Below are 123,924 nucleotides of genomic sequence, written 5' to 3'. Positions count from 1 at the left end.
AAGGTCATGACTCCTTGAAACAATATATCAGAATTCTTCCATTACAAAGAGAAGGAAGCCAACCTGGTTTTCTGACTGCCAATCAAGGGTTCTTCCCACCAGAGCATGCCATGTGTAGTTCTGGCCTCAGCTTTGATGGGGAGATTTCTAGAAGCAGTGAAGGGGCTCTGGGTCAGAAGGACGTTCAAGTAGACCATTGAGAAAAATGCTGAGGAGAGGAGCCAAGAGGAAAAGAAGAGGGAAGGCATTTTCCATGAGCACCTACCACATGTACCACATGCCAGGCACTGCACATGTGCTTTGCTGCATCAGGGAAAGCAAAGGCGTTGCTTAAGGAATCAGGGGTTGTTAGAGTCTTCCAATGTAGAGAGGAGGAAGCTGAAACTCAGAGAGGGGAAGTGACTTGTCCAAGGTCACACAGCCTAAAGAATATGGCATATGGAGGCAGGTCTCTCTGATTCTAAAGCCTCAAGCAATTTAGGTACCATGTGACATATGCCTAGTAATCATAATACTTAAGCTATTCTGTGCCAGAAATAGAGACACAGATGTAGAGAACAAACATATGGACACCAAGGGGGAAGAGTGGCGGGGAGGGTGGTGGTGGGATGAATTGGGAGATTGGGATTGACATGTATACACTAATATGTATAAAATGGATAACTAATAAGAACCTGCTGTATAAAAAGTAAGTAAAATTAAAAATTAAAAAAAAATACTCTGTGCCTCTGACTGTACTAAGCACTTTACCTACATTATTTTATCCTCATAACTACTCTATGAGGTAGTTGCCACCATTATTTCCATTTTAAATATGAGAAAACAGGCATAGGATAGTAAACAAATCTAAGTAAGGGTGGAGCTGGGATTGAAAATCAGGCAATCTGGCTCTAACCTCTGCACTTTTTTTTTTTTTCAGCACCGAGCAGCTTTTGGGATCTCAGTTCCCCAGTCAGGGGATCCAACCTGGGGCCCAGGAGTGAAAGTGCTGAGTCCTATCTACTGGACCACCAGGGAATTCCCATAACCTACACACTTTTTGATTGCTGTACTATTTCTGTACTATTTCTCGTGTAGTTATAATAATAATACTACCTGGTTCATATATATATATATATATATATATATATATATATGTGTTTTTTTGTGGGTTTTTTTTTTTGGTTTTGGGGGTTTTTGGCCTCACCACATAGCTTGCAAGATCTTAGATCCCCGACCAGGGATTGAACCCATGCCCCCTGCAGTGGAAGCGTGGAGTCCTAACCACTGGAGCGCCACGGGATTCCCTACCTGGTTCTTAGTTTATCCTTTAACTCTCTTTTCCTGAGCCAGGTAGTTTGGTTACTATTTTTTCCCGTTTTACAGATGAAGAAACTGAAGCCCAGAGAGAAAATTACTTGCTCAAAAGCACACAGCAAGTTTCCTGGTTCTAATGGAAAGAGCTGGGATTCTAGGCCAGATCTCCTGCAGCAAATAATAATCATACTAGCAAATGTTTACTGAGCACTTACCAAGTACCAGGTGCTTCATATGCATTTTTAAACTGTACTCACAACAACCAGAGATCCTAGGTACTCTCAATAGTCCCAGGTTACAGATGAGGAAACGGAGGCTCAGGAGCAGTGAAATGACTAGGACATTTCGCATGACAAGGTCATGCGCTTGATGGTCAGTAGAGCTGGGATTGAAACCCTCGTTTCCTGACTCCCGGCCCAGTCCAGTGCTCCTTCCACTGTGCTAGGTGCCCCAGGAGGGCAGCAGAGCTCAGAGCAGGCAGTCCTCAGGTGGGTGCCCTGGGGCATATCTCTACCTTCTCTTTCTGTGTCACTGCCATCTATGGGTTTAGCTAAACCTGATCTTAAAAGACCTATTTATAGCTTAACACTGTACCACCACTCGGGATAATGAGTGCCTTAAGTTGACTTCCCATGGTGTAAATTAAGTCTGTTTTATTCGTCCTAAATCTTTCTCTGTCAGGATTGGAGGGAGAAAGGGGAAGTGGGTAAAGGCCCTAGGACAAGACCACTTAGATTCAGAAAACAGGCTCTAGTCCAAATAGTGTTTGCCTAATGCTGGCAATTCCTGAGACCCAGGCAGCAGGTGACATTTATGCAAACATCTCATCTGATCATTACAGAGACATGAGGGGTAGGCAACACCTGGATTTTCATGTCTTTTTTTTTTTTTTTTTTTTTTTTGGCCGTATGCAGGCCTCTCACTGCTGTGGCCTCTCCCGTTGCGGAGCACAGGCTCCAGACGCACAGGCTTAGCGGCCATGGCTCACGGGCCCAGCTGCTCTGCGGCTTGTGGGATCTTCCCGTACCGGGGCACGAACCCGTGTCCCCTGCATCGGCAGGCGGACTCTCAACCACTGCGCCACCAGGGAAGCCCTTTCATGTCATTAATCTGTTTTATTTCCTGTGATATTCCCAACACTTAGCACAGTTTTGCAGTCACAAATACCTATTTGTTGAATGACTGGATGAATCTCCTTTAAAAAAAAAATTTATTTATTTAGTTTTTTGGCTGTGCCAGGTCTTAGTTGCAGCATGTGGGCTCTTAGTTGCGGCGTGTGGGATCTAGTTCCCAGACCAGGGATCAAACCCAGGCCCCCTGCATTGGGAGCATGGAATCTTAGCCCCTGGACCACCAGGGAAGTCCTGAACCTCCATTTTATAGACAAGGAAACAGAGACACAATATCAGCGGTCTGGCCAGGAAAACAAGAGGAAGGCCAGATGATTCTAAAGAGGAAATCTAATTTAGAGAATCAGAAACAAAGTTGTTGGAAGAGCTGAAAGAGTGACTAAGGGAAGTTGAGGCAAGCAAACCTGAGATTAGCAACTCAGGAAAGGCATGTCCTCCCGGAGGGCTAGCACTACAAAGAGGGGAGATGGTACTACCTAGACCAGGAACTGGGCCACCCAGAGAGCGGTGGGGACCACAGTGGGTCTTTCTAGCAGGATCGGCAACCACGGAGGGGACACTGTAGCTACTGAAACCACAGCTCCCTCCCCCTGCCCTCCCCAAGACTGAGAGAGGTGGGGAGAAATACCTCAGCTTTTCCCTTCTTCTTACTCTCTGATCTCTCACCAAAGCTTCCCACTGGCTGGATGGAGCCAGAAGTTAGTTGGCAAGGGAGCCCAGGAAACATGGTTTGCCATAGGAAGTGGAGGAGAAGGGCAGAGAATGGATTTGGGATTAAACAGAAAAATTGGCCTCAATAGCCCATACCTAGGAAGAGGCCATGTCATGTATGTGTTGTCAGGCAACCCCCCTCTCCACAACTCCATATGATTCTTCACCTTTTCATGTCTACCTTAAGCATCACCTCCTCCAAGAAGCCTTCCAGGACTCCTTCCCAGTAGTTACTATCTCCCTAGTGTGAGTTCCCCTACTATACTATATGTGTCACTGTCATAACATATACCACAGTGCGAGGCTGCCAGTTACCCACTGGCTTCCTCAGTAGATTGAGCCTCTCAAGGCCAGACCTGGGTCTGATTTGTTTCTCTGCTGGGAAGAAAATGGTTGTAGAATGAGTCAGCTCTTGGTAGGGGTGACGTGGGGTCTGGAGTCAGGCCAAACCTTGGCTCCAAATATCCCAGCACCTACATTTATATGTTGTGTGACCTTGGACAGCCTTCATTCCCTCTGAGTCTCAGTTCCCTCATCTGTAAAATGGGAACAACAGAAACTTTGGGGGTAAGAGGGAGACTCTATGGCAGTGCAGTGAAGCTCAGGCTCTGGGATCAGACTGTCTGCAGTCAGCCCCCAGCCCCTCTTTGTGTTACTTAACTCTCCACGTCTGTTTCCTCACCTATAAATTAGATATGATATTAATACTTCAGATGGAATCTGTGAGGAATAAATGAAACCATGAATGGGAAACAGTGTGAGTACTCAGGAAGTGGGCCTCGTAGCATCATGGATGGTACTTAGTCCCAGGGCTGAACATTGAATAGGTAAGTTCTCAATGATACACATCAAACAGGGATCTTGTCTTGTTTACCACTGTTGCCCCATTACCAAGAACAGTTCCTGGCACATAGTAGGTGCTCAATCAGTCTCTGATGGGCCACTGAACAATGGCTGAGTTACATATGGTAATGTTATTCTGCCTGTGAGCCAGTGCCTGTATGCCGGTCCCCTCCGCCCCAGGAAACACAAAGGATGTGGCTTCTACACCAGCCCAAGCCTGGCTCAGAGACATCTTATACAGGTTGAGGGACCATCTTGAAAGGGAAGGTTGGGACTTCTGGGCCTGTGAGGAAGGGACATAAATAGCAGGGGACATAGATCTGGAGCAAAGGAATCTAACATTTATTGAGCACCTACTGTGTACCAGATGCTGTACACACTTTATTGCATTTCATCCTCACAGGAGCCTGCAAAGCACTGATCATTACCCCCATCTCAGAGGTGATGAAATAGGAGTGCAGGGAGGTGATGAAACTCACCCAAGGTCATGCAGAAATGAAGGGGCACGACTGTATTAGAAGCCTGGACTACCTGGCACCAAACTCCTGTTCCTTCCATGGTACCAGCTGCCTCCCAGAGGGCAGGGGGATGGAATCTGAGACCGCAGCCCTACAGGAAGCCCCAGGAGCCAATGCTGAGGCCAGGCTCAGGCTGACAGCTTAAGAGCACAACTTTGACAGCTGTGCTGAGGCTGGCCTGGAAGCAAGTAGTGCTAAACTTGGGTGCCTGGGAAGAGGAGCTGTGATTATAAAGACAAGAGATGTCCAGGGACTGCAGCAGGGCGCCGCAGAGGCGCTGGGCCCCTGAATAGAATGTCCTTGGTCCCACCCCCAATAGAAAAAGCTCCCTACTAACTGACTCTGTGACCTTGAGCAAGCCGTCTTAGTTCAGCATCATCGTTTGTCACACAGGGTCACCATGCCTGCTGGGTTGTCATGGAACTACACAAGACAATGCAGAGAGATATAACTGGGGCAAGTCCAGGCCAGGGCTCCAGTACTAATTAGTTGTGTGATCTGAGGCAAGTCACTTCACCCCTCTAAGCCTCAGTGTCCCCAGCTGTATAATGGGCATAGTACATGCCTCCCCAGATTGCCATGAGGATGTAGCAATAAGATATGGGCTCTGGAGTACAATTGCCTGGGTTCAAATAATACTCCACCACCAACAAGCTGTGAGCCTTTGGGCAAGTTGCTTGATCTCTCTGTGCCTCAGTTTCCTCCTCTGTAAGGTGGGGGTGAATATAAGTGCACTCACCGCATGAAGTTGTGACGGTTAAATGATATAATCAACAGAAAGAACAGAGCAGCAGCTGGCACAAGTAATCTCTCTGTCTCGGTGAGAAATCATTAGCCCTGGGTCTGGCATCTAATAGTAATGAGTCCTTGCTGCATGCCAGGCACCACTTTAATCCTCAAAGCAGTCCTATGAGGTAGGTGACATTACTGTCCTGATTTATTCTTGAGGAACCTCAGAGTTATTCAGAGGTCCAGTGACTTGCCAGAGGTCACACAGCGATCAGAAGATTGATCAGGACTTGAGCCCCATAGATTCTCAAAGGCACTCCTTTATCCCTAATAAAGGCTCCATGAAAGGGAGCTATTAGAATGTCTATTTTATGTGTGAACGTTTTTGAAAGCAGAAGAGATGGCAGTTGCATCCCAGCGGAGTTGGCCTTAAATGAGCGCTAGAGGTTGGAGGGAAAGGTAAGCGATGGGGGCGCGGCCGGGGGTGGGGTGGGGCGTAGTGGGGTGGAGGGATGGCGGAACCCATCCGTTCAGCTTGCGTTTGTCTCCAGCAGGGGGCGCCCGCTGCCTCCATCACGTCTCCCAGACCGGAACCAGGCAGCTGGGCTGGTGGCCTGTGCAGCGGCCAGTCCAGGCTGACCTTGGGGACCGCAAGGAGGGGCAGCAGCAAGTGACAGTGTTAGCCTGTGCAAAGCCATGGACATAACAGGAGGGGCTTACCTCCCCGTGGTTCCCAAACCGGGCCGCCTAGCTGCAACACGCAGAGCTTCCAAAAGGGGCAGATGCTTTAGCCCATGGAGCCCCTCCCCTCCATCAGAATCTTCTGCGTCAGGCTAGGGATCCGAAACTTTTAAAACTTTAAAGAAATATTGTAAAAAACAAACAAAAAAAGAAAAGTAATATTGTGTGGGAGTGAAAATCAATAAAGGAGCTATAGCTATTAATATAGATAATGCTCAAAAAATGTAATGTTTCTGTGCATCCAAAAGCACAGAATTTAATGTGGGGAGGGTCCAAGGCAAGAATACCAACCAAGGCCAAGCCCCCATCTGCATCCCACCCCAGCTTTCGTGTGAGGGGACACTAGCCCAGGTTCAGCCCCATTTACTCCCCCGCTCCACCCCTCCCCAGCAGTCGGTTCTTGGCCAGCCCTCTGGCCTAGGGGCGCACACTTAGGTAGACGGCCCACCACAGGAGGCTGGACCCTGGAAAGAGTCCTGCACAGAAGCTGGAGGCAGGCTCGGTGCCATTTGGGCTTGAAGTCCTGGGGTCCTGGGTACCCTGAATGTGGTCTCGAAGAGGCTCACAGGCCCCAGGTGTGCACATTCCCTTGGACGCCTTGCCTCATGGAGTGGGGCACAGACAGAGAAGGTCCAGAAGGAGACCCCTCTAAAACTTGAGGACCAAGGCCAGATTTGCCTGGGTCTAAGAGCCATACTACATAAATTAACACTATTTGTATAAAGGAAAAGCATGCAAAACAATATATTGTTTATTGATAAATATGGAAGTTATAAAAGATTTTTTATATACATGGGAATAAAAACATGTATGTCTGATATCACCAAATTTAGAACGATGTTACCTCTAGGGAGGAGGGGTGTGGGATCATAGAAAAGTGCACAGGAGTCTTCAAATTGTATCTGTCATGTTAAATTACTTAATCTGGGTGCTGGGAACCTGAGTTTGTTTCATTACTATCTATACTTTGCCTATGCCTCAACTATTTCATAATTTTAAAATTAACCTTAAAAAGTAATATATCCAGGGACTTCCCTGGTGATGCAGTGGTTAGGAATCCACCTGCCAGTGCAGGGGACACAGGTTCGATCCCTGGTCTGGGAAGATCCCACATGCCGTGGAGCAACTAAGCCCGTGCGCCACAACTACTGAGCCTGTGTGCCTAGAGCCTGTGAGCCACAACTCCTGACCCCTTGCGCCACAACTACTGAGCCCGCGTGCCTAGAGCCCGCGAGCCATAACTACTGAGCACGTGTGCCACAACTACTGAGCCCGCGTGCCACAACAACTGAAGCCCGCGTGCCCTAGGGCCAGCACGCTGCAACTACTGAGCCCACGTGCCGCAACTACTGAAGCCTGCACGCCTAGAGCCCGTGTTCCACAACAAGAGAAGCCACCGCAATGAGAAGCCCGCGCACCACAACGAAGAGTAGCCCCCGCTTGCTGTAACTAGAGAAGGCCTGCACACAGCAACAAACACCCAATGCAACCAAAAATAAATAAAATTAATTTAAAAAAACCTGCTTGAAAAAAAGTAATATATCCAAAAACTAGTCTATGTTCATGGTAAAAAAAATTTTGAGAAGTACAAAAGGTATGAAGTTCAGGCAAAAACCTCTCTCCCTGTCCGCCAATCTCACTGTGACTTCCTAGAGGTAACCACTGTTGTCGGATCCTTGTGTACCATCCAGAAATGTTTTAAGAATCTGCACACACTGGATATATAATACTCACTGTTGCAGACATTACCCCCCAACCCCACCCCAAAACACACAGCAGTTCTTGTCTTGGATAGTTTTCCATAAGCACGTAGAGATATTTCTCATCCTTTTTTTTTTTTTTTTTTTTTTTTTTTGCGGTACGCGGGCCTCTCACTGTTGTGGCCTCTCCCGTTGCAGAGCACAGGCTCCGGACGCGCAGGCTCAGCGGCCATGGCTCACGGGCCCAGCCGCTCCGCGGCATGTGGGATCTTCCCGGACCGGGGCACGAACCCGTGTCCCCTGCATCGGCAGGCGGATTCTCAACTACTGCGCCACCAGGGAAGCCCTCACTATTTTTTTAAAAAATTTATTTATTTTATTTATTTTTGGCTACATTGGGTCTTCATTGCTGTGCTCAGGCTTCCTCTAGTTGTGGTGAGTGGGGGCTACTCTTCGTTGTGGTGCGTGGTCTTCTCGTTGTGGTGGCTTCTCTTGTTGCGGAGCACGGACTCTAGGCGTGTGGGCTTCAGTAGTTGTGGCTCGCGGGCTCAGTAGTTGTGGCTCGCGGGCTTAGTTGCTCTGTGGCATGTGGGATCTTCCGGGACCAGGGCTCAAACCCATGTCCCCTGCATTGGCAGGTGGATTCTTAACCACTGCGCCACCAGGGAAGCCCTATTTCTCATTCTTTTGAATGACTGGGTAGGATTCCACTTTATCGATGTACCATATATAATCATATATATGATATATGATCATATATACCATATATGATCATATATAATCCCTACTAGTGGGCACTTAGGTTCATTGTTTGCTATCATAAACAGTGTGGCAATAAACATCTTTGAACCTATATTTGCTTGAGTTGCAAGAATAGTACAATTAATGTGTATGTAAGTATACTTGTAAGAAAAAAAATCTTAGCAGTGAAATTTCTGGGTCAAAAGGTATGTCCATTTAAATATTTCCAAATTACATTCTCAAAAGTTCGCACCTATTTACATTCTTAGCAATGATATATGAGGTTGTCTGTTGCTCCATGCCCTTATTGATTTGTAAGCACTCTTTGTATATGAATTCTGTCTCCCCTTTGTGTTGCAATTTTTTTTTCCCATTGGAGCATTTGGGTGTGTTTTTTTTAGTTAACTTTAAAAAAATTGTATTCTTATTTATTTATCTTTTTTGAAGTAAAATTCACATAACAAAATGAATCATTTTAAAGTTTACAATTCAATAGTGTTTCATACATTCATAATATTGTGCAACCACCACCTCTATCAAGTTTCAAAACAGTTTTTTATCACCTCAAAAGAAAACCGCATATTCATTAAGCAATCTAGCTCCATCCTCCCCTCCCCTTAGGGCCATTTTGGGTTTGGCCATTTATTTTTCTGTATTAAAATTTATTAATCTTTTTTTCTTTTTTCTTTTCTTGGCCGCACCGCACTGCTTGTGGGATCTTAGTTCCCCAACCAGGGGTTGAACCCGTGGAAGCATGGAGTCCTAACCACTGGACCTCCAGGGAATTCCCAAAATTTATTAATCTTTCTCATAATAGCTTTGCAATTTTGTATCTTGCATAGAAATGCTTTCCCCACTCAAAGATTATTAAAAAGCAAATAATTTTAAAATTATTATGAATGGTTAGTGAAATCTTAGAACCTGGGAACCACTGTTCTAGACAACCCTCATTAGTGTGAGTTCCCAGAGAACAAGGGTCTCCACTGGTCCCCATCTCTAGCACCAAGCACAAAGTTAGAGAATTAATATTCAGTGAATGTTTGTTGAAGGCAATTCCTACCTGAAGCTTATGAAAAAAAAAATGTCTCACATTCTCTTGTAGTCCTTTTAGGGTGTTTTTTTTTTCTTAATTAAATTTTTCATCCATCTGGAATTTATTTTGGTGATTGGATGTAGAGATACAGCTTTATTTTCTTCCGAGTGGCTAGCCAGTTGGACCAACACCATATTGAATAATCTGTCTTCCTCCACTAACGTGAAATGCCACCTTTAGCAGATAGTACATTCCCACATGTCTTCAGCTCTATTTCTGGACTCTCTATCTGTCCTGGTGACCTCTCTGTCTGGGATTCTGTATCTTTTAAAGCTCCCCAGGTGATTCTGGTACAGCCCATCTGCAGCTGGTGCTTACCTACCATGAGCTATGTTTTCGGATGCTTAGTAAAATGAAGGAAAAAAGTGTCATAAAGTGAAATGTCGTTTGATGGGCCCATCTTTTATTTTGAGATTATGTCTTTATGAAACTTCCTCTTTAAAAATTTTAAAATAAATGAATGCCGGTAGTAGAGAGTCATTCTGATTTCTTTATTTTTAAGTACATGTCTCTATGTAGAGAAACACGCACAGATCTTAAATGTACAGCTTGATGAATTTTCTTTAAGTGAACACACCGGTGTTCGTGCCCTAGGTCTGCTGTAACAAATAACCACAAACCTAGTGGCTTAAAACAACAGAAATTTATTCTCTTAGTTTTGGAGTTTCTCAGTCTGAAATCAAGGTGTTGGCAGGCATGCACTTAGCTCTGAAGGCTCTAAGGGAGAATCCTTCCTTGCCTCTTCCAGCCTATGGTGGTTCCAGGAGTTCCTTGGCTTGTGGCAGCATCAGTCCAATCTCTCTGCCTCCATCTTCACGTGGGCTTCTTCCCTGTGTCTCTGGGTCCCAAATTTCCCTCTGCCTTTTTCTTTTCTTTTTTTTTTTTTAAATTAATTAATTTATTTATTTTTGGCTGTGTTGGGTCTTCATTTCTATACGAGGGCTTTCTCTAGTTGTGGCAAGCGGGGGCCACTCTTCATCGCGTTGCGCTGGCCTCTCCCTATCGCGGCCTCTCTTGCTGCGGAGCACAGGCTCCAGACGCGCAGGCTCAGTAGCTGTGGCTCACGGGCTCAGTTGCTCCGCGGCATGTGGGATCCTCCCAGAGCAGGGCTCGAACCCGCGTCCCCCGCATTAGCAGGCAGACTCCCAACCACTGCGCCACCAGGGAACCCCCCCCTCTGCCTTTTTCTTACAAGAACAGTAGTCATTGGATTTAGGGCCTGCTCTAATCCAGAATGATCTCATCTCAAAATCCCTCACTTAATTAATCTGCAAAGACCCTTTTTCCAAATAAGGTTACATTTACAGATTCCAGGTAGATATATCTTTTGTGGGGGGCGGAGGGGGTGAGGAACAATTCAACCCACTATACCATCATGTAACCAACATCCCGTATCAAGAACTAGAGCATCAGCACAGCCCTCCAACACCCATCATACTCTGCCTGGCAGTGGGGTAACCATTATCTTGACTTCTTTTTCTCTCAACTTTTATTTTGAAAAATTCTCAAACTTTCAGAAAAGTTACAGGAATAGTACAGTGAACAATCCTCTAAGCTTCAGCTAGATTTAGACATTCAGTTGTTATCACATCGATGCACTTGCTTTCCCTTTGCCTCTCTCTCTCTCTCTCTCTCTATATATATATATATACACACACACAGACATATACATAATACCTCTTTTTCTGAACCACAAGAAAGTTAGTTGCAGACATCCTCATATTTCACCCCTAAAACTCCACCCCTAATCTCCAAAGAACAAGGGTAGTCTCCTATATAACCACATACAATTACCCAATATGCAATCTATATTCAAAATTTTCCAGTTGTGCACAAATATCCCTTAATGTGGGTTTTTAAAACTGAGAACCCGATCAAGAATTTCATGTCACTCTTAGTGTCCATGTTCTTTTTTAAAAAATGATTGTTACTGCTTTTAAAATTTTCTGGCAGAATGAAGAGCTGACAACCTTACATCAGTTTCCAAGTACCTTGGAAAATGTACTCGTCCTAGAGTCCCTGCTCTAGACCAGCAACACAGCCCAAAGAACTTTTGTGATAACGCTGATGCTCTGTAACATGTGCTGTTCAGCATGGTTGCCACCAGCCACGTGTGGCTTTTGTGCACTAGAAATGTGGCTAATGAAACCAGGGAATGGATTTTCAAATTTTATTTCATTTTAATTAAGACAGCGACTTGGGCCCCATGGCTATCAGTTCAGACAGCCCAGGGTGTAGACCAACCAGAGCACAAAGCTCAAGCAGAGCCTGGGTCTGAGTTCTCTTGTCTATCCCCACGACGGTGCTGAGTGATGGGAGAAGGGAGAGGGAGGGGCTCTGAGGTCTAAGGTGCCCCTTCCACCTTGCCAGCACATCATCCCCATGTCACTCCTTCCTAAGTGCTCCACATGTATTTATTGAGCACCTACTATGTGCTAGGCCCTGAGAATAAGGGATGAACGATCTCTGATGTGGCTTTGTCAGAAGGGATTGTAAATATCTGTGAATGTGTCTTACACATCTGTTTGCTACCCCCTGAGGTCAGGGGCCCAGATGGGTGCCTAGTAATGGTTTGCTGAATGAATGAATGGGATGAATAAAGGTGGGGGGTAGAATCTTCCAGATTGCATTCAAGAGGCCAGGACAGGAAGGACAGGAGAGATGGTGCTGTTTATTGAGAAGAGGCTGGTTCAGCTCAGGAGATGGGACTTCCTATCCAGGTGCTGGCCCTGACTTGCTCTGTATTCTTGGCAAATCTCTTCCCTCCTCCAGGCCTCAGTTTTTTCAGCAGTAAAAAGGGGTGGCTGGGCTAAGATCAGGGCTCAGGGCTCAGGGCTCCTCTCAGGGTCGGGGTCAGTAGAGATGGGGAGCCACACAGCACTTCCTCTTAAACTATCTTATATGCTGTGATTCCCTTGAGATCCAGTTCCTTAAAAGGGTTCAGGGGCTTTAAAAGTTGTGGGACTCCTGGGACAGAGGAGGCTCCCAGAGTTTGTAAGGTCAGACCCAGGACAGCCTGAATGGGGTTTTGGGGAAACACCCTGGCTCTCCAGGTCTGCTCTGGGTCTGCACCTGCCCGAAGGTGTGCTTGCCGGGAACTTCCCTCTGAGCTGATGCTCCAATCCCTGCAAGGAATGGGGATGTGGTTTGGGAAATGAGCCTCAAATCTGGGGGCAAGAGGGTTGGGGAGTGTACTTCTCACCCACCCAGGGACTGAAGGACTGGAGCCCCAGTGTTTGTATAACTTGCCTCGCCCACCCGTGGGTGACTCAGGCTGAAACTGGATGCTGCCTAAGGCACTCACTCTGTCTAAGCCTCCTTGGACAGTATCCAGAGAGTTAACTGCCTTCCACTTGACCTTCAGGAAAATGCTGCTGCACTGACAGGTGGAGCCCAGATTGGAGGTTGTTGAAGCTGCAAAGCCCTGCTCCTTTTCCACATGGCAAACTCCTATTCACTCCTCAAAACCCAGCTGGGGCGTTGTTCCTGCTGAAGCCTTCCCTGACCTCTGACCTCTCTCCCATAGAGTTAATCACCCTCTTTTCCAATATGCACACTCTGGAGCCAGACTGCCGGGCTTTGAATCCCTACTCTTCCACTTAATAGCTGTGATACCTTAGGCAAGTTACTTAACTTCTCTGTGTCTCTATTTCTTCATCTATAAAAGGGGAAAAATAACAGCACCCACTGAACTGTGTAGTCATAGATTAAATAAATTAATCCATAGAAGTATTTAGGACAGTCCCTGAGCTCAAAAAAAAGCTGACCACTATTACTATTATTTTTTCTATGTTTAAAAAATATCTGCGAATACAGTGAACACAACAGGTAAGGGTCCTGCCCTCATAATGATCTCAACCTGTGGGAAGAGATAGATGAATAAACAGGAAATTCATTCTGAATTACGAAAAATGCCACAATAAGGGAAGTGGTGGGTTGAGGGGAATCATGGGAGTATGGAAGAGCCCCCCTTCCCAGCCTGGGGGCGGTGGTCAGCAGTATTTTTCTGGAAGAAATGACATCTCAGCTGAAATCTAAAGGATGAATAAGATTTAGCCAGCACGGGGGTGGGTGGGGGGGGAGGGCAGAGAGGGGAGATGTGGGAAGGGTTTGAGACGGAGCAGGGGCGGGTGGGAAGAATGGAGAGTGCAAAGGCCCAGAGGCCAGAGCATGAGGTTGGAGGAATAGGGGAATAGAGTGTGTAGGTGGACGCCCTTGGCATGTACACTGGTTATTGAATGCAGGTCTTTGTGGTCTGTCTCCCTCCTGGTTTGTGAGCCCCTACAGAACAAAGCTCAAGTCCCCCTTCATTCCATCTGCCCAACCAACGCCCAGCCTGGCACTCAGCAGGGCCTCAATAAATGTTTGCCAAATGGAAATGAGGGATGAGAAACTTGCCTTTCCCATCAGGGAGCAATCTCCGGCAACCTTTTCCTTTGTTTATACTTGTGAGTTAGGCACTGTTAATAGCCTTGCAGAGTCAAGTTCATTTGTGTGTTCAGAATTGTCATCTGCTGTGCATCCCAGACTCCTGTGAGTTGGAGGGTTTTGTTGGGACAAAGTCAAGTTTCTGACCCAACAAGGTGACCACAGGTCCCACTCCTATGAGTCCCTGTCTGGATGCCTTTGGTGTCTGTAAGCTATCAAGCTCCGTGTGAATACAGATGGCCTGGGGTCTGTGCAGGTGATATAGATTCTGATTCAGTAGGTTTGGGGCCTGGCCTGAGATTCTGCATTTCTGACAAGCTCCCAGGTGATGCTGATGCTGTAGGTCCATGAATTATACTTTGAATAACAAAGCGCTAGACAACATTGCCATTTGTCCTGGCCTTAATTGCAATGATGATTGTAAGAGCAGGTTGGAGCCTGGTTCCGAAGGGCTTTGGATGCCAGGCTAAGGAGTTCAGTCTTTATTCTGGAGACGTTAGGAAGCTATGGAAGATTTCTGAGCATGGTCAGGGACAGCTGATCAATGAGATGAATCTGGAGTGTCAGTGCTTGGGTACAAGAGGGGCTGAGCTATTGTACTACCAGGTGAGAAGTGGCAGGGCTGCAACTGGAGCAGTGGCAGTGAGGGTACAGAAGATGGAGACTGTCGTGGGCTGAACTGTGCCCTCCCCATTCATATGCTGAAGTTCTAACCCACCGCACCTCAGAGTGTGACTGTGTTTGGAGAGAGGGTCTTTAAAGAGGTGATTAGGGGCTTCCCTGGTGGCGCAGTGGTTGAGAATCCGCCTGCCGATGCAGGGGACACGGGTTCGTGCTCCAGCCTGGGAAGATCCCACATGCTGCGGAGCAGCTAGGCCCATGAGCCATGGCCGCTGAGCCTGCGCGTCCGGAGCCTGTGCTCCGCAACGGGAGAGGCCACAACAGTGAGAGGCCCGTGTACCGCAAAAAAAAAAAAAAAGAGGTGATTACATTAAAACAAGGTCATTAGGGAGGATACCAATCCAGTATAACTGGTATCCTTATAAGAAGAAGAAATGAGGACTTACAGAGGCACAGAGGGAAAACCATGTGAAGACACAGGGAGAAGATGGCCATCTACAAGCCAAGGAGAAAGGCCTCAGAAGAAACCAACCCTGTCGACTCCTGATCTTGAACTGCCAGCCTCCAGGACTATGAGAAAATAAATTTCTGTTGTTGAAGCCCCCCTAGTCTGTGGTACTTTGTTATGGCAGCCCTAGCAGACTGATACAGAGGGGATGGATCTAAGACGATTATCTAGATTGTCAACTCTCTGGATGACATGAGAGTGGGAGGGCAGCGCTATAGGATTACATGCAGATGGTTTGGAAATTGGGAGGCTTGGAGAGGAGAGAGTGCTGTGAATAGAAGCAGGAGGGGGGAGCCAGAAGGGAGGAGCAAGGCTGGAGAGAAGTGGATTGGGGCCACGTTGCACTGGAAGAGGCTTTTGGAAATGAGGCTAGTGGGGCTTACAGTCAAAGACACTCAGGAGATTGAAGAGAAGGAAGAGAATGGTCCTTGTGTCAATGGGGACCCTTGGCTGCAAGCAACCAAAACTGGTTCAGGCTAACTTAAGCAAAAAGGAAGGTATAGAAAAGGTTTCTGGAGCCTCCCAGCAGTAATGTGAGATCAGACTAGGAAAGTGAGCTGGAGGTAGGGGGAGCTGGTCAGCTGTGGGCAGGGACAGCCTTCGAGAATTCTCAGGGCTGCTGGGCTGGCAATGCCACTTGCACACACTAACAGATTCCTTACCAGCCTCAGAAGGGGCCTAGGAAAGATAGTCCATCACCGGGTAACCAAATAAGGACATGACTCCCATCACCATGGAATGAGCTTATTACTCCCATTCTAAAGATGAGGAAACTGAGGGTCAGGGAGGGAAAGTCATTTACCCCAGTTCAAATCCAGGACTATCAGATTCCAGCCCCTTCCACGGCACCAGCTGTCACATGGCAGGCTCTTCATGGCCTGTGGTTGGATATAGAAGGGCCTTTGCGGTGGTCCCCAAGCCAGGCCCCTTCTAGGCTGGGAAGGAATCTCACCCACCCCTCTGAAAGGGGGAGCTCCTTCACCCTGTCTACTGGTGCTCCCTGTCTTTTCCCCCTGGAGAAATTCCACATTGCCTGTCATCAGGTGCTAGGCTGTGATTCCAGACCTCAGGAGGCTTCTAACTTGCGTCCTCTCCGCTGGCCATCCTGCTGCATCCACACCAAGCCTGTGCCACCTTCCCTTTATCCCATCGCCCTGGCTTCAAGTGTATCAAAGTCCCAGCGCTGTGTGAGGTTTGAACACATCTCAGTGGGCTTTTTGAATACATTAATTTTATTTTCCTCTAACATGCCACGGGGGTGTGGGGTGGGAGAAGGAGGGGGGCGCTGGAGCTCAATATGCAAATGTATGCAGATTACATCTAAATGAGGGTGTCCCAGGATTAATGGGAAGGGAAGGCAATCCGCAGGCCTGGGGCTCTGCAGTGGAGCATCCAGAAAACGGCTCTCCTGGGAGGGTGTCTTGGGCTGTGTTTCAGAGTGTGTTCTTTGAAGCAATGTCTCCGCAGCACAGGGGAAGGAAGAACTGCGGAAATTGGTTCTGGATACTTCCTGGCAAAATGTTCTCAATTGCTTCAGCTATGATGGGGGTGGGTTGGGGAAGAGGGGGGTGGAATCTCTGAGCCTCTCTCAGTTACCATAGCCTGCGGGGGTCACCGATTTAGAAACCAGGGGAGCTTGCTAACATCCAGTTCCGGGCCCCACTGATGACTGAATCAGAGTCTCTTGAGAACCTGTATATATATATATTTTTTTTTTTTTTTTAAGTCCCCAGCCTTGGGAAATACTGGTGCAAACTAGGAGCTCTTGATCTGGAGTCTCTCACAGGTTTCAGGGGCTCTGTAGAGCATTGCTCTCATCCCCAACTGCATATAAGAATCATGGGGGCTTTAAAAAAAAAACCCAATGCTCAGGCCATAGCCCAGACCAATTAAGTTAGAATCTCTGGGGGTGAAACCCAAGCATCGCTAGTCAAAAGAAAATCCCAAGAGACTCCAGTGTGCAGCCAAATTTGAGAAGCGCTGCTGAACGGTATTCTTATAAGACATTTGTTTTACCTGTGTTCTTTTGGGGCTAAATTTAGCTCCAGGACCTCCACTGGTGGTACAAGAAGGAGCCCCTCCTAGGAAGGGGACTGGAGTCAGGGCTGAGGTTCAGCTGGTAGGCATCAGTAGTCAAAATATTGAAATAGTTCCCTACCCATTGGTAACAGATGCTGCTTCGAAACTTTTAAGTGCCCCCAGAGCCCTAGTCCCTTCCTCCAGACCCCTAGGACTGCAGATCCAGGAATGAAAGGGTTAATAATGGTCTCATACACCACCACCCCCACTCCCCAAGGGGCTTCCTGGAGTTCTTTGGATAGAATCACTTCTGACTGGCGGAGAGGGGGGGCCTAGTTGTTAAATATTTGAACATCAATCCTTATTATAATACTGGGGTTAGGATTATATTATCAGCTTTACAGTCAAAAGGCCTAGATTCCCACCTAATTTTGGTACTAGCTGTGTGACCTTGGGCAAGTGGCTTCACCTCTCTGAGCTTCAGTTTCCTCATCTGTAAATGGGGTCAAAAATTCTCTCTCTAAAGCAGAGGTCTCAAACTCGAAGCCGTGGAATCACTTGGCAGACTTGTTAAAACAGAGGTTGCTGGACCCCACCCAGAGGTGCTGATTCGATAGTTGTGGGCCGGGGGGCGTGTGGGTGGGCAGGTGAGGGTCTGCATTTCTAACCAGTTCCCAGGTGCTTGCTGCTGCTGGTCCTGGGACCACACTGGGAGAACTGCAGAACTAGAAGATTCATGAGAAAGTGTGCCCGGCCAAGAGCAGGGGTGCAGCTCGGGTGTGTAAAAGGGGCAAAGAAGCTGCCAGTTGCCCTGTGTGCTGTGTGGATTCTTCTCTCCTGCTCTGTTCCCCAGGGTTCTTTCTCCATGTATCTGGAGTGACCACTCCAAGTGACCACTGAATGTTTAACCTGGGATTTCCTGAGGGCTAGGGCCTCCCCCCGTCCCCGCCTCATTGTGAACAGCACCAGATTTAGACCTTTAGAGGCTGCAAGCGCTGAGAATATGGCTCCCCTCCCCCTACATCACCCAAAGTAAAACAACGCTAAACCCAAAAATGACTATATAAGGAAGTTCACCAAAGATCTGACTTTTCCCATGCTGGCTACTTTAAGGATATACTTTTTTCAAATATCAAAAACAATCTTTGTGGCAGGAAGGGATGAATAAGTGGAGCACAGAGGATTTTTAGGGGAGTGAAACTACTCTGTACGATAGCATAATGATGGATGCATGGCATTACACACTTGACCAAACCCATGGAGTAGGTACCACCACGAGTGAGTCGGAAACTATGGACTTTGCGTGATGGTGATGGGTCAGTGAGGTTTCATCGACTGTAACAAAGGTACCACTCGGGTGGGGATGTTGATAATGGAGGAGGCTATGCACAGGTCGGGGTAGGGGTAGATGGGAAATCTCTGTGCTTCCCTTTCAGTTTTCCTGTGAACTTCATACTGCTCTAAAAAAAATAAAGCCTTAATTAAAAAAATACAAACATACAAACTTTTAAATGTGTATTTGGGGGCTACACCTGCTTTGCTGGCACCCCAAGCATAGCCTTACCTGTCAGTGGGCAATCCGATGCCAGAGGAACTGGTCTCAGGTACATCCTCCTACCCTCTCAATTCGCACACCTCTCGCTCCACAGCATCATCGCCTTTTTCCTTAAAGGAAACTCCGCCTGACTGTTCCTCTGTCGCTTCTAGCTACCTTGATCGTTCCTTTTCCCTCTTTTATTCACCCCCCTCCATTTTTGTTTTTCCTATGGAGCCCCGTCAAATACCCCACACCTGTTCTCTCTGTTGGTTCCTAGGCTTTAACCCCCTCTAGCCTGACTCCTGGGCATCCTCCACCCCCAAGGCTGCTTCCCCCATCGACTTCCTTCTTGCCAGATCCAGTGACCTGATCTTAGCACGAGATGTGGTGTCAGAAGGCCTAGGCAGGAGCTCTGTCACTCATCAGCTGTGTGACAGTGAGCACTTCGCAGCACTTCTCTGGGCCTCAGGTCCATCACCTTGAACGTGGCTTCCAATCTCTGCCTCCCATGAACACCAAGGGATTCTGAAAGCTCAGATTCAAATAGGATGTTAAGAACATCCGCCATTAGGTACACATCAGAGGTGATGAGGCACATGACGGCACTGGACAAGCTGTCAAGTGCCCCCCACCACCCCCCGACCCCGGCATTGACTATTAGAATGATCACTGACTGAGGTGGCTGGGGGCACATGCGCAATCCCAGGCCTCCTCCTTGCTAACTGTGGGCAACTCCCTGAGCCTCACAGATTCCTCACCTGTAAAATGGGCTCATGAATCCTAATTTGTAAAGTTAAACGAGATCACGAGTTCTACTTTGTACGGGTGAAAGCACTAGAGTAAGAGAGTCACAATGGCTAACATTCTGCGCCATCCCCACCCCTGTACCTACTATGTGTTAAAACCTTGCAGTGTCTCATCTCATTGAATCCCTCCACAGCACTATGAAGTAAGGACTGTTCTCATTCCCATTTTACAGATGAGGAAATGGAGGCAGAGAGAGGCAAAGTAACTTGCTTAAGGTCACGCAGCCAGAAGCAGTAGGAGCTGGAACTTGAACCCAGGAGGTCTGATTCCAAAGTCTATAATTCTATGACTTCCTATAGAAGGAGCTCAACACGGATAGTGGCAGGCATGATGGTATTATTATTTTAGGGCCTCTGCAAGTCAGCATGGGAATTGCCAACACCCTGGGGCTAGGATGGTAGGTGTGCTTGTGGGTGGGGGGGAGGGAGCTTGATGATACTCTCCCCTCGGGCAGTGTCTTGCAACGCACACGCTGCCATCCTGCTTTGTCCCAGACACCAGTGTCTTCCTCACATCCTGCCAGGGCCTCTCAGGCCTGGCTGCACCTCCCCTCTTGAGCAAGTTTGGGAGAAACAGGCTGGAGTTCCCCCAGTCTAGAGAGGGGGAGAGAATCCTCATCCCGTGAGGCTGACCTCTGTCTGGGGGCCTGGAGTTACTAATAACAGCCTGCAGAGCTGTGTCATCCAGCTGGTGACTCAGGGCTCCAGGATCAGCCCCCTCCCCATCCTGATGGGGCCTCCGCCTGGATGAGGGGCTTAGAGTCCAAGTTCTGACTCTGGACAGGGTGAGGGGGTGCGCACCTGGGGGTATACCCTGCTCTCCCAGTGCCTTGGCTAAACTCTACTGTGGTGTTGGAAGGAGGGGCTGGGGGAAGTGGGGAAGGGATGTGGTGACAGAACCACTTCCTGCCATCGCCGTGTTGAAAGCCGAGCTCCCCCAAGTTCCCCTTCATGGGGGGTTGGGGAGGCCAGAGGTAAAGGAGGAAGTTGGGACGTGGTGAGGAAAGGAGAGTTGGATTGACTCCAGGAATCAAGCTCTGGGGTTCCTGGCAGGGTGCCCTCTCCCTGCTCCCCAGTTGGTAAAAACAGCCAGCTGGCCCAGAGGCAATCACAATTAGGGTTTGGACTCCAACTCCAGCAAGCACTTATTACCATGCGCCAGGCATTCTATATCTGTGAACTCATTTGATTCTCACAGCCCCATGAGGTAAGCACTATTATCGCCCCATTTTACAGATGGGAAAACTGGGGCATGGACAGGTTATGTCAATGACTCAGATCACACAGTAAGTCGGTGCCAGGGTGGAGACTTGAACTCCTCAGCTGATTTCCAGAGCACAGGCTCTTAGCTACCACTCCTTTCTGCCCCGCTCACTCTGTCTCTGGCTTGCTCTGTGACCTAAGAGAGGTAAATTCTCCAATCTGGGCCTCAGTTTCCTCATCTGCATGGTGGCGGTAATTGGAGTAGATAAGTTCACCTCCTTCTTGTGATGTTTGTCTCTCCATTACTAATTACTCATTCAATTTCTCCTCTGCTGGACTTTCAGCTCCATGAGCTTGGGGACAAAGCCTATTTTGGCCACTACTATATTCCCAATTCTTAGCACAATGCCTGGCCCATAAAAACTCAACAAATATTTCTTGAGTAAATGGTCTTTAAGGGTTTGAGGATCATTATCAATGGCTTGAGTATATGATAAAAGTTTTGGACCCTTTACATAGAAAAATCAACATATATCAGTGGTTCTCAGCTGGGGGTGATAGTGACCCTTCCACCCACCCAGGGGACATTTGGTAATGTTTGGCAACATTTCTGGTTGTCATAACTGGCAGGGGGAGGTGCCACAGGCGTGGGGTAAAGGCTGGGGATTCTACCCAACATCCCACAATAATAAGATAGCAAAAAAAGAGAACTATCTGGCCCCAAACATCAATACCGTTAAATTTGAGAAATGTGACATATGTGCATAGATATGGCATTTTGTACAATTGATGGCAATTTGGGGGTGGTTCATGGATTCTCCTAGAGCCCATGTCTGCTACCAGATGAAGATCCCCTCGATTGGAGGGTCTCTTTGCTTCCATCTCTAAAATCATATTGCTCTATGATCCCACACTCTCAAGTCTGGAATATAGTTCCCAAGTCCCCTGTCCTAACCTCTGATTCCCCAAAGACCTGAGCCTCCTCTCTGATCTGAAGTTGGTGGAGAAGGGTCCCAGTTTTAAGTCTCCCCCCACTCCACCTCCTGGTCATCTCATTTCCTGTAAACGGTACTAAAGGTGAAAAGCTTCAGAACCAGATAGCCCTAGGCTTGAGTCCTGATTCTGTTGTATTAACTCACTGTGTGATCATAACCAAGCTCCTTAACCACTCTGAATCTCCGTTTCCTCTTCTAAAAATGGGAGGGGCACTTAAACCTACCTCACAGAGTGGTGGGGATGAAGTGAGATGCTTATAGGGAACTTAACACAGTACTCAACACAGTAAATCTCAAAGAATGCATTATTATTATGGTTCAGAGGTGAACTGACTTGCCCAGGGTCACACAGCCAGGAGATGGCAGAGCTGGGACTGAAAACCAGAACTATGTGACTCCAAAACAGATGTTCGTTTATTCCTGAACCCTAGGGCTTCAATTTTCCCATAAAGGAAGTTAACTGTCTCCATCTCATAGACTGATTTATTAGATAAGCATATAAAATGCCTGGCACATAGTAAGCCGTTTAAATACAGCTTGTCAAATTGTTGCTGTAGTCCTGCCCAAATAATGCTTTGAAGAAGGCAAATATAGATCCTGCCTCACACTGGCTGGTTGGGAAGAAGGGAGGGAAGGAAGATGCTTATGGGCATAAGGGGTGATAATTGGGGCTGGAGCTTGCGCTGGGTTGAGCAGTTCTGGAGAAGTGAAAGGGCTCCTGGAGATCATCCCCACCCCCCTCCTGCTATTTTGCAGCTGAAGAGTCCAAAGCCCAGAGAGGGGAAGGCATTTACTCTAGTTCACACAGCAGATTAGAGTCCAAGACCCCATCTCCTGATTCCAGGTCAGAATCATGGTCTTGGCTCAGATAATTAAAAGCTATCACAGCCATCTCTTGAATACTTGCAACATACACTGTCCTAAGTATTTTATGTGTTTGATCTCATTTTATCCTCACATCACTTTAGGGACAAAGGGCCCTTTTAAATTTATTTTTATTGTTTATTTATTTTTTGGAGTTCATGTACATTTATTCAATTGACACCAGTGGGGAGTGGGGGGAGACAGGTTTTTCTTTTCTTCCACACAAACCGGAAGACGATTTCACACAGTTTCCCCAAGTGGGGAAATCTAAATCAACGCACACCCAGTGGACAGAGAGCGTAGATAGCAGCCGGCTGTCCAGATATTTGCACATAATTATAGGACCCCTGCCACAGGATGCGCCCTGGTCCACCACACCCCCACCTCTCCAGACCCTCCTCTCCCACCCCAACCTCATTGCCTTTAGCTACAGTAAATATCCCAGGGCCTGGGACATAGCACACAACTTAGGGGGCTGCTGGCCCTGGATGGCTGGACCCAGCCGGCCATGGGAAAGGGGTAAAGCTCAGGAGGGCTTTTTTTACAGCTGAGGAAACAAACTCACTGTGGTGAAGACATTTGCCCAAGGCACTGAAGGAATGAAGCCATGTCTGCTGGCTTCCAGATGCCACAAACTCCCCCTTTTACTATCCTGAACTATCCAGCCTGTTGAAGACAGGGGGTTGTCCCCGTGGAATTCCCCGACTCCTGCCAAGCAGAGCCCATGACTTCTGCTCTCAGGTGGAGCAGAGGCGGAAGCTGAATCAAGGAAGGCTTCCAGGAAGAAGAGGACAGAGCCTGGGAGTGTAGGGAGGGGCCCAGGAGGGGGTCTGACCAGGAAGGGAGATCATTAGGTTCAGAAAGAAGCCTCAGGGAATGTTCCATCCTTTTCTCTTAGGCTGACCACTTGGGGCCTTCAGCTGGAGGGCTCAGGGAGTGCTCCAGCTGTGCTTCCCTCCCTCGCTCTCACACGGTTCTCACAGGCTCTGCAGTTTGCAAAACCCAATCCTTCCCCCATGGGCCTGTGGTTTCCTGTGGGTCTGGGGTCCTGCCTGACTCGGCAATGGGGACTGTGGGCAGGAGGGAGAGGGGGAGGTGGTGTAAGCCCTTTCTTTGCCTTCTCATGCTGGGACTGCCCAAACCCCCTCCACCCTCCACACACACACCCCATTCCCTGAGTCAGCTCTCGCCCTGGCCTGTCGGGAGAGGGGCGGGGTCACTGATTCATTTGACAGCTTCTCTTTAAAGCCCCCACAAGGGCAGCTGCAGCCAGACACTGCTACCCTCACCATGAACCCCTGGCAGTCCTTGGTCCTGGCGCTCCTGGTGCTGGACTGCTGCTCTGCTGCCCCCAGACCACGCCAGCCCACATTTGTGGTCTTCCCGGGAGAACTACGACGCAGTCTCACCGACAGGCAGCTGGCAGAGGTAGGCACACACTCCAGCCTAGAGTTGGGAAGGGTTGGCTAGGAGTCCCAGGAAGGACATGGGCTCTCAGAGGAGATATTTAGGGGCATGTTGGGGGGTGATGGGCACCTCTGGAGAACAGAGGTGTCCAGGCTCGGGCACTGGGATGCTCTGGACAGTGATTGCCAGGAATGGGCTAATGAGGGTTTCTTAGATGGGCAATGGGAAGTGGTGAAGGGGCATTGGAGGGTTCTGGAGCGGGGATGGGCTGGGGATGAACAGGGGTAAGCCCTAGGAGGCCCTGAGGTAGGCATGGGCCAGGGGCATCCGGGGGTGGAAAGGAGCTGAGGATGGCTACAGGGAGGGGAGATTCTTGGGTGGGCACAGGCACTGGGGTGCAGGGTACCCAGTCCTGGATACAACGCCTTGTTGCTAGTCCCTGAGAGCCTGGAGGGATGGAGTCCTCACCCAGCAGGTCAGAGAAAGGAAGTCAGGGCTCTGGGATGTCTCTGCCCCTCCTTCCACAGGAATATCTGTACCGCTATGGCTACACTCACGTGGCAGAGATGAGCGAGGATGATCAGTCCCTGCGTCAGCCTCTGCTGCGTCTCCAGCGGCGCCTGGCCCTGCCGGAGACGGGAGAGCTGGACAGCACCACCCTGAATGCCATGCGTGCCCCGCGCTGTGGCGTCCCAGACCTGGGCAGATTCCAGACCTTTGAGGGCGACCTCAAGTGGCACCATCACAACATCACCTACTGGTGCGAGGCTGGGCCCCCGGGGGCGAGGGGGGCGTAGTGGGGAGAGGCCGCCCGGTGGTGAACACGTCCCGTCTTAGGCCCATCCCTGGGTTTCACTAAACCAGGGATTTAGTGATCCCAGGGCAAGCGGCTCCACCTCTGAGCCTTCGCTCCCCCATGGGAAACGACCTCGCAGTCTGAGTCCTCCTGTCAGGGCCGTTGTGAGTGTCCAGAGAGAAAAATGCGTCTGAAAGCGCTTTATAGCTGAAAGCGTGGAGCGCACACAGCGCTGTGTATCTGAAGTTGCTGAGACGCGGGGTGTCGCTGCTGCTCCGGATCCCGCCTCTCACTTCCGACCTCTAGCCTCCTGCCTTTCCCCTGCAGGATCCAAAACTACTCGGAAGACTTGCCGCGCGACGTGATCGACGACGCCTTTGCCCGCGCCTTCGCGCTCTGGAGCGCGGTGACGCCGCTCACCTTCACTCGCGTGTACGGCCGTGAAGCCGACATAGTCATCCAGTTTGGTGTTAGGGGTGAGAACGCGAGAAGGGGAAAGTCAGGAGAATCGGAGAGGGGATAGAGGAGGGAGGACCTCGGAGAGAGTAAGAGGGGGCCCTGGACCCGGATTTCTCTTGCCTGTCCCCGCAGCCCTGGCTGCCGCTCGCCCTTATGGCGCCCCCTGCTGACCGACACCTCATAGCGCGGGGACGCAAATCTTGGACAGCAGCTCCTAGGCTGGATTTCAGCCCGCACTCAGTCCAGCGCCCTTGGGCAGTGCACAACCTGCGCAACCGTACGCGGCTAACTCTCTTCTCCACCTGCTTCTTCAGAGCACGGAGATGGGTATCCCTTCGATGGAAAGAACGGGCTCCTGGCACACGCCTTTCCTCCTGGCCCAGGCATTCAGGGAGACGCCCACTTCGACGATGAAGAGTTGTGGTCTCTGGGCAAAGGCGTCGGTGAGATTCCCGAACCGCCCCGGTCCCCATTCCCTTCTCCTCTCACGCGCATCACCAGCCGCCCTGACCCCGTCCTCCCTTTCCTGCAGTGGTTCCGACCTACTTCGGAAACGCAAACGGCGCCACCTGCCACTTCCCTTTCACCTTCGAGGGCCGCTCGTACTCCGCCTGCACCACGGACGGCCGCTCCGACGACATGCTCTGGTGCAGCACCACGGCCGACTATGACACCGACCGCCAGTTCGGCTTCTGCCCCAGCGAGAGTGAGTACCCACCCTCCTCGAGGGTCCAGAACGCTGGGTTTTTATCCCAGCCTTGCCGCTAGTGCTGTGTGGCCTGCAAATCACTGTCCTGTTCTCTGGGTCCGTTCCCCCGTTGTGAAACGAGGCGAGGAGGGGTGGAGGACACAGGTGGCTTGTGGGTCAATAAACTCGTGGCGCCTTCGGGTAATCGCGTGGGCCTCCCAGGACTCTACACCCAGGACGGCAATGCGGACGGCAAGCCCTGCGTTTTCCCGTTCACCTTCGAGGGCCGCTCCTACTCCGCCTGTACCACCGACGGTCGCTCGGACAGCTACCGCTGGTGCGCCACCACCGCCAGCTATGACCAGGACAAGCTCTATGGCTTCTGCCCGACCCGAGGTACCTCTGCCCCACCTACCTGATTCAGCCTCGCCCCCTGATTCCGCGTTGGTCCCCGAGCGTGGCTCTTCCACCCATCAGTTTGTCCTACTCCTCGTCGGTCCTCAGGACAGCAGTGACTCTGGCCGCCATCACCACGGCTCCTCCCCCTGCCTTCCTATTGCTGCCGCCGCATTCGCGGAGGCCTCGCCTTTTAGCCCTGCTTGCAGCCTCTCCCTGGGCCTCTGATCCTCGGCCCCGCCCACCAGTCTAGCCTGGTCTCGGCTGTGTGCGGCACCACGCCCCCTACGCTTTTTTTTTTAATTTATTTTATTTTTGGCTACGTTGGGTCTTTCTTGCTGTGCGCGGGCTTTTCTCTATTTGCAGCGAGCGGGGGCTACTCTTCCTTGTGGTGCGCGGGCTTCTCATTGCGGTGGCCTCTCTTGTTGCGGAGCATGGGCTCTAGGTGCGGGGGGCTTCAGTAGTTGCAGTACGCGGCTCAGTAGTTGTGGCTCGCGGCTCTAGAGCGCAGGCTCCGTAGTTGTGGCGCACGGGCTTAGTTGCTCCGCGGTATGTGGGATCTTCCCAGACCAGGGCTCGAACCCGGTTCCCTGAATTGGCAGGCGGATTCTTAACCACTGTGCCACCAGGGAAGCCCCTTCCCCCGCCCCCCCCCCCCGACCAAGCCTTTAAAATAGGCCTCCAAGTGTCTCTCGCCTCATGATTGGCCCGCCCCTGGGTCTTTATTGGACCCACCCACTTGGCTCACCGGAGGCCCTGGGTCTCTCCAGCTGACGCGACGGTGACCGAGGGCAACTCGGCGGGGGAGCTGTGCGTCTTCCCCTTCATCTTCCTGGGCAAGGAGTACTCGGCCTGCACCAGAGAGGGCCGCCGTGATGGGCAGCTCTGGTGCGCCACCACCTCCAACTTCGACAGAGACAAGAAGTGGGGCTTCTGCCCGGATCAAGGTGGGCATGGTTCTGAGATTCCCAGGCTGGGACCTCAGCCAGGGCAGCGGTGTCCGGGAGGGATGGCCGGGGCTGGGAGCTCGGCTCAGGGCTCACGTCTCAGGCTCCCTCTTTCGTCCAGGATACAGCCTGTTCCTTGTGGCGGCGCACGAGTTTGGCCACGCGCTGGGCTTAGATCACTCGTCTGTGCCAGAGGCGCTCATGTACCCCATGTACAGCTTTACTGAGGAGCACCCCCTGCATAAGGATGACGTGCAGGGCATCCAGCATCTGTATGGTGAGGGTGTGGGGCAGGGATGGAGGGAGGAGAGGGAAAGGCTGGGCTCTGCCAGCTGCGAGTACCCCGAGAATGCGGAGGAGGGGAAAGTTAGGACCCTAACATCTATCTTCTGGAGACCCTGGCCAATGGGTACAATTGTTGCCAGGTCAGTGCTTGGAGATGGTGATAAAGAGCCCAGACTCTAGAGTGAGACAGACATAGGTTCAAAAGCCAGTCCAGCCACTTCCTGGCTAGATGACTTTGGATATGTTACTTCATCCCTCAACTTCCTCATCTGTAAAGTGGGGCTAACACCTGCCTCATGGGGTTGTTAGGAGGCTTAAGTGAGCTAGAATAATACTTGGCATATAGTAAGCACCATATAAGTGTTTGACATTTTTATTATTATCACCAGTATATTTCATCATTAAAAAATGGGGATATTAAAGAATCTATTTCATAGATTTTCTTTTTTTCCCTGAAGATCAAACAAGCTAACGTGAATTTTTTAAAATATAAATTTATTTATTTTTGACTGCGTTGGGTCTTCGTTGCCGAGCACGGGCTTCTCACTGCGGTGGCTTCTCTTGTGATAGAGCACCGGCTCTAGGTGCACGGGCTTCAGTAGTTGTAGCACGCGGGCTCAGTAGTTGTGTCACACGGGCTTAGTTGCTCCGCAGCATGTGGGATCTTCGCCGGCCAGGGCTCGAACCCGTGTCCCCTGCACTGGCAGGCGAATTCTTACCACTGCGCCACCAGGGAAGTCCCTAATGTGAGTTTATAAAGCTCCTAGCATTAAGTTTGGCACTCAGGTTGAGAGCTCAAAAAACACTTCTCTCCCAGCACCCTGGGGATGGGGGTGAGTATGTGAAAGGAAGCGGCCTGCCCAGGGCTGGGGAAAGGCAGGCTCCACCATCTAGAGTGGGGGGAGTGAGCGCCAGGGGCCTCGCTGGTAGGCTTTGGGGGAGCAGACAGTCCATGGGCACAGCGCTCCGTAGGAACAGGGGCTGTCTTATACGGTGTCTCTTTTTAGGTCCTCGCCCCGCACCTGAACCACGGCCTCCAACCACTGCCACAGCTGAACCGCAGCCCACCGCCCCTCCCACGGTCTGCGCCACGGGGCCTCCCACTGCCCCCCCCTCAGAACGCCCCACTGCTGGCTCCACAGGCCCCCCTTCAGCTGGCCCCACAGGTCCTCCCACTGCTGGCCCTTCTGCGATCCCTACAAGGTCCCTGGATCCAGCGGACGATGTCTGCAACGTGAACATCTTCGACGCCATCGCGGAGATCGGGAATCGCCTGCATCTCTTCAAGGATGGGTGAGGGGCAGGGGCTGTGAGGTTTCGGGAAGGGGATTGGAGGCGGGACCTGCCTTTGTCTCCCCGCCCACTGACCTTGAGTTCAAGGTTCGGTGCCAGCCGTTCCCTTTTCTCATCCAGGAGGTACTGGCGACTCTCTAAGAGCAGGGGACGCCCGTTGCAGGGTCCCTTTCTTATCAAGAACACGTGGCCTGCGCTGCCCCGCAAGCTGGACTCCGCTTTTGAGGATCCGCTCACGAAGAAGATTTTCTTCTTCTCTGGTTAGTTTCCTCCTTTCTTTCTTCCCTATCCGCCCCCCCCCACAAAAAAAAAAAACCACACACACATACCAACCTAGAAGGACCAAGAGACCGAGGACAATACATAAAACGTCTTGTGTGCATTAGAAAAAGACGCCCCCTTCTGGCGGATGCAATTTAGCAAATCTAGCAGGGGCTGAATTTCAGCCCTCCTCACCGCACCCTGGCACAATTGTACCGAGAGACTCTGCTTCTTGGGCACACAGACTGCGGGCACGCCGGGCGCGGAAAGGCCTCGCTGCGTTCTCCCTCTTGATATTTAAGGAGAATATGTGCCCCGCCCCCAGACCGATGTGACCCTTCTCTCCTGCAGGGCGCCAAGTGTGGGTGTACACAGGCTCGTCGGTGCTAGGCCCAAGGCGTCTGGACAAGCTGGGCCTGGGCCCGGAAGTGACCCAAGTCACCGGGGCCCTCCCGCGCGCCGGGGGTAAGGTGCTGCTCTTCAGCCGGCAGAGCTTCTGGAGGTGAGAGTCCCGGGACCGCCGGCAGGGGGAGCCCAGGCGCCATCCGACTGCCCGCCGGCTCAGCAACTGTCTCCTCGCTGCCGTCCTGCAGGTTCGACGTGAAGACACAGAAGGTGGATCCCCGGAGCGCCACCCCAGTGGACCAGATGTTCCCCGGGGTGCCCTTGAGTACGCACGACATCTTTCAGTACCAAGGTGAGGGATGAGGACGAGGGTCGGGGGAGGGTCCCTTCCTGAGACACCTCCCACGGTAGGGTCCCCTGCCTTAGTGATTGGTCAAATTCTGAGAGAGAAAGAAAAAGCCCGTAGAGATTGAGGCAAATGCCCCAGCACAGGTGAATTCCCTATAGAGGCAGGGATCTTACCAGATCATTCAGGGACACAGGAGCACAACCAGAACTAGGACCCAGATTTCCTGTCTCCCCAGCTGAAAGCCCTTTCCCCTACAAGTAGGGATACTGCCACTGGGGATACAGTGATATATAAGACAGTTCCTAGCTGTGTGTCTTTGGGCAAGTCACTGCTACTCACAGAGCCTCAGTTTCCCCATCTGTAAAATGGGAGTGGTAGCTGGAGTTACACTGGCTTTCTCTTTCTCACTGCTCACCTCCAATCAGCTGACAAGTTCTGTTGACTCAGCCGCCAAAATATTCACAAGCTCCTCTGCAAACACCCTAGTCCAAGCCATACTGGTTGTCCAATACCTTTAATATATTCTGTGAGAGTAGGGAGGGGCTAGGAGTGGAGGGTAATGGTTTTGTGGGTGACTCTAGACCCATTCCAAGGTGAAAGAAACTAACATGACCTGAGCTGACCCCCTCCCCCCTCCTCATCCCCTCCCACTCCTCCTGTCATTCCCTTTGCTCCACTCACACCAGCCTCTGGCTGTTCTCTGAACACATCAAGGTCATTCCCAGCTTACGGCTTTTGTGCCAGTTGTCCCCTCTGTCTGGAAGGTTTTCTCCCCAGATTGTCACTGGGCTGCCTCCCTCTCATCCTTTAGGTCTCAGCACTAAGGCCACCTCTTTGGAGAGGCCTTCTCTGACCCTCATTATCTGTTCACTTGCTCGCTCGCTTTTAATATTTCCTCCATCGCTTTCTCCATTGTCAAAACCAATCTCATTTATTTATGCATTTGCTTGTTAATCGTCCGTCTTACCCCACTAGGGTGTAAGCACCAAAAGAACTGAGGTCATGCCTGCATTTTTCCTCTGCTGTATCCCCAGTGCCTCTAACAGTGCTTGGCACGATAAATATTGTTGGATGAATGAATGGGATTTGTTGAATGAATTGTTCTGAGTATCGACTGTGTGCCAGGCTCTGTGTCAGTGCTTTGGACAAGGAGGTCTGTGCCCTCCAGCATCTCTGTGGGGGGCAGGGGGGGACACAGGTGTCCTATGAAAACCTTGGAAAGATCACGAAAGCAGGAGGGATGTCTGTAAAGATCTCACTCCTGTTTCTGTATGTGTATGTGGGAAGGTTGGAATCACCCCTCTTGGTCCTGCCTTTCCCTTGCAGAGAAAGCTTACTTCTGCCAAGATCGCTTCTACTGGCGCGTGAGTTCCCGGAATGAGGTGAATCAGGTGGACTATGTGGGCTACGTGACCTTTGACCTCCTGCAGTGCCCCGAGGACTAGGGCTCCCCAGCCTGCTTCAGCACTGCAGTGGGAGTCCCCACAGGGACCATCGCGATAGGGAATGAGCCAGTCTGCCGGATCCAAACTGGTGGGTCTGTTCTGAAGGACAAGGAGAAGGGGAGGTGGGCTGGGCCCTCTCTTCCCACCTTTTCTCGTTGGAATTTTTTTTGTTGTTGTTGTTGTTGTTTTTTGCGGTACATGGGCCTCTCACTGCTGTGGCCTCTCCCGTTGCGGAGCACAGGCTCCGGACGTGCAGGCTCAGTGGCCATGGCTCACGGGCCCAGCCGCTCCGCGGCATGTGGGATCTTCCCAGACCGGGGCAGGAACCTGTGTCCCCTGCATCAGCAGGCGGACTCTCAACCACTGCGCCACCAGGGAAGCCCTGGAATGTTTTTAATAAACTTGGATTCTTTAATCTTTAGGAGCAGATTAATGTATGTATTGTATGCATGCACGCATGTATGTGTGTAACCAACAGAGGGCTTACTATGCGCCAGGCAATGTTCTAAGCACTTCATAAATATTAACATTCAATCCTTCCTATTAGGAAGGCATAATGTAATTACTCCTATTTTATAGCTGAGGAAATGGCCAACCTATTATTCATTCATCAAACATTTATTGAGCCCTTACATGGAGCCAGGCCCTGTGCCGGGCACTGGGGATAGAGAAATGAGTTAGACTATGTTTCTATCCTCAACGACCTCTCAGTGGTCCTCAAATTTTCGGGTCCGTGAGAGAGCCCTCACAACTTGCTTAAAATGCAGGCTCTGGGCTCCAACCCCAGAGAGTCCAGCTTAGTTACAAGGGTGATGATTCTGTGGCTGGTAGGGGTGGGGTCACACTTGGAGAGTGTGCAGCGTGTGACCCTTTTTCTAGAATAATGGCACACGCGCGCACATGTGTGTGTTTGTGTGTGTGATTCTTCGTGTTGTGGTTGAAGTCAGGAAACATTTCCCAGCCAAGATGACATGTGAACTTGAACTGAATCTGGAAGGGTGAGCAAGAGTTTCTTCTTGTGCAAGGAAGACTATCTTCTTCGAGGATAATTTACCAAGAACCATTAAACCTAACAATGTTCCTACTCTCTAACCTTCACCCATGTGTGCACAAAACAACACCTAGAAGGATGTGAATTGCAGCATTGTTCATAGAATGAGAAACTGGCAACAACCTAAGTGCGCAGAAGCAAGGCAGTGGATAAATAAAATATGGATTATATACATGATGATAGGAACTAGCCCTAGCACAGCACTATGTGCCGGGCACTGTTGCACATGCTTGATGTGCGTTAACACAGCCAATCCTTAAAACAACCCTATGAAACAGGTACTACTCTTACCTTAGAGGTACTATTACTATTGCTAACACTCCCTCCCCCTGCTTTATAAATGAAGTAACTGTAGCGCAGAATTACACAGCTGACCTGCAGTCTCCTAGCTGGTGAGTGGTGACCTTGGGATTGGAATGTGAGCTCTTGGGGTAAATGCTGGGAGGAGAGAAAAAGCAAGGGGGCATTTGGGGGAACTAGAAATGGCTCAGAACTCTAGTATGTGGTTTGAGCAGAGAGGATTCTGGAATGGTTGAGATAGGAATGGTGGTGTGGGCTAGATGAGAGAAGGTCGAAGTGGCAGGCTGAGGAGGATGGATTTGACCCTCCAGGATGGCAGAGGGACTTGACTGAAGGGTCAGGGCAGGTGAGTGGGCGTGATGGGCTTGGTCAGCTTTGATCATCTTCCACACCCAGGGCCCCGGTGGGAGTGTAAGGAGAGGTTCAGGGAACTTCCTCCTAAGCTTCCTGTGGGTGGGGCCCCTCTCTCTTAACTCACCCCTTTCTCACTCAGGAATGACCCACTCCCACTGGCATACAAATGTTCCTTAATATGGCTTGTTTAAAATCCCTCTAGACCCCTGTCTCTCAGTTCTGTTCCATTTCTCTATTGCCCACCCCCATCCACAGGAAAACTTCCCCAAAGTACGGTTTCTACTCACTGTCTCCCATTCTCTTCTCAGTCATTTGCAACCTGGCACCCACTCCACTCCTCCACTGAAATGACTCTCTTCAAAGCCACCTGTGATCTTCCCGTAGCCCGATACAGTGGGTACTTCTCTGGGCTCATTCCATACCATCTCTCGGCTTTTTTGACCCAGTGGATAATGCCCCTCTTCCTGAAATGTTTCTTCACTTGGTCTCTGGGTCACCCCTTCCTCCTGGTTCTCCTCCCCTCTCGCTAGCTGGATCTCTCTCTTTCCAACCTTTAAATGATGGTGTGAAGACAGGAATAAAGACACAGACCTACTGGAGAACAGACTTGAGGATATGGGGAGGGGGAAGGGTAAGCTGGGACAAAGCGCGAGAGAGGCATGGACATATATACACTACCAAACGTAAGGTAGATAGCTAGTGGGAAGCAGCCGCATAGCACAGGGAGATCAGCTCGGTGCTTTGTGGACGCCTGGAGGGGTGGGATAGGGAGGGTGGGAGGGAGGGAGACGCAAGAGGGAAGAGATATGGGGATGTATGTATATGTATAACTGATTCACTTTGTTATAAAGCAGAAACTAACACACCATTGTCAAGCAATTACACTCCAATAAAGATGTAAAAATAAATAAATAAATAAATAAATAAATAAATGATGGTGTGCCCTTGTGCTCTATCCTTGGACGTCTTCGCTGTGTACACGCATTCCCTGTGATCTCGTCTAGCCCCGCAGCTTTACACAGCATCTCTCTGCTAAAGACTCCGAAATTTATATCCCCTCCTTATCCTCTCCCCTGAGCTCCAGAATCAGATGTTCGACTGCCACCTCCGCATGATCCTTAGGTGCCGAAGAGATATCTCAGTATACCAGGTCCATCTGAGCTCTCGGGGTCCACCTGAGCTCTCAGGCTCCACCTTCCAAGCGTACTCCTCCATCGGTTGTCACCACCTTAATAAAAGACGTCATCTGCCCTCAATCGAGCTTAAAACCTGATCAGTCTTAAAATCTAAAAAATCTGTTAAACCCCTTATTCTGGCACAGGGTATCTCAACCTCGGCACTACTGACAATTTGGATCAAACTGTTCTCTGTTGTGGGGGACTGTCCGTACATTGTAGGATGTTTGATGTCTTCCTCCAGGAGGTAGTGGGATCCATGGACAGAGGCTAGACCCATTCAGGGTCAGTCTCCCTCCCTCTATCACGGGCCCTAACATGGGGACAGGGTGCAGGGAGGCGATGGCGAATCTGTGGCTCATGGCTGGCAGTCTTGGTGTAGGAGTAGATGGCACGGGTGGCCTCTACCAACTAGATGCAGTGCCACCCTCCTCCAGTTGTGACAAAAACGTCTCTGAATATTGCCAAACGTTCCCTGGTGGGCAAAACTGCCCCGAGTTGAGAACCATTGCTCTAATGTAACAAACATTCAGACAGCTTGACCCGTCATAAGTGTACATTTCAACAAACTGAACACGACTGTCTAACCAGCAACCAGATCAAGAAACAAAACATTCTTAGCACCCTAAAAGCCCCCTCATGTGCCTTTTTAATCACTACCCCTTCACCCCGAGAGTTACCACCATTACTTCTAACAGCTTAAAGATAGATTTTGACTATTTTTTACTTTATTTAAAGAGTATTTTACAGTATCTACTCTTTTGTGTCTGGCTTTTTTTAAAAAATATATTTTTTTTAAATTTATTTTTGGCTGTGTTGGGTCTGTTGCTGCGCGCGGGCTTTCTCTAGCTGCGGTGGGCGGGGCTAGCTTGTTGTGGTGCGCGGGCTTCTCATTGCTGTGGCTTCTCTTGTTGTGGAGCACGGGCTCTAGGCCCGCGGGCTGCAGTAGTGGCACATGGGCTCAGTAGTTGTGGTTCGTGGACTCTAGAGCACAGGTTCAGTAATTGTGGCACACGGGTTTAGCTGCTCCGCGTCATTTGGGATCTTCCCGCTCACAGGGCTCACACCCGTGTCCCCTGCATTGGCAGGTGGATTCTTAACCACTGCGCCACCAGGGAAGTCCCTGTGTCTGGCTTTTATTCCGTGTTATATTTCTGAGATATATCCATATTGTTTGTGAATTATAGACTGTTCATTCCCACTACTGTTTTCACTGTATTCACATACCATTACTTATTTGCCCATTTTACTGTTTATGGTTACTTGGGTAGTTTCTGATTAGAGCCTATTACAAATAATGCTGCTATGAACATTCTTGTAAATGTCTTCTGGTGAACGTGGGCAGCCATTTCTTTGGAGCATATATCTTGGAGTGGAATTGCTGAGTAGACAGGTATGTATAAGTTCAGCTTTAGCTGACGGAACAATTTTCCCAAGTGGTGTTGCCCATCTATACTCCCGCCAGCAGTGTATGAGAGTCTAGGAGTCCTCCTTGACTCCTCTTTCCTTTACATGCAATGTCCAATCCAGCAGCAGGTCCTGTAGGCTCTACTTCCAAAATGTATCTGGAATTGGACAACTGCCACCACCCTAGCCCGGCTATCATCACCACTTACCTGGGGGTTGCAGGAGCCTCCTAATTGACTCCCAGCTTCCACTCCTGCCCTTAGTTGAGTCTTCACCCAGCAGCCATCGTTCCCCTGCTCAAAAACTTCCCATGACTTCCCTTGTAGATCAGAAAAGAATCCAGACTCCTCCCTGAAGCCTTCAAGAGACCACACGATCTGCCCTCCTCTCCTCCCTCATCTCCATCACTCTACTCCCCGTTCACTCTGCTCCAGACACACTGGCCTTCTTGCTGCTCCCTGAACAGTCCAGGCTTCTTTTCACCCCAGGGCCTTTGCACTTGCTATTTTCTCTGCTAGACAGCTCTTCCCCCAGATCTTTGCTTAGCTGGCTCCTTCTCATCAGTGAGGGCTCAGGTCAAATATCACATCTTCGGAGAGGTCTTCTTAGACCTTCCCCCTAGTCATTACCCCTTGGCCCCACTTTTTCTTCTTAACATATACCACAGTCTCAAATTATCTTGTCTATGCGTTTGCTCACTTGTAATCTTTCTCCTCCTCTCACTCATTAGAATTTGAGCCACACGAGGGCAGGAAGCCAGTCGATCTCATCCAATGCTGTATCAGTGCCTAGCACCAAAGCCTCAAACACAGGCGCGCTATCAAGATGTGCTGAATGAGTGAATTAAACCAAGGGGTTTAGGAGACCCCAGCCGAGGAGGGCCCGGGCTCCTGGTGCAGGGGTGGCTCTCAGCAGCAGGTTGGATCCTCAAGCGCTTCCAGTGGAATTGACAGCCCAGGGCCTCAAGGCGCAGTGGCCAGATACAGCGGCTCAGCACAGAGGGCACTAGGACCCTGCGCGGCGCCGCGTTCGCCGGGGGGCGGCCGGCGGGGATGGGGGAATACGCTCTTTCTGCCTCCTGGAGCCCGGCTGCGGCCACTTGTGCGATCCGGGCCCGTACCGCGGCCGCCCGGCTCCTTTCCGCACCATGAGCCGCAGGTTCACTGTCACTTCACTGCCCCCCGCGGGGCCTGCCGGGACCTCTGACTCGGAGTCCCACCGGCATTCAGCAGCCGATCTCCGTCGCCTCTCAGGGGAAGACGCCAAAGGTAGAGGCCGCAGGGGGCGGGGCCTGCCGGAGTGGGGCGGGGCTAGAGAAGGGGAGGGGACACGGTGGGCGGGTCTTCTGTTGGGAGTGGTGGGACCAGGACTGGGAGGCAGAGGGTCCCAGCCGAAGGCCAGAGAAGGGAGAGGAGGTGGAACCTAGGGAACTGGGGGAAGGCTGGAGGGGAAATGATGAAGGGAGGGACCACATTTGAGGTGGGAGGGGACACAGGGAGGAGGGTGGGGCTAGAGGCGAAGGGGCAGATCTTATAAAGAAGCTAGGGTCCAGGGTGCTGGGCAGGAGGGCAATAAAGGGGCGGGGTCATCTCGGGTAGGGGGCGGGACCAGAGGGGGAGAAGGTGGAACCAGGGAAAGGGAGGGCCGTGTGCGTCCACAGCCAATGGGTGGAGGCAGGACTATCTCGTTTGGGGGGCAGAAAAGGGCGGGACCAGAGACGAAGGGGTTGGGCTACTAGTATAGGGGTGGAGTTGAGGGAGGGAAGAGACTTGAGTCCTGGTCGCTAGGTCTCCAATCCTCAGGCACCCAGGAGGCGTCGCGGACAGCGCCTGGGGATCCCGGGAAGAAGACAGGAGAATGAGAAATTTGGACCCCGGGCAGCTAGATCCTGGCAGGATTCCGTGGGCACTCTAGTCCCGTCCCTGGGGGATTCACTTAGCTCCTTCTACTCCAGCTCCACAAGCGGTGGGTGGAGCCAGCTCAGGCTGTATTGGGGGCGTCTTCCTGGAGGGCCCACTGCAGTGGTCTTGTAATGGAAGCTACATGCAGGGTACAGATGAGAGAAGAGGGAAGGGATCCTTCTAGGCTTCGGTGAAGATTAGCATCCTGGATGCACACACAGTCTTCTCCGCAGGGGCCACTTGTCAGGGGTTCCCTGCCTGACTCTGGGCCCCCTCAGGCCTGAAAGGAACGTGGAGAATTCGCTTGAAGTGGCCCCAGCGCGGGGAGGAGGAAGAGCCTCCCTGGGCCGCCAGGGGTCGCTGCTGAGCCGCAGGTGAGCTCACCCTGACCCCAGCAAAACTAAGCACCAAAAAACCCTTTAGGGGTTTATTTGGTGAACCTCTGCATTGGATAGATGACCAAACTGAGGCCTATATTTCAGCAGGGCTCCAGTCCCGTGAACCAACCGCCTCCTGGACGTTATCATTCAGATTTTGGGGGGCTCTTTCCTTCCTTCATCTTTCCCATAATCTGCCCCTTTTCTCATCTTCAGGAATGCCTTACCATTCTTACAGATTTAAAAATCAGAGCTCTAGAAGCCATTCTCAACGCCCCCTTTTCTCTTCCCACCAGATCTGATTGGTCCTCATGTCTTGGCCACTTCACCTTCAAAACTTATCCTGAATCTGGCCACATCTCTCCTCCTGTCAGCATCACCCCGGTCCAAACCTCTATCATCTCTCACGTGGCCATGACCACAGCCTCCTCACTGGTCTGCCTTTCTCCAATCCTGTTCACACCACACAACGCCCCCCCCCGCCCCCCCATCGCTTGTAGGATAAATGGCAAACCCTTTAGTCTGTCATTCTAACCCTTCCCTCATCTGCTCCTGGTATACCTGTCCGTGTTCTTCTCCCACCTCCATTAGCCAGGGAAACTCCTCCTCACTCTGTAAGTTATAGCTCATTTAACCTTTTCTGAAAATCTTTTTCACGTTCCCTCACTTCCAGGCAGAGGCAGACATTCCTCTTCTGCCCGACCACTGCCCTATTATAGCCCATGTCCCAATGGATGGAAATTATTTACTTGCGTGTCTCCTACATCTCAAGGGCAGGGACCACATCCTTTTAACTTTGTGTTCCGAGTACCAAGCCCACAGCCTGGCACTTAGTAGGTGCTTACTGCTCATCAGATGAGAGGGGGAGTGGCTGTAGACTCCTGCTTCCCCTACCTTGCCTTCTCTCCTGTCATTCCCCACCCCCTGGCCTGAGAATAAGATGGCTCGCTCTCTTATCCCAAGGTGACTGTTCCGTCTTTCCATTCCCATTTCCAAGCTCTTGCAAAATGAAGTAAAATACAGCTCCCAGTGTTGGGTGTGCAGGTGTGTGTGCAAATTGGATGTGAATCTGGACTGCTGTGGGCTTGTGGCAGAGGCGGTGTGTGTGTCTTTGCATGTCTTGAGGGAGAAGCATCCCACGCTAGCTCTGTTGACCTGTGGGGCAGTCAGTGAGTCAGTGCTTACGTGTGTCATTGTATGCCAGTGTGTTGATTGGCATGTTGATGTGTGTATTTCTGTGTCTATCTGTGGGATGGGTACCTGTGTGCATGAGTTTACTGAAGTTCCATCTTGAGAGTAATTTGGGGATTTTTAATCTCTTAGGCCCTGAGACAGCCTCCAGCACCTCTCCTTGGTAGGTCGCTATGTGGGGAAGTGGACAAGGGCTCCCTAGGGGAACATAAAATCTGCTGGTATCTTTCCCACAGCTGTTTTTGTGCCAGTGCTCTGGCCCCAGGGGGATGCTCTCCCCACCTGTTGTCATCACCCAGGCCCCTTAGGGAGAGATGGCAGCATGTGGAAGGTGGGGGAACGGTTGGGGGAGGGTTTGTAGGTCATTTACATACAAGTGTTATCTTTCATTCTGGACCCAGGGAGTGGAGCTTGCCCCTGGAGGTGCTTCCTGCTGCCAGGAGATCAGCTATAGGTGGGAATGCGACTTACAGGGCAGGAAAGGAGCAAGTCAGAAGGTGATCCTTGAATCTACCACTAACACTGGGCGGCAGCCCACATGCCTCAGTTGCCTCATTTGTACCATGGGAAGATCGATGGTGACTTGGCTGGACAGAATTGAACCTGGGACCAACTGTTACAATTCTGAGCAACTCCCCATCCCTTTGCACCACTCCCTGCTGTGCCTCAGTTTCTCATAGAGGAAGACAGGGCACTGGGAAGAGCGCTGGGCCTGGTTGAGACTAACAGGAGTTGGGATGTGTCCCCATGGAGTAAGGGGCAGCCAACTTATGCTCGGGGGATGGAGCAAGACCACAGTGTAGCCTATCCACTCTCTAGCACGGCCTCTGTGGTGTGGCCTTGGGCACATTGCTTCCCCTCTCTGGGCCTCAGTTTCCCCATCTGTAGTATAAAGAAGTTGAACAGAAAGCTACCTGCAGGTTCTTCTAGCCATAAAAATGCTCAGATTCTTTGATGATCTAGAAGAGTGATGTTCTCTACCTCCCCCATACCCAAACCTCATGTTTCAGTCTCTTTATCTGTAAATTGGGAAGAATGACACTGAATTATTGGTAAAAATACCTGATCTGGAGATCTCCAGCCTATCCAAGGAGTTCTCCAGTCACCCACTCCTCAAGCCAGGACTCAGAACCTCACGGCCCAGTACCTCAGCCCAAGGTGAGGCCTGGAAATCTCCATGGCAACAAACTGGTTATGAACGGGGCTGTAGTTGCCATGGTGATGGGCTGCTCTCTCTCTCTCTCTCTCTCTCTCTCTCTCTCTCTCTCTCTCATCCCCCTCATCTCCCCTCCCCTCTTCTCAATGAACCAGAGCGATCTGTGGGCACCAGCTCTCCAGGTGGGGTGGGGATGGGGGAGTACAGTGAGAAAGGGGTCCTGATTGAGAAAGAGGGAAGATGGGCTGAATCTGTAGAGGAATGAGGGGCTGTTGGGGTGCCATTTCCATGGTGACAGGGCTGCAGCCTGTTAATTAAGCCCCCTGGTTACCACGGAGACGATGGTGGTTGACGTGTCTGCCGCGAGCCCTGTGTGTATGGGGTGTGCTCTGTGCCGGTCAATTCACTGTAAGGGTCTGGGGTCTGGAGGACGGGGCCTGCAGGTGGGGGAGAGAAGAGTGAAGAAAGGAGTTCAGGGCCTTGGCTCCATGAGGCCAGAGCTGGGGGTGGGTGGGTTAGGCCGTAGGGCTAATGATATAGAGACAAAGATGGATAGGGATTAAGCCATAAGGAGGAATACCGTGCCTGCCTTTCATGGAAAGAGGACCCAGTCAGGTGGCTCCAGTTTCTTCCAGTCAGCTCCTGGTCCTGATTCAGTGGCTGGGGCCCTGGGCTGCAGGTCAGGAAGCCAGACTCTAGTCCCCAATCTGCCACAAGTTCACCTCATGGAGAAAATTTGTACCTTTCCATTTCTAGACTCCAATTTCCCCATAAATGAGGACTGATTAAAAAAATAACTTACGAAGTTCCTTCCAGTTCCCAAATCCTGATATTTAGGAGGCAGCTTCCCTGATCTTTTTTCTCTCTGAGAAGCATAAGGCGGGAGGGGAGAGGAATTTTAGAGACTCAGAGTTTAGAAATAAGACCCTGCCCAGCTCTGCATCTCATGATGCTTTAATGAGAAGATTCCCCTGGCCCTAGATCTTCCAAGGGCTCTGGGTGGGGGAGCGGTGCTGAGCTGGCAGCCATGTTCCTGGGGCTCAGAGCTGAGGGTCATCTTACTGGCCAAGGCCAGGCTGGCAGTGCAGGAGGTGCCTGCAATGTGTTTTCTGAAAGCCTCACTGCAGAGGGTTGGCCTGAAGCCAGAATAGAGATCAGTCTTCTTGAGAGGTGTGGGGGGGGTTGTGAATCAAAGGACTGGGGTCTCCCCTTGCGGCTGTCTCTTCACTTGGTCTTGTCTCCTCATGAAGAGCTCCCTGGCTTTAGTCTGAGATAAACTGAGAGAGCCCTGAGAGTTTTGAGGGTGGGAAGAAGGCCCATGGATTATGCAGCCTAACCCTTTCATTTTATAGATGGAGATACTCAGGCCCTAAGAGGACCTCAGTTTTGCCCAAGGAAACACAGAGTTTGAGGGCAGAGGACAGACAGCACCAGTATCTCCTGAATCCCAGATGCCTTGTGAGATAGGAGGTCTGGTGAGGGTGGACAGATGGGATACCCAGGGGAAGAGGATCACCCCTGCCTTCACCTATACTCCCTTGGGATCTAGCTTTTCTCCATGGGTGGGCTCAGTCCCTGAGCAGCCAGGGCTCTGGACCACAAATGACGAGAAATACCCTCAGGGGAACATCGCAGACCCGGGATTGCTGAAAAATCTCAGTATTTATTTCACAGCACTTCTCAAACAAACATACTACATATTTTACTATATTACCTGTCTCTACAGAGTAGTAGAAAACCATAATGGTGGTGATGGTGGTGGTGGTGGTGGTGTGTGGAGTGCTTAGAAATTCTTGCACACTGGTCTACCCACCTGCAACCCTTTAAACCTCTGTCACCAATCCAAACTCACTGCACTTTTTTTTGTGTGTGGTTTTTTCTCTGGGAAAGCCAAGAGGACCAATTCTCACACCTGGTCTGAATACCTAGCTCTCCACCCTAAAGAGCCCTTCTGGCGTCCATAAAACACAGTGGCAGGGATAGCTTACTGGTGGATCCCTCAGAGGGCCCCTTCAGTGAGCTGCTGAAGACTCTGTGGTTGACCCAATCTGAAGCCACTGACAAATATGCGACAACGGAATCCGAGCAGTGGGCCCTGTCCATGGTCCTGAAAACTCCCATCCTAGAACTGGGCCTCTGGTCGTGTGGACAGTTTTGTTTTGTTTTGTTTTGTTTTTTAAGGATCCTTGAAGGTCTCTGGGCCCACCTCCAACTGCAAGCTGAGAGGCCACTCCAGCTGCACGTCTGAAGTCTGAGCACAAGAAAACGGAGAGAGCTCATCTCCCACCCAGTCCCTGTTCCTTTTTTAGTAGCCAAGGATCAGAGGCCACTGAGCAGTTTGGATATGACTGCATTCTTGTCCCTTCTATTGGAGGCAGGACCCATTTAAAAAGAGGTTATGTTGAGGAAAAGAGTCCGAAACTGGAATAAAGGAAACTGGATTCTAGACCAAGTTCTGCCATTCACTGGCATAGTGTCCACAGGCAGTCATCTTTCCCCCACCCTTTGGGCCTTAGCTTTTTCAGCTGTAAAATGAAAGCTGTGCATTAGCTAAGATGATTGACACGATCCTTTCCAGCCCTGGAACTCTCCTGGAATTTAGAGGGCTAGTGTTGGAGGCTTGGGTGAGTCTGAAAATCATTTCCCCTTGATCTGCTCCCCTCTTTGGATGTTTAGGTTTTTCCAGGGACTCAAAGGGTCCAAACCTCTGATGCCGCTTCCTGAGATCTCTCCACCCCTGGCTCAAGCCTGGATTCTAGGGGTGCTGAGGGGTCCCAGGACAATCAAGCTTCTAGGGGACTGGTGTGAGGGGAGGGGGAGGAACACAGAAAGCATGTCAGTTCTGGAATCCTCAGAAAGCAATCCTGGATTAGGGGATTAGACATTCTCGCCCCGGGAGAAAATCTGGTCCCAAACGGACAGGCGGCCTCATTCTCCCCTCCCCCACTCTGTTCCTGGCCAGCCTCCGACCCGCCCGCCCTCCCTAAAGGCTGCACCATCCCCAGTGGGGAGTCAGCACTCCCTGAAACCTCACTGCTGCCTTCTCTCTTCCTCACCTCTCCTTCCCAGGGTCATTCCACAGTCAGAGGGTCCTTGTCTTTGCGCTCCAGTGATTTGCCTCGTAGGTGAGATGCTAAGACTTCCATCAGTCTAAGCACAGTAAAGTGTTCACTGCAACTCCTCAGATTCATGCCTCCCATTTCAAGACAGGATGAGCCAGACAGTTCAGTCAGTGACCCTGAACCCCACGGGGGCAGCACAGTGCTTCGGGTAAAGGCTCTGGCCTCCACACATCCCTAGCTCCAACCTCTTGAACGGTGATTATGGGAGAGGGTCTGGTTCTCCACCGTTCTTCGGGGCTGTCCTTCCCAGCTTTGCAGACAGGCTCTCCAGGGACCCATATTCCATGGCGCCCTACCCCTGCCGCCTCAGCCCCCCTCGTCTTCCCTCTAGGGGGCGGATGACCCTCGGCCAGGCAGCCGCTGCGGGGCCGCCTCCCCGCGGCCGCGACCTAGTTCCCTGCCGTTATTTTTAGGGCGCGGGATGGCACCTGCCCACGTGCCGGCCCCGCCTGCGCCGGAGAGTGGGGGGCGGGCGGAGCTACGTCTGCTCAAGGGAGGCAAGGTCCCCATCCCCCGCAGCACCCTCTCCATCCCACCCGCGCAAGCCCCCAGTTTTCGTGCGAGGGGGCCTCCAAGAGCGCACTGCCCGCCCCTCGTCCCCTCTTCTTTCTCCCTCCCGCGCTCCCCCCGCAAAACCCCGCCGGTGGCTCATGCCTCCTGCATACGGGATGAGGCGAGCAGCGCCGCCGCTGAGAGGGGGCGCGCGCGGGTGTGAGCGTGTGTCCGTGTGCGAGTGTGTGTGCGCCGGGCGGGCGGGCACTGCAGCTTCTTCCTCCGTGGAGCGGAGAGCGAGAGAGAGCTAGAGCGAGCGAGAGAGCGGCGGAGGCAGGCAGAGGGGCGCGGGTGAGGCGCCGCAGCCATCCCCGGGCCCGGCGCCGCGCCGCCACCATGCTAAACAACCTGACGGACTGCGAGGACGGCGATGGGGGAGCCAACCCTGGTAAGCAGCGGTCCGGGGGCGGCGAGGAGAGGAAGCGGCTCTGGGGTTAGAGGCAGAGCGGGGGCCGCCTCCTTCAGAGGAGAGGCGGGGATTGACCGGGGCGGTGGGCGCCCGAGGCGGCCTGGAGCCCAGCTCCATTGGAATGCGCCAGGCACTGTACGAGGTGCTGGAATGCGCCGCGCCCGGGGACAGGGCTGGGGGCCAAGGGGCTGCCATTGCCCGCGGCCCGGGGGCAGACGTGGGGTAGCTAAGCGGGGGAGGCGGTGGGAAGGGGTTGGAAGAGCTAGAACGGGCTGACGTGTAGCTCGACGGGAGGGAGGAGGGCTCCTTTTCCCGAGGAGGGACCCTGGCGTCCTGGCGCAGAGCGCGGGGGTTGCGGGGGGCGCAGTCTGCGGCAGTCCCTCGCTCTGAGACTTCCAGCTGAAAGATGGGGGGAAGGTGCCTATGGGGGGATTGGAGCCATATGACAGCCCCCGTCCGGCTGCGGTGTCTCCTTAAGGGGTCACTTGATGCGGTCCGGCCCTCCTCCCCCAAAGCTGCCCGGGGTCCGACCTCAGACCGAAGCGTACCCCTTCCGGGGATTTTCAGCTCTACTTTGCGGAATCTCCTTCTCCCTCTCGCGTTCCCGTGGGTTCGGGACGGGAAGCAAGATCGCCCTCCTTTCTTCCCCCTTTCCCCTTCCTCTGGGTACCCTGGCATAGCAGTGTGGTTTCAAGGGCGGGGCAGGGGGGAGTCTTTCCAGTCAGCTCCGCTAGCTTCCCCAGTGAGGCCTCGGGAATGGGGTCCCAGCGGCCGAATTCCTGGCGCCGTGGCGCGGACACTGCGGACGCGCTGCGGTGGGTGCGGAGACTCGCTAGGATCCGAGGGGCTTGGAGCGAGTCCGTTCGCGGCTCCCGCTCTCCTCCGCGCTTTCCCTGCTCCGAGGTCTGCGAGGCCAGCCACCCCCTCGGGCTCTCGGGCCCCCCGCCTCCCCCCCGCGGTCTCAGCCACCCAGCACGGCTGTCAGCCGCCCCCAGCCCCCACCCTCCAGCGGCGCTGCGTCCCTTGCGCACTAGCGCGCCTCCCGCTCTGGCTGTCTGCGCTCAGCGCCTCAAATGCTCCCCTGGGCATTGCTTGACCCTCTGGGCCGAGACTCCCGCAGACCTCCCCCAGGGATGGCCCAAGGCTGAAAGAGCAGGGTCTTCCAGGGACTGGCAGCCTGGCCTTGAAGTCCTCCGGATCCTGGGTCCAAGTCAGAGCCAAGGGGCCGCTTGGGAAGTCTGTGGACACCAGGGTCCCCGATCCTTTGTCTGACACCCCTTCTTCCTCCCTGAGGCTGAGTACGGGTAGGAACTACTGGCTGCCTAACTCATCCATCTCCACAGTGACCCTGAGGTTACCTCAATCCGCAGCCGCCCTCCTCCACAGCGGGCTTAGGCTGCGGGAAGGAGGGGGTTTGGCAAAGTCGAGTCCGCAGCAGGGCCCGGCATCCCGTCGCCGTTCCTAGGGAACGAAGCGGGGCCATGTCCACCTGGGATCCCCTTCAGATGTCACCACTCTGAGGAGGGGTCTCTGCTCCCGCAGACACGGGGTATGGGTCCAATCCCCCAGTCCCTGCTTTCTCTACCCTGAGGATGGCGTCTTACTGGGCGCCATGGGATTTCCATGGGATCTCACGTGGCCTAGAAAAGTGGCCTGTGTGTGTGAAGCAGGAGTCAAACTAGGAACTCCCTCAGTTCTACCCCCTCCCCATAAGTTTCCCAGACTCTGAGTGTAGCAGGCTCGTGGGGAGACTTTCTCCCTAGATATCAGTGTCCAGGATCTGGAACTAGAGTGGCCAGGACCTGGGTCTGGCATTTTGGGTCCCAGAGAGAGAAAGAAGGCCTCCCAGTGGTGCCTGGAGACGATGATAGGCGGCTCTAAGGACCTACTGGGCTTGAGGGAAGACCACCAGACCGAGAACCACTGGCATCTCTGAACTTAGGTTCTTGGAAATGTAGGAGGGGACCTGGGTCCTGACCTCGGGGAGGTGGGAATGACCAGAGTAAGAAGGCTCCTCTGGACTAAAGGACACAAGGATATTGTCTCTGGCCCCCAGGTCTCCTTTCCTCTTGGGGTCTGACGCCTTCCCCTACTCCCCAAGTCTGGCTTGGGGATTCCCCCAGGCCTGGCCCCAGGCCCCCAGGGGAGGCTCCTTAGCCCGCGCCGCTAGCCTGTTTCCTCCCCGGGAGCTCTGGCCGCCGCCGCTTAATTGAAAGCCGATTCTGGCGGAGAGCTCCCAGGGGGCGGGGGCGGGGGCCGAGAGGGCTCAGCCTCAGTCTGGCCCTGCCTCTCGCGCGCGCGCCGCACGGCGCTCTCCCATCATCCTGACTCCCGGCTCTGGGGAATCAGGACGAGTTCCCCCTTCGTAGTCCTGCTCCTCTGAGAACTCATGAAGCTCACCCCTCCCCTTCAACCGGTGTTCCAGGGAGGGGACGAAATCAGCCCTGGCAGACGAGACCGGGCGCTTGGCGTCCCACCCAGGCGGCGGGTGGAAAGGCGGGACCCAGGACAAGCCTACGAACCGCCCCCTCCCCTGCCCTCATCTCGGGGCTGGGATCCGGCCGGGAGTCTGGCTCCGCGCTGCGCGTCGCGTTACATAAGCCGCTGCGGGCGCGTGGCCGGCTCTGCCCCGCGCGGCGCTCTCTGCTCGCGCCGTCGCCATGGAGACCGGCGCGGGGCTGCTTAGATGCCGGGTCTCGGGCCGGGACGCCCCCCATTCCCGCCCTGCACGCGCCCCGAGCCCCCACGAAGGAGGAGGGGAGGGGCTGTGAAAGGAATGGGGGGCTCTCGTGTCTGGCTGTCCTGCCCCTAAGAGCGGACGCTGTGGAGCGAGGGACCCAGTCCCACAGGAGACAGGGCCCCTAAAGCTTGCTGCTGGGGAAGGCGTGTGGGATAGGGAGCCCAGGCTGGACGCGGTACCACGTCTATTAGTAATCGTATTGTAACAGTAACGGCACTAGCTACACTTAGGTGCCAGGCACGCCCAACAGGCATTATTTGGCTGAATCCCCACAACAGCCCTATGAGTTAAACACCATTATTATCCCTTTGCAAAGTAGGAAACTGAGGCTTAGTTTAAGTGACTTGCCCAACGTGTCGACACGGCCACCAAAGTTGGGACTGGAACCTAAATCTCCTTGGCTCCAGCCTGTTTTCTTAACCATTAAGAAATTTCTTCTCACCTCATCCCCCTTCAACCTCTCTAGTTACCACCATAGTGTGGCAGGAGAACACGAGGCATCTTGCCAGCATCTTAGAAGGAGGAGGGGCCCACCTCACTTTTATATCTCCTTTTCTCTGGCCCCAAACAGCTCTTCTGAGACGCTGGGGGTCAGGAAGGGAGCCTGGGGGAATTCACCTCCACAGACTTTTTCCTGAGCACCTATTACATGCCAGGCTCCCACTGGGAGGACCGGTCTGCGAGTCCCAGGAACCCACATATGTGAGGAGAAGAGTGAGCTGGTGGAGGCCCCTGTTGGGAGCAGAAGTTCTTGGCTTGATGAGTGAAGTGGAGGTGGTGACAGGAGACGGTGGTGGGTTTCCCTAGAGGATGTGAAGCATCACTTCCACAATTTTGAGTCGGGGTGAGGTTGGTTATAGCAGGTCATGCTCTGGGGATGGACCCTGGCTGAGAGATGAAGGAAGGTTTCCAGGAGGAGAGGATGGGGAGGACTTGGGGAGATGGGGAGAGAGAGAGGGATCAGGAGATGAGGGGAGAGGAAATTCAGAATATGTAGGGCCTCAACTTCACTTCTGTTTTGGTCATTGGAGAATTTCTCCGGAGTCCAGAGACATGTCTACTGCTGGGATTCAGCCCTGAAACTGAGAAGGTGTGACGGCTGGAGCCAAGGGAGTGTGTCTGTGGAGGGCCCCTTATATCTCTTTGAAAGGACCCTCTCCTTAAGGCCCTAGAGACTTTCTTCTTGGGTGATCTCCTCCAGGCACACAGTTTCACACACTTCCTACACGCCTTTTCATGGGCTACTCCCATGTCTTCCTCCTGTCCGGCCTCTCTCCTGGGCCCCAGACTGATCCGTACATCCAAGTGCTTCTGGACATATTCACTTGAGTGTCCTATAGCGCCTCACCAGCAATCAAATTCAGCAACTTCCCCACCCCCAATCTCCTTCTTTCCCCTGTTTATTAAATAGCACCATATCCACCCATTTACCCATGCTAGAAACCAGGCCTTATCCTAGATTCCTCCTTCCCACATCCTCCAATATCTGGCATAGAAATGTGTGCCAATTATTCTGGAGTCTATTCATTGTTCCACACTGCTTCTGGTCTGGGTATCATTGGCCCTTGCCCAGATTTCTGAAAGTCCCTAACTAGCTTCTGTATTCTTCATCTAAAGGCCAGAGCAATTGCTCTAAAACACAAATCTGTTCATGGTATTTTTTTGCCTGAAACTCTTCAATGGCTTCCCATTGTCCTCTGGATGAAGTCCAAAATCCTTAGCATGGCCGGCTAGTCGTTTAAGGACCTGGCCCAGAGTTACCTTCCTAGCCTCATTTTTTTTTACATGCTACTCCCCATCCTTGCCCCCCACCCCACCGTACCCCTTCCTTAGACTCCTGCCGGGTCAAGCTTCCTCCAGCTCCTCTAACCCATTCCTCTCACTCTCACCTCTGGGCCATCGAACATGCTGTTCTGCTGTTCTATCTGCCTGGAACACCCTCCCGCCTCCCTCCCAGTCTAGCTCTTACTCATCCTTCAGTTCTCAGCCGAAACGTCACTTCCTCTGGGAAGCCTTCCGTGACCTCCCAGCCTGGGCTGAACGCTTCTCCTGTGTTACCACAGCTCTTCTTTCATATTCTACCGTGGACCTTATCACTCTGGGTTGGAAATTCCTGGCTGCTGGTTTATCTCCCCTGCCTTTGGGTTCCCCAAGGGCTGGGATGGTGTCTTATTCTGTGTTTTACTCCCCCACGCCCATGCCCACACTGGCACACAGGAGACATCCAGTAAATATGTGTTGACTGAAGATGAATGAGGGACACAGGAGATGCCAAAGGGGGTCACTCTTCCAAGAGGTGGAGTATCCTTGGGGCCTCAGCTGCAGTGTTCTCTGCCTTCCCCCCTAGGAAAGAGCATGCTCCCACCCCAAACACCAGGATGGGCTAGTTATGGTCAAGGAGGGGACGCTGGAGAGCCTAGGGTGCCCTGGTGAATGAAGTAGGACCCCCAAGAGCAAGGGAGCACTTCCACGTTCATTAAATACCCCGTACGAGCCAGGGAGCGCACCAGGCCCTTCGTATGCGCTGTCAACTAAAATTCTGCAAGGGAGGTGGTATTAGCTCCAGTTTTCCAATGTGCAGACCGAGGTTCAGAGACCTAAAGTGGCCACTCAGCTGGACGTCCAGGTATGTGGGCCACAACCAGCTGGCGCCAGGCCCCTGACTCCTCCGCCTTCTCAGGTGATGGCAACCCCAAGGAGAGCAGCCCCTTCATCAACAGCACCGACACAGAGAAGGGGAAGGAGTATGACGGCAAGAACATGGCCCTGTTCGAGGTGGGTCGCTAGGGGAGCTGGGCCTCCACCCGCAGCTCACCTCCCCCTTCATACCCTAACCCCCTCCCTCCCTGTTCTCCTTGCCTGTTCCTCCTCCTTGCTCATCTCATCCCAGCCTCAACGGTTTGCCCTCCTGGTCCGCATCTCTCTTGGCCTCCTACCGTCTAGCACCGCCCCCACACCCAGGGCCTAGCCTCCCCACACTGAGAGCCCCCCTCCACAGGAGGAGATGGACACCAGCCCCATGGTGTCCTCCCTGCTCAGTGGCCTGGCCAACTACACCAACCTGCCCCAGGGAAGTAGGGAGCACGAAGAGGCAGAAAACAATGAGGGTGGAAAAAAGAAGCCGGTGCAGGTGAGGGCCTCGGGGGGAACAAGGGCTGAGGGAGGAGGGAGGGTGGGAGGGGAGAGGGGGTGGGGCAGGCAAGATGGATTCAGATGAAGGGATGCATGATGGAGACAGAGGGATGGGAGGCGGATGCTGAGGGAGGGGAAGGGATGGGAGGTGAGGGATAGACATGGAGGGGACAGGGAGGGGTGGCCTGAAGGGTAGGTGATGGAGGCCTGAAGGGAGGAGGGGAGCGAGATGAGAATCAGAGGGAAGAGGGATGAAGGGACGGGGATGGAGAGAAGAGGAAAGTGGGGGATGGAGGGAGCGGGGTAGGAGGAGTGGGCCTGGGGCGTTGCTAGTGATTGGGGGGCCGCAGAAACTGACGCTGGCCTCCCTGGCAGGCCCCCCGCATGGGCACCTTCATGGGCGTGTACCTCCCGTGCCTGCAGAACATCTTTGGTGTCATCCTCTTCTTGAGACTCACTTGGGTGGTGGGCATCGCAGGCATCATGGAGTCCTTCTGCATGGTCTTCATCTGCTGCTCCTGTGTGAGTGACACGCTCCCCTCTCCTGATGCCTGGCAGCTGGGGCTGAGCAGGGACCTGGGCGGGGAGGGGGAGGAGGAGGAAGCATGAGACCTGATCTTTTTATAGGAACCACTGCGTGTAATCTTTGAGAGTAAATTAGGTCTGACTGGTCCCTCCAGCGTCTCACAGGCTAGTCCCTGATGGCTATTAACCAGGTTTCACCTGGCTGTGTGTGTGTGTGCTTGGCTGTAATTACACAGGTACCGCAGACTCATTGATGAAAAAGATAGGTGTACATTAATACATAAAACTCACCTACAGTCTCACAGTAGGTAACATTTTGGTAGGTCTTGACTCACAAAAAATGGGATTATGGGTCCCAAACAGCTTTGTAACTGAATTATTCCCATCCTCTCTAAAAAAATCACATGTTCACTAAACACCTACTTCTCATGACATTTACGTTTCCTCACACGTGACCCTTGAGCCCCCTCTGCGTGTGAGTAGCCAGTGCTGAAGCTAAGTAGCCAGTGCTGAAGCTAGTACACCTGCCTATTTAATAAAGGAAGAAACTGAGGCTTAGAGAACTGAAGTGACTTGTCTCCAGTCACACAGCTGGTCAGAGGCCAAGCTGGGCTTTCCAGAGCTCTCTGATGCTATAGCTTGCTTTTCTTTCATGTGCTTGGTGAAGAAGGGGTTTTCTGGACAAGAAGGACTTGGCAGGAGTAGGTGTTGGAACAGGACCGAGGACAAGCTCGGTGGAAGAGGACTTGTGGGTCTGGCGGGTGTTTATGGGGTAGAAGGTGTGGCCCCCACCCTACTCGCCACTCTGACGATCTCTCTCCTCACAGACGATGCTCACGGCCATTTCCATGAGTGCAATTGCAACCAATGGTGTTGTGCCTGGTATGTGACTGGGGCTTCTTGGAGGGGAAGGGGCCTGGATGGTTGGGAGGGAGGCCTGAGTAGTTGGAAGGAGGGACAGTGTCCTGGGCTTTGGGTGCCCTCAGGACCCCAGAGAAGCAATACCGCAGATTCGGGGGCTGGGTTACGGCGTTTTCATGGGACAGATGGGGGCAGCCGTGTGAAGGGGAGGGGACGGAGGTGCTGATGGTGTTGAATGGGGCAATGCAAGATCTCCTCCCTTTGCCTGAGCCCCTCCTCTCCATCATCCTATTTTCTGAGCCGTGACCTCCTTAGCGGGGTAATTAGCAACATGGGAATTAGTGCTATAGAGGCCACTCAGTGTCTGGCTGGGTCTCCCTTCAGTCCTAGGGCTACAGCTTGTAAGGCTTGGGAGGCCCAGAGCAGCCCCCTTCCCACCACTGTCTCTGATCCTCCCTCATCCCCTGCGGCAGCCCAGTGCCCCTCGAACCTCTTGCTGATACTGGGTTTTTTCTGCAGCTGGCGGCTCCTACTACATGATTTCCAGGTCTCTGGGTCCAGAGTTTGGGGGCGCTGTGGGCCTCTGCTTCTACCTGGGCACTACGTTTGCTGGGGCCATGTACATCCTGGGCACCATCGAAATCCTGCTGGTGAGAGGGGCCAAGGAGGAGGTGTGGGCCCCAGGCTGTCCGTCAGTTAACTGATGCTCCCTGGACACCTCCTGTAGGCCGGGTCACTAAGTAGGGCCAAGGGAAATCAGACATGGGTCTGTCTGGAAAGAGTTCACAGTCTAGTTGGGGAGACAGGATACACTAATTATGTAACCTGAACAGCTGTCGTTTATCAGGCACCCACTGTGCTCTCAGCAGAGTTCCAAGTGCTTTACAGTCATTAGCTTGAATCCTCATGAGGTTTAAGTATTATTATGCCCATTTTACAAATGAGAAGCTCAGAGAGGTGAAATGACTTGCTCAAGGTCACTGAGCTACCGAGTGGCAGAGGTGGGTTGGGAAGAGTAAAATCATGAAATAAGAAATAATAAGTCATGTCACACAATGACTGCCTACTGTGTGCCAGGGACAGTGCTAAGCACTCTGTGAATGTTAGTGGTAGAGGGCTGATGGCTAGCGGATTGCAGAGAAGAAGAGGGAGCTGAGGAAGAGCTCTGTTAGAAGCAGTGACTGATGAGAAGTCAGGTCCCTGGGCAGAGTTCGAAGTGGATGGCTGCTGACTTTGGTCTCGGTTCTTCCTGCCCCTGCAGGAGGAGGTGAGGTGGGAGCTGAAGAGGGTTCCTAGAGGGTACATAGAAAGTGGGGCTGACATTTATTTCCCAAAGCCCTACTCTACCCAGGCCCCGTGGCCTTCAATGTATCATTTTATTTTATCCTCACAACACTTGCATTAGTTAGAAGATGTCCCCATTTTATGGATGAGGGAAGCAAGGCTTAGAGAGTTTAAGGGATGTATGGAAGGGATATGAACCTGTGTCTTTCTGACCCTGAAGCCCGTGCTTGTCCACCCAACCACTCGGCTTCAGAGAACTAGAACTAATAGATGTTGCAGCTTCTGGGTTTGGGATGGAATGGAGGAGTCCAGGAGCAGGGAGGATAGATGGGGAATAAAGGACCCAAAAAGCCAAATTATGAGAGAAGAATAATAGACCTCTATGGCTTTTACAAAATCAAAAAACTATTATAAAAGCAATTCTACCCATTGCATAAAATTGGAAAAAAAATCAAAGAATGTAAAAAAGGAAATAACAATCTCCTAAAGCAAATCATCATTATCATTTTGGTGTATCCTTCTAGTTTTTGTTTTTCTTTGTGATATTGTATTCTGTCTTTAGAAAATATGACTCTATAGATTTCTCTAATAATGCAAAACTCTCTTTGCAAATATCAGAAGTGAAAATAACTTTTGTAAGAATATAAATATATTAATATTTAGTATAGAAATTATGGAAAGTACAGATGTGCATAAGAATAAAGATTATTCACATTTTTACCATTCAGGGGAAACGACTGTTAACATTTTGATGTATCTACACACAGACAGACATATATATATACACATATGTGTGTATATAGTCACATGTAAGTACACATATATATTTACAAAAATGAGATAAGACACATTCTTTTTAAAAATTGATTGTTTTTACATAATGTAACATGGATAGCTTTTTGAGTCAGTTCATATAAATCTATATTGTCCTTTTTAACAGCTACATAGTCTATTTGGAAATATCATGATTTATTTACCCAATCCTCTAGGGATGAATGTCTAATTTATACCTGCCTTTCTTACTGAAATAATAAAAAACAATAAATAATCATTAAGAACTACACTTGATAACAAAATGATAGAACTTAATAATTGCTCCCAACATTTCTGCAATACAATCTTTTAATGACTGTATAATAGTCCTTGCAGGATAGACCATGATTTCCTTAACTATTCCCCTATCATTGGATGTCATTTCCAGTCTTGTACTACTGTAAATATGCTGTGATGCGTATCTTTTCTCCAAAGCCCTGCCTGCACCTCAGGTTTTTTCCTTGGGGTGATTCTTAGTTGTTTCTCACTGGGTTACTTACTTGACCTCCTCACCCCTTTCCCACAGGCTTACCTCTTCCCAGCTATGGCCATTTTTAAGGCAGAAGATGCCAGCGGGGAAGCAGCAGCCATGCTGAACAATATGCGTGTGTATGGCACCTGTGTGCTCACCTGCATGGCCACCGTGGTATTTGTGGGCGTCAAGTATGTCAACAAGTTTGCCCTTGTCTTCCTGGGTTGTGTCATCCTCTCCATCCTGGCCATCTATGCCGGGGTCATCAAATCTGCCTTTGACCCACCCAACTTCCCGTAAGTGCTGCTGCCCTAAGCCTCAGGCATCCTCCTCCTCCTCCCTGGACTGGTTTCATGGTCTTCACACTAGTCTCTGCCAACCCCCCTGCCCCCGTCTCTCAGAATCAGAGTGGTTGTGGATTTACAGTAAACTCCCTTGGGAGGGAAAACCTCTCCTGGTTTAAGGGAAATCTCTTTAGGACGGGCTAACATTTTTTGGAGGTGTGCACAGTTTTCCATGTGAGGGTCAATGGCTTGCTGGTGAGGTGGACTTAGGAAGAGCCAAGTGGAACAATTTCTAAACGGAAGACTGGTCTGTGTTAGGGAACCTTTCTTGGGTGGAGACAACCTTCTGGAATGTGACAACCTCTTAGTATTAAACACCTTCTCTGTCATGGGAGAGGACATAGAAGAGAGGGTATCGGGGCTCAGATCCTTGTTGGTTCCGCCTCTCTCCCTAGGGCACATTCCCTTACATCCCACTGCCCAGAAGAACGGCACACGGAGACTGCTGTCCACGGTGCTGAAACAGCATCGCCCGGAAGCAGTGGTTCTCTGCCGTGGCTGCATATTAGAATCACCTGGGGGGAGGGAACTCCCTGGCGGTCCAGGGATTAGGACCCTGGCGCTTTCACTGCCTGGGCCTGGGGGAAAGAAAAGAATCACTTGTGGGGAGCTTTGAAAAAACACAGATCCTGGGCTCCATCCCAATTAAATCAGAATCTCTGGATATGGGGCCCTGGCATCTATGTTTTTCGTGCTCCCACGGCGGTTCTACTGGGAAGCCAGGGCAAAGTTACGTCGCTCACCACCCTCCTCCCTTGTTTCTCTCCCTAGGATCTGCCTCCTGGGGAACCGCACACTGTCTCGCCATGGCTTTGATGTCTGTGCCAAGCTGGCTTGGGAAGGAAATGAGACGGTGACCACACGGCTCTGGGGCCTTTTCTGCTCCTCCCGATTCCTCAACGCCACCTGTGACGAGTACTTCACCCGAAACAACGTCACGGAGATCCAGGGCATTCCTGGCGCTGCCAGTGGCCTCATCAAAGGTCTGAGGGAGGGAAGAGGTCTGGTGTCCAGGGAATGCTGCAGGGATTGTGGCTTAAACAGGATTAAGGGACTCCTTGGGATTCAGTTAAATTCGATCAGTTTTAATTGAGCACCTACTCTGGGCCATGTTCTATCCTTGGGATCACAGAGAGGTAGAGATGAAAGGGAGCCTTTGCCTACCTTACCACCTAGTGGGAAAGAAAGTCATCAGCTTAACAAGTATTCACCAAGTACCTGCTAACTGCCTGGCACTGCACTGAGCACCAGGAGCACAACATAAATAAGTCACAGTTCTTGGCCTCAAGGAGTCTAATAGCAGAGACAGATGTAATAGCAAATACATTAGGACATGTGTAGGTGTGCATTCAATGAACAGAGACCTCCCAAGGGAGGGAGTGGTCATGTGTATAAGGTGGTGAGACAAGGCTTCCTGGACTCATCTGAGAAGGGTTTTGAAGGACAAATAAGAAATTTTCAGTTATATAAAGGGAATAAGGGAATTACAGGTAGAAGAACAGCTTGCCTAAAAGCATGCAGACACAGAAGAGCATACTGTGTCCTTCCAACCACAGGTAATTTGGTATGACTGGGGCATAACGTACAAAGGAAGGAGGGGCAATCAAGAAATGATGTTGGAGAGGCTGGCGTGAGCCTGACTGCGGTCAGCCCTGGAAGCCACGTTGAAGAGTCTGGACAGTATTGTGAGGGCAACGAGGAGCCACCAAAGGGTTCTGAGTAAAGGGACGGACGGGGTCAGCTTGTTGCTTGTGAAGGTTCACTCTGGCTGCTAACGTGGATGGGCTAAAAGCAGAGAGGGAACCGAGTCAGGGAGTCTAGGAGGAGGCTGATGCTGAGTCCAGGTGACAGATGGTGGTTTTCTTACCTGGAGTGATGGAGTGACAGCCGTGGGAATGGCACAGTGGCTCTCCACCAGGGCTGTGTTTTGCCCCCCAGGAGACATGTGGCAACGTCTGGAGACGTTTTGGGTCATCACGACTGAAGGGTTATTACTGGCACCTGGTGGCTGAGGCCAGGAATGTTGCTACACACCCTACAGTGCTACAGGACAGCCCTCCGCACAGGAATTGCCTGTTCTCATCGCAATTATCACTAAATTTGACATTCAGTGCAGAAGTGGAGGAACCCTGGAAAGGAGAGAAGGGGCGTATTTGAGAAATATTTAGGAGGAATAAGGGACAGGAGGTGGAGATGGTTTTGAAACGGAGATGGGGAAAGGGAGCAGTTGAGGGCAATGTCAAGCTGTCTGAGTTGACGGTAGAGCCATTTACCAAAATAAGGGATATAGGAAAGGAGCCATTTGGAGTGAGTGGGTGGTGAGATCAGTTTGGGACACACTGAATCAGCCTGAGATGTGTGTGTCTATGTCCACCAGTAGACTGGACCATTTGAGGGCAAGGACTAGACCTGATTCATGTGCAAAGCCCCTGCACATGACCTGGCCCAAAACGGGAGCTTAGGAAATGTTGGTGGAAATAAGGCCCAGGGGGAGTGAGAGGTGGTTGACCTTGACCCTTCTTTCTGCCCACCCCACCTCCTGGCCCCAGAGCTCTGGCACCCTGACGTCTGGTCTTCTCCTTGAGCATCCTGTCTCTCCCACAGAGAACCTCTGGAGCTCCTACCTGACCAAGGGGGTGATTGTGGAAAGGCGTGGGATGCCCTCGGTGGGCCTGGCAGATGGTGCCCCTGTCGACATGGACCATCCCTACGTCTTCAGCGATATGACCTCCTACTTCACCCTGCTGGTTGGCATCTACTTCCCCTCAGTCACAGGTGAAGGGGGGTGCTCAGAAAGGGAGGACTCTGGCTGGGAGTGGATGGGTAGGGAGAGAGTCAGTCATGATGTTGGCAATTTCTGAGTCTAACAGCCCCATTACATAGGCAGGAGCCAACAATTCAGTCCCCACTGGACAGACAGGTGAGGGAATTAAGGCCCGGAGGAGCCAAGTAACATGCCCAAGTTCTCATGGGAGTCAGTGGACCAGGACTAGATCCCCGACTTCCTGACTCTGAGGCTGATGTCCTTTCTTCTCAGTCTGTCTGGTCTCCTGTGGCTCCTGTCCTAGCTGCTCCTCTGTTCACAGGGATCATGGCTGGTTCTAACCGCTCTGGGGACCTGCGGGATGCCCAGAAGTCAATTCCCACCGGCACCATCCTGGCCATCGCCACCACCTCCGCTGTCTGTATCCTTCACTGCTGGGCTGGGACCACCGTGGGCGTGGAGGGCTAGACGGAGGGCTTCTGAAGCCGCTGCCTCACCTGGCTGGCTCAGGAGGGGTGGGGAGGAAGGGGCGCGCCACCCTGGGGATTCTCCTTCATCTCTGCTGCAGACATCAGCTCCGTCGTTCTGTTTGGGGCCTGCATCGAGGGGGTCGTCCTTCGGGACAAGTAAGTAAGGGGATCAGGGAGGATCCTGTTCTGGGGGGTGGGGTGGGCATGGAGGGCCGGGTTCTGGGAAACAGGCCTGGCAGGGTAGTTGAAACCTGGGCAAGGGGCCTTGTGGGAGGGAGGCCACAGGGCTTGCTTGTCTACTCACTTTCTTATAATTCACCTTTCTCTTGTCACTCCAACTCAAGAAGCATGAGTGGTGTCTGATTTCCTTTAAGATAATGATACTTTCCTTTCCTTTTTCTTTAAAATCTACTAATTCATTTACTATTTCTTGGATGTCTATGTGTTAGTTACTGTCCAGGGTTCTGGGGGCAGGGATAAATAACAAAGATAAATAACTAATGATTTTTGCTCTGAAGGAGCTCTTTGGAGCTGGTCACCATACTTGTCAGCAGACTTGAAATGCAGAGCAGTAGGGGTGGTGATAAAACAAAGCCTGGGGGTTATGGAGGCAGCGATCCAGTCCCAGAGGGTCGGGGAAGAGGAGGTGCTGTGGAAGTGCCTTATACACGCTTTCTCATCTCTCCTTCCCACTTTACGTGCTGAGTGGTAGAGACTACCTAGGAAAGTAGGAGGGGGAAGGGCACTCCAGGCAGTGGGAACAGCACGGACAAAGGTAGAGGGGACCAAGAGCCGTGTGTGTGTGCGCGCGCATGTAGGGGTACAAGTAGCTGTAAGCATTCAGGGCTTCTGGAGCACACACCTCTGGAGGGTGTGTGCATACACAACCAGCGGGGTGAAACAGGAGGTCCTGTCACAGAAGTCAGTTTCCGAGGCGCCATTCTGGCTTCCAGGAAGTGGGGACATGAGGCTGGAGACCTAGGCTAGGGCCAGTCCTGGAGGCCTGGGTTTTGGCACCAGGAAACTGGAGCTTTATTTTATAAAAAATGGGGGAAACCCTGGAGGATTTTAAGTAGGGAGGTGACCTGGCCAAATGGGCCATTTGCATATATTACACCTATTAGCTTTTAGGGCAACTTAACCTCCATTTATCTAATTTCATTTCATTTCATCGTAGACCTCCCACAAGATTGCAAGGGATTCGGCAGGTCATTCAGCATAATCTTTCATCTGAGTGCACGTTTGCTTGCACACTGCAGGGACAGGGCTCTCTCTACCTACTGAAGCAGCATCTTCCATTTGAAGACAGTGTCGTTGTTAGAAAATCCTTTTCTTGATCCTCACACCACAAACCATCACTACATGATGAGGCCAGAACCCCCATTTCTCAGATGGAGACACTGAGGTTCTAATAGTTTGAGATATCTGCCCAGGATGACATAGTATTACACAACTGACCTCGTACTAGGATCACTGTTGGGGGGAGGGGCGAGATAAGGGTAGGGGATTAAAAGGTAGAAACTACTACGTACAAAATAAATAAGCTACAAGGATATATTGTTCAGCACATGGAATACAGCAAATATTTTATAATAACTATAAATGGAGTACAACTTTTAAAAATTGTGAATCACCGTGTTGTACACCTGAAACTTAAACAATCTTGAACATCAACTATATCTCAATAAAAAAAAAATAGTGTCACTATTAGTACCACGTAGCAGGCACCGTGCCAAGTATTTTACATATGTTATCTCCTTATTCCTCCCACCAATTGTATGAGATAGGTTTATAATGATCCTCACTTTACAGCTGAAGAAACTGAGGCACAGAGAGGTTGAATGTCTTGCCCAAGGTCACACAGACAGAAAGTGCCCAGGTCATCAGGGGCTTTGTCTGTCCCTTCTCCCCCGCACAGCCTAGCCTTATAGTGGACATACAGTTGGTCCCGCAGTTTGTGTGGGAGACCTTGGAGATCCAGGTGGTGGTGCTCACCCAGCATCTCTTGTCCCTTTGCTGCTTCATTTCAGGTTTGGCGAAGCTGTGAATGGCAACCTGGTGGTGGGCACCCTGGCCTGGCCGTCCCCCTGGGTTATTGTCATCGGATCCTTCTTCTCCACCTGCGGCGCTGGGCTGCAGAGCCTCACGGGGGCTCCACGCCTGCTGCAGGCCATCTCTCGCGATGGCATAGTACCCTTCCTGCAGGTCAGTGGCGGGGGCAGGGTGTGGGGACAACAGTCCACCCCCTACGCCAGCCAGCCAGGCCCCTGCCCAGGGCGGCTACCCAGGGAGCAGGGGCCATGGCAAGCCTTGACTTGCCTTCTGGGCCCTGCTGCTCTGTGCCACCACTAAGAAGAATGGGTGTGCCTTTGGGCCCAACATCAGGGCCATGTCTTTGGGCAGGGTTGTCTGCGCTTAGGGGAAAAATGAATGGTCCTCCTTTGGCCTCGTGATTGGGTGGGGACTCAGGGAGGCAGCCAAAGGGCAAGTAAGAGAAGGGTGCTCTCTGTGGTACATAAAAAAAAAAAAAAAAGATTTATGGTGAACTCAGTCATGGCTGCTTGCTGGCCCCCTGCAGCTCCTCTTCCATGTGTCCCGTCCTGTTCCCCTTCAGGGATCATTTGAACTGCACTGCACTGGGGTACCAATGTCAGAGTGGGCAAGATACAGCAAAAACCTGGTATCCCCTTGGGTACATTTATTTGTTTTTTTTTTTTTTTTTTTTTTGTGGTACGCGGGCCTCTCACTGCTGTGGCCTCTCCCGTTGCGGAGCACAGGCTCCGGACGCGCAGGCTCAGCGGCCACGGCTCACGGGCCCAGCCGCTCCGCGACATGTGGGATCTTCCCGGACCGGGGCACGAACCCGTGTCCCCTGCATCGGCAGGCGGACTCTCAACCACTGCGCCACCAGGGAAGCCCCCCCTTGGGTACATTTAAAGGATGAGAAATACAGCATCCTCTCCCTGCCTCTGCCGTACTGGTCTCCAAGACTGGACGAGAGAGACAAGAAGTCCTTAAGGGCTCAGGCCCCTGTGATGGTTGCTCTGTCCCCAGGTTTTCGGCCACGGCAAAGCCAACGGAGAGCCAACGTGGGCCTTGCTTCTCACCGCCTGCATCTGCGAGATTGGCATCCTCATTGCATCCCTGGACGAGGTCGCCCCCATCCTCTCTATGTGCGTGCTGGCCTCTTGCCCTCCCCATCAGCTCTGGGGGTCTCTCTACCTGGATCCTTCAGCTGTGACCCTGGACAGCCCACCCAAACACTTTAACAACCCCACTGTCGTAGAAACCTGTCCTTTGTTATACGGAGATTCATCCCCACATGCATCAGGGCATGTTGTAAGGGGATTTGGCCTTTGAACCTCTTCCTAAGCCCCAGAACATGACTCGGCCATCTCCCCAGTTTCTTTCTCCCTTTCCTTTCTCTCCCTGTGCTTCTGTCTCTGTCTCCCCTTGCATCTCTGTCTCTCCTGGGACCTTTCTGTGTTCTAGGTTCTTTCTGATGTGCTACATGTTTGTGAACCTGGCCTGTGCGGTACAGACGCTGCTGAGGACGCCCAACTGGCGGCCACGCTTTCGCTATTACCACTGGTGGGTGCCCGTTCCCCCTCCCTGCCCCAGAGGACCGTCCTCTCATCTCCCCCTCACCCCAGCCCATCCCCTCCAGGTCTAAGGATCCCAAACTCCACTTTTCACAACTAGCATGAGAAAAGTCCCGGAGAAGGTCTCCTTGTAATAACATGACACTGTATAAACAGTCTCAGCTAGAATTCCTCTCCTGTCAATAGTGTGCGGCACCTTCCAGTCTTGACAAGGAAACCTCAGTTTACTCAACTGTGAAATGGGACAATAACTGCGCCTACCTCATAGGCCCTTGTAAGCATTACACTGCTTGGTGCACGGAAGATGCTCCTTATGTGGGGCTGGACTTCTGATCGTTTTCCTTGATGGCTCTTTATCTTCACAATAGGCCTGTGGGGCAGACAGGGCAGGAATGATCATGCTTGTTCTACCAAAAGGAAACGGAGGCTCCAATAGGGAAAGGTGGCCTAAGGCCACCCAGCAAGACTATGGCACACCTGGCCCAGAACCCAGGCTGCCTGCCTCCCGTGTCAGTGCTACTGCTGTGCCAGTCACCTCTTCCCTGGGGTCACATTCCTCCTGGGAGATCTTACCTCCAGCTTTCCCCAGACACTCCTGCCTCAGAACCTCCCTGGCAGGGCGGTCTGGCAGGGTCTAAGGTATTGGGACAGGGCAGTGTGGTGACTTAGGAGTTGGGTGGGGCAAGGGGAGGTGCCCTGTCTGTGGCTGCTCATTCGTCCAGAAGGCCCCATGTCCCCGTGGTGCTCATGGAGATGATGGTGTGATTTCCCCTAGACCTGGCTGTAGCCTCCCAGGTCTTGCCCATGCCCCGCCCCATCTAACTCTTGCTGTCTGAGCCCGGGCACCAGGGACAGCTCCGCCAGGGCTCAGAGGCCGGCTGTCCCTCCCCCTGTCCAGGACACTCTCGTTCCTGGGCATGAGCCTCTGCCTGGCCCTCATGTTCATCTGCTCCTGGTATTATGCCTTGGTGGCCATGCTCATTGCTGGGCTCATCTACAAGTATATCGAGTACCGTGGGTAAGCGCGGGGAAGTGGGGAGGGCTGGGTGAGACCGAGGGGCGGGAGGAGGTGAGGAGGGGAGAGAGAGGGGTGATGAGTGCTCGGGGGTGGGGCGGTAGGGGGGATGAGGCAGGGAGTGGGAGAAGATGGTACTAGAGTGGAGGGCCAAGGGTGATGGGGTGGGATGGGGAGAGACGGAACAGGAGCAGAGGGAGGGGCTGAAGCTTTGAGAAATGGAGGTGGCAGGAGCGACCTCCTTTCTGAGCCCAAGATAGACGGCTCTGCGCTGGGGTGGCCACTTCAGGGTGGACGGCTCTCCCTGACACTCCTTGGCTTTCTGCCTCTTGCGATCCCCCTTCCCGGCCCCAGGGCGGAGAAGGAGTGGGGCGATGGGATCCGAGGCCTGTCTCTCAGTGCTGCGCGCTACGCCCTGTTGCGCCTAGAGGAAGGGCCCCCGCACACCAAGAACTGGAGGTCAGTGGTGGAGGCACAAGCGTGAGGGCTCAGCGGGGGGAGAGGCGGGGAGCAGGGCCTAACCCACCCCGCTTGCTTTGTTTTGGGGTTGCTGAGTGGTGTTCAGCCTTGTCTGAACCCTTCCCACCTACAACACCGAGGCTGAGCTGAGTTCCAGACATTTGTTCTCCGAAACCCACCCGCCATGCCCGTCTCCTGACCATCTATCCATCCATCCATTCATTCCATCATGCGTTAGAAAAAATATATGAACGCGTGATCTCTGCCCTGCCCCCTTCCTGTCTCTGGGGATGTAGTGAGCTCACAGTTCCGGGGACAAGGCATGCGCACAGACAGGTAAACGTAGTGTCATGTAGCATTTGCTCTGGGAGAGGTGAATCATCCACGTTGAGAGTTATAGGGCCTCTTAGAAATCTCTAGATTAATAACAATCTCCATTTTATTTACGTGACAGTCAGGGCCTAGAGAAGGTCTCAGGGGTCATGGAAGGCAGAACTGGACCCAGAATCTTCACCTCCTGCCTCTCAGCCCAGGGTGCTTTTTTTTTTTTTAAATTAATTTATTTATTTTTGGCTGTGTTGGGTCTTCGTTTCTGTGCGAGGGCTCTCTCCAGTTGCAGCGAGTGGGGGCCACTCTTCATCGCGGTGCGCGGGCCTCTCACTATCGCGGCCTCTCTTGTTGCGGAGCACGGGCTCCAGCTGCGCAGGCTCAGTAATTGTGGTGCACGGGCCCAGTTGCTCCGCGGCATGTGGGATCTTCCCAGACCAGGGCTCGAACCCGTGTCCCCTGCATTGGCAGGCATATTCTCAACCACTGAGCCCCCAGGGAAGCCCCCCAGGGTGCTTTCTAACTGATTGTTCTGCAAGGCCAACCCCTCCTTCTTCTCCCTCAGGTTCGTTTTGCTAAGAGTAAGGCCTGGAACTCTGAACTATGCCTAGGACATCGTTGGCTTGTCCTTGCTGATGTCTACTAAACTGGGCTTCCAGAGACCGGGGCTTTGCATAATTTGTCTGTGAATCCTCAAATGCTTAGCACAGGGTCTAGCCCAGAGTAGGTGTTTAGAGAATGCTATTAAATTGATGGGTGGCTGGCTGGCTGCAGTGGCTAAATGAATAAGGAAATGAACAGATAAATCAATGGATAGATGGCTGAATGTGTATATGTATGGGAGGGTGGTTGGGTGAATAGGTGAATGTGTGAATGGATGGCGGTGGAAGGATGTGTAGGTAGATTAACATGGATGTGAGTGGATAACTGAAGGATAAAATGGGTGGGGGGTGGATGGATACATGGGTGAGTGAGGTAGATGCATAGATGTGTGGGAGATGGTTGGATGGCTTGATACTCAAGGAAATGGATGGATGGATGTGTAGGTGGATGGGAGTATGGAGGTGGGGTGGTTAGTGAACTCACCACTGTATGGTGTATGGGTGTATGAGTTTATGGTGGTTGGGTAGGTGGTGGATGGATCATGTGACCTCACACCCTCTTCAGGCCACAGCTGCTGGTGTTGGTGCGTGTGGACCAAGACCAGAACGTGGTACATCCACAGCTGCTCTCGCTGACCTCCCAGCTCAAGGCAGGGAAGGGCCTGACCATTGTGGGCTCTGTCCTTGAGGGCACCTTTCTGGACAACCATCCCCAGGCCCAGCGGGCGGAGGAGGTAAGTAGAGGCCCTGGTGGGGAGGGCGGAAGGATGCAGCACTCAGGAAGACAGTCCTTGCTCCTTTCCACCTTCCCTCCTACCACCTTTGCCATCAGCTGGGGCTCAGGCTTTTCTGTCCTCTTCCTTAGAAGAGGAGTCCAAGGGCTCAGCAAGTGAGTTCCTTAGAATCCAACTTGCAGAACCAAAGATGATCAGAGCCGGAAGTGCCCATTTTATGGATAAGGAAACTGAGGCTTAGAGAAGTCAGGTCATTTGTTTAAGGACAGAAAACGGACACTCACATTAGAACTGCTAGACCCCTACTCCACCTGCCGAAGCATAAATCTTTTAAAGCGTTTTCACATAGGAGGACTCTTCTGGCCCCCACACCAAGTGGAGTTGGCAGGGTGAATATCCCTGTTTGGCCCAGGGAGAAACAGAGGCCTAGAGAGGGAAAGCAGCTTGCTGGAAGTCACAAAGGTGGCTGGAAGCATAGTCAGGGTTTGAATCCGGGTCCCTACTCTGGGTCACCTGCTCTTGTTCCCATCCCCTGGTCCATGTCCACAGAACAGTGTCCACAGCCAGTGTGGGCTGGGGCAGCTGGGCTCTGCATTAAGCGTCATTAACAGGTGTCTGGTGGGTGACAGAGGAAGTGGGTTCTGTCTGCGATTCAGTCTCTCTCCCCTCGGGGCCACGGCTAGAAGTGGAGAGCGGAAAGGGGGCCCGAGGGAGGTGAGACGAGGTGGGGCTTGCGACAGTCGCTGTTTCTGCCTCACTGGGCCGTTCACACTGACCCGTCAGGGCCCAGGGCTGGAGGCCTCCACTGGGCCGTTTAAGTCAACATGCAGTGGCTGCAAATGTGCTGTGTACCAGGCACCAGGCTAGGCCCCGGGGGACGTGGAGAGGTAGATGACCAAATCTCAGCCCTCAAGGTGGTCACAGGCTGGTGGGGAAGAGAGAACATACACAGAAGGCTCTCAAACCCATCTGAGGTTAGACTGAATAACTGCAGAGCAACAGAATGTGCTGAGTGTTTAGGATCTCTCAGGCTGTATATACTAAGCTCTACTCACATCATGTTATGTCATCCACCCTCTTCCTGGACGAGGTAGCTGTCACGATGCCCATTTGACTGATGAGAAATCTGAGGCTCATAGAGGGAGGTGATTTGCCCCAGGTTGCTCTGCAGTTATTAACTCTAACGTAGCACCTGTCAACCTCAGGTGGGCTTGAGAGCCTTCTGTGTATGTTCTATCTTCCCCACCAGCCTGTGACCAGCTTGAGGGCTGGGGTTTGGTCTTATGCCTCTCCATCTCCCCTGAGGCCTGGCCCGGTGCACAGTGCATTCTCAGCCACTGCATGCTGAATTAAACAGGCGGGGGCAGAGATAGAAATAGGAGCCCTTTTTTTTTTTCCTCTCTTTTTTATTTTTGGCTGCATTGGGTCTTTGTTGCTGTGCGCGGGCTTTCTCTGGTTGCGGCGAGCGGGGGCTACTCTTCGTTGCGGTGTGTGGGCTTCTCATTGCGGTGGCTTCTCTTGTTGCGGAGCACGGGCTCCAGGCGCACGGGCTTCAGTAGTTGTGGCACGTGGGCTCAGTAGTTACGGCTCATGGGCTCTAGAGCGCAGGCTCAGTAGTTGTGGTGCAAGGGCTTAGTTGCTCCGCGCCATGTGGGATCTTCCCGGACCAGGGCTTGAACCCATGTTCCCTGCATTGGCAGGGGGATTCTTAACCACTGCGCCACCAGGGAAGCCCAGGAGCCCTTTCTGTTTGACATCAGAGGCTTGGTTAAGAGTGTGAAGGATGGCGTCAGACCCCTGGACTTGAACCTCTACAGTAACATCCATTATCTGTATGGCCTGAACCAAGTCTTAATTTCTCTGAGCCTCAATTTCCTTACTTATAAAATGAGTGTAATAAGAACACTTCCCTCATCATGCAGATTGAATGTGCGTTTTAAAGGCTTACCGTCATGCTAACTTTTAAAAACTGTTAAAACCAAATTGTCTGGCTATGCAGAGGGGCCCAGTTTCATCGTAGTTTGGGTGGACGGGTGGTGTCTGAGGAAGGTGACGGTTGAGCTGGGCCAGGCAGGGTGTCATGGACAACGGAGTCGGCTGGGGAGGGGCTCTGGGTGGTGGGTGAGAGCTTGCAGGGGGACTGTGTGAGCAACGGCAGGGCGGTGGGAAGCGTGGTGTCCCAACATGAAGAGCTCTGACTGAGCAGCGAGGAACGGTGGCCATAGGTGATGGGGTGCCAGAGGCCGACATGATCAGAGCTGAGCTTCAGGAATGGGGGGCTGATGGCGGGGAGAGATGGGGACTAGGAAGGCTGCAAGGGGCTGGGCAGGGCTAGGGAGGCCTGAGGCTGGTCCTTTTCTGAGCCCTCCCCTCCCCGCAGTCCATCCGGCGCCTGATGGAGGCAGAGAAGGTGAAGGGCTTCTGCCAGGTAGTGATCTCCTCTAACCTGCGAGATGGCGTGTCCCACCTGATTCAGTCCGGGGGCCTCGGGGGGCTGCAGCACAACACCGTGCTCGTTGGCTGGCCCCGGAACTGGCGGCAGAAGGAAGACCATCAGACGTGGAGGAACTTCATTGGTAAAGCTGTGGGCTCGGGGTGGTAGAGGGCTGGGTGGGGGGCGTTTTCCTTCTTTGGGCCTGGGGACCATTTCCCAGGCGTAACAGGTATGGAGTCGGCATATGCAGGTGATGGCGTTCAAAGCCTCCCATGTGCCAGGCACTGTGCGGGGAGCCCGGGGACTCAGGTGTGGAGGAGACAGTCTTGGCTCCGGCAGGGTTCACAACCCTGGGAGGAAGACAGTGCAGGGAGCGGGAAGAGCTACAGCTTTGAAGTCGCTGAGGCCCGGGTCTGCATCTCCCCTCTGGCCCTTCCTCGCTGTGTGACTGTTCACAAGTGCCTCACCCTCTCTGAGCATCAGATGCCTTGGTCGTCGTGGGTACTAAGTAATAAAATAGCTAACACTTACAGACTGTGTTCTGTGTGCCGGGCAAGTGGAGGCTTTCTCTCATTCTCTCAGCAGGCCCGTGAGGGCTAGGCATTGCTGTCTCCATTTTATTGGTGTGAAACTGAGGCGCAGAGAGATTAAGGTCGCGCAGCTGGTAAACCCTGAGGCGGCTTTATCGGTAGATCCTAGTTAGAAGGTGGTTGGGAGGATTAAGTGAGCCCTGCGTGGTCGAGTTCTTAATCAGAAAGGGCAGGTGTTGTTATCAACACTTGAACGGTGGGGAAACGGAGGCCCAGAGAGGCTTCCCCAGATTCAAACAAGCGATGAGGCCCAGGTAAGTGGGGGTTTTCTGACTCCTCAGCCCAAGGCCAAGGCGGGATGGGGTGGGGGTGGGGTGCTGGGTGCCAGAAGGGGACCAGGGTCACTGTTTTACCTTCTGGCCATCTCTCTGGTCTCCTCCAGAGCTGGTCCGGGAAACCACGGCCGGTCACCTGGCCCTGCTGGTCACCAAGAACGTTTCCATGTTTCCTGGTAACCCGGAGCGCTTCTCGGAGGGCAGCATCGACGTCTGGTGGATCGTGCACGACGGGGGGATGCTCATGCTGCTGCCATTCCTGCTGCGGCACCACAAGGTGCGCGTGCGCGTGCGTGAGCGAGCGTCCGCGTGTTTGCGTGCTCGTGCCCACACCCATGGGCGGGGTTTCTGGGCTCTGGAAGGGGCCAGCCTCCACGTGAGCTCCTGGGAAAAGGCTCCAATCCCCTCCTTAATTCTGAGGTGCTGGGAGCTGAAGGTGTCTCCCCTTGCAGATGTCCTTGAATTATAAAGGAGAGCAACGTTTCAATGTTTAACTCAAGCGAGTGATGCTTTAATGAGGGGACCCTCATCTACGCAGAGGCGTTTTTGTAGGGAGGGGCCGCTGAGATAGAGGATTGGGGGGCTGCATGTATGTGTGGGAAGGTGCGTGGGAAGGGTGAGGGACAGGGTCCTGTCTACGTTCTGGCCCTGGGTCTCCGCACTGCATCTGGGCTGGACCTTACTGGGTCCCCTTCACCCCTCCAGGTTTGGCGGAAGTGCAAGATGCGAATCTTCACTGTGGCCCAGATGGACGACAATAGCATCCAGATGAAGAAGGATTTGACCACATTTCTGTACCATTTACGTATCACCGCGGAGGTCGAAGTGGTGGAGATGGTGAGTCCCCAGGAGCCACCTCTGACGTTTTGGAATCCCTTCTGGACTCTTTCCCCTTGGCCCCAGAACCAAATGGGGAACCCCAACTCCCATCAGCTTGTGATGCTGGATCCCTTCCCTGCATCCACTTTTTAGCCTCTCACATATTCACCCGAGAGCCCATCCATCCATCCATACATACATACATACACCCTTCTCTCCTTCATAAGAATAGCCATGTCTAATAATGCTTACTACATGTGAGGCACTGTACCATGCACTTTACGTATATTACTTCTCACAGCAATCAATGAAATAGACACAATTATCAGCATTTCCATTTTACAGATTAGGCAGTTGAGGCACAGAAAGGTTAAGTAATTTGCCCCGAACACACACTAAGTGGCAGGGCCAGGATTCAACCCCAAGCAGACTGGCTCTAGAGTCCATGCTCCTCGCACTTACATTCTACAGCCTCTTGTCTGTCCATTCCTCTCAGCTTATTTATCCGTTTACCCATCTCTCTGTGTATTCATTAATCCACCCACATATCCATTAATGTATTTATTCACTCACTCATCCATTCATCCATGTACATAATTCATTCAACTCTGTGTTCCTTTTTATATTTCTCCCCCCCCTCCATTCACCCAGGTAATTAATTAATCCACTCATTCATTAATTCACCCATTCATTCGCCCAGTCCTGTGCTTGGCTGAGGAGGGAATGAGCCGCATTGCCTTCAAAGAGCATCGCCCTCTGCTTTGTCCTTGCCTCCCACAACTGTTGATTAAACTAGGTCATGGGATAGGGAAACCCTAGGTTGTCAGAAAGAAGGGGGCCTGCCTCCCTCCCCTTGGCCTTGCGCCTAAGCTCAGAGCTCATACTTCCCCCACCTTTCCCCTCCTCCACCCCATCCCCACCCCTGCCTGCCCGCAGCATGAGAGCGACATCTCGGCTTACACCTACGAGAAGACGTTGGTGATGGAGCAGCGTTCCCAGATCCTCAAGCAGATGCATTTAACCAAGAATGAGCGGGAGCGGGAGGTGAGGTTGCCCTGGCTGGGCTCGGAGAGCCTCAAGCTGCTGCCAGCTCTGGGCGTGCACAGGTTTGGGATGGCCCACTCCTGGCCATTGGCACTGCCACCTTCTGGCACTGGGTTCCCCAGCAGCAGGGGTACACACAGCAGCTGCATCTCTCAAGCCTCCCAGCCAGGATGCAGAGGGGCTTTGGCATGCGTGACAGATCTTCCGCTCACTATGTGACTTCTGGGGCCCAAGGGAGAATAGTGGATGTTAAATATGTATGGATGATGATTCCTCAGGGGCGTGGGCTGCCAGTGTGGGGGACAAGGGATTATGTGATAGACCCTTAGAGAGTCTTAGAGAGTGGGTAACAGCTGGATATTTCAGGATGCAGCTGATGATGAGAGTTGGGGGCAAACCTCCAACTGGGTTCTCAGGGGTAACAATGATGAGCTCTCATGGGCTATGGGTGTAAGATCTCCCCAGTGCGGGTAATGTGGGACCACCAGCCCTCTGGCATTTAAATGAAAGCCCCACCCCCAGGGAGTGGGGTCCTTGGGGAACTGAGCTATGGTACCCTGGGGGTTGGGAACAGAAGAGATCTTGGAGGTGGGTGACAGTAAAACTGTAAGAAAGGGCATGTGCTCTGACCAGTCAGAACTGGCACTGGACCGTAGTGCTAAGGTAGATCCCAGCCGGGCCAGCTGTTAACCCTTTGGTTGCTGGAGAGTGGAGAGGTCAGGAGTACTGGAGAGGGGTTGGCGTGGCCAGGTCAGTGGCGGCAATAGCTGTTTGATGTGGAAGTACTGCAATAGTTTAACAACTGGTAGGGGTCCCGAAAGTGCACATCCTGGCTGAACACCAGCTCTGGGGGTAGCTCTTTGCAGGGCATTGGGTAGTGATTTCCAGCAGAGCTGGCACCAACATGTGTCACTCCCTAGATCCAGAGCATCACAGATGAGTCTCGGGGCTCAATCCGGAGAAAGAATCCAGCCAACACTCGGCTCCGCCTCAACGTCCCAGAAGAGACAGCTGGTGAGAGCGAGGAGAAGCCGGAAGAGGAGGTATGCAGCGGGGGTGGTTCGGCTCCAGCCAGTGGGAGCAGGAACTTTGGCCTCCAAAGGAGTCACATGCTGTCCCTTCTTTTATGCCTCAGGTGCAGCTGATCCATGACCAGAGTGCTCCCAGCTGCCCCAGCAGCTCACCGTCCCCGGGGGAGGAGCCCGAACGGGAGGGCGAGGCAGATCCAGAGAAAGTGCATCTCACGTGGACCAAGGACAAATCTGTGGCAGAGAAGAACAAGGGCCCCAGTCCTGTCTCCTCAGAGGGCATCAAGGACTTCTTCAACATGAAGCCGTACGGGCCTGGGGGCTAAGGGCTAGGGTCTGGGGTGAGCCTACAGGGTCCTTGCTCCCCATGGCAGAGCAAATGAGCAGAAGGGGTCCTGGCCTGGTAGTCGGAAGACCCAGCCCAGACCTCGTCTTGGTTTCCCCATCTGAGGACTCAGATTGGGCTTGATTGCTAAGGGTCAGAACTCCCAGGTGCAGGCAGTGGAAAGGCAAAGCCTGGGGGGCTGGGAGAGCGGGACCAGTTTGCGCACAGGGTGGTTGATGGTGGCTCAAGTAGTCCTCAGCTTCTCCTGCTTTTTCTGACCCCTCTCTTTTTCTTCCTCTCTTTGCTCCTCTTATGTTTCCTGAAGGGAGTGGGAGAACTTGTAAGTGCTTCAGAATTTTTAACTTCTCACGTAGGTTGGCCAGGGTCCCTCCTCTTCTCACTCCGCCATGAACCCTCAGTTCGTGCCCCTGACCTCTGCGGTCTCTGAATAGCCCAGCTTGGAGAAGTCTAGGGTTGGTGGTCCCTAGCTTGCAAGGACTAGATCCCAGCAGCTCAGTGCTGGGGTCGGGGGGCTGGAAGGGCGACTGGATCCAACTCTCCCCTCTCCCAGCCTTACGCGCCCTCCTCCCTCCCTCCCGCCCTCCCGCCCTCAGGAACCAGTCCAACGTGCGGCGCATGCACACCGCTGTGCGGCTGAACGAGGTCATCGTCAAGAAATCCCGGGACGCCAAGCTTGTTTTGCTCAACATGCCTGGGCCTCCCCGCAACCGCAACGGTGACGAAAATTGTATCCTGGGCTTAAAATTGGGAGGAAGGGGGAGGTGGACGTCAGGGGACTTAGGTCCTGGCCCTGGGAAGGAAGAGTTGAGCCGGGTCTGCTTCGGAATCAGCACCGCGGACAGGGACGCGAACCCAGCGTTCCCCTGGCGCCCAACACGCACGACCCTAATTCCATCGGGAGGGAAGGGGACGGTCTTTCTCCTTGACGGGCGCTCAGACATGGAGTTCCTCGAGGTCCTCACCGAGCACCTGGACCGGGTGATGCTGGTCCGCGGCGGCGGCCGCGAGGTCATCACCATCTACTCCTGAGAGCCAGGACCTGCCACCCGGGCCCGAGCGCGTCCGGCCCGCGCGGCCCCGGAGCCCTCGCCGCGCCCCCCGCCGCTGTCACCGTTTACATACAGACCCTGTGCCCGCGCCCTGGCCCCCTTCCCCGCTGCCTGAAGCCCGGAGGCCACGTCGGTCGGGGCTGACTCGGAGAGGACCGCCCCGCGCGGAGACCAGAGCCCCGAGCGCCCCGTTGGCGCGTCGCCCTGTCGGCCCCGGCCGCCCTTTTTCTAAGCCCGGCCTCGCCCCGCCGGAGGAGACGCTGCAATAAAGGTCGGAGGAGGCGCAGAGAGGAGCGGAGCTGGGGCTTTGAGGACCCCGGTAGTCCGCGCGGCCCTTTCCCTCTCTTCCCGCGCCCCGCCCCGTCCTCGCTCTGCACCCCTCCCCCGGCGGCCCGGAGGGCGCGGGGTGGGGAGGCTGCGCTCCGCCGTCTACGTCACGTGTCTTCGCGCGGCCGCAGGCGCCGGCCGGTCGAGCCTATACATAGTGTACAGGAGACATCGCGTGTATTTTTAACGTCCCCATATTTCTGTGACTAGAAGCGCAACGGACTTCTCTTCTCGCCACTGTCGAGCTCTCCCGCTGGGGGCACCCAGGGAAGGCGGAGGCCTCGGGAGGCTGGGTTTTCCTTGACGTCCGAGAGTTTGAGAGCAAAAGTGCTTTAGGCCCAGGCGGGAGTCGTGGTCCCTCGACACCCCCTCGACGTCTTCTCACCCTTTCCGCGCGCCCTTGGCTTCCGACACTTCCCTCTAGTTCTTCTCGGAGACGAAGTGAGACAAGTGTCCAGCTTTTCCTGGATTAGCCTCCCAGCGGAGTGAGCTTCCACTGTGGCTGCAGAGACGGGCGCAGCCTCTTCTCATCGGCTCTTATGCAAGCTGGGGCCAGGATAGGGGAGGGGCGCTCCTCAAGGACGAGAAACCGAGAGAGGCCCTCGCCCCACCGAGGAAGCCCCGCCCCGGTGCCTTCGCTGGGGGAGCAGGCGGCTCTCCTCAATCGGCTTGTCGCCTGCTCCCCCTATCCCATGGCTCTTCGCCAAAGACTGAAATCGGGGAGCTGGAGGGCATCCCTTCCCCTGGAGTTTCCTCCCTGGGACAGATGAGGGAGGCGGGGGCGGTTCTGGGTTGGGGGCCGGACCCACCGGGGAGGCCCCAGCGCTGTCCCTGATGTTCCCTCCTCTGTCTCCATCTGGCAGCTCTGGCCTCGGGGACCCAGCCGCCTTCTCCGCGTCCCGGGGCCCGGCCTCGCTGCCTCTAGCTGCGTCTCCCAGGCACCTGGGCGTGGGGGAGGGCTGGAGTCGCCATGTGCTTTGTTCTTAGCGCCTCTCTGCCCTCCTCCAACTCGGACCCAAGGCCTTTGGCTTCTCCAACACCAGTCCTTGGCGCTTCTGCTCCACCAGCCCGGCTGGAGGTGCCCTCTACCCTTAGGGAAACCGCATTGGCCGGGTTCCCTTCCCCCAGGGCACCTTACTAAGGGGGGCAGGCACTGCATGCTCGTTCCAGCGCCCTCTGGGACTGGGTACAGTACCTTCAGCCCCAGGGCCCTGAACTTTGCACCTAGTTAGGCATCCTGCCCACCTCCCAGAGCTGAGGCTACTGGGTACTCCTGACCTCACCACCTCCTTTCCTTTGAGCCCAAGGCAGAGCTGGAGCTGGTGCCACCTAGACTGGGCCAGGTGTGGCTGGAGGTAGGTTTGGATGTCTGCCGGTTAGGCCAAGGCCCCTCTGAAATTTGATCAGGGGGCTGGATGGATTCTTCCGGGGGTAGTAATCACAAGTCGGAGGTATTAGACACCAGCACTCCCCACCCTCATCCTCCAAAGAACCTCCCTCTGACAGACGCAGCTGGGTCTAGCCTTCTGGGGGCCTGAGCACTCCTGGGCTGAAGCGGTGGGCTAGGCCGAAGGGAAAGGGGGTATATTAACATCAGTTAGGGAACCAAAGTTGCACTATCTGGGCCTAGACTGTCTGGTTGGCAAGAGCAGTTTCCGTTGATGAAAGCAGACATCCCACAACCAAACCCCGAGTTTTCTGTGCTACACGTGCAATATTTGTTATGAACGTTATCACACGTCACCCATCAAATTATCTTTATCATCATGTAGCTAGATGTTTCATGTCCATTCAAGTGACTTTTATCCTGAGTGCAATATTTCAATAGCTTTGTAGTGATAACTAGTGTTGCTTTTGTTTTAGACGATCTATGTGCAGGGCAATGCAATGAAGTTGAAAACCCTTGTAAATAGGAGAGGTTGCAAACCAAATCAAGAGTATTTATTACTATTACTAGGCCTGCCTTTAACTTTCCGTGTGTTTCAGTATTCCGCATTCTGCCTCAGTATTGACCTTGTGTTCTCTGTGCCAATATGAAAAGGAGAGGGTTGGTTCTTTCCTTTGTTGTTGAATGCTCCCGTTTAATGCTTTATAGCTTTTATGTATTAATTTTTTAGACTCCCGTCTGCACAAAATGCAATAAAAATAATTTTATTATACCCTTCACAGCCTGAGGTGTGCTGTTTAGACACTCTAGGGGGAAGAATTACTAGGTGGGAAGAGGGGTGTTAAAGGTGGCCCTCCAGGAGGACCCTAGACTCTTAATCAGAAACACTGACCACCACTCCAGGTGGGCTGCCTAGTGTACTGATAGTTCTGGGGCCCTGTCCTAGAGGGACAAAGGCACTGGCAGCAGGGGCATTGCACCAACAACATCGCCTATGAGATGGTGAGCACTTCTAGGTCAGGCTCAGCAATGTCAGCATCTTGGTCCCTAATCCACTGGAGGCCTTGCGCCAGTCACTTCACCACACCCACTCCAGACTTCCCGATGGGGCTCTCTATTAAATCCTCTCCAGAGCTCCTACCTGTGACTCTGCTTCTGCCAACTCCTTGCATAATGGGCTGGACAGAGGGCAGCAAGTGAGACAAAATCAAAACAGTAGACTCCACTCTCCACTTGCCTTTGGCCAGAAATGGCCTCTTCACAAGTCCTGTTTTCCTTTCCTAGAATAAGAGGACAAGTCTCTGACATAATGCAAGTCTGCCACAAACAAGGATGTTTACATAGCATTATAGTTAACCAGCAGGCTTTTGCTCTGAACTGTACTAGGTGAGCTGCATAAGAAGAGAAGCGAGGGTTAGAAGAGGTTTTGAGGCCTGACGGCGGACTCCTGGCAGACCGAAACCAGTCAGTGCTGTCAAGGAACCTCACCTTCAAACTCTGGGAGGGAATGCTCACAAAGAGGCCCTGCGGATATTCACACCCAAAAAAGACAACACAGTTTTCACTTTTTCCTTTTAATTAAAAAGTAATCATCTCATCTTATTAACAACACAAAAGTTCCAAAGAGGAAAAAAACACTATATAACACAAACAGGTCAGAACATAAAATGCTGCCATCTGGGGACCTTGAGTTTTTGAAACCACTGTTTACTCAGCCACTGGCAGGGACTCAGGTGAAGTCACTGCTCTCCCTCGTTTCTGCCAGGGGCCCCTTGAGACTGATCCACAAGGCTCTAATGAGCACCATCCCTAGGGAGAGGGCAGCTTCCTTTGTTTCCATGTAGAGCAGCAGCCAGAAGGCCTCCCTCTAGTATCTTTACTCTGGCTCAAAAGTTATAACAGCCTCCTGTATCAAGAACATGTCCAGCTACCAAAAGTCTGACATCAAAATGGTCCCTATCTCCTGCTGCTTAGAAAACAGAACAAGAGCCTGATTTTTGAGCCAAACGCTCAAAGCAATCACTGAAAAAAATGGGTGTTCACTGCCAGAGTCTAGAGTTGCCTTCTCAGAGCCGATTCCATGAAACTACCACTGGTGAGGGAGAGGCTAACAGAAATATTAGGGGGTAAGAGTGGCTGGGGCCCAGATTCACAGTTTGTGTTAAACTGCTGGTGACTGGAGCTGTGCAGTCCACGGGAGATCTTTCATTGAAATAAAAGCCAAAAAGAGAAAACCAAAAACCAACAACCCTGGGTCAGGCAGAAAAGCGGCCGGCTTGGCCACTCCTCAACAACTCCAGTAGCTGAGTAGCCAGCCGGCTTCTGAGTTCTCAAAAGCAGACCCCAGGGCTTCCCTGGTGGCGCAGTGGTTGGGAGTCCGCCTGCCGATGCAGGGGACACAGGTTCGTGCCCCGGTCCAGGAGGATCCCACGTGCCACGGAGCGGCTGGGCCCGTGAGCCATGGCTGCTGGGCCTGCGTGTCCGGAGCCTGTGCTTCGCAGCGGGAGAGGCCACAGCAGTGAGAGGCCCACATACCGAAAAAAAAAAAAAAAAAAAAGCAAAGCAGACCCCACATTATGTGGGATGGGGTAAGAGGACACCGTGCCCACCAAACCCAACCTGCTGCTCTGGAACCCTACACAGGAGCTGCAGGCAGGAGCTCGAGCTCTGGTGGGCCTGTGCGAGGCTGGACACCCGTGGTAGGTTCAGAATGAACAAAGGCAGTGGCTCTCAACATGAAAATGCTACCCCAAATTCACCCAGCTGGGGCTCGGCTGCTTCTTCCTCCCCGCCCCACGTCCAGCTGACAGAGAGACAACTGAAATACAAATGGAGCCCAGACACCTATACTGCCCATGACCCCAGAGATATTTACTTTCTACCAAAAAAACCCACAAAAAAAACAAAAACAAAACCCCCCAAACCCCCACCCCACCACCACCAAAATACACCTCCAGTGCAGTATAAACTCGGACTCTGGAAGGGGTAAGCAACATAGCCTTGGGCAGAAGAGAGCAGATGGTAGAAACTTATGACATTCGATGTGGGCCTTGACAGGTGCAGAGAACATCTTCCAAATAACTCTATTTAGAACGCAATAGGTGGGAGGCCAGAGGAAGAGGGGACCAGGGGTAGTTGAGATTTAGCCTCAGTAATGCCTCTGGTACGATCCCATGGGGGCCTGGGGCCGCCCCACCTGTGCTGTGGTCTGGCTAACCAGGTGGGAGAGAGCAGGGCCACTCTGGATCAGAGTGTCCAGAGCCTTCTGTACACTTGGATTGTCAAAGTTGATACCTGTGGAAGACACGGGCCTCTGGCTAGCCAAGTTGCTGGCGGGTGCCAGGCGAGTGGAAGGCTGGCCAAAGAGCCCTTGGGAAGGAGCCCCAGGCCTGGGGCCCATGTTCCGAGCAGATCCTGCCTGTCCCAAAATGTTTGGAGGCTGACTGCCAGAGGCCTGTGATCTTTGCTGAGGCTGGCTGTTCGCTGCTATGGAAAAATTCTGGTTCTGGGTGTTTCCGGCAGCAACTGAGGGGGATGCAGAGCTGCTATTGGCCGCAACCGTGCCACTATTGAAGAGGCTGAGGATTTTGGCCTGAAGCTCTTGCTGGGAGGTGGGGGGTGCCGCTGGAGTGGGTGTAGCAGAGGGGAGCACTTGGCCGCTCTGGAGCGGTTGGGAGCTTGGCTGTGTCTTCAGCGAGGCACCCGAGGTCGCCCCGAGTGGCTGACGGGAAATCGGGCCTAGAAGACAGAAGGAGGAGGTACCTGGTTGAAAGTACCCTCCATGGGCAGGAGGCTTAGCAGCCCAGGGAAGAACAACAATCACTGATCACATCAATCACACAGTACACAGACTATAACATCAATTTCCCAAAGGGGCCACTTCATGGTACGTGCTGTTCCCAGAAAACAGCTTCGTCCCTCCAGACAACTACTTAAAGAAAGAAGGGCGTCCACCCTGGTTCCCAGGGAGTCAGCATACTAGCCCACCCACCACGTTAACTGCAGAGCTCAGAGCCCCGGTCTTAAGTTATCATTACACCAGCATGGCTGGCCCACGGGAGAGCCCAAGGGATGTGCTCATTTCCCTTGCCCACCCCAAGAGCCCTGGGCCTGCCACCCTCCCAACAGAGCCTGGGGATTAGAGAAATGCAGAGTCAGAACTTCACCTCGGCCCTGCCACGTAGCTCACCAGGCAGAGAGTCGGCGCTGCTCCTCATCAGCCGCTCCTTCCGCTCTCGAAGGTAGTTGATGATCTTGTCAGTCTCTTCAGCAGTGAGGTACCTGTTGTCGGCCAGCAGGTTGATGAGGCTCTGGATGGCTGGAGGGTGCCCCCCGCGCAGTCCCTCCTCAGGGCCTCCCCGCTCTCTTTCCTGGAGGAGGGCTTCATCGGCCATCTTGGCCGCCTGTCTGGCAATCTCCTCGCGTTCCTTCTCCCGGCACTCGTTCTTATAGCGCTCATAATTTCTGGCCACCAGCACCATGGCATCTGCCTGGGGCATGTTGCGATGCTCTGTAGGAGGGAATGACAAGAGTTATTTTCTCCCATGACAGATTTGAGTGCCCACCTACTGGACTCTACCAAGCCCTTTCTAACCTCAAATGAGCAAGAAAACCATTTCAGTGACAAAAAGCCTTGGGATGGGGATGTGGAGAGGTTGGGAGAGGAGGGGGATGAAGGTTGGGAAGATAGGTGAATGGATTTCTTTGCTGGGCAACAGACACCCTTGTACAGAGCTAGTTCTTTGGGGAATTCTTAGATCACAGACGTGTAGTAAAAACCAAAGAAACATGACAGTCTCTCACAGATTCAAGAAGACCATGTGGAGAATAACCACAGGAGGCAGGCCATGGGGGTCCAAAAAGCCCTTCTGTTAAGCCTGGCTCTCTACTGTGCTCCTAAGGATAGAGCTGTTTTTTTAATTCATCAGTTCAAAGGTTACGGATTAAGATCAAATTGTGACCCTAAATAACCTCCTCTCCTCACCCCTGGGCAACGATTTACAGGGTTGTGAGAAGACTTCTCAGCACTTGATATAAATGTCTTCACACGTCTTGAGGACTGTTCCTCAGAAAGACAAATGACCCGTTGGAGAGGCTTCTACACTCTATCCTTATGGGTAAAACTGGTGGGGCAAATACAAATAGACAGCCCCAGGGTGGTGGGAAAAGGGAAAGGTTTGTGCTGTGAGAGCAAGCAATGAGCACGGAACCAGCTGGCTGAGTCTCAACAATCTGGGAGCAAAGGACTAAAAGCTACTTCAGGGAAGGACTTCAAGGAACCTACTCTGGGCCTCCTCCCTGTTCTCACAGCCCCTCCACTCACTTCTCTAGCACACTTCCAGAGTATCCTAATTGCCTGTTGTATGCTTTGTCCCTCATTAGAAAATCTGGTGAAAGCAAGGACTCTATTGCATTCAGTGTAGTATGCGCCAGAGCTGCGCTGGGGCTGGCCCTCACTGGTGAGAGCAGACTGTGTGCATCTCTTCCCAACTTGCCCTGAAGTGACTTCATGTTGGTAGCTTGATATAGAACACAGTGGGAGTATTTACACCATGGAAATCAGCAAATGCTATAAACCACACCGCCCCCCCACCCCAGAACTGGTTGTTAAACATTTGCCAGCACATCACTGTATATACCTAAGCGCTAAATATAATGTCATATACAGCAGGCCCAGAACTGTATCCAGTGAAAGAATATCAGACGACTAAATGACTATGCACATCTCTGCCGTGCACTTATAAAAGGGCCCTACTACATTTGAGCTGAAATACATTTACCTAAAACCTGCTGGGCATAAAAAAATTAAGGGACTAGTGACTACTTCTGAAATTCTGACCCGCTTGGGCCTCCATACCTTGTGGGGTTCCAAACATGATGTTGACTGTACAGGAGCGGTGAATCTGGTGTTGCTGGGTGATGACAATAGCAAAGGGAGACCCTCCCCTGCTAACATCCTCCAAGGCTTGTGACAGTGACACCTCTGTGTTGAGGAAGATCAAGTCCACTACCATGCCTAGGTCTCGAACCTTCCGCCCCACAGATTCAGCATAATCTCTGTAGAAACAAACAGGATCCAGGGGAGTACTCCCTGACCAACTCCCAGTCTGCACACTGTGGCACCTCAACTAGCTGTGTGAGCTCCTACGAAGACTTCAAATCCTAGCTCTACCAGTGTCTCCCTAGCGCCCTCTTCAGGCTCCAAAAATCTAGACCAATTCCTTCTCTATATTGGCTCAGAATGGTTACACATAAAATTGCCAATAGCACAGTATTTAGTACCCAGGTCCTTCTCTTGATTCTCTAGTCTGATGGTCATTCCTGAACACCATCCTGATGCTTAAGACTTGTAACACATGTCCGTCTTTGTAGAGGCTGCACAACATAGTGGGAAAAGCATGGATTTTAAATGCTAGAAAGACAGGCTTGGATCCTACCACTAACATTTACTTGCAAAGTTGAAGCTTTAAGCAAGTCCCTTTACCTCTTACAAACCTCAGTTTCTTTACCAGTCAGACAGGATTAATATGGCTCAGCTCATATATCACTTCCTTGACTTTCTCTTCAATCTAAATCAGATCCTTGCTATATTTCTTATAAGACACATCACCAATACATTTATTTCTGTCATTTGTCCAACTAGGGTATAAGCTCCATAAGAGGAAGGGGCCATGTGTGTTTGCTTATTGGCATTACAGCTCCAGGACCTAGCACCTGTCACACGCAGAAAAAATTTGATGAGTGAATACACATGAAACAGGATTACTGTGAAGACTAAAAAGATGTAAGTGCATAGCATGTAGTAGTACGGAGTAGGTGCTCAGAAAATGACATTATCATGAGTCAAAAGCGGGGGGGGCAAAAAAAAAAGCCATCTGCAAGTTAAAGCAGCATCTGTTTCTAAACAAGGCAGCCCAGAGCCTGTGAATGCTGCCTGCTGCTTGGTGTCTCAACACCTATCTCCCTAGTCTCTGCCTTGAAATTAGCTCTTTAACCCCCAACTGCTAGAAAATACATGAAGTTATTTACTAACCACTTGGGGAAAGGGAACATAGCTCCTCTCAAACTTGCAAGCTGCTATGTACTCCCTCCTACACCTCTGCTCTGCTTCTTCAAGGGAAGAATGTGAAACAGAGGTAGAGTAAACTACTGCTATGAGCGCTCGCTTGGCTAGCACGGTCACCTAACAGCTCTGCAAGGCCACGGCACTTCACAAAGAATGCCTGGCTCTTGGCTGACAAATGCAGAGACGTATGCCTTCCAAAGTACCGGGGATTCGGTGTTGTCTCACAAAGGGGATGTTTATTGCTTTGCCCGACCAGCATATATTCCCCTCTTTGATTTTCCTTGGGAAGGCACCTCTTTCCCACTCAGTCCACATGGTTCCACAGGGCTAATCCCACTTTTAGCTCTAGGGGTGGGCACATGACCTAGCCCTGGCCAATCAGGGCATCCCAGCACTGCTGGTCAGAGTGATAGTTCAGGGATGGGAATGTAAGCCTGGGCAATCCAATGAGAAACAATCCGAGGACTTCAGGTGGAAGCAATGGGAAAGAGCAGCCCTCTTTCCACTGGTTTGCTGAGCTAAGAAGATACATGTCTAGAGCCAGTGCTGTTCTGCCTTTTTGAGTAGAAAGCTTGTCTGAGAGTGAAGGCAATAGAAAGACCAAGTCTTTATGACAGTGTGACCCTGTATGTGGCCATGCCTGAACTTCCCAGTCAAGCAAACTAAAAATTTCCCTTTGGGCCTAAGCCAGTCTGCAATGGGTCTTCTGTCACCTACAAGTGAAAGAACCCTGGTTAACACAGTATAACAATGCCAGAGTACACAGCCCAAGTTAAGTGGGTACAGCTGCCAATGAACCTGAATTTCTCTTCTGATCCTTCTCCTCACTCAGGAAAAATATCCAAAGGGTTCTTACTTAGTCTGCTTGTTGACCACAATCACAGAACAATCAACAGGCCTCTCAGCATCAAAGCGTCTCTGGATTTCCTCAAAATACTGACGATAAAGCTCTTCTCTACGCCGTTCCTCACGTTTCAAACGCTCTGCAGGATGACACCAGAGAAAACTGAAACATGGACCATGCCTTTCTATAAAAATAAGTCACAGGCCTTATTTTCAATCCTGAACTACTTGTAGGCAAAGGTCATAACACACACACACACACACACACACACTTCTCTGAATTAATCCTCCAGACTACCTCCTAAAAATAACCCTTATTATTAATATTGTTTTTATTATAAATTCATTGAAATGGAATGATTGGATTAAATGGCATGGTTGTTTTAATCTCATACATGCTGCCAAAATGCCCTCTAGAAACGCTGTTACTAATTTATCCTTTCACAGGGGTGCAGCACCTAGTGCTATTTCTCCACATCTTAGTCAACATTGAGTACTGTCATCAAAAAAACAAAACAAAACAAAAACCAAACCAAAAAATCCTCCTTCCAACTTGATAGGTAAAAGATGGTATTTCATTATTATTCTAATTTTCATTTTTGGGACAACTATTTAAGTCCCCTATTGACAGGTAATTGTAATTTGTTTTAAAAAAATCAAGCAGTAAACAAACAAACACAACACCCCCCCAAACAAACAAACAATATCAGGCAGTAAAGTGTAAGCTTTGTAACAAATTAAAAATGAGGTTCTTGGGCTTCCCTGGTGGCACAGTGGTTACGAGTCCGCCTACCAATGCAGGAGATGCGGGTTCGGGCCCTGGTTCAGGAGGATCCCACATGCCGCGGATCAGCTAAGCCCGTGAGCCAAAGCTACTGAGTCTGTGCTCTAGAGCCCACGAGCCACAACTACTAGCCCACATGCCACAACTGCTGAGGTCCGTGGGCCTGGAGCCCGTGGTCTGCAACAAGAGAAGCCACGGCAGTGAGAAGCCCACGCACCGCAATGAAGAGTGACCCCTGCTCGCTGCAACTAGAGAAAGCCCGAGAGCAGCAACGAAGACCCAACGCAGCAAGAGAGCGAGAGCGAGAGCGAGCGAGAGCGAGCGAGCGAGTGAGAGAGAGAGAGAGAGAGAGAGAGAGAGAGAGAAAGAAAAAAAGAAAGAAAAAAAGACCTGGTCAAGTCTTAACTTGACCAGGTGTAAAACAATCTAGAAATCTTTAGATCTATTGAATATATTGAGAAAATCAAGGCTTTTATAAAAAAAAAAAAGTTTGTCTTTACCTAGAAAGTAGATGCTGTTAGGTAAAAATTATAAATAAAACAAAAGACCCCACGTACTACACAGGTAATGGGAACAGTTTTAGTTACTTGGTCAATGAGCAAAAAAAAAGCAAACCATCTCTTCTGCTCCCATCTTTTGTTCATTTTTTTTTCTTACTGCTGGAATTTCGTATTTATTTCTTCTTGTTAGATGACTAAACCAGATGATGGTACTACTTCGCATTTTAAAAATGATTTTCAAGCTGAATGTTCTCTACACATGAATAGGATATTTGTATTTCTTCTTTTTGTGAATTGCTTAGCCAAGTCATTAGCCCCTTTCCAGTTGGTTATTAGCTTCCTCTTTCTTTTGTAAAGTGTCCTACCAGTGCTAAGTGCTGTTTCTGCTACTTTACCTTTTGCACGAGACTGACTTTCTGGGCCTGGAGGGCCTCGTCCATCAAAGCTATCTCTGTAACGATCAAAGTAAGAGTCATCCTTCCTCCTGCAATAGTCATCCATTCGCAGGTATCGGTCGTAAGAGCCTTCTCTCCTGAAAAGTTAAAGAAATGTGCGCAAAGTTAAAAGTCTTATCCTGCAAAAATCAAATACAGAGAATTCTTCAAGACCCAGCTGTCTGTGAGGAAGTAAAGCACAGTAAGGTACAGGACTTTGAGACCAGACAAACGAAATTAGTATCTGGGACTCACTGCTTATCAGCTCTGTGGCTGGGACTGAGTTAACCTACCTTCCAAAATGACTGGGAGGATGTACAGAAAGCTCTCAGCATAAAGTAAGCTCCCTGGCCTAAAGTAAATACAAAATAACTGGTAGTAATTATTGATATTAGTTTTGAGGAACCATTCCATGCCCCCACCCCAAGCCTTCTTCCCTGTGCTTTTGAAAAACTGTGGTTAAAAACCAAAACAAAAAAATAAAAAAAATCCACATAAATAATTTTTCATCACCCCGAACAGAAACTCAAACCCCTTTGCTGTTACTTTGTCTCTATGAATTTGCCTTTTCTAAATACTTCATATAAGTGAAAACATGTATTTGTCTTTTGTGTCTGTCTGGCTTATTTCACGTAGCATAATGTTTTCAAGGACCATCAAGGTTGTAGCAGGTGTCAGAATTACCTTTCTTTTTATGGCTGAATAATATTGTTTTATGGATATATCACATTTTTTTATCCGTCTACTGATGGACATTTGAATTGTGTCTACCTTCTGGCTACTGTGAATAGTGTTGCTATGTACATTCACATTCAGCTGTGTGAGTTCCTCTTTTCAATTCTTTTGGATATATATTCAGGAGTGGAACTGATGGATCATTAATTCTACTATATTTAACTTTTTGAGGAACCGCCAAACTTTTTCACAGTGGCCATACTACTTTACATTCCCACCAGCAATGTATGAGGATTCCAGTTTCTCCACACCTTGCCAACACTTTTTTAAAAAATAAATTATTATAGCCATCCTAGTAGGTATGAAGTGGTATCTCATCGTGGCTTTAATTTGCATTTCTCTGATAACTAAGTATGTCAAGCATCTTTTCACGTATTTATTGGCCATTTGTGCATCTTCCCTGCGGTTTTGCATGGCCAAAACAATTTGTACTCCATCTTTTTTTCCATTTGCATGATGTTGCCTTTCAGAGGCCACAGGGAGAGACCCAGATTCATTCACTAAGCATAGTTCATCGTCATTCACACATTCACCAAATATTTATTAAGCAGCACATCTACCATTTGATAGACATTGGAAATATAGGGCTGATAAAGTCACTGCTATACAGAGCTTTCCATTAGCTCAGCAGAACACACATAAAAAAGACTATTACAAAAAAACCAAGCAGAACAGCTGTACAGGTACCTGTACATGGGATCTCGGGAGTCTCTCATATCTCTGTATCTGTTGTCGTACATGGGGTCCCGGTGATCTCGAAAATCCCTAGAGTCTCTTAGGTCACGAAAGTCTCTAGGATCCCTCATGTCCCGAGCATCACGCATACTTCTGCTGTCTCTGTGATCCCGAATGTCTCTGCTCTCTCTGTGGTCCCGCAAATCTCGGGGGTCTCGCATGTCTCTGCTATCTCGAGCATCCCGGCCATTTCTGCCATCCCTGGGCTCTCTTCTTGGACTTCCTCGAATGGGGGATCGATCGCGTCTTGTATCTCGGCTGTCTCCAAAGCCATATGGATCCCTGTGGGAGGTAGCAAGAAGATGCTAAGACAAAGAAATTGAAGGAGCCAACCTTTCAGCTCTTTATTGGAGGAAGCCCCCACCCGCCAAGCATTTTTCTCTAAAATACGGCAGTCAGTGAGAACATGATTAAAATTTTAAGGATAGTTACCATCTGGTCAGCAAATAAAGACTGGTAGGTTCTAGAATCTCAAAAGATTAGGATATTGAGGGAAGAATGTATGATCCAGAGTCAAAGGTTCTGACTGGGATCAGTGTTTATCAGGCTTCAGGGGGTAATCCAGTATTCTGTATACATGTCAAACTATCATCTCTATCTCAACAGGTTTTCAAAGTGAAAGTGTCCTCCCCCAGAACCTATTTCCTCCCATCAGACTTGTTCGAAAGAGACTTTAAAAGGGGTGGAACGTTGCGTGTGTGTGTGTGTGTGTGTGTGTGTGATAATAAGGGGCAAGACTCAGGAAGAAAAAATGAGCAAATGGCACCATCTCATACAAAGTAACGGTGATCAAAGGCGTTATCCTGAAAGTACAGAAAACGTCACTTAAAACATCTAGCAGGATTAATCAAATTAAGGGGAAAAAAGAAAGAAGTACAATATGAGACATACAGTCAGGTACCTTCTTAACATACTTATTGAGAAGTGGTCTCTCTCAGTCTCAGGTTTATGTAGAACCTGGTTCCTTTTTGCCATGGTGTTTTTTTGTTTAAGAAAAAAACAACAAGAAAAAAAAAGTGTTTGAAGTCACAGGTATGTTTGGCCTCATCTGCTTCAATATTCCTCATGAGACATTCCACCCAACTGGGAACTCATCCTCAACTTCTTATTCAACCCAATCAGGCCCAGACTGACTTTTTCATTTCTGCCTAAAATCATTTTCCCATTTACCATGGTTTAAGTTCCTTGAAAGTTAACTGATTTTTCTTCTCTATCCCCATTAAGTCACTTGAATCCTGTTTGTTTTTCTTGTTCATTCTCATTGGACTCCCAAGTTCAATCCAAACTCTTATTTCTATGCTGGCACCACCAAGAGTTTCCAAAAAACAAAATCAAAACCCAATCTTCCAGATTTCAATTCATTCAGCAAATACCAGATTAATCATCTGAATTTCCACCTGTTACCAACTGCAGCTTGGCTATCACGTTTCTGGGCACCCTTCCCTAACAGATCTGGCCCCTTTGCACTTATTATTTCTCCCCCATTTCCTGATCCAACCTCCTTAGTTCTACTTAAGCTGTTCTTATGACTTAACTCACACTATGCATCTCAGTATTTCTGTTCATACGGCTTTTCAACATGGAATGCTCTTCCTGCACTAATTCAGGTATCACCCAATCCTCAAAGGCAAGTTCATGTCCCATGTATTCCAAGAAATCTCTAATCTCTAGTAACCGCTGATCTTTCCTGCTAAACTCTTCGAGCACTATTTCTATTACTCATCTTGACCTGGTTTACCTTTTTACAACGTCTTCTTGTGTGACCCACTTTAAGGATTACCTCCTCCGTAAAACCTGCCCTGAACTCTTGATCTTTTCCAACAAATATGCTCCTCCTCCATTCTTTTCCATCTCATCTACCTACTCAGTTGCTCAAGCCAGGAAACTGGATGTCATCCTTTCCTTAAAGTCGCATCCACTCTTCCAATCACATTTCCAAATTCTGTTAACTTTCTCTGAAATTGATATCCATTCTGCCCGTTTCTTTACCTCTATAAGGTACCACTGAAGGCCAACCCCAAACCATCTCTCCCCAAAACCACAGCAAGAGCCTTCTAAAGTAGTCTCCTCACTTCTCCTCTTGCCTGTTTCCCAATCTTTCTCCAGATTACTCTAAAGTGATCTTTTACATACATAAAACCCTTCACTGGTTTCCCACAGTATTTCGAATTCAGTCTAAAATCTCTACTGAGGCTAGTAAGATTCTCCCTGGCCTTGGCTCCTGTCTTCTCCAACCTAGTCTCACCTTCTCCCTAGTTCACCACTTTCTTAACCATACTGACCTTTCAGCTATAACTAGTCAAGGTTTTTCCTGATGCTTCTACTTGAGTAGCAGGAACGAATCCATACTCATTTTCCAGGTCTCAGGCTTAAGTATCCCTTACTCCCTGATTCTGTTAGTTTAAAAGTTTATCTTCTGTCCCTAAATCCTGGCCACTTCCTCTCATAGCACTTTGTTTTCACTCATTTATCAAAATTTGACGTCACATATCAATTTACTTGTTTATTTGACGTCACTGTCAATTTACTTGTTTAATGTCTGTTTGCCCTACTAGACTCAGTCCATGAGGACAAGGACTGTCAGTTTCATTCTCCATGATAAAGCCACCTCATAGGTTTATATTGTCTGGCATGTAGCAGACGCTCCATGAATATGTTAAATGAGTCTTGCTCTGCACACATATTTCTACTGCTGCACTTATCATACTGTTCTGTAGTTATTTGTTTACATTGCTTCCCTACCAAACAGTAAGCTCTTCCGAACGCTTTGTATCCATAGGACACAGAAAAGAGTTCAGTAAATGTTTAATGAATTGAATTGTTCAACTAAAATGTAAGCCTCTCAAGAGCAGGCATCATGTTTTCTTTATAGTTTTGTCATCTACCATGACTACACATATGGGCATTCATCATGATGCCCTCAGCTTGGAAGAAAACCTCAATTTCACTTCATCCACATGGTCACAGCAAAAACAATTTAAATGCCAATTCTGCTTCTGTGAAAAGTCCTTGTCATATGTTTTAAGGCTCACAAGTACTCCTGATTTGTGGGAGCAAACATATGGGAGACTAGAGAATTTAAATGAGGACAGCTAAACATTTTTCCTATTAAAATAAAGTGCAGACTAACCAAGATTCTTACTTCAACTTTTATTATGTCACATAAATCCGCCTAACACGTGTAACATCTGATCTAGTGTATAATATGGGCAAATCCCCAGGATCTAATGGGAAGGGACAACTGTAAAGTATTTCTGGATTAATGATCAGCAGATAAACCTGCCTTGGGGAGCAGTTAGAAACAGTTATTAAAGGTGGAATCAGATTTCAAGTGTTCTCTGGCAATCAAGGCTGAAAGGGATCATGAACCTGACAGACCACAGACCACATATAAAGCCGTGGGCTCGTGAAAACAGGGGTGGGGACAGGGATAAGAACACCATGTCCGAGTATGTTTTTCACAGACTTAGGATAATTATAAATGCCATATTTGGTGCTCATTCTTTTGAATCCACTGAAATACCTTACTCACCTGTCAAGAGTTTATCCCTGGAGGTTGACCATAACACCCTAGATTCCCAAAATCTGGGTTCGTGCTTCTAGTCTGAGAAGACAAGCACTCTCCTCCCCTCAATGAATCTAAAGTCTGTGTGCAACAAAACTACAAATTTCCCCTCAATTACCTTCTGGGTAAAAATGTAGAAGAGACGATATTCACATGGGGAAGAACCAAAGGAGCAGTAGAAGCAGGGACAGAGAAGATAGCAATTCTCTAAAATGAAAAGGCAAAGCTTTTTTCCTTTCTCCAAAAGATGAGCAGTATGGCAGACTGCTGCTCTTCTGGAGACAAAAACAAAAAACCTTTTAAGGTCACTTTAGAACCCAAACAAAGAACTCCCCAGAACAAAAGGGCTCCTGCTTCTGGCCCCAACATCTTTCTCAAAGCAAGAACCGGGTAACAAAAAGGTGGTACAGTGTGCAGGATTCAGAGTGCCGCGAGGATGAAGCCTGCTGAATGAGATGCTTGACCTCAGATAACAAGTGGGTTAGAAGTAAGTTTCTGGAGAATACAGTTCACTATATCATCCCACGGTACCAGAGGTGTTTAACTGGAGACCAATGCATTGTACCCTCAGGTACTACTAGGTCACTAGAGGCTAAAAAGAAACTGAATAGTAGTTAAAGAAATTTCAGAACCAGAGTCCACAAACTGAAGGCAAATGATAAAAACCACTAAAATTTGGTTGCAAATTCCTCAGCTATTCAGCAGGAGGGGGGAAAAGGCCAAATACTCTTTGCCTTGAGAGAAATAAAGTCACACCATTTGGAAACATCTGAGAGGTAAGGAGGGATGGGTGAAGGGGAAAACCATGGCTGTGAGGTGCTTCTGGTAGAAGTGCTTCTCTTCCTGGGGATGATAGGGGTATGCAGAGCATCAGGCATTTGACAGCTTACTGATAAGATGATTATCTTGGACAACTGATGGACTTTGAGCTTCTCTTGGTCTAGAGACTGAGACCTCGAGCCCAGGATGGTGTTCTTTGGCCTTGGCTGTACAGAAGGTTAGGGAGGAAGGCCTCTGTCCTATTCTTTGTCAGTATTTCCTTTTTTTCTTTCTGTTCACAGTAATATTTTCCTTGGGAGGCCAGCTTTTTTTTTTTTTTTTTTTGCTCCTGAAAAAAATTCCTTCATCAGCTCTTCATACTTCTGTTCTGTCACAGATACTGTCCACAAATACCATTCTCTAAATGGCCGGCTGCTGTGTGATGTTGATCCCCCACCATGCGCTCCATGCTGCTAGAAACAGAGACAACAGACTTGTACAGAATTTTGCCATTAGGTGCAGGTAGGACAATGGGGTGCCATGAGAGATCACACATTACAAATCCAAACTTTGTAAGTGCCCATGCTTCTCCCTAGGAAGCACACTGATGACTTTCTCAAACACAAATATGACTCTTGTGTTGGTAGAGAGGTGGCACTTGCTGAGAACTGACAGCTCGTCTTTAGGCGTTAGTGCAGAGGTAATCACAGCTGCCGTCTTTCATTGCGAAGCCCACCTGGAGCTACGGCTGTCTCATACCCAAGGAGCAAGCAGTTATCAAAGGGATTAACACTGTGGATACACAGAAGTCACCTCGGGCTTCATAAGAAACTTGTCTACGGTGAGTTTATTTCTTTTCTTTTTTAAAGCACTGAAATATAGTTGATGATGACTAGGCTATTTTTGATGAACCAATCCTTGCTAATTTTCACCAAAGAGGCACCAGGCCTAACATCCTTCACGAATACATAGGGAAATTCTCTGCAGCGTTCTTGATGTAGACAAGTTAATTCGATTTGCTTTTTTTCAGGTCATGCAGGAAGGTGTAGGAAATGCAGAGTATCACTTGGAGGCCACGTCTGCATAAGGATATATTCCAGACCTGGACTGCCGAAGTGTTGAGCTGAAGATGAAAACTGAGAACTGAGGTACGACTAGAATCGTGGTCCAGTCTCTGAGGAAGGTAAGGGCTGATGCCTAGCACCAATGCTAGACAAGCTGCATGGTAACTATGCAATGTACTCAATGCATACAATGGAGTCCAATGAAGTGGTCCAAGGATTAAATGATGAGAATTCAGGCTGCAATCTGATCCAGAGCAGGGATCCCTGATGCAGAATTCTGTGCTTGGCTGGGCCAATATTGTCAGAACCACATTCTGACAGCTGGAGTCATGAGGGAGGCATATTACTGAACGGAGAGCAAAGCCAGCAGAACCGTGGCTTACAGAGACATTTGAAGAGGTGATAATCCTGTGAAAATCCCCAAAGATACTGAGGTGTTTTGACACTCAAGGTTAAAGTCCAGCAAAACAAGATGTTACAAAGGTCCTGCCAACATGCTTAAAAACAAGTCTCTTATTAAAAGTAGCAACACTGAAGACACAGAGTTACAACTTAAGGGAAATGTTTGCTATAGGTAGTGGGTTTTTTTCCTGTGAATAATGCACTCCCTATGCCTGGGGGCACATAAAATGATTAGGGTTGCCAAATGAAGGCAGTTGGATTGTTGTCAACATACTGGTTCGCTTGGAATTATCTCAAGGTCCTGACTGGAAGCATGCACCCAAAAAGACAGTGCTATCCAGTATTCACCCTCAGAGAAATGATTAGCCCCTTCCAGACTAACCACACACTTTGCCTACTTACTGTATTTTATTTCTACCCTATTGGTGTATCTTAAGAGATAATACGTGATCAGGGCAATGATCAAAATGTTAGTGTTCTATTCTGGATACAATGTTCAATTTATCAGGCTTTAAGGTTTGAAAATTTTTATTTTTATTAAATGTAAAAAAACCTGGGACTCTGCTTAGATTTTTAGATGGGGCCCAGAAAAGATTTTACTAAATGGGAACATCCCTCTTCCCCGAACCTTACTAAGCATGACTATATGAAACTTAATCATGGTAAGCAACACGTTGAGGAATCCAGTTAGGGACTATCACCAAGGAAGACTGATTCTTAACGGAATTTGAATTAGCCTAGCTGTCCCTTCTATTGACTGTAAATAAAGCGGGAAGCCACAGCCCTATCCACATCCCAAACAACCTCATTTTAGAATTTATTTCTGAGGAAGATGATATATTAAAAGGTATATAGAAGTAACGTGTATTTATATTTGTAAATCTGGTAAGGAGGACATTTTAAAAGGCCCCCTCCAATGTTGTTTGTATGTTTTTCCTTGGGGGGAGTATTAAAAGAAGGAAAAAAAGCATAAAAATATTTCTTCTACTACAGATGAAATTATGGAGTGGCATTTTAGGTTGGGATGAAATTCATCTTTTAAATTTAATGCAATTTAAAATATAAATTGCCCTGGAAATGGCTATATTGGATTCCAACCTGGTGAGTTGGTTATTTCCCCTACATTGCCAATGTAGGTTGAATACCTACAATCAACTGGAAATGTTAAAAGCATCTGGTTAGGTATATTGTTAATGGAATGACATAAAATATTCTTTTCAATCCATAGCACAAATGGGAACTACTCCGTACTCTGCGATGTGCACCCCCCCTTTTTTGCCTGCGGAAACACACCAACGTTACCTAGAGATCATAAGCATCATGGGGACAACAGAGAGGAGGAGGATTTTACTAGTGGAGTGTTTTACAGTGACCAATTCCACACTCCTGATAAGCTACCTACTTCAGAAACACACACATTAGAGCTCCTTAGAAATTAGATATACACCATATCTCCTTTCAAGTCATTTAGCAACCACAACTTCCAGTGGAGCCCCATATTTCTGACCAATGGATGCAAACTCTTAGCCACCTGTGTTCCATGCTTATTGGGTCAAGAAGGAGCAACACAGAAGGGACTGCCCAACATCTGCAGCATGGTTAGATGCAGCACAACGGAAGCAGACATTATATGGATTTGCTGAAGTTCTACAGGATTCGTTTATATTCTTTAGCATACTCACACATACACACAAAATGAATCAATACAGTATTTACCTGCAAGCTGCAGGTGTTCGTTATGGTGTTAGAGAGAACAAACAGAATACCAATGTATATGCTCATTTCTGCAGTGAAACCAATGGATGACCAGGGTATCCACCTAACAGCTGTGGTGTAGCTATAGTTGTGGTGTCAGACTCAACTCCTCTGTGCAGGCAGAGTGCTCAAAGAATCTAACTGAAATCAGCAGCATTACTTTGCCTCTAGGGTCTGCTTGAACTCTGCAGAACAGACACGTGTAATTTAATCCTGGTAGCTTAGAAAATATCCTCACATCGAAGTGGGGGCATATACACCAAACACACAGCGGCCATTCCTTCCTGTAAGTAGGTAACAAACTACAGGTGTTTTTGTTCCAAAGCAGGACAACTGTATGTTATGTGTAAATGCCCAGCTAGTTGGGTATATCCCTAAGTGACCTGTGGAGCTACCAGTACAGACTAGGATTCATTGTACTCAGCAGTGTTCAGTTTATCATATGAATGTAGTTTACTGTGGTATATAGTTTAGGTACATAGTTTACTGCAGAAAACTGGCGTTTCACTTAGGGGAAAAGGCAAAACCCATACTGAATATCCACTTGGGCCATGAAGAGACACCAGATATGAGATATACATGTCTGCATTCCACACAAAACCGCACACACTACATCCACTTGTGTGCTGTTTACGGAGCCAGACAGTTTGAATACAATATTCTCATCTTTGGTATAAATGGTAACGTTAATAAGGCTCTTCTTTAAGAGAAGGGACCAATTTAATGCACATCTTGAGGATACACAACAGGACCATCTCTTTTGTAAATAGTGGAAGAACATCTGGGGAAATGCCTTTTATTTCCAGGAAAGCTAAGAAAAAGGGAGACTTCTGAGAGGTGGGGTGTTTTTGCCCTTTTTATTTCCCCATCGATAGGTAACCCAAGCATGCGAGCACACAGGGGATCTGCAGCACAGGCACAGTAGCAATCTCTCAAGCAGCACTTTCTGTAAACCTGGGTTAACGTCTGGACCAGCAGCCATTTGGAATGAAGAGTTGAATCTCTGCTGCCTACTGCAGTGCAGCGCAGCACACACCAACGACCCTCGGGCACTCCTCCTGCTGTGGAGGCTCCCATTGACACGGGAGCTGGGGACAGACAGAGGTTTATCCTCTTCCAATCGCCTGCAACTTATGTTGCAAGCTGAACTTGCTGGGTTTGTCACGGAAAACACAAAGCTTCCTCTGCATCTCCTGATGTAAGTTTTAAAAAAGCAGCAAGGCCCTTCACACAAGGTTCATGTTCTTATTGTTTGCTTGAGCGTTTCTGATTTGTTGGGGGGAAGAAAAGACCCTTGATGTACGAAGTTGGGCTTAACTCCCCAGAGCCCAACTCTCCCAAGGTAACTCACTGCTTCAGGGTACTTTACCTTCGTGTGGGGCTGGGTCTTGATGGAGCCGTATTCATATTTCTTCTTTCCGCTGCCTTATTAATATCTGAAAAGAATAATCAACCCATCTGTTCAATGCTACGGAATAAAAACAAGATCATCAGCACATTTCAAATGAAAGCAACAACAAAAAAACTACAATGACAACCAGATGGTGTAAGAAAATCCATTCAGCAGACGCACAGTCACTTGGGCAATTTTTATTAAGTTACGGCAGTACATTGTCATGGCTTCGTAGGGAATGTCCCTCAGTTTTCTAGCTAACACATAATTTGTGTAAAACTGATTGTGTCAATGCTTTAACACGATGCCAAGCCTAAACCTAACAACTGCCCCCTCTGAAAGGGGAAAAGGTTGTCTTCTAAACTCTTGGAGAACCAGCTGTAAGATTCTTTTTTGAGGGAGGAGAAAGGAAGAAAGAGAATTTAAAAAAAAGAAAGGAAAGAGCAAAGGCAAATAGTTCCATTTTATGCTATAAAGAAGTAATGGCTGGAATCCACTGTCTTAAAACTTCGAATATTCCATGAAGCAGGGCCTCCTTTTAGTTTGCCTTGTGTTGCATTCCACTGGATAGAATCTTCCAGGATGAGATGTAGGAAAGAAATTTATTATTTTCTAAACAAAGTATATGACATGTTGACATCTATAACCCTCATAGGTAAGTACCTAAGAATAAAAACTGGCATTTGGTATAGTAAGGTTAGGTAATAAAACACTCATCGTAAGTTTTTGTTACAGAAGCCTAGCATACACAACCAGATAAAGAGCAGTGGAAACATACAAACTTACAGAAAGCCAATTTGTGCAGTTAAAGCCTCCCTGCTAAAAACAAAACAAACCTGCTCTGCAAAAACTGAATAATAAAAACACCATTATGTAAGTAAAAACTGATGAAGTATCTAAAGTACCAATCCATGCCCAAAGGTAACACTTGACAATTTTTATATGCCTTAAAGATAAATAAGTACATTAAAGATTTCATACTTTAGTAAATGGAGAAATAAAACTGCTTTCTGCTGCAGTGTAATTTTATTCCCCTTGTTCCATATTAAGCAGTTAACAGTGTATCTAATGACATTAAATGGTATTAAGCACTCACATAGAGTGCTTTAAAATAGTAATTATGTGTTTGAAAAATTCTAACCAGAATCTTATCTTGTGCAAGACCACAGTAATAACAAAACTTAAGAGGTCTTGTATAGCCTTTACCCTGCTATGTTGTCAACTTTTGAGTTCCTGTTCAAGTGAGAATGATCTTCAATTCCATTTTAAGTCAAAGTCCATTATCTTTAGGAGAATGGCTTTTTACCAAACTGAAGGTAACAAAATATGTTCTCTAAAGGACTTGGCCAGTAATACCTGACCACGGGTTTGGTACTGCATGTCACAAGTTACGACCCTTAAAGTTCACTAAGGCCTGAATTACATGTTGTATAATGACAGGTCTTACAGAGAGTATCTAGTTCCTTTTATATATAATTGTGAAGAGTATCAGTTCAGGTTTAGAAGGGCCTACTGACCTAGTCTGCTCACTTACTTTGTACTGCTTTCTAATATATGGTGACTATGATTCAGAGACAAATGTAATGTCTTTATTTAAGTAGTTTTCAAAGTATCTCTGGAATACATGGGGAGTGGTGTTGGTGGTGTGCAGATTCTTTTAAACAGGTACCATGGGGACTTCCCTAGTGGCACAGTGGATAAGACTCCACACTCCCGAAGCAAGAGGCCTGGGTTCAATCTCTAGTCAGGGAACTAGATCCCACATGCATGCCACAACTAAGGAGCCCACAAGCAGCAACTAAGGAGCCTGCCTGCCGCAACTAAGGAGCCCATTTGCCACAACTAAGACCCGGAGCAACCAAATAAATAGCTTTTTAAAAATAAATAAATAGGTACCATATTTCCCAGCAGGATTACATGTATTATTAAATGGCCTTGTGAATGAAGAAAACTCATCTAAACATTGACTTGACCTGGCAAATGTTTAGGTGACAGTATGGAACTTATGGTACCACTCGAACTGGTGTCTATAAATACTATATAATTTTGCCCTCATCATATGAAAAGGACTACTACATTGTATAATTATATCCAATTCTGTGAGGGCCATTATATATAGGACTGGGGAGACCAAAGTAGTCGTGTACCATACACCTCTGGAGCAAAACTGGTTCCAGTTAGAATGAAGGAGGTAAATATTTTCCTTTGAAGTTGGTGAAATTTTTTTGCAATCATTTGAAAGATTTAAAAATTCAAGATTATATCTTTAAACGATTCTGATTGTAATTTGCCTCCTAGTATCTGTTTTCATGGAGTAGTACAAAGGAATTATATTTCGATGGTGTGGCTTATGTTTCTTTTGCAAAAAAGAGAATTCTTAGACTATTTTCTTAATTTTAGGAGTTAGCAAACTTTTAGTGTGGTATATCAAGTGTTTGTTTATTCATTCCTATTTAAGAGTTCCTTAAACCTCCACCTTGAGTAAGATATGGAGAAAATGAGACCTGGAAAATTTTGATAGTCTCATTGCCATCTAAGAGAACTCACTGCTCAGGTTAGGGTAGAGGTGGAGGGGTTTTCAGTGAGAGTTATGAAAAACTATCGTCACCACCAATTCCCATACAGAAAAAATCCTAACATATGCGCACACAGAACTTTTGGAAAACCTAGGAGTTCAGAAATACAGGAAAACTACAGAAGCTACCAAAAGTGGAAATAACTTCAGGGAGCTTATCATGGTACAGCAAAGACTTAAAAGAATCAGAAAAAAAAACCTTGCCCCATCCCAATTTTCTGTCACACAATTTGAAAACTCATCAGTTGGAGGTTCATTTGAACAAGTTTCTCTCTGAAAATGAAAATACTGGGACTGGTAAAGGAGGCTTTTGTATTAATTGGTTGAATTAGATTATTTTATTTCTTAATCCTTACTGAGATACATAATCTACACCAAGGAAACAGAAATATTAATGTAAAGGAGAAGGGAAAACAGATGGAAAGACAATTTGGGAATCTTTCTGGACATTAGGTGGGAAACAAAATTGGAGAGGATATAATTAACAAGAGGGCAGTGGTAACTTAAGAGCCTCCAAGGAGAGGTGGAATGCCTCCTCTGCATAGAAAAGGGAAGAAATGGTGCTTCTTTTCCCTCCTGCTTTATTTTATCCGGGCCAACTCAGTCTCTTAGTGTCTCTTCCACCTCAGTTTGGTTGGTAGTTCTATACTTTGTCAATTTATTAGCAATGTGAATGCCATTCAAAATCACCATCACCACAGGGTGCTTAACTTTCACCTGAATATCTATAATTTCCAAGGGGTGAAAACAGTTAAAAGTACTACTCAGGTAAGAATTTTTAGACAAGAAAAACAGCATCAATTGAGGGATTTACATAAAAGGAAAAAATGGGGAAAAAAATCTGGAAAACACAATGTTATACAGGAAGTGGCAGAGCTATTTTAAATCACAAAAGAATGGGGTAAAGAACTCCCAAAGGAAGACACAATGCCTAATCTACAATTTTATTTTAGACTAATATGCCAGACAGGGTTCACACAATGGTTCTTAGATACGTTATAAATAAAAATGCATGTTTCATTCATAGTATCAGAAGCTGCTTTGGCTCTATTTTTTAAAAAAATTTATTTACTTTTGGCTGCATTGTTGCGGTGCGCGGGCTTCTCATTGCAGTGGCTTCTCTTGTTGCGGAGCACGGGCTCTAGGTGCGCAGGCTTCGGTAGTTGTGGCATGTGGGCTCAGCAGTTGTGGCACACGGGCTCTAGAGAACAACAGGCTCAGTAGTTGTGGCATACGGGCTTAGTTGCTCCGCTGCATGTGGGATCTTCCCGGCCCAGGGCTCAAACCCGTGTCCCCTGCACTGGCAGGCGGATTCTTAACCACTGAGCCAACAGGGAAGCCCCATGCTCTATTCTTTAATTGTATCACTGTAAAATAATTCTTTTCACCTTAAAACCAATTTTTATACTTCAAGTCCGATCACAATGGAAAACAGTGAGAACTACTCTAAACAAGTGCATTTTGAACCACAACATTTGACAGTACCACGACTGGTTGAAATAACCCAGAAGCCTATACAATTTCTTTTCTCTTATTCTTTTTTTGGCTGTGCCGCAGGGCTTGCAGGATCTTAGTTCCCTGACTAGGGGTCGAACCTAGGCCCCCTGCAGTTGAAGCACAGAGTCCTAACCACTGGACCGCCAGGGAATTCACTACAACTTCAATAAGTGATTACAAATGAAATAAAGCTTGCCAAAACGTCTAGTTGAAAACCAACCAACAATCAGGAATTATTAAACTGGAGATACATGATGACAAAGATGATGCTACTTGGAAAACCATACTGATGAGACAGTGGATATCACACAGTAACTTCTAAAATTGGGAAGGGAAAGGACAGGACTTCTCATTGAAACTATATTTATGAAGATGACTTTGATGATATATTGTAACATCAGGGATATTATAATGAGTTATACTGTAAAGAGTCAGGGATAGAGAATGCCCTGCTTGCTATTTCTAAATCAATCCTTTAAGCTCACTTTGAAAACTACACATTCCCTCATATTTGATTATCTCCTTCAATTTCTAATTAAAATAATTATTATGTCTTTAATGGTATTAGAATATTATGCCAGGGAACAGGAATGGGGGAAAGAGCCTGCATAAGAACATTATGTGCATTATCTCATGCAATCCTTTCTACAACTCTTGGAGTTAAGTACTATTATGATCTCTATTTTGTGAATGAGGAAATTTGAAGTTTAGAGAAATTAAGTGACCTAGCTGAGGTCACAAGACCATCAAAAGGCAGAACTAGAACTCAAAACCAGGTGTGTCTAACACTAAAGTACTTAAACATGTTATGCTGACTCCAACAGGGAGCAGAAAGACCTGATTCCCATTCTGAATACTGGCGAGGACTCCCTATCAAATGCTGATGGAATCTGGAAAAGGCACAGTCTATGCTGGTCACTGCCATGTGTAAGACACTCAATAGGATAGGACCTGCTTATTCAATTACAACTTCGATTTCTATCACCTCAAACCACAATGTTTCTGGCTTTTGCTACTGACATTCTATTCACTTTAACCCCTCAGACAAAAATTCTCTGTCAACATTTAATTTTCAGCCCTTCTGACTTCTTTTGAGAAAAGAACACTTGGCTGGGATCAGCAAATCTGAGTTCTAGTCCTACTTTGGGGGTGGGGTGGGGGTGGATTTAGTCAAGTCACTTAATTTCTCTGAACCTGATAAAGTGGATATTCTACCTGTATTAGTTATATTGATTCAGGATTATCAGCTAAGAGAAAAAGCTCACTAATTTAGATTGACAAAGGTTGAGCTAATCTAAACTACTAAAAAAGTTGTACCTACAAAAAATTCAAAATACAGGTGTATTTAAAACAGGTAAAATTTCAGTAAACTGTACAAGTAGAGATCCTTAGAGAACTAAATTAATGAACTTAAAAAGTACAGTACATCAAATGCTTCTATACATACCACGTGTCACACTCTATACTAGGTCTTAAGACATATGGAAACAACAAGGCTACAGTCTCTGCCTTAAAGGAGTTCACTGCTTATAAAGGAGAGAAGCACATGTATATAGGTAATCACAATATAATTTAAAGTGGGATTGTGGCAGAGATAATGAAGGCCTAACTATGTGTATGTGTGTGGCAGGGCAGAGAGAAGACTGGGAGGAACAGGGGGCAAGGGAGAGGTGGAGGAGGTGGGAAGGCCTAAAAGTAACATTTAAACTGAGTCCTGAAGAATGAGCAGAAGTTTACCAGAGAGAGAGAAGTCACTACAGCACATGCAAAGGGAAAGGAGTGGTGTGAAGGACATAAGTTAGAAATACCGTAGGAGTTTAATGTAGGGGAAGGGAGGATAGGAGCAGGAAAAGAGAGGAATTACAGATGCAAGCCAGAGTAGACTAGATAACAAAAAACTCTGCCATGGCAAAGGAAGAAATTGGTGGCAAGAGGGCCCATTAGGAGGCTATGAACTGAACTACCATAAACTACAGAGTTTCAGTGAAGCCGAATTAATGAAGGTTTACTGTATGTATATTCAAAAAAAGAATGTATTTAAACCTCAGACATTCAAAATACTGCCCATTATAATAATGTCCTTCAAGGATCATTGGTTTGACACTGAAGGGACCATGTGGGAGAAAAATATTTAAAACGTTATGATTTTACCTTCAATAAAGGGATATAAAATGAACTGATGGCCAGAGGAATCAGTATTTAATAGCAACAATCCACTGATTAGGAAGAAACAAACAAACCGCTCTTCCTCGTTTTTTTCTAATATTGTAAAAAAAATCTAATTGTGATAAAAAACACATCATATACATTTATCATCTTAACCATTTTTAAGTGTATGGTTCAGTAGTGTTACGCATATTCACACAGTTGTGCAACAGGTCTCCAGAACTTTTTCACGTTGCAAAACTAACTCTCTTATACCCATTAAACAACTCCTCACCCTCTCCCTCCGTTTACATATATATTCTTTTCATTCTCCACATCACATTTCTTTAATGAAGATACATCAGCGCCACCTGAGAAGATGTTTAAAAATCAGATTCCTAGACCCCTTTCTCAACCTTTTAGAATCTGAGGATGAAGCCTAGGAATCTGCATTTTAACAAGTTTCTCAGGTGATTCTTGGCAGGTATTTGGGAACTACTCTATTATCTATTTATCCCTGTAGTTTATGCATAACATATAATTAGGTTCTCCATTTAGAAACCCCTCTAAACTCCTGTGTTCAAGGGGAAATAGCTCATAAACATATTACAAAGAACATGTCACAATGGCTAAAATCTGTAAAAATACAATCCCTGAAAACAGTATAGAAAGTATAATCACATAGCAACCTCCAAAGGAAATGGGATCAACCCAAGTTTCCACAGTGCTAAAGGTGATAATTATAATATCCAATTATAAGGTCAGTGCCCCCTCCCCCCACAAGGAGTGTGCAGCCCATCACTTCCCTTCAATTTCATCTGATCATTTAAAAAGTATCCTGAAAATTTAAGCTTCTTTTTCCAATTCTGTAGTTATAAACTGGCAGGAAAAATATTAACCACCAAGCTTGCCACTTTTTAATAGCATGTTATCCACTTCTTTGGCTAAAAAAGGTCAAACTACCCATTAAAGTTCTCCCTAAATTCTGCAAACTAGAGCTGGCAGTATAGTTTTGCTGGCAGGGGCTAGAACTTCTGAGGCATTTTGCTTTCATATCTAATTGCAACAAAGAGAAAAATGGACACATACATATAATTTCACATTCACACTATTACAAGCAAAGTGAAGCAAATCTAAAGTTATTAAGCAGACCATGCAATCTTGGTAGGTCTGCTTTCTTCTCATTAAGGTGAAAGCATCTGACTGATGTGAATGGAAGGGATTAAAATACTGAAAACTCCAGACATTATAACTATTCTTCTTACCTCTAGTTCAAACTATGAAGCCAAAAAACATTTTATAGTTAAAATTAATGTCTCTCTTAAAACAAATGCATTAACGGAAACTCAACCATAAACCAGAGCTGTCAATCAGTAATCTTATACAAATAGATTAGTACTAGAACCTGCTTCAACCTTCCATTTCCAGTGAAAGCTCATTTTCTAAAGTCCTAAATTGGGGGTTCTCAAAACTTTAACGTACATAAAATAAAAACCGCACGGGTGGCTTCTGAAAGGCAGATTCTCTAGCTTCCTCTTCCAAAGATCGGTCAGTTAGGAGTTGGGGTGGGGAGCTGCATCCAAGAATCTGTATATCCAAAAAGCTGTTCTAGTGACTCTGATGCTGTCCTAATGTAAGTTTACCAAAGGCTGCAAAGAAGTTCAATTATACATTTATAACTCTAAGTTGTAAAAGTGAGTGAAAGTCATGTTTTTCCTAGTTTTTTCTTTTGGATATCAAAAGTAATTTCTGAATAGAGATTAAAAATAAATTTCTTGTATCATCTCTGACCCTAAATACTTGTTATTACTATCTCAATCTCCAACTGCATGATTAAGTATGCAACTTAAAGCCAAAGTACTTATAATTCAAAGTTCTTCAAAGCTTGCCCACTAGCTGCAGAATCAACCTAACCTTCAGTAATTCAATCATTCCAGATCCAAACCAGGGGACCACTCAAGATATTTTTTAGAACTAAAGTTATAAGACACTCTGCTTTATAACTGTTCACTAATGCAACTTAAGTTCCCCTGCTCTTTGCCTAAAGTTGTTGGTCTTTGCATAGGTCAACAATAATGTTGTTTTGAACATGAAATAAAGGGAAAAAAGTCTTATGGTCTGGAAAAGTTCTGATTCTTTGAGGGGAATTATTTTCTTAACATAAAAGTAATTGGTCCAGTTGACCTATTATCTTTTATTTTTTAGTGACAGGATAAAGAATGAAAATGACCATCCCTATAAATACTCGTATCTGGTGGTAATAAAACCACCATTTAAAAAGCAGCAGGCATGCTGGTAGTATATATTTAGCTGTCAGTACAGTTCATATTCCCCTAATGTGCTGCTGCTTCAGCCAGTGGCCTTACCCTGATCCTTTCCTTAATGCCTCTCATTAATGAGAATTACACAGAGGGTAATTTTCTGTTGGTCACTGCTCTTTTAACTTCTTGATAGTTTACTTCAAGTAACTGAATAGTCTGGACAATGTGTACGCTGTTCACAGGACAAATCTTTTGGCACAAAAAGGCTGAGAGAGCTTTAAAAGTATTTGTCTTAAAGACATATGGTAATCATTAGTTAATGGCAAGGTACAGAGAGCAAACCGAGAATAGAAGAAAGAGGGGTCAGTTTGGGGAAACACTACTACCACAGGATGTTCATGGGAGGAGAGCAAGAGAAAGGCATCACAATACCTTCCTCTCTTGGACATCTACATTGCACATGTTTAGTATATTAAAGCCTCTGAGACGTTTTGGAGTAAGAACAATGCTTTACCTCAACATTTCCCAATTTTGCTTGACCACAAAATCTTTTACCTTCAATAATTTCTTGAATATGTTCTACTAATATGTTATTTGGGCAAGAAATATAACCCCTCTGAGCCACTGTTTCCTCATATGCAAAAAAGATATAACAATAAGACTGGTCTACCTATCTCACAAGAGGATTGGCAGGAGAAAATGAGTTGGTATTTGTAAGCCTGCTTTGTGACCATAAGCACTGCTGGTTGTATGTTATCATTACCACCAAGAGTAATAGTGAGTAGGAATAGATGTTTCATTCCTAGTGTGGAGAGTCAAAAACAAAGAAACACTGTAAACAGAACAGAATAAAATATTAAATATACTTCCTCCAAAGGTTTTCCATTCTTAAAAGCACAACTGAACTCCAACAATTTGCACAAAAATAATAAGCTGTACAAAGGCACTGCCATCTGCAGGCCATAGAGAATGAATGCTTGCAATGGTTATTTAAAAGGAAGTTTCAAACCATTAGGTGCTCTTTCTCATCAGACTTCTAAAGCTTTTCCAAAAAATGTTTATTCTTAGCCTTTGAGCACTGGTAGATGAGGCTCCATTTGCTGAGTTCTGAAACTGACTGGAGTAAAATAAAATTCTCATTTCTTCTCCACACAGGACTGTTGCTTAGAAATGTGAAGAAAATTACCTTTGCCTTCCGTAAATTCTACACTGTGTTCATACAAAGTAATCCCAAGGAATATGGATTTTTCACACAGCCTTTGAGGGAAAAAAACCCTTGGATGGCCTATGCTGACTTTTCTCTCAGTGAGTTAAAGTCAATCTACTCTCTCACACACAAAAACAGAGCTTATGAACAGACTGCAAATAGGAACAGACGGTTAACTAATGAATAAGTTAATTCACCAATGCCTCCTTCAAAGTGTGGTGTTCAGAGGCATGTGCCATTGAACAACCTGAGCCTAGAAAAATTCCTTCCACTGGGCCTTCTCCAGCACAGCCTACAAGGAAAATCACTGTTTCTATGATTTAGGTTAAAAGACTGTCAGAGGTTTCAAAGAATATCTGGAGAGTGACAGATGAGCTAAAAGAAAGGCAAAGAAATCAGAATGAAGGAAGAAACTGATGTCGACATATAGCCAATTGATTTCCAATATTCACAGCGCAAAGCTTGGGCTTTACTGTTTTGGAAAAGTCAACACCAAAGTTAGTTTTCACATCCAGACTGACTCATACAGAAAACATTAAACCTAGAGTTGTCAAAAGCCAAATCCATCGACGTTTGAAGAAACATCTTTTTTGAACTGCCCGGTAGCTACCACACCACGATGTTACAAGAAAACCGAGGAGGCACACCGGGTGCCCTTGAGCGCAGTCCCTGCAGTTCTCTGAGACTATCCCGCGTTAAGTCAATAACGAGAACAGTTTACAACGAGGAAGCTTACAACATTATTATCCCCGAAGACCCTGGGGCATTTCATGGAATCCGCTATGCCTCAGGGAACAATTTTGTGCACAGAGCTAAACGCAGGACCACAATTAACCCCATACTCCTAGCGCAGCGTTTCCCAGAGCGTGGAACGCAGAATAATTTCAGGAGGAATCAGGACGCACTGTTTATTTTAATACATAAGTATTTATTTCTTTATGAGCATTAGAAAAATAACTGGCTTTCCATCATACGCTTCGTGATTTACGTTTCCACCTTAAACAAATATATTTAAAAAGGAGAAAAAAAAAGAGTCAGTTTAAAGAAGAAAAAAGTAACATCTGGTAAATAAACAGCAGTACAATGGGTACGCGGACATAAAAGTGCAACGCGAGAGACTGAAACAGGGGAAACGCCGTTCTAAAAAAAGCCCCCGGCGGGTCATCCGGGTGCGGAAAGTGCCCGGGGTCCAGAGAAAGAGAGCCAGCCGGCTGGGACGCTGGCTCGGTCGCTAGTTGCCAGGGTAACCGCGAGCCCGGTTGCTTTCCCCGTTTTCTGGGCCCGGGTCCGCGTTATAAAACGGGTGTATGGGGGGAGGGTGTCACATAACAACGAGACGCCTCGAGGATGCTGTCAAGGGGCCGCGAGGCGGGCGGCGGCGGTGGGGGACAGAGCATTCGGTTCGCCGCCCGGCGCCGCGCGCCCAGCGGAACGCCCGGTGAGGCCGGCCACCTCGTCCCAGGTTCGAATCCCGACTGCGCCACCGACTCGCTGAGGACCCGCAGGCGAGCGACTTCACGTTTCGAGAAGGGGGCGCGGGGTGTGCAGCCCTAGCTTACAGCGGAGCCCGGAGGACTGTTATCGGCGGGTCGCGCACAGACTCGAGGCGGCAATGCGGCGCCGCCCGCCCGGAGCCCACCTCCGGCCGCTCCCGACTGGCCGGGCCTGTGCCCGACGGGAGCCAGAGAAGGCCGCGCCCCGCACCGGGCATGCGCAGCCCCGCGCGCACCCGGAGAGGAGCTGAGGCCGCGGCCGCGCGTCGAGCGGGCCCTCGCGCCTCAGCCTCCCCATCCGGCCCCGGCCCCCCTCAACCGCCTGCCCGTCAGCCCCACGCATCGGCGGACGGCCACCGCTTCCCGGCACTCACCGCTACCAGCGGGGCGGGCTCCCGGCCGCTTCTTCGCCTTAGGCCCGCCGCTGCCGCCTCCGCCTCAGCCCACCTGCCCGCCGTAGGACAAAGGCGCCACCAACCGACCGGCGCGGGCACGAGGCAATGGCGGCCGGGGCGGAGAGTGGGGGCAGAGGGCGCGCACGCAGCGGCAGGCGCGGCAATGTCGCAAGAGCGCGCAGGTTTGCGGCAGGGCTGAGTTGGAGCGTCGATCTCCTTAGCAATGAGGGCGTGGAAGTGGCTCGGGCGGTGGTTGAGAACGTGAGGGGTTGCCTAGTAACGGCGTCCCCGGCTGAGGATGGGTCCAGGCCGGGTCCCCTCCCCCTAAAGGGCTTCGCCTTTCTTCTGATGTTCAGAGTACTTTCTTTCCTCTCTAACTGTGGAAATAGATCATTTAAATCCTAGAATACCTTGATTTCGTCTTGCATAACACTCAACACCTATAGATATGTGTATTGGAGACTAGTATATATATTCCCGTAATCTGCGGATCACAAGGAACAAAGAGAGCAGAGAGGTAGAGAAAATGTTTTATTTAAATTCACATTTAAAGAGGCTGTGTGTCCTATTAGTTTCACTAACAAGAGGTAAAAGGATTCTGGTGATGTAGTCACAGATTCTTTTTGAATTATTTATTTCTTTCTGGAATATTCATTCAGTGTCAAAAAGAAATTTCCCAGAATGTAGTTGTTGACCGTGAAGCATGTAAAGTGTTGTATTGTTCATTTAATCTGTAGAACATATTTGTCACCGGGAATAGAATTTGCTCACACAATTGTAAATACACTCTATTAATCACACCGATGGCTATGTGAATCAGGTAGGCTTTTTTATTAGTTAGGAAATGCCCCAGACCCCATGGGGTCTAGTTTTTCTCCTTGTGAATAGTTCGTGCAAAATAAAAATGGTGGCTGTGAAATTTGAACACTATGGGAAATCAGATTTCTTTGACACCAACGCATATGCTCCCTCCTTCACTAATTTATTCACTGAATGTTTATTATACACCTACTAGGTGGCCCTGTGATTTATTATACACCTACTTGCTAGGCACTATCATAAGCAAAGGCAGACCCATCCCTGCTATCTTGGAGATACTGTGCAGTGGAGAGATAGAATTAGGCGAATAATCACACTTGTGTACAAACAAAAATAACTGAAGGAAAGAAATAGGGATCCACTCTTTTGTCTAGTCTTTCTCCTTGTGAATAGTACAGGGTGTGTCTGATGCCTATGAGCAGATATGTTTGGCCTTCAGATCCTTCCCATAATTCATCATGGCACCTGGGAAAATGGAAGCTGTGTGGTTTTTTCCACCTCCACTGAGAGGTTCTGAAGGCAGATAGGGACTTCTACTCCCAGGAATTTCCCCTTTATCACAGGTTGTTCACTCACTCTAGGTGAGAAGGCTCAGGATTTTGTGGATTCACCTGCTTTCCTGATATCCTTTTCTGGGTCAGGTTAAAAACCACACTGACTCAGTTTAGAATCTTGTGTTTCTTTCCTTGATTACCCCTTTTTGATGTTTATGCCATAAAGTTGTACCCTTTTCTTTTTTAAAAAACAACTATTTATTTATTTATTTTGGGCTGCACTGGGTCTTTGTTGCTGCTCGCGGGCTTTCTCTAGTTGCGGCGAGCGGGAGCTACTCTTCTTTGCGGTGCACATGCTTCTCATTGCGGTGTATTCTCTTGTTGAGGAGCACGGGCTTCAGTATTCGTGGCACGCAGGCTTAGTTGCTCCACGGCATGTGGGGTCTACTCGGAGCAGGGCTCGAACCCGTCTCTCCTGCATTGGCAGGCAGGTTCTTAACCACTGCGCCGCCAGGAAAGTCCAAATTGTACCCTTTTCATTGGTTGAATTCTCTTAATTTTGGGGGGTATCCTTTAACTTAATTTTTTATTATTACTTTTTGGTTAGATACACAAGGACAGAGAGTCTGTGACTCCACTGCATCTTGCTATCTTTACCCACCCATAAGTTTCACATTGTCTCATTTACTCTTCACAACAACTCTATGTAATAGATACTATATATTTTTAATTTTTAATTTTTTTATTTTTTATTTTTTTATTTTTTGCGGTACGCGGGCCTCTCACTGTTGTGGCCTCTCCCGTTGCGGAGCACAGGCTCCGGACGCGCAGGCCCAGCGGCCATGGCTCACGGGCCCAGCCGCTCCGCGGCATATGGGATCCTCCCAGACCGGGGCATGAACCCGTATCCCCTGCATCGGCAGGGGGACTCTCAACCACTTGCGCCACCAGGGAGGCCCTTAATTTTTTATTTTTATTTCTGGGTTCTCTATTCTGTTCTGATACTATATAATTTAAACTTTAAAAATTCCTTAACATTTCAAACATACGTTAAACTACATAAAATAATATAATGCATACCTTTCTACTCACTAATAAGATTCTCCTTCCCCTCTCTTCTAAGGAAAATCACTCTCTATACATTTTCAGGTATATTTTGTATTTTTATTATAAAGAAAAAATATATATATCCGTAATCTGTATGCTATTGTTTACTGTGTTTAGAGATACATTATGTATCTTTTCACAACTTGCTGGAAACTGGACTAGGTTTTCAAGATTTAACTGTGTTGAAACATATAGCTAGTTTAGTGGTTCTTAAAGTGTGGTCCCTAGACCAGCAAGCAGCAGTAGTAACATTGAGAACTTGTTAGAAATGCAAAAATTTGGCTCCACCCAAGATCCATTGAATCAGAAACTCTAGGGATAGGATCCAGCAATTTGCCCTTTGCCAAGCCCTTCTGGTGATTCTGATGCACCCTAACGTTTGAGAACTACTGCTCTAAATTATTCATTTTATTTGCTGCATAGTATTTTATTGTATGAATCAGTCACAGTTTTTTTTTTTTTTTTTTTTTTTTTTTCGCGGTATGCGGGCCTCTCACTGTTGTGGCCTCCCCCGTTGCGGAGCACAGGCTCCGGACGCGCAGGCTCCGGACGCGCAGGCCCAGCGGCCACGGCTCACGGGCCCAGCCGCTCTGCGGCACATGGGATCCTCCCAGACCGGGGCACGAACCCGCATCCCCTGCATCGGCAGGCGGACTCTCAACCACTTGCGCCACCAGGGAGGCCCAGTCACAGTTTTTATATCTGTACTAAGGAACACTTAGACTTCTATTACAAGGAGTGCTACACTGAACACATTGGTACATATCTCCTTGTGTATACATGTCATACTTTTCTAGAATACACACTTAGGAGTGGAACTGATGACTTTGTAGTATATCACATCTTGAGCTTTAGGAGGTTTATAGCCAGATTGCTCTCCAAAGAATTGTTAATACATACTCCTGCCAGCAATGTATAAGTACCATTTCTAGATATCCTTGCCAACTTTTAATATTTTCAGACTTTATTCATTTATTTTTGCTTATGACAATAGGTGTGAAATGATATCTTTGTTGTTTTAGTTTTAACTTTCTTGAATTTAGTGATATTGAGCATCTTTTCTTACAGGCTATCCAGGTTTCTGCCTGTTGATATTTCCAGACCATTTTTCTAATGGGTTTATTTATGTTTTTCTTATTGATCCATAGGAGTTGTTTACATATTCTGGATACTGATCTTGCGTTAGTTAGGTCTTCTTTCTGTGGTTTGTCGATTTACTTTGTTAATGGTATCTCATCATTCAAAAGTTTAAAATTTTAATGTAGTCATATGTTTCAATCTTTCCCTTTACTGTTTGTAGTGTTCAGTGTCTTGTTTGAGGATTCCTTCCCTCTTGTGATGTCATGTAGATATTCTCCTAGGTAAATACTATTAGTATGTCAATCTTACAGGTGAGTCAGTTGAGGCACCGAGAGCTGATATGACTTGCCCAAGGCCACAGAGACTGGAGGTGAGTGACTTGGACTCTTGACCCCCCAGGTTGCACTGCACTCCACAACTGAGGAGTCTCTTGCCACCCCGTTCTACTAGTTGTCTCATGAGACCACTTCTCAGCCTTTTTCTATTGATGTGGAGGATGTGCAGAGCTCAGACAGGCTGCAGGTTAAGTGCAATTCTCATTTACTACATCACGAAACCCTCTGGCTCTAGACTTCATGATTCTTAGAAATATTTTGAAATTTTTCAAATAATTTCAGACTTACAATAGAGTTGCTAAAGTAAGATGAAGAATTCCTGAATGTCCTTCACCCAGATTCCCCAAATGTGGACTGTGGAATCAGACAGTCCCACGTCCACTACTCTGCTTCATCACTTTCTAGCTGGGCAAACTTGAGCTTGTTGTTTAACCTCCCATGTCTCATTTTCTTATTTATTTATTTTTTAATGTATTTTATTGAAGTATAGTTGATTTACAATGTTGTATTAATTTCTACTGTACAGCAAAGTGGTTCAGTTGTATATATATATGTATATATATACACACACACACGTATATATACGCATTCTTTTTCGTATCCTTTTCCATTATGGTTTATCACAGGCTATTGAATATAGTTCCCTGTGCTACACAGTAGGACCTTGTTGTTTATCCATTCTGTATATAATAGTTTGCATCCCGTCTCATTTTCTTCATCTGTAAGTTGGGGATAAGAATAGGACGTACCTCGTAAGGTCAGTATGAAGTAAGTTAAATTAAATGAAGTGGCACATATCATGCCTGGCTCACCACGTGGCCTCATCAGCTCATAGATCTCATCTAGGTTTATTTTATGACATCATGGTTTATGCCTTTCTATAGATTTGCTTGTGCTAACAGTTGTTAGACCATCCTTAGAAAACAGAGGCCCTTGGCTTTTCATGGCCTACTCTGTTCACAGATGGAATAAATGTTGCTGGAAGCTGGTCAGTGCGTCCTTTTCCCCAGGACATTGGGGTGGCAGTGGAGGGGACTTTATTGTGATGATAATGAGTTCCTGGTGAGCCCAACAGAGCTAATAGCTCCTCAAAGCAAGATTCTGCCAACAAAGCGGATCAGAATGACTTTGCCCCCACTTGGCAAGTGCTGTTGTACATTGAAAGAGGTGGCTCCAGAAATGCAGCGCAGTCACCCTAAGGTCCCTCCCAGTCATCAGAGAGTCCGGCCTCCACAACACACCCATTTATGTCAGGATAGCTCTATGCAACTGTGGTAGTCAGAATAATGTCCTCCAAAAGATGTCCACAGCCTAATGTCTGGAACCTGTGGATATGTCACCTTATATGGCACAGGGACTTTGAAGATGTCATTAGACTAAGGATCTTCAGGTGGGGAGATAGTCCTCAATTATCCAGGTGGGCCCAGTGTAATCACAAGGGCCCTTATAAGAGAGAGGTAGGAAGGTCAGAGTCAGAGAAGGAGATATGATGACAAAAGCAGAGCAGGGGTGAGAGATAGAGATGGAGATGGAGATAGATAGAGATAGAGATAGAGAGAGGGAGTGGGAGAGAGAGATCAGAGATGTTACTGCACTGCTGGCTTTGAAGATGGAGAACGGGGCCATAAGCCAAGGAATGCAGGAGGCCTCTAGAAGCAGGAAAGAGCTAGAAGACAGATTTCCTCCTAGAGCTTCCAGAAGGAACACAGCCTTGCTGACCCTTTTTTGTTTTTCTTGCGGTACGCGTGCCTCTCACTGTTGAGGCCTCTCCCATTGTGGAGCACAGGCTCCGGACGCGCAGGCTCAGCGGCCATGGCTCACGGGCCCAGCCGCTCGACGGCATGTGGGATCTTCCTGGACCGGGGCACGAACCCGTGTCCCCTGTATCGGCAGGCGGACTCTCAACCACTGTGTCACCAGGGAAGCCCAACTGACCCATTTTTGACTTTTGACTTTCCTCCCTCCAGAAAGTTTATAAATATATATTTTCCTTTGCTAATTTTACCATGATTTACTTTCTCCTTTTAAATAACTAAATCTTTAATTCAGTTAAGATTGGTTTTGATGTATGATGTCACAGGTAGGTGCCATTTTTGTATCTTTTCTTTATTATAAAACAGAACATTCTTTTCTATAGGAGGATTAAATTAAAGGCTATTCATTGTTTTCATAATATTCCTTTTTGGGGCGATTCACACCATTTCAATTATTGTTACTCTAGATGGAATATATTTAGTTATTTTATTTCCAGAGCCATGTGAAATATACTTGTGAAAACATTTAAAGAGAATTCTTTGACATAGGTGATTGAATGCTGTTTGTACTGCTCAGATGACCAGGGAATCTGATTAATGCCTCCCTTCCCTTGAAATTCTCAAAGGATCCATCTCCTAATTTGCCTACATAGGTTGGGGTATAGAAATAGAATATAAATATAATAATCATAAAAATGTTTAAGGATAATATCAGAGAGTAGGACAGTTCAGCTGAGTCAATGGCTCACTCTTTCCTGGTGATTATGATTCAGTGAGTCTAGGGTAGAACTTGAGAATCCATTTTTTTGTTAAAAAAGCCCTCCCAGATTTGCAAACCACTGGGCTGGGTAATTAAAATTGCAGAGGTAGCATAAGTAAATGCTAGTTACCATGTTTCAGAGTCCCTTACAAATAACCCCAAATGAGAATGGTGAATCTCTCTTACTAGGGTTAGAACTGGAAAACCGGCCAAGTCAGTAGAGACAAAATCTGAAGGCTGAGTGTTCCAGATTCTAACTTAGTGATGTAAAGCAGCCATTGTATCCTTGTTCATCGTCTCTGGGAATCAGGAATTTGGGAAGGGCCTGGTTGAGAAGTTCTGCTTCAGAGTTAGTCAGAGAGTGGCTGCAGCTGGAACAGCAAGGGGATGGAGTCGCTGCAGGCTGGCTGGACATCTCGCTTCACATAGTCTCAGGGCCTCTCCACGTGGTCTCTCCACATGGGCTAGTTTGGGCTTCCTCACAGCATGGTGGTTTCAGAGCACTTGTGCTCCTTAAATGGAGCTCAGGGCTCTGAGAGAGTGGCTGAAAGAACCAGGCAGGAGCTGTATGGCCTTGTATGACATTGCCTTGGAAGTCGTATAGCCTCATAAGGCTGCCCAGATTCAAGGGGAAGGAACGTAGGCCCACCTCTCCATGAGAGGAATAGCATGGTCCCACTGCAAGAAGAGTGTGTGAAGAGGCTTAATATCATCAAAACAACCCAATCCAAAAGTGGGCAGAAGACCTAAATAGACATTTCTCCAAAGAAGACATTCAGATGGCCAAGAGGCACATGAAAAGATGTTCATCATCACTAATTCTTAGAGAAATGCAAATCAGAACCAAAATATGATATCACCTCACACTAGTCAAAATGGCTCTCATCAAAAAATCCACAAACAGGGGCTTCCCCGGTGGTGCAATGGTTGAGAGTCCACCTGCCAATGCAGGGGACAAGGGTTTGTGTCCTGGTCCGGGAAGATCCCACAGGCCGCAGAGCAGATAGGCCCATGAGCCATGGCCGCTGAGCCTGCGCGTCAGGAGCCTGTGCTCCGCAATGGGAGAGGCCACATCAGTGAGAGGCCCGTGTACCGCAAAAAAAAAAAAAAAAAAAAAAAAAAAAAAATCCACAAACAATAAAGGCTGGAGAGGGTGTGGAGAGAAGGAAACCCTCCTACACTGTTGGTGGTTATGTAACTTGGTACAGCCACTATGGAGAACAGCATGGAGGTTCCTTAAAAAACTAAAAATGGAGCTACCATATGATTCTGCAATCTCACTCCTGGGCATATATCTGGAGAAAAACATGGTTCAAAAGGCTACATGCACCCCAATGTTCATTGCAACACTGTTTACAATAGCCAAGACATGGAAGCAACCTAAATGTCCATCGACAGAGGAATGGATAAAGAAGATGTGGTACATATATTCAATGGAATATTACTCAGCCATTAAAAAGAATGAAATAATGCCATTTGCATCAACATGGGTGGACCTAGAGATTGTCATACTGAGTGAAGTAAGTCAGACAGAGAAAGAGAAATATCAAATGATATCGCTTATATGTAGAATCTGCAAAGAAATGATACAAAATGAACTTATTTACAAAACAGAAACAGACTCACAGACTTAGAGAATGAATTTATGGTTACCGGGGGGAAGGGTCGGGGGAAGGGATAGTTAGGGAGTTTGGGATTGACATGTACACACTGCTATATTTAAAATGGATAACCAAGAAGGACCTACTGTATAGCACAGGGAACTCTGCTCAATATTCTATAATAACCTAAATGGGAAAAGAATTTGAAAAAGAATAGATCCATGTATATGTATAACTGACTCACTTTGCTGTACACCTGAAACTAACCCAACATTGTTAGTCAACTCTGCTCCAATATCAAATAAAAAGTTAAAAAAAAAAAAAGAAGAGTGTGTGGATGGGAGATATAGCTCTGGCTGTCTCTGGGAAATACAGTCTGCCCCAGAGTTATCCCTTGCCTCCACATTCAGTGCACCAGACCCCAAGTCTTTCTCAAATCTGTCCACTTCTCTAGGTACCTTCTCTAGGTACCTCTGGCCACCACCCAGTCCTAACTATCATCACTCCTAGCTTACATCCAAACTAGGCTCCTTGCTTCCACTTTTCTTCCCTCCAGTTCTTTCTCTTCTACAGCTAGAGTTTGTTTGTATACATACATATTTATAAGAAATCTGATTGTCACTTCCCATTGTCCTTTAGGATAACGATAAAACTGCCTTCAAGGCCCTGCAAGATCTGGAAACCTTCTGCCATCCAGCCTCATTTTACACCACTGTTCCCCTTGTTTTCCAACCTGCAGCCCCATTGGTGTTATTTCAGGCCCTACATTCACAGCATTCTTTCCACCTCAGGACCTTTGACCCTCCCATTCCCTCTCCTCCCTTCTCTGCCACCTCTTTAACTCCTACTCATCCTGAGGGCTTTAATTTAAATCTCACTCCCCATCTCCATTCAGAGTAGAGAGACAGTATAGCATGGTAGCTAGGAGAACAAACTATGGATTCAGACTACTTGGGTCCAAATCCTGGCTCTACCATTTACTAGCTGTGTGACCTTGGGCATGTTACCTAACCTCTCTGTGCCTCAGTTTCCTCCTTTGTCAAATAGAGATAGTAAAAAGACCTATTTCAAAGGATTATTGTGGATGTTGCTGAGTTAACATATCTAAAACACTTAGAACAGTGTCTGCCATGTACTGCTCAATGAGCATTAGCTGGTCGTAGTTTGCCAGCCTATTGCACACTCATAGAACTGTGCTCTTCTGTCTTAAAATTACCTTTCCAATCAGAGGTTATGCAATGGGATATGCAATGGATTACCTCCTAATCCCACAGCTGAGGATAAAGAGGTACTAAGTATAAAGCAGGGGCCCTTGACCTGAGGTTCATGAACTGGGGAAAACCTACTTCCATATTTTCATTTACTTCTTACTGAAGTTAAGCATTCCTTTCAATTAGGAATGTAGTCAACAAACAACAGTATTAGCAGAGCATGCTATATTGTCTCCAACAGAAATCACAGATATTTCATATCACAATTATTAGAGGTGTCTTGAATTATTGTTTGCACATATCATTACTTTGAAATCATGTAAATTTTAGACTTGCCACTAGATCTTATTAGTTAAACCATTAATAAAGAAGCACATACAGTGCTATATCACACATTTGTCTTTTTAATATTTTGATGACTGTATTTCAATATAATTGGTTTTCTTTGTAACCCTATTTATCATATTTTATGCATTTTTAAACTTTTTCCTGAAAGGGTCCCTAGGCTTCTCCAGATGGTCAGAGGCGTCCATAACACACACAAAAACTTAAGAATCTAAAAAAAAGTAGTCAATCACTCTTAGACAAAAATCGTAGCAATGTTTTTTTTTTGATCTGTCTCCTAAAGCAAAGGAAATAAAAGCAAAAATAAACAGAACCTAATTAAACTTGAAAGCTTTTGCACAGCAAAGGAAACCATCAACAAAACGAAAAGACAACCTACTGAATAGGAGAAAATATCTGCAAATGATATGACCAATAAGGGGTTAATATCCAAAATATATAAACAGCTCATACAACTCAACATTAAAAAAACAATCTGATTTTAAAAAATGAGCAGAAGACCTGAATAGACATTTTTCCAAAGAGGGAATGCAGATGGCCAACAGGCACATGAAAAGATGCTCAACATCAGTAATCATCAGGGAAATGCAAATCAAAACCACAATGAGATCTCACATTACACCTGTCAGAATGCCTATCATCAAAAAGAACACAAGAGAGGCTTTCCTGGTGGCGCAGTGGTTGAGGGTCCGCCTGCCGATGCGGGGGACACGGGTTCGTGCCCCGGTCCGGGAAGATCCCACATGCAGCGGAGCGGCTGGGGCTGTGAGCCATAGCCGCTGAGCCTGCGTGTCCGGAGCCTGTGCTCCGCAACTGGAGAGACCACAACAGTGAGAGGCCTGCGTACCGCAAAAAAAAAAAAAAAAAAACACAAGAAACAAATGTTGGCGAGGATGTGGAGAAGAGGAAACCCTCATATGATGTTAGAGGGAATGTAAATTGGTACATCCACTGTGGAAAACAGTATGCAGGTTTCTCAAAAAAACTAAAAGTTGGGAATTCCGTGGCAGTCCAGTGGTTAGGACTCTGTGCTCTCACTGCCGAAGGCCCGGATTTAATCCCTGGTTGGGGAACACAAGCCGCGTGGCGTGGCCAAAAAAACAAAGAAACAAAACCCTGAAAATAGAACTACCATTTGATCCAGCAATTCCTGGATATACATCAAAAATACCAAGACAATAATTCGAAAAGATACACACACCCCAATATTCATAGCAGCATTATTTACAACAGCCAAGATATGGAACAACCTAACTGCTCATCAGCAGGTGAATGGATAAAGAAGATGCAGCTTATATATACAATGGAATAGTACTCAACCATTAAAAAGAATGAAATTTTGCCATTTGCAAAAACATGGATGGACTTGGAGGGTGTTATGCTAAGTGAAATAAGTCAGAGAAAGACAAATAGTGTATGATGTTACTTATATGTGGAATCTAAAGCATACAACAAACCAGTGAATATAACAAAAAAGAAGCAGACTCACAGATATAGAGAACAAACCAGTGGTTACCAGTGGGGAGAGGGAAGGGGGGAGGGGAAATATAGGAGTAGGGGATTAAGAAGTACGAACTATTATGTATAAAAGAAGCTACAGGATACATTGTACAACACAGGGAATATAACCAATATTTTATAATAAGTATAAATGGAGTATAACCTATAAAATTGTGAATTGCTATATTGTACACCTTTCACATATACCTCAACTATATTTCAACCAAAAAAAAGAAAGTAGTCAATGACTGGGATGAGGAGCTCTCCTCAGGGTACACTAAGAGGTGAGTCAGTCACTGTCTGAGGACTTTATACATATCCTTATTTAATCCTTGTAACACCCTAATAGGTATGTATGTAGGTATTACTATTCCCATTTTATAGATGAGAAAATTGAGGCTCAGAGAGGAGGGTAAATTACCCAAGGTCACGGGACACTCTACTAGTGGTGAAGTCCATGCTTTTAATGACTTCAATATCCTGCTTCCTATATAAATCCTCTTAGTCCTTCCACTATCCTGCCAAGTAAGTATCCTATTCCTCCATTTTACAGATGAGGAAACTGAGACTCAGAGATGATTAGTTATTTTTTCTCACAGATAAACAACAGAGTCAGGATTCAAACCCATGTCTGTCAGGCTCCAAAGGCCACGTGCCCCACCGTGCCCTGCGGAGTTGATGAAAGGTACCATCAGGCTTGGAGAGCAGATGGTTTATCAGATACATGACTCAGGCAGACCTTTTCATGCCATCCACTGGGATTAGACTGTTTAGAAAGAAATTACTTTTGCTGCTTTTGCTATGGGGTTACAGAGCGCTGTATGGAACATCTTCATGGACGTGAAATACACACTGGCATCTGGGAAACTGCATTAGCTGCTATTGTCTAGACAGAGTTAAAAGTAGGAAGCAGGAGATAAAAGAATACACAAGTAGGAAGTTCTGTATTGAGCTCATGCTGAAACGGAAAGAACCATTACTTTGAAACCATTAATGATGAACTTGGTAAAGATCAAAGTAGTCTTGTGACCTGTAAATCTAATGAAATGAAAATGAGGTAATGGTATGTTTTATAACTGTTGAGGATCTGAGAAGCTGGAAATTATCTCAGCGTGAATACCGTAAGGGAACAGGGAACAGTGGAAGCCGTCTAGAAAAGGATCTTTATTCAGCTTTATTTATAGCAGGTATTCGTCTTGTCTTTCAAAATGGGGATCACAAAGGAGTTTGCTTCACCTTGCTGGGTGTATGAAAATACAACGGTTGTCACAGTCCCTACTGCTTCCTTCCATAGAACATAACATGTACAAAGGAGGGAAAGGCAGAGAGTGCTATGAAGAGGGGGCTGAATAGTTGGGGCTAAGAAAGGTGACAGGAGGAAAGAGAAAATAGGAGAAGAAGAAAAGAACTAAGAGATTCTTCCCACCATCACCCAACCCCTATTCTCTGGACCTGAGCTGTCTAATATGGTAGCCACTACCTATATGTGACTATTTACATTTATTAGGAGTAAATAAAAAATCCATTTCCTTGGCTGCACTCCCCACCTCCCAAGTGTTTAATAGGCACATGTAGTTCGTGGCTATCATATTGGATGGCACAGACACAGAATGTTTCCCTCACCCTGGAAAGGTCTATTGGACAGCACTGATAAACACCCAATTCTACCTATAAGTGTAGGAGAATTCGAAGTCCAGGACAAGTGGAACCCCGTGACTGTAACATCCTCAGCCCATGGGAAGACAAGAGTAGAATCTTCTGAAGTGGGATAGAAGAGTGCCAGGTTCCTGTGTGACCTGGTACATATACTCTCTAGGACTCAGTTTTCTAATATTAATGAGTAATATAAATATTTTACTGGATATTATAGGAAAATTACATAATTAACTAAATTCTTATGATGACCATGTGAGTTATTAGGCCTATTTTTTTTTTTTTTTTTCCCTTTGGTGGTACGCGGGCCTCTCACTGTTGTGGCCTCTCCCGTTGCGAACCACAGGCTCCGGACGTGCAGGCTCAGCGGCCATGGCTCACGGACCCAGTCGCTCCGCTGCATGTGGGATCTTCACGGACCAGGGCACGAACCCGTGTCCCCTGCCCTGGCAGGCCAATCCTTAACCACTGCACCACCAGGGAAGCCCCTGATTTTAACAGAGGAGAAACCAGAGTTTAAGACCGTGCTCAAGGTCACATGGTCAGGAGCAGAACCTGGTTTTGGACTCAGGCCTCTGACTTCAGAGGCCACATTCCTACCCACCTAACTACCCCAGTTACTCATATGCAAATGAAGCCGCCTTTGTTGGATTCTCCCAGAAACAGAAACTGAGACAAGGACTTAAGTACAGCTGGTTTATTTGGGAGGTGGCCTCAGGAAGTACACATGGGGGAGTGGGGAAGTGAAATAGGGAGGGGAAGGAAGCCATTACAGGGTGGGTTAAGGACCAGGTTACACTGTGGGCAATGGAGCTTAATCTTGATACACCCCTGAGTTATCCCACCTAAGGAACGAGGGAGATAGGTATTCATCCATCAAATCCTTGTCATTGGTAGATGGTTGTTCCCAAAGGCGTTAACTCTGGCACTTCTGTCTTGAGCTCAAGGGCTAAACAAGCTCCAGTAACCACACAAGGCCCCCAGGCAGAGGCCACAGGTGCTTGAAGTAAGGAACAGGGACGTGTATATGGAGGGCATATGAGTGGGGTACCAACAAGATGCTACATAGGAGATTGGACTGAGTGCTCTCTTTAACAAATTAGTGGCTAGTTGAGCTTGGCATTAGGTATTTTTACATCATAAAATTTGAAACCATAATGATTAACAGTCTGCCAGAAAATGTTTACAGGGAAAGCCTGGAGGTACAATTAGACATCTGAGCTGATTTTCAACATGGATAACAGAGTAAAGGGTTAATATTGATATACAAAGATCTCTTTGAGAGGGAAGGGGTCAGGGCACAACCTCTAAAAGAATGACATAGCCGTTGAGGATACAACATAAACTGGTTAGAACCAACTAGGTCCAAGATGGCAGAAGATTCGACTTCCAGTAGACCTTGAGCCTCATTATATACTCATTGTAATACACTAGTGTATGCTAAATGACTCACCGGCTCCATGACAGTTCCAAGGCTGACTATCAAAGATCAAAAAGTGGGCAGTGGCCCAATTCCTGGAAATCTCTGCCCCTTCCCCAAAATAGTTGGAATTATCCTCTTACTCCTTAGCCTATGAAATTACCCAGCCCATAAAAACTAACCATCCCATATTTCGGTCCGTTTCACCTTCTAAGATGGTCCACAGTCTGTCTGAGGAGTGTGTTTCTCCCAAAGCCGTTCTCGCCTTTTGAGACAGACCACATCTGTCTATGGAATGTTTCTCTCTAAATAAATCCACTTCTTACCTATCACTTTGTCTCTCACTGAATTCTTTCTGTAATGAGACATAAAGAACCTGAGCTTCATTAACTCCTGAGACCAGGTGTGTGATCTCGATGAAAAGACAGTGAATTCAAGTCCCAATTTGGGTTCTGGCTAGGTTCAAGTCCTGGCCCACGGGTTGAAGTCCCATCCGAATTGTGCAGTTTCATCTTCATTAGGTCCGGGACTTTGTCTAGTTAGTAGTGTAACTTCAACATGTGACACACAGTAAATACTCAAAGAATATTTGTTGAATGAATAAATGAATAAATGAAATTGATAAGAAAAAGACAATTTGGTAGAAAAGTGGGCAAAGGATATATACAGTTAGTTTATAGAAGAGGAAATTCAAATGGTTGATAAACCTTTGATAGGGTGTTGAATTTCACTAATAATTGGGAAAGTGTAAATTAAAGCAACAATGAGCTATCTCTCTTCATCGATCAAACTGTCAAATAGTAAAATGAATGATGACATCTAGTGATGGTGAGAATGAAAGTAAAGGTCCCTTCATATAGTTTTTAAAAACTATTTGAAAATATCTGTTAGCATTTACAATACACACAACCACAAATTCCATATCTAGAAATCTGTTTTATAGAAATAAAAGTACAAATGCCTAAGCATATGTGTACAAGCATGTGTGTTGTTACAACATGCTTTGCAGTAGTAAGAACTTGGATGCAGACTGAATGTACGTCAACAGAAGAATGGTTGAATCAATTGTGACAAGTCCACACCATGGAATATTACACAGATATTAAAAAAGGAATGTTTCAGATCTGTGTCTACTAGCCTGGAATGATTTCCACCATGTATGGTTAAGTGAGAAAGTGATTGCAGAAAAGTGATAAAGATTTCTTTTTCTATGAAATAAACAAACATATAGGACTTCCCTGGTGGCGCAGTGGTTAAGAATTTGCCTGCCAATGCAGGAGACACAGGTTTGATCCCTGGTCTGGGATGATCCCACATGCTGCGGAGCAACTAAGCCCGTGTGCCACAACTACTGAAGCCCGTGTGCCTAGAACCTGTGCTCCGCAACAAGAGAAGCTTGCGCACTGCAACAAAGACCCAAAGCAGCCAAAAAAACAAAACAAAAAAACCGCCAAAAAACCCTAAACAACCAAACATATCCTTAGATATGAAGGAAGATACCTAACAGGCTGTTACAGGGAGGGGGCTGTAAAGACAGAGAAAAAAACAGGCATTTATGAAAGTGAAAATAATACATATGGTATAATGTTATAGGAAAATATAAAACAGGAAATTTACCTATGATATCCTTGGGAAAGAAAAATCTGAAGGTACATATGGACAAGGACAACAAGGTGAAACGTACAAATAAAAATATTGATTTAATTTCAGGATGGGACCATAGGTAATATTTTGATCTTTTTTTTTTTTTTTTTTTTTTTTTGGCCGCTCTGCTTGTGGGAGCTTGTGTCCCTTGACCAGGGATTGAACCAGGGCCACGGCAGTGAAAGCGCCGAGTCTAAACCACTGGACCGCCAGGGAACTCCCCTTTTTGGTCTTTTTAAAGTGTCTGCTTCAGGGGGCTTGCCTGGTGGCGCAGTGGTTGAGAGTCTGCCTGCCGATGCAGGGGACATGGTTTCAAGCCCTGGTCTGGGAAGATCCCACATGCTGCGGGGCGGCTGGGCCCGTGAGCCACAATTACTGAGCCTGCGCGTCTAGAGCCTGTGCTCCGCAACAAGAGAGGCCGCGATAGTGAGAGGCCCGTGCACCGCGATGAAGAGTGGCCCCCGCTTGCCGCAACTAGAGAAAGCCCTCACACAGAAACGAAGACCCAACACAGCCATAAATAAATTAAAAAAAAAAAAAAAGTGTCTGCTTCGGGCTTCCCTGGTGGCGCAGTGGTTGAGAGTCCGCCTGCTGATGCAGGGAACACGGGTTCGTGCCCTAGTCCGGGAAGATCCCACATGCCGCGGAGCGGCTGGGCCCGTGAGCCATGGCCACTGAGCCTGCGCATCCGGAGCCTGTGCTCCGCAGCGGGAGAGGCCACAACAGTGAGAGGCCCGTGTACCGCAAAAAACAAAACAAAACAAAAATAAAGTGTCTGCTTCATATATATACCGTGAGCAGGAAAGATTTGATTATTCATTGGGCTTCGGCTATATGAAAAGATGCAGAATTGTATTTCTTCATCTGGATTCCCAAACTTTATTTTCTTTCCCTTATTAATTCACTGAGAAGAATAGCTCTTTCCTCAGGGTTTGGCATTTTTGAAGGCTTTTGACTTTTGAGGATATTTCCTTCACACTACTGGGCCAAGAAAGTATCTGCATTCTTTGTTTTTGGGGTCTGGTGTATGTCCAAACTTAGGAGGAGGAAGGGGAAAGGAGAAAGTGCCTTTCCACATAAAGAACTACAACTCGTGGTAAATGTCCTGAAGGGCTGTGGCAGCGCAAATAAGTTGTTTTGGCTGCTCAGCATCTAAACATCCTTCTTATTTGAGGAGAATGGGACAGGGGCAGGACCCACCAAGGAGAACAAGAGGACACAGATAGTCTTTCCTACCTCCTGGCAACCAGAATACGGAGTGTAAGCCATGATGGCCATTCTGATGTCCCTTCCCAAGACTTTGAACCTTGAGGGAATGATGCTCAACTTCAGAGTCATTTAGAGGTTGTATTAGTTAACTATTGCTGTGTTAGAAATTACCCTAAAATTAGTGACTTACAAACATTTATTATCTCATCGTTTCTGTGGGCCAGCAATCCAGGAGCAGCTTAAGTGGGCGGTTCTGATTAGGAGGTCTCTCACAAGACTGCAGTCAAGGTGTCATCTGGGTTTGCAGTCATCTGAGGCTTAACTGGGCCTGGAGGATCCACTTCTAAACTCTCTTATGTGGCTGATGGCCAGAAGCTTCGGTTCCTTGCCATCCATGTGGGTTTCTCTATAGACTACTTGGGTATCCTCATGACATGGTAGCTGGCTTCCCCAGAGCACCTGATGGGAGGGAGAGAGATAGGGAGAAAGAAGGAGAGAGGAAGGAGAGGCAGAGAGAGTATAGTATATGCAACAGAGCACATACAACTGAAGCCTCAGTAGTTTTAGAAACTAACCTTGGAAGTGACATATCATCACTTCTCCTGGTTTCTACTGGTCACACTGACCAACCCTGGCGCCGTGAGGGAGGGGACTACCCAAGGGCAGGAAGGCCAGGAGGCAGGATCACTGAGGGCTCTTGGAGCTGGGCTAGCACAGAGCTGGTTTGTAAGACCTGTTCTGTAGCAGAGTCTTGACTGTGTCCTGCCTCCTGCGGTTCCTGCCTAAGTCTGGTTCTTCAGCCTTCCCATCAATTCTACGAGTTGCCTGACACCCTTCCAACGCTCTCTTCTATTTAAGTTCGCCAACTCTGCCTTCTTTTGCTTGCAATGGCAACCCGGACTAAAACGGGTACTACAGGAGAGGACAGCAGTGGGAAAGGTGAGTTGGTAGTGGGGGAACTCACTTTAGATGAGGTAATCAGGGGAAGCCCCTCTGAGGAGGTGCCACTTACCCAGAGGGCTGAATGGTGAGATAGCCAGCCGATGAAGCGCGAAAGGACAGACATTTCAGGCAGAGGGAGCAGCACGGACAAAGGCTCTGAGGCGAGAGCTGAGAGGCCTGGATGGCTGCAGTGTAGCAGGCAAGTGGGCAAGTGGAGGGAGAGGTCAGCAGAAGCCAGATCACGCAGGATCTCAAGGTCATGGTAAAGAACTTGGATCCCTTCCCCCAACCGAATCCATCTCTTATTCCAGACATCAGAGTCTGAGAAGGCTGAGGATCAGACCTGAGGTCCCTTTGTCTGGGTATCAGGATCAGCCAAGGCAGTGAGTGGCTTTAACCAGATCATGATAAAGAACTTCTTTGTCAGCTCACCCGTCTGTTTTGCTAGCTTGTGGGTTTCCTTAATTTCTGGTTGGGTTCTTTCCTGAGTTCCTTAGTTCCCTTTGATAAATTCCAACCCAACTCTGCTCTCTCACTGTTGTGGCCTCTCCCGTTGCGGAGCACAGGCTCCGGATGCGCAGGCTCAGTGGCCATGGCTCACGGGCCCAGCCACTCCACGGCATGTGGGATCCTCCCAGACCGGGGCACGAACCTGTGTCCCCTGCATCGGCAGGCGGACTCTCAACCACTGCGCCACCAGGGAAGCCCCAGAGGGGAAAGATTTTTGTCCACTGTTGGGCCTGGGAATCCCAGCTAGAGAGTCCAGTCATCTGGGGAAGATGGGCAGTTACCCTGGATGGTGTGGGACCGAGCAGGTGGATTCCAATGGATCCCTTCAGTCTCATTTCAC

The 123,924-nt window shown here is 48.7% G+C and overlaps 3 protein-coding genes across 7 annotated transcripts; 2 read left to right on the top strand and 1 right to left on the bottom strand.

The window, feature by feature from the left end:
- Window positions 1–23,759: 23,759 nt before the first annotated feature.
- On the top strand, window positions 23,760–31,569 carry MMP9 (matrix metallopeptidase 9). Its single transcript, XM_060120225.1, has 13 exons — window positions 23,760–23,911; window positions 24,418–24,650; window positions 25,014–25,162; window positions 25,460–25,588; window positions 25,678–25,851; window positions 26,056–26,229; window positions 27,000–27,176; window positions 27,298–27,453; window positions 28,469–28,754; window positions 28,875–29,014; window positions 29,367–29,517; window positions 29,609–29,712; window positions 31,036–31,569. The coding sequence occupies exons 1-13, from the start codon at window positions 23,774–23,776 to the stop codon at window positions 31,152–31,154; spliced, it is 2,130 nt and encodes a 709-aa protein (XP_059976208.1). The 5' UTR covers window positions 23,760–23,773; the 3' UTR covers window positions 31,155–31,569.
- Window positions 31,570–36,588: 5,019 nt separating this feature from the next.
- On the top strand, window positions 36,589–71,858 carry SLC12A5 (solute carrier family 12 member 5). Of its 2 annotated transcripts, none has more exons than XM_060079477.1 (26): window positions 36,589–36,709; window positions 49,570–49,664; window positions 49,888–50,019; window positions 50,397–50,543; window positions 51,374–51,428; window positions 51,927–52,057; window positions 54,031–54,272; window positions 55,092–55,303; window positions 56,925–57,095; window positions 57,407–57,505; window positions 57,653–57,710; window positions 59,585–59,759; window positions 60,609–60,727; window positions 61,047–61,145; window positions 62,055–62,174; window positions 62,526–62,630; window positions 64,125–64,293; window positions 66,674–66,869; window positions 67,700–67,869; window positions 68,298–68,429; window positions 69,348–69,455; window positions 70,376–70,498; window positions 70,591–70,790; window positions 71,134–71,148; window positions 71,423–71,556; window positions 71,767–71,858. In XM_060079477.1, exons 1-26 carry the CDS (start codon window positions 36,589–36,591, stop codon window positions 71,856–71,858), a joined length of 3,420 nt encoding a protein of 1,139 aa, XP_059935460.1. The 2 variants fall into 2 exon arrangements, with proteins under 2 accessions (XP_059935460.1, XP_059935461.1); XM_060079478.1 differs by lacking the exon at window positions 36,589–36,709 and adding an exon at window positions 44,062–44,128.
- A 3,331-nt stretch (window positions 71,859–75,189) lies between these two features.
- Window positions 75,190–105,309, bottom strand: NCOA5 (nuclear receptor coactivator 5). 4 transcript variants are annotated; one of them, XM_060078259.1, is made up of 9 exons: window positions 105,180–105,309; window positions 97,275–97,403; window positions 93,604–93,670; window positions 84,642–84,971; window positions 83,181–83,317; window positions 81,515–81,641; window positions 79,450–79,649; window positions 77,782–78,102; window positions 75,190–77,330 (listed from the first exon to the last, which is right to left on the bottom strand). In XM_060078259.1, exons 2-9 carry the CDS (start codon window positions 97,372–97,374, stop codon window positions 76,741–76,743), a joined length of 1,872 nt encoding a protein of 623 aa, XP_059934242.1. In that variant the 5' UTR covers window positions 97,375–97,403; window positions 105,180–105,309; the 3' UTR covers window positions 75,190–76,740. The 4 variants fall into 4 exon arrangements, with proteins under 4 accessions (XP_059934242.1, XP_059934243.1, XP_059934244.1 ...); XM_060078262.1 differs by having other exon boundaries at window positions 77,201–77,330; window positions 77,759–78,102; XM_060078260.1 differs by lacking the exon at window positions 97,275–97,403.
- Window positions 105,310–123,924: the final 18,615 nt, after the last annotated feature.

This window comes from Mesoplodon densirostris, chromosome 16 (genome assembly GCF_025265405.1).
Source record: "Mesoplodon densirostris isolate mMesDen1 chromosome 16, mMesDen1 primary haplotype, whole genome shotgun sequence".
In the NCBI taxonomy this organism is placed as follows: domain Eukaryota; kingdom Metazoa; phylum Chordata; class Mammalia; order Artiodactyla; family Ziphiidae; genus Mesoplodon; species Mesoplodon densirostris.
The sequence above is the reverse complement of the archived record's forward strand: the minus strand, read 5'-3'. Positions and strand labels throughout refer to the sequence as shown.

Excerpts from the sequence above, each read along its gene's own strand:
- NCOA5 (XM_060078259.1), bottom strand. The coding sequence starts at position 97,374 with ATGCCACAACTACCGAAGCCTGCGCACCTAGAGCCCGTGCTCCGCAAC. Across the intron at positions 84,972-93,603 it reads AGACCCAGCCCCACACGAAG|GGATCCATATGGCTTTGGAG; the intron begins GTAAAGTACCCT and ends TACCTCCCACAG. Across the intron at positions 81,642-83,180 it reads AAGTCAGTCTCGTGCAAAAG|AGCGTTTGAAACGTGAGGAA; the intron begins GTAAAGTAGCAG and ends GTCATCCTGCAG.
- SLC12A5 (XM_060079477.1), top strand. The coding sequence starts at position 36,589 with ATGAGCCGCAGGTTCACTGTCACTTCACTGCCCCCCGCGGGGCCTGCC. Across the intron at positions 50,544-51,373 it reads TCTTCATCTGCTGCTCCTGT|ACGATGCTCACGGCCATTTC; the intron begins GTGAGTGACACG and ends CTCTCCTCACAG. Across the intron at positions 71,557-71,766 it reads CCGCAACGGTGACGAAAATT|ACATGGAGTTCCTCGAGGTC; the intron begins GTATCCTGGGCT and ends ACGGGCGCTCAG.
- MMP9 (XM_060120225.1), top strand. The coding sequence starts at position 23,774 with ATGAACCCCTGGCAGTCCTTGGTCCTGGCGCTCCTGGTGCTGGACTGC. Across the intron at positions 25,852-26,055 it reads CGGCTTCTGCCCCAGCGAGA|GACTCTACACCCAGGACGGC; the intron begins GTGAGTACCCAC and ends TGGGCCTCCCAG. Across the intron at positions 28,755-28,874 it reads CTGCATCTCTTCAAGGATGG|GAGGTACTGGCGACTCTCTA; the intron begins GTGAGGGGCAGG and ends TTTCTCATCCAG.